The sequence below is a fragment of the Ovis canadensis genome, chromosome 2 (genome assembly GCF_042477335.2).
Source record: "Ovis canadensis isolate MfBH-ARS-UI-01 breed Bighorn chromosome 2, ARS-UI_OviCan_v2, whole genome shotgun sequence".
In the NCBI taxonomy this organism is placed as follows: Eukaryota; Metazoa; Chordata; class Mammalia; order Artiodactyla; family Bovidae; genus Ovis; species Ovis canadensis.
This window is the reverse complement of record NC_091246.1, coordinates 197,910,827-198,050,895: the sequence shown is the minus strand read 5'-3', so window position 1 is coordinate 198,050,895 and position 140,069 is coordinate 197,910,827. Positions and strand designations below refer to the sequence as shown.

The 140,069-nt window shown below is 43.7% G+C and overlaps 1 protein-coding gene, 1 long non-coding RNA gene and 1 pseudogene across 4 annotated transcripts; 1 reads left to right on the top strand and 2 right to left on the bottom strand.

Annotated features, from left to right (window-relative positions):
- Window positions 1-18,916: 18,916 nt before the first annotated feature.
- On the bottom strand, window positions 18,917-30,347 carry LOC138434045 (large ribosomal subunit protein uL30 pseudogene; annotated as a pseudogene).
- Window positions 30,348-35,677: 5,330 nt separating this feature from the next.
- Window positions 35,678-82,723, bottom strand: GYPC (glycophorin C (Gerbich blood group)). Of its 3 annotated transcripts, XM_069577876.1 has the most exons (4): window positions 82,131-82,723; window positions 52,044-52,088; window positions 38,619-38,669; window positions 35,678-36,365 (listed from the first exon to the last, which is right to left on the bottom strand). In XM_069577876.1, exons 1-4 carry the CDS (start codon window positions 82,165-82,167, stop codon window positions 36,169-36,171), a joined length of 330 nt encoding a protein of 109 aa, XP_069433977.1. In that variant the 5' UTR covers window positions 82,168-82,723; the 3' UTR covers window positions 35,678-36,168. The 3 variants fall into 3 exon arrangements, with proteins under 3 accessions (XP_069433977.1, XP_069433978.1, XP_069433979.1); XM_069577877.1 differs by lacking the exon at window positions 52,044-52,088 and having other exon boundaries at window positions 82,131-82,689; XM_069577878.1 differs by lacking the exon at window positions 38,619-38,669 and having other exon boundaries at window positions 82,131-82,632.
- On the top strand, window positions 80,460-90,355 carry LOC138434048 (uncharacterized). Its single transcript, XR_011254621.1, has 3 exons — window positions 80,460-80,653; window positions 83,804-83,905; window positions 88,833-90,355. It is a non-coding gene; the product is annotated as an uncharacterized lncRNA (long non-coding RNA).
- Window positions 90,356-140,069: the final 49,714 nt, after the last annotated feature.

The window sequence follows — 140,069 nt, the reverse complement described above, 5'->3', positions numbered from 1 at the left end:
AGCGATTAGGCACAATTAATAGCTTAAAAATTTTAACCATATACATATATTCTTTTTTCCAGCTCAGTCAAGAAACCAATAGACAGTAGTTTCTATGCTCCAGAAGCCCTTCCCTGGGGTCTTCTCTGATGTGCACTGTTTGCTGCTACAGATTGTCCTCGCTGCTCTGAGGCCCCTCCCTGAGTCTCCAGGGCCCCAGTGCAATGTCAGGAAGAAAAGCTGAGGCCCTCTGTCCTGATGTCCAATCCTGGCTCCTCTCATACATGTCCTGGGTGTCCCCTATGATGTCCTTGACCCTGGGGCAGATGGTCTCTACGCAACTATGCAGTAAACCTCTGGTTGGCTCATCTCTCTCTCTTTTTTTTAGAAGAGGATTTAGGCTTTACAGCATAGCTAAAAATACCACTGAAGAGCCTGCTTCTGTTTAGAGAGGTTCAGACAGTAAAGAATCTGCCTGCAAAGGCTATAGTCCATGGGATCACAAGAAGTCAGACAGGACTGAGTGACTAACACTTTCACTCAGTGGCCAAAAGCCAGCTGAAAAAGTGCTGACAGCCCCGACGACTGCAGTTTTTTTGCATTTCGCCAGAGATTCTGGAGTTGGGGGACACTGGAGATCTCAATGTGAAACCAGCCCATTTTACTGATGAAGACCTTGAGGGTTAGAGGGGGGATGGAGTGGAACTTGAATTTTACTTCTCCCAGAAAGTCCTGGTGGCTCCATCATGAGCAGGGCTCTGGGCTCTGACACTTCCTGCCCTCTGGTTCCACCTCCAGTATCTCCTAGGACATGTAACTGAGTCCAGAGTGGGCTCCAGGGCAGAATATTCCTGAGGTGGCAAGGGACAAGGTCCAAGTCTGACCTGGGCAGAGGTGTGACAACTGCAAGATACTGCATGCAGCCCTGCAGACCTTACCTACAGGGAAGCTGTGGTGTGTTTGTGGCGGGTACCAGCTCCGAGCGGGCAAAAGTAGAAGCTCTTAGAGGTGCGGAACTGTAGCCAATGGCCAATCCCAAGGCCTCTCAGATGGAGGCTGCTTCTCTGTAAGAAACCAGGCCTAGGCAGGGAGTTCGGACGGGACACCGGTGGTCCTTGTCGAGGCTGAAACCCACACTGTGAGGCATGGGTCTAGGTGACGATCTGAGAGTCAAGGGTGATGAGCACTGGGACTGCGTCCTGAGACGACCTCCATCTGTCTTCTTTTTAGGTGTTTCCATGTTTCTTTAGCGCAGTACTTAATCACCCGAGTCTTCAGAACCGTTCCCCACTAAGGTAGTTTTCCCCAAAACTGACCTGCCAAAGCCCACTTCAGGGATTTTGATACTAGAGTCTGGGGTGACAATTTTGAAAATTTCCCTGGGTGATTCTGGTATGTGAGCCCATGATTCCCAGACCCTGCCTCCTCTGCACTACCCATCAGCGAGGGGGCCGGGGGCTGGAAAGGGAAGGCTGAGGGGGTGATTGGTAGGGCTGAATGGTCGGAGCTCAGACCCTGGGCTCAGGATGTGAATCTCTACGCTTTATCCCCTTGCCTCTGCCCAGAGTGCCAGCTGCTCTCAAGGTCCTACCTGAGCCCCTGCCATTTACCTTGAACTCCCTGCTCACATCCGTGTTTGCCTCTTTGTTTTCAGCATTCAGCTGGAACGTCTGATGCTTTTCACCTTTAGGAAACCTATCTAGCAGCTTTTTCCCAAGCCCTTGACTTCCTACCATGTTCACAAACTGCACCCCTGGGTGGACATTCTCTACATCTGCTTCACAGTTTAAAGTCTGATGCTCTTGCCTCTTACTAGGTCCTGTTTCCATTTCCTAGAACAGCTAGCCAAGGGCTAAATTTATTGAGCAATTGAAATAAGAAAATGTCTGTGAGAATGAAATGTAGGTGGAAAGAACAAATAAATCAATTAAAGAATGAATAAATGATTGCAGACTCTGTACACCCCTGCCAAAAAATGTCGAAAACTTGGTTACTCATATTCTTTCCTACACTTCTTCCCTCTTCATTAAGTGGTTGAGGTTGGCAGTGATTTAATTTTTTAAAAATGTATTTTATTATTGAAATTTGATTTATGATGTTGTGTTAGATTCTAATATATGGCAAAGTGATTCAGTTATATATACACATACTCTTTTTCATATTCTTTTCCATTATAAGTTATTGCAAGATACTGACTATAGTTCCCTGTGCTATACAGTAGGTCCTTGATGTTTATCCATTTTATATATGGCAGTGTGCATCTGTTAGTCCAAGACTCCTAATTTATCATTGCACCCACCTTCCCCTTTGGTAACCATGGATTTGTTTTCTATGTGAATTGTCTATGTTTTGTAAATAAACTCACTTGCATCATTTTTTAGGTTCCACATATAAGTGATATCACATTTGTCTTTCTGTGTCTAACATTCACTTAGTATGATAATCTCTAGGTCTCCATTCACATTGCTCTGAATGACATTATTTCATTTTTTTATGGTGAAGTAAAATTCCATTTTATATACATACATCATATCTTCTTTATTCATTCATTTGCTGATAGGCATATAGATTGTTTCCAAATCTTGGTTACTGTAAATAGTGCTGCTGTGAACACTGAGGTGTATGTTTTTTTGAATTAGAGTTTTCTCTGGTTGTATGTCCAGGACTGGGATTGAAAGATCACTTGATAGTTCTATTTTTAGTTTTTTGAGGAGATTCCTTATTGTTTCCATGGTGGCTGTACCAGTGTGCATTCCCACCACACCCATTCCAGCATTTGTTATTTGTAGACTTTTAAATGATGGTTATCCTGACCTTGTGAAGTTACACCTCACTGTCATTTTAATTTACATTTCCTTGATAATTAGCAGTGTCAAGCATCTTTACATGTGTCTGTTGATCTTCTGTATGTCTCTTTGAAGAAATGTCTATTTAGGTCTTTTGACCATTTTTTGATTGGGTTGTTTTTGTTGTTGTTGTTGTATGGGCTGTTTGTATATTTCGGAAAAATCCTTTGTTGCATCGTTTGCAAGTATTTTCTCCCATTCTGTAGACTGTCTTTCTGTTTTGTTTATGGTTTCCTTTGCTGTGCAAAAGCTTGCAAGTTTGATTAGGTCACATTTGTTTATTTTTGCTTTTATTTCTATAGCCTTGGGGACTGACCTAAGAAAATATTGCTAAGATTTATGTTAGAGAATGTTTTTCCTATATTCTTTTCTGGGAATTTTATGGTGTCATGTCTTATAATTGAGTCTTTAAGACATGACATTTATTTTTGTGTATGGTGTGAGTGTGTGTTTGAACTTCATTGATTTATATATGGCTGTCTGCTTTCCCAACACTACATGCCAAAGAAACTGTCTTTTCTTCATTGTGTATTCCTGCTTTCTTTATTGAAGATTAATTGACCATAGGTGTGGGAGTAACTTAATTTGATTTGATTTGATCTGCTTAGTACTTCCTGACTGAATCTAGTCAGCTCAGATAGGTCCCTTAAAGCCCCACTTTTTATCATGTTCACCTCCTTCTGCTGCCCAGCAGATGGCCTCATTATATTTCTGGGCATCTCCTGCTCTTAGGGCACTTGGGGTGACATTCTCAGGCCTAAGATTCCAACCACTTCTGCTGCTTTTTCCGGTCAGCTGTTACCCGTGCTAGCTGAGCTATTTATACTTTGCTGGTCAGTTGCCATGGAATAGTGCACAACAAGCAGTTTCCTGCCTTGGCTGACTTCTCTATACACTGCCTGATGGAAGTAAGCTTGAGAGGAGGTGGGGTTTGTGGAGCCCTGGGGGTTGGCACCTGTATCTGTAGTGCTGTGTGTTGGCCAGCACCTCTAGAAAGTCATAGGTTTTTCACATCTAAATTATGTGTATCCCTTGACCAATACATCCTGAGTCATTTCAAGTATACCAAGGCATTGAAGTGATCACTAAAGGCCTTTGAATTGGGTACCCCTGGATTATCTTGACTGGCTAGTGATCTAGGTGGTAATTTGTGGGGGGTGGGAGAACCAAGTGGCTCAAAAACATGAGGATTGGTACAAACAATCTGAAGCCCATCACACTTATCCCTCCCATCCCAGTCCCACTGCCTCCTTTGCTGACTTCATGCACCACTGTCACCAGTATTAGAACTCATACCAACTCCAAGTCTCCAACCATCACCACTGCTACCACCGACATCAATACCCCATTCCAGCCCCAAGCTGGGCAAGTCACTACCCTGCCATCAGCAGCAGCAACACCTCCACCAACACCGAGACTACTGCCACCACCATAACCAGCAGCACCCCTGCCCCCACCCCAACTCCAAGACTACTACATCACCACCACCCTCATTTCCATAGTTAGCTCAGCTGTCTTTACCAAAATCCCTGTGGCTGAAGAGCTGAGGGGACCCTTTCTCATACCATATACCTGCCTAGACTTCACTGTTCTTTCTGTATTGTCCTGGAGGCAAGCTGCTGGTGCTGCTAAGTCGCTTCAGTTGTGTCTGACTCTGTGCGACCCCATAAATGGCAGCCCACCAGACATCTCCATCCCTGGGAGGCATATTTAAGGCCAATTTCACTTGTATAGTGGGGGTGGGTGGACTAATGAGGTAGATTCAGGTGGATAATAACATTGGAAGAACCTACTCACCCTAGACAGCAGGGTACCTTGAATTCATCCTGCTTATTTAACTTATGCAGAATACATCATGCAAAATGCTGAGCTGAATGAATCACAAGCTGGAATCAAGGTTGCCAGGAGAAATATCAACAACCTCAGATAGGCAGATGATACCAGTCTAAAGGCAAAATGTAAAGAGGAACTAAAGAGTCTCTTGATAATGGTAAAAGAGGAGAGAGAAAAAAATCTGGCTTAAAACTCAACATTCAAAAAGCTAAGATCATGGCATCTAGTCCCATCATTTCATGGCAAATAGTTGGGGGAGAAAGTGGAGACAGTGAAATACTTGATTTTCTAGGGCTCCAAAATCAATGTGGATGGTGACTGCAGCCATAAAATTAAAAGATGCTTACTCCTTGGGAGAAAAGCTATGACAAACCTAGACAGCATATTAAAAGGCAGAGATATCACTTTGCTGGCAAAGGTCCATATAGGTAAAGCTATGGATTTTCTAGTAGTCATGTACAGATATGAGAGTTGGACAATAATGAAAGCCAATTGCTGAAGAATTGATGCTTTTGAACTGTGGTGTTAGAGAAGACTCAATGGACTTGAGTTTGAGCAAACTCTGGGAGACAGTGAAGGACAGGAAGGTCTGGGATGCTGCAGTCCATAAGATCTCAAAGAGCTGGACACAACTTAGTGATTGAACAGTAACAAAAACATTGAATTTTGAACTGGTAAATACAAACTTGGTGTTCAGGTTATTCATTGATTTTTGAGTTCAGAGAACTTCCTGAGAAGAAAGTTACATGAAAACCCTCCAAACCAGTGGAGGCTGAGAGTCAAGAATCATTCAAATCAATAGACACTCATTGGACACCTGTGAAGTGTAACATGGGAATCTGAGGGAGGTGGGCAGGGGGAGTCAGGCACAATGGGCAAGACAGACTAAGAAGAGATGACATTTGAGTAGGGAAGGAACCAGCCATTTGAAAATTGGTCAGAGTGTTCCCAAGAGAAGAGCTGGCAGGTGCAAAGGCCCTGAGGTGTTGCAGAGCTTAGCTTCCTTGAGGAACATAGAGGCACTGATGGCCTGTTTGGGCTGGTGCCTTCTCCTTTACTAAAGAGTGAAATAAGACATTTCAAGGGTTAAATTACATAATATGTCCTCAGCACACTCTGTGTTACTTAGCACACACTTTGTGCACACTAAACACCAGACCTACCTGTTACTATACTCTTGAGCTTTTAGAAACTTTTACCTCTTGCCTCCTCCACCTCCTCCTGGCAGTTCATGGCTGGTTTGGGGGTATGTACTTATTTTTATGAAGTAGTTGAGTGGTGTTGGGAAAGCACAGGTTAGTAGGTGAAAGCAAAATGAATACACTTAATTTGTTTAGAAATGGAGAGAGATCATATTGAGGTGGGCAGGTCAACACTGCTCAATAAATAAGATGCATGAATTTGTATTTAGTCCTACCAGATCCTACTAATGAAAATATACCTCTAGAATATTTACTGTTTCCTAAAATATTATGTGTTTCTACCTCCTGGAGAAACTTTTTGTTTCAGTGCTTAGAACAGAGAATTAGACAATCCTTGTCATATACTTCCAAGCCACACAAAGCAGGATCTTTACTTTGGATAACAGATCTTCATGTTTTAATTTTCCATATGTAGAACATAGATCCAAGGGTTCACCGTCTGTGAAAAAAAGTACAGAATCCCCTGATTTGGGTACTAAATGCTGACCTTGAGTTTGAATTATTGGTGGCCGGGATAATGAACATTCTAGAACAGCTCTTACAGGACCAAACACCCCTCAGAGCCAAGCCAGCATCAAACTGAGTGACCTGGGTAGAATACAAGAGCCAAACACTATTCACATTACAATGGTATTTTCACCTGTACACTTTTGGCACAGATTTTATTTGCTTGTTAATCACCTAGGAGCAATCTTTCCTTCCATGAAGTAACATAATCTCTTCCAAACTTCTTGAAATGCACAGACCTCCTGGTCTAACTCTCTGTTTTAAACAAGAAACAGTGTAGAGGCAGAGATAAGACCTACCATGCTTGTGCTGTCTGCTTGTGTACACACACAGTAGTGTTTGACTCTTTAAGACCCCAGGCACTGTAGCCTGCCAGGCTCCTCTGCCCATGGAATTTTCCAGGCAAGAATGCTGGAGTGGGTTGCCATTTCCTTCTCCAGAGGATCTTCTTGACCAAGGGATTGAATCCGCATTTCTTGCAGCTCCTGCATTAGCAGGCATATTCTTTACCACTGTGTTACCTGGGAAGTCCTGAGAGCTACCATCTGTTGTTGTTGTTTAGTTGCTAAGTTGTGAGCTCATGGATTGCAGCACGCCAGGCTTCTCTGTTCTTCACTATCTCCTAGAGTTTGCTCAAACTCATGTCCATTGAGTTGGTGATGTGATCCAGCCATCTCATCCTCTGTTGCCCTCTTTTAGTCCTGCCCTCAATCTTTCCCAGCATCTGGGTCTTTTACAGTGAGTATGCACTTCACATTAGGTGGTCGAAAAATTCGACCTTAAACTTCATCATCAGTCTTTTTAATGAATATTCAGGGTTGATTTCCTTTAGAATTGACTATTGTTCAATCTCTTTGTAGTCCAAGGAACTCTCAAGAGTCTTCTTCAGCACCACAATTCAAAAGCATCAATTCTTCAGCATTGAGCCTTCTTTATGGTCCAATTCTCACATCTGTACATCAGTTCAGTTCAGTTCAGTTCAGTCGCTCAGTCGTGTAGGACTGTTTGCGACCCCATGAATCGCAGCACGCCAGGACTCCCTGTCCATCACCAACTCCCGGAGTTCACTCAGACTCACGTCCATCAAGTCCGTGATGCCATCCAGCCATCTCAGTCGTCCCCTTTTTCTCCTGCCCCCAATCCCTCCCAGCATCAAAATCTTTTCCAATGAGTCAACTCTTCGCGTGAGGTGGCCAAAGTACTGGAGTTTCAGTTTTAGCATCACTCCTTCCAAAGAACACCCAGGACTGATCTCCTTTAGAGTGGACTGGTTGGATCTCCTTGCAGTCCAAGGGACTCTCAAGAGTCTTCTCCAACACCACAGTTCAAAAGCATCAATTCTTCGGTGCTCAACTTTCTTCACAGTCCAACTCTCACATCCATATATGACTATTGGAAAAACCATAGCCTTGACTAGACGGACCTTAGTCAGCAAAGTAATGTCTCTGCTTTTGAATATGCTGTCTATGTTGGTCATAACTTTTCTCCCAAGGAGTAAGCGTCTTTTAATTTCATGGTTGCAATCACCATCTGCAGTGATTTTGGAGCCCCCCAAAATAAAGTCTGACACTGTTTCCACTGTTTCTCCATCTATTTCCCATGAAGTGATGGGACCAGATGCCATGATCTCCATTTTCTGAATGTTGAGCTTTAAGCCAACTTTTTCACTCTCCTCTTTCACTTTCATCAAGAAGCTTTTTAGCTCCTCTTCACTTTCTGCCATACGGGTGGTGTCATCTGCATATCTGAGGTTATTGATATTTCTCCCAGCAATCTTGATTCCATCTTGCGTTTCTTCCAGTCCAGCGTTTCTCATGATGTACTCTGCATATAAGTTAAATAAGCAGGGTGACGATATATATCTGTACATAACTACTGGGAAAACCATAGCTTTGACTATAAGGACCATTGCTGGCAAAGTGATGTCTCTGCTTTTAAATATGTTGTCTAGATTTGTCATAGCTTTTCTTCCAAGGAGTAAGCATCTTTTAATTTTATGGCTGCAGTCACTGTTCATTTGGCAGTGATTTTGGAGCTGAAGGAAGTAAAATCTGTCACTCTTTCCATTTTTTCCTCATCTATTTGCCATGAGTTGATGGGACCAGATCCCATGATCTTTGCTTTTTTAATGTTGAGTTTTAAGCCAGCTTTTCCACTCTCCTCTTTCACTTTCATCAAGAGGTTCTTTATTTCCTGTTCAGTTTCTGCCATTAGAGTGGTGTGATGTGCATATCTGAGGTTGTTGATATTTCTCCTGGGCATTCTTGATTCCAGCTTATGATTCATCTAGCCTGGCATGTCACACGATGCGCTCTACATATAAGTTAAATAACCAGAGCGACAATGTACAGCCTTGACATAATCCTTTCCCAATCTGGTACCAGTCCATTATTCCATGTCTAGTTCTAACTGTTGCTTCTTGATCTGCATACAGGTGTCTCAGGAGACAGGTGAGCTGGTTTGGTATACTCATTTCTTTTATAGAAAAATTTTCTATAGTTTGTTCTGATCCACACGTTCAAAGACTTTAGCATAGTCAACAAAATAGATGGTTTTTTCTTTGGAATTCCCTTGCTTTGTCTATGATCCAATGAATGTTGGCAATTTGATCTCTGGTTCCTCTGCCTTTTCTAAACCCAGCTTATACATCTGGAAATTTTCAGTTTGCATACTGCTAAAGCTTAGTTTGAAGAATTTTGAGCATTACCTTACTGGCATGTGAAATGAGTGCAATTGTGCAATAGTTGAACATTGTTTGCCATTGCCTTTCTTTGGGATTGGAATTTTTCCAATCCTATGACCAGCGTTGAGTTTTCCAAATTTGCTGGCATACTGAGTGCAGCACTTTAACAGCATCATCTTTAGAATTTTAATTAGCTCAGGTGGGATTTTGTTATCTCCACTAGTTTTGTTCATAGTAATGCTTCCTAAGGCTCACTTGACTTCATGTTCCAGGATGTCTAAGTGACTACATCATTGTGATTTTCTGGGTCATTAAGATCTTATTTGCATAGTTCTTCTGTGTATTCTTGTCATCTCTTCTTGATCTCTTATGCTTCTGTTAAGTCCTTACCATTTCTGTTCTTTATTGCGCCCATCTTTGCATGAAATTTTCCCTTGGTATCTCCAATCTTCTTGAAGAGATCACTAGTCTTTCTTATTCTTTTGTTTTCTTCTATTTCTTTGTACTGTTCACTTAATAAAGCCTTCTTTTCTTTCCTCGCTATTCTCTGGATCTCTGCATTCAGATGGGTGTATCTTTCCCTTTCTCCTTTGCCTTTTACTTCTCTTCTTTTCTCAGTTACTTATAAAGCCTCCTCAGACAACCACTTTGCCTTCTTGCATTTCGTTTTCTTTGGGATGGTTTTGGTCACTGCCACCTATACAGTGTTATGATCCTCCATCTATAGTTCTTTAGCTACTCTGTCTACTAGATCTAATTTCTTGAATCTACTTGTGACTTCTACTGTATAATCATAATGGATTTGATTTAGGTCATACCTGAATGGTCACATGGTTTTCCCTGCATTCTTCAACTTAAACCTGAATTTGCAGTAAAGAGCTGATGATCTGAGCCACAGTCAGCTCCTAGTCTTGTTTTTGCTGACTGTATACAGCTTTTCCATCTTCATTTGCAAAGAATATAATCAATCTGATTTCAGTATTGACCATCGGATGATGTTCTTGTGTAGCATTGTCTCTCATGTAGTTGGAAAATGATGTTTGCTGTGACCAGTGTGTTATCTTGGCAAAACTCTGTTAGCCTTTGCCCTGCTTCATTTGGTATTACAAGGCCAAACTTGGCCAAACTTGTCTGTTACTCCAGGTATCTTTTGACTTCCTACTTTTGCATTCCAATCCCCTATGATGAAAAGGACATCTTTTTGTGTTAGTTCTAGAAGGTTTTATAGGTCTTCATAGAACTGGTCAGCTTCAGCTTCTTCAGCATTAGTGGTTGGAGTATAGAATTGGATTACTATGACACTGAATGGTTTGCCTTGGAAATGAATAAAGATCATTCTATCATTTTTGAGATTGCATCCAAGTATTGCATTTGAGACTCTCTTGTTGACTCTGAGGGCTACTCCATTTCTTCTAAGGGATTCTTGCCCACAATAGTAGAAATTATGTTCATCTGAATTAAATACACCCATTCCACCCATTTTAGTTCACTGATTCCTAAGATATCAATGTTTACTCTTGCCATCTCCTGCTTAACCACTTCCAATTTACCTTGATTACCAGGATGGAGCATCCTGGAAGGCTACAGTCCATGGGGTTGAAAAGAGTCAGACACAACTGAAACGACTTAGCATGCACATGGACCTAACATTCCAGGTTCTTTTTTTTTAAATATAAATTTATTTATTTTAATTGGAGGTTAATTACTTTATAATACTGTATTGATTTTGCCATACATCAACATGAATCTGCGACAGGTATACACGTGTTCTCCATCCTGAACCCCTCTCCCTCCTCCCTCCCTGTACCATCCCTCTGGTCGTCCCAGTGCACCAGCCCCAAGCATCCAGTATCATGCATCGAACCTGGACTGGTGATTCATTTCATAAATGATATCATACATGTTTTGATGCCATTCTCCCAAATCATCCCCCTCCACTCCCTCTCCCACAGAGTCCAAAAGACTGTTCTGTACATCTGTGTCTCTTTTGCTATCTCGCATATGGGGTTATCATTACCATCCTTCTAAATTCCATATATATGCATTAGTATACTGTATTGGTGTTTTTCTTTCTGGCTTACTTCACTCTATATAATAGGCTCTAGTTTAATCCACCTCATTAGAACTGATTCAAATGTATTCTTTTTAATGGCTGAGTAATACTCCATTGTGTATATGAACCACAGCTTTCTTATCCATTCTGCTTATGGACATCTAGGTTGCTTCCATGTCCTGGCTATTATAAACAGTGTTGCAATGAACATTGGGGTACATGTGTCTCTTTCAATTACACTCCAAGTTCTTATGCAATATTTTTCTTTACAGCATCAGACTTTACTTTCACCACCAGACACATCCACAGTTGAGCTTTGTTTCTGCTTTATCCAAGCCTCTTCATTCTTTCTGGAGATAATTCTCCATTCTTCCCCAGTAGCATATTGGAGCTTTTTCATACTGTTCATGGAGTTCTCAAAGCAAGGATACTAAAGTGATTTGCTATTCTCTCCTCCAGTGGACCAAGTTTTGTCAGAACTCTCCACAGTGACTTTTCTACATTGGGTGGCCCTGCACAGCAGAGCTCATAGCTTCATTGAATTATGCAAGTCCTTTTGCCCCAACAAGAGTGATCCGTGAAGGGGAAGATCTATCATACAAACCAGCAGTTCCATTCCTGGGCATATATCCTGAGGAAACCGTAATTTAAAAGACACTTCAGTCCAAATTTCATTGCAGTACTATTTATAATAGTCAGGACATGGAAGCAATCTAGATGTCCATTGATAGATAAATGGATAAAGCAAATGTGATACATACAATCAGCACAATATTACTCAACCAATAAAAAGGAACAAAATTGGGTCATTTTAAGAGATGTAGATGGATCCTGAAGACTCTCATACAGAGTAAAACAAGTCAGAAATAGAAAGAGAAATATCATCCATTAATGCATATATTTGGAATCTAGAAAAAAAATGGTAGAGATTAACTTCCTTGCAAAGCAGAAATAGAGACACAGGCATAGAGAACAAATATGTGGACAACAAGCAGGAGAGAAGGTGGGATGAATTGGGAGATTGGGATTGACATATATGTTCTATTATGTAAATAAATAAATAAATAAATAAAGTAAATAAATAATGAGAACCTGCTATATATTGCAGAAGTCTGCTGTGGTGACTTAGATGGGGGGAAATCCAGAAGGGAGGGGGTATGTGTATACATATGGCTGATTCACTTTGTGTACAGCAGAAACTAGCACAACATTGTGAAACCACTATACTCCAATAAAAAAAAAATGACAGGTGACACAGGGTGTCAGTGAGGAAAGTGATTGGGGGAGGGCAGGCTGGAGTCAGATGGGGGAATGAACCCCATTAGCTGGCAGCTATCACTTGCTTCTGGCAGGTCAGGAGGGACAAATGCCCAGAGTTTCTGGCTTTCCTAATTCTTCAAGCAAATCTAGAAATCCAGATATTTAAATTTAGAAATCCAGATATTTAAATTTATTTAAATCCAGATTTTTAAATATGGGCAAGTCATTCAAAGTTTTAAGAAACACTGTGCAGGATTGCACTGGAAGACCCACAGTGGATCGTGGAACTCTGTTATGGGGGGTCAGAGGTGAAGGCTTGTCAAGTGCCTCTCAGCACTTTTCCTTGTTTTAACCACAAGGATGGAACCTGTGCCACCTATACATGTCCTCTACAGAATTTTACTCTAGTCCTCCATAGAATTTCACTTATAAAGCAGACCATGAGTGTGGTAGAGGTATTGGGGTGGGAGGGTCTGGCAAATCCCTGAGGGTAGGTAAGGAGGGACTCTGGCTGCCATGATTTGGATGTATGTATCCCATATGTTGAAGCTGTAACACCCCTTGTGGTGACATTTGGAAAGAGGGTCATTGGGAGGTAATTAGGGTTAAGTGAGGCTATAGGGGAGGAAGGATTTTGTTTCTATACTCCTGGGTTTGATAGCTGGGTCTACAAAATAAACTTACAACAGGTAAAAAAGGTATGCAACTTATTAATTTTTAATACTATGTGCTCCAAGCATCACAGGAAAAAAATAAAAGAGCAGTGTGGTTTAAGAGTTTATATACTGTTTTAATAGGGGAAGGGGAGGAAGGATGGAAGTCACTGAGAGGAGAGCAAGTGATTTTCAGGGGAGAAGAACGAGGCCCTGGAAGCACTGATGGAGGTGTGATGGTTTGTCACAGTCTGTTTGGTTTGGTGTAACTTTTGGTCCCCTCCTCTGTAAGAAGTCAACTCTCCCTGGTTGATGAAACTCCCAGGGAGGGTATCTGTGACACTTGTGTTTCTTTTGGAGGAGGCTTGGTTTTTAGACAGATTAAAAGGATTCAGAGAAAGCCTATGCCTGCGTTTGCTACTTTTCAAATGTCTTCAGCTCAAAACATTCAATACGCCAAGGGAGCATCCTTTGGGGCGATGCATTCTGACCATTCCTTCAAGGCCATCAGGGTGAAGCCTTCATGATAGGATCAGCACCTTATAGGATGCCCTCACCCTCTCCAGCTCTCCTGCCATTCTTCCATCTGGGAGGACACAGCAGGATGCTGGTGTCTGCCATCCTGGAAGCAGGTCTTAACTGGGCTGGCACCCTGGTTTCAGACTTCCCAGCCTCCAGAACTGTGTGCAATAAATGTCATCTGAGTCCCTGGTCTGTGATAGGTTGTTACAGTGGTCAAGCTGGCTGCGATACTGCTACAGGCAAACTAGACTCCTTAGGAGAATCAGTCCTGCCATTTCCTTGACCATTTCCTTGAACTAATTGTTGAAAACAACCTTTCCTAATGCCAGGAATTATACTTACTAGATTTGCCACTTGAGAAGACTTTTTCTTTACTTTCCTTTGTTAGCTTCCCTTGTGGCTCAGCTGGTAAAGAATCCACATGCAATGCGGGAGACCTGGGTTAGATCCCTGGGTTGGGAAGATCCTCTGGAGAAGGGAAAGGCTACCCACTCCAGTATTCTGGCCTGGAGAATTCCATGGACTGTATATAGTCCATGGGGTCGCAAAGAGTCAGACACAACTGACAGACTTTCACTTTACTTTGTTATTTACTCCCTGAGTCTCCAAGCTTTAACTTCTCCAGTGAGGCTAATTATATTTATCTCTTGGACTGTTGTAAGAATTAAAGAGATAGTATTCATTGAGAAGCTAGGGCTACACTTAGCACATTAAATAATAGCTTGCGTTTGCCCCTCTTGTTATTACTACTACTATGGCTTCTACAGACATGTTTTTTCTATCCCCAAATCTGGAGGATCAATGCCAATGGGCGGGGGTCTGGGTTCTTTGACTGGCAGCACCGACCATTGTAATTGATATCTTTTACTTGCTTTGCTAACTTAGTGCTACTTTGGAGCAACCGTGGTGTTATTGGTCCTTGTGTTAATTTTCCTGTGGCACTCTGGGAAGAGGACAGCAGGGGCTTCAAAGTATACAGGACTTGAAGGAACCATATATGACAATGATGAGCATTTTTGATTGCTCAGTTTCTGGTCTACCTTTAATGGAGCAAAGTCCAGGCTGTCATTCAGGTTCCTGGGGCTAATCTCAACATCAAGTGGGACTAGACGCTATTTCTTGGTCTCATGTCAGGACTGCAGCCCTCCACCCAGACCTCTGGGTCCTGGTAATGTGCCCCAGCATGTTGGTGCCCCAGGGCTCTCCACCTACCTAGAGAAAACAAAGGCTGAAGGAGGTGGTGAGTGCTGGGAGCCAAGTTCCCAGTATCTAGGGGAAGAATTGCACACAGGATGAGGTCACCTGGGTGGTAATCTCGTGATGCTGCGCTGAGACTGCTTTGCCAGCTGCTCCTTGTTAGGATCTGTCCATTATGGGTACTCCAGGGTGACTGTGAGGCTGGAGGGGGAGAAGGGGCTGCCTCCTTGTCTCCTTGGGGGCCTTGGCTCCTGGGGTCACCTTCCAGTTATGCTTCTTTGCCAGAGTAGTGACAGTCCCTCCCGCGGCAGTGGCCACAGCCAGTCTGCAGTTTCCACTGCTCTCAAAACCACCCTTGTCCTTCCCTCAGATTCTCCATTACCACGGAGAGCAGTGCCTTCCTTTGCTCCCAGATGGCAGGGGCCCTCCTGCGGGCTCAGAGACCCCAGGACCACTGACCAAGACTGAGAAGTCCCAATAAAAAGCAAGATGCGTGAAAACTATGCATTTAAAAATTTTCCTCAAAAGTCCAACCTTTCTCAAACAAGGGCAAGGTTAGTTCTGTCATAAATTAGGTTTCTTGTGTGTATGGGTCTGTTACTTGATTCTCTCTCCTTTCATTTGTCATTTTTTCCTGCCTCTTGCACCAATATGTCATGGTCTAATTACTGGAGATGTAAAATAATTCCTAGTATCATATGCTCAGCTAAGTCTTCTCACCTAATTTTACTCCTTCAGGACTATCTTGGTTATTCTTGCTCTTTTTATTTATGTGCAAATATTAGAAACAGATCAAGTTACACAAACACAACAGAACACAACAAAACAAATGCACATCTCAAATGCTTCTGTGTTTTGATTGAAATGTGTCAAAGACATAAATCATTCGGGTTCTTTAATGTCTTTTGATTAAGTTCTAATTTTATCCATAGAGATCATCTATATCCTCTCTTAGATTTATTTGCATGGACTTTACATTCTCAAGACAATTTTCAATAATACTTGTAAAAGCAACCTTTTAAAACATTTGTTGTTAGTATAAAAAAATGCAATTTCAGACCCTGACCTTGAATTCTGTAATCTTTCTAAACTCTTTTATTAATGCAATAATTCACAAGTAAATTCTTTGGGTTTTCTGTATTATTGGACATATTGTCTGTAAGAAATGACTATTTGGGTTCTTCTTATCCAATCTTCATAGCATTTTCCACCTTGCTTTTATATGCCCGCTGGGGCCTTCAGTATGCTGTTCAATGTAGGTGATACTAGTAAGGCTTTCTCTATTTCTAAAGGAAACACTGTTATATATGAAGTTCTCATTATCAGGTTGTGTAATTTTCCTTCTATTTCTACCTTGCCAGGCATTTTTTTTTAATAATGAATACATGCTAAATTTTATCAAATACTTTTCTGCATCTTATAGATAAGCCTATGACTTTTTCCCTTTGATCTGTTAACAGATGACTTTCATTTATTGATTTTTTAAAAAATGGTAAATGAACCTCACTCTTAGAATAAACTCAATGTGGTCATGATAGATAATTTTCTTATGCTTTGATGAATTCAGTTTGCTAATAAGTTTTTAGGAATTTCTTACATCTACATTCATGAAAAACAGATTGTCTGTAATTTTATTTTCTTATACTGTTGTGGTTGGATTCTAGCATTCAGTTATACCAGCTTCATATAATGAACTTACTTTATGAAGATGCTCATTTTCTTTGGAAGAGTCAATAAAATTAGGATTGTGTATCCCTTGGATACTTGGTATAGCTCTTAGTCTCTCGGTGGGAAGGTTTAACTGTTTCTGATTTCCTTTTTAGTTATAGGACAACTAAGAATTTTTGTTTTCCCTTTTTCCTCAGTATTGGTAAGTTATATTTTTATGATTTTGCATGTAAGTTTTCAACCTTATTGGTATAATGTTTCTCATAATATCCTTGTATTGCTTTTTTAATATCTGCTGCATTTAAAGTTATGTTTTCTATTTTACTCCCAAATTGTTTATTCATGTTTTTTCTCATGTTTTCTTATTATTTTTACCTAAAGCTTTAGGGGCAATGGCACCCCACTCCAGTACTCTTGCCTGGAAAATTCCATGGACGGAAGAGCCTGGCAGGCGCAGTCCATGGGGTCGCGAAGAGTCGGACACGACTGAGCGACTTTACTTTCATTTTCACTTTCATGCATTGGAGAAGGAAATGGCAACCCACTCCAGTTCTTGCCTGGAGAATCCCAGGGACGGGGGAGCCTGGTGGGCTGCTGTCTCTGGGGTCGTGCCGAGTCGGACACGACTGAAGCAGCTTAGCAGCAGCAGCAACAGCAGCAGCTTGGTTCATTAAATTATATTGAATGTAAAATAATATTGTTGTTCCTAATATTAATATTTAGTATTTTAGCTATATATCAAATTAGCATTGCATTACATTTTGATATGCAGTTTTTCATTATCTTTCAGGTTTAATGTTCTCTGGTATCTATTATGATTTCTTCTTTGACAGGTGTTATTCAGAAGTATGTTGTTGAATTTACATGCTTGTTCTTGATTTCCAACTTAATTACATTTTGGTCAGAGAATATAGTTTGTAAGATACCAGGATACTAATCATTTAAAAGTAGTTGAGACTTTTGTCTCTCTTTTTTTGTCATAATATGTGGATGATTTTTGTAAATATACCATGTGCACTCAAAGAAAATATGTATTTCTCAACTGTTGAATGTTATGATTTTAATTATCTGTCCATCTTGTCATCTGTCATCTCCCTCTACCTACCTACACAATTACATCTATCTATCTCTCTATATATCTATCTTCTATCTAATCTCTGTTATATCAAGATCAGTGTGCTTTTCAAATCTTTTATGTTTCTAGTTTATGATTACGGTTATTTGATCTTGCTAGGCCCAAAACAATTGTGTCAATATTTCGTAAAATAACCCTGGATTTGTCTATTTTTCCTGGATTTGTCTATTTTCTCCAAAAATCTCTATTTTTAATTTACATATTTTGAGACTATATTTTTAGATGCATTCACATCTTTAAGTGCTAACGTAGTTTTTGGGGGGAATCAATATTTACATAATTGTTTTTCTATTTTACTGTTATCCTTTCTGTGTCAATGTTTTAGACTTGTTTCTTGTAAACAACATCTTATAAAAAACATTTTACTTTTCTATTTTGACAGTATTTTCTTTTTAATGGAGAATGTAATAAATTTACATTTATTTTGTTTCTGACATAACTGTATCAATTTCTAATAACCTATTTTGTACTTTCTAATTTTCCCTGTTTATTTTTCTTGCTTTCTTTTGAATTGACTGAATTCTTTTCTCATTTCATTTTTGCATCTAGTATATAATTTATACCTTGTTAATTTTATATGTGTGCTTATCTTATCAGAGTCAAAATTTATTATTGTCATTTTCCTAAACAATACAAAACCCAAGAATATTTTAATTTTAGCTCTCCTTTGTAAATGTGGTGTTGATGTCCATTATTTCAGTTGTACCATGTTTCTAAGCTCACAGGACATTATTATTATTGTTTTATCAATTTAGCTTTTATTTAGATTTACTTACATATTTACCACCTTTTTGCTTTCTCATTTCATCTTGCATCTTACACTTTCTGTCTGGGATTCTTTCCTCCATTTGAAGTATTTGGAATTTTAGAATTTCAGTTAGTAAGCATTTCCTTTTTGTCGGAAAATGTCTTTTTTTCCTTATGTTCTTGAACAATAGTTTTGATAATTATACAATTTCAGGTTGACAATTTTTCTCATTGAAAATATTATTTCATTTTCAAATGGTTTCCTTCTTTTTTTTAATGTTGAGAAGTTATCTGCCAAAATAATTGTTCATACTTCTAAATATAATTCATGCTTTCTTTCCCATTACTTCTAATATTTCTATTTGTCTTCACTGTTGGCAATCTGACTATGATGTGCCTAGATGTGGGTTGTTTGTATTCATCCTCCTTGGGGATCTGTGACATTCCTGTGCTCTGAAGATTAGCGTCTTTTATGAATTCTGGAAAATTCTCATCTACCTATTGCCTCTTTCCATTTCTCTTCTACCCTTTTAGAAACCTGATTACATATATGTTGGATCTCCTTACTCAATCCTCCACTTATCATTTGTCTCTTAACTTCTCTTTCCATCTTTTTGTTTCTGTCACTTCCTGGATAATTTTTGCTCAGCAAATTGTAGACAATCCATTGCCTTCTAACTTCCTTTGCTGCTGTTAAGAAGTCAACCACTAGCCCAGCTGTCATTCCTTTGGAAGCAATCTCTCTTTTCTCTGACTTTTCTGTGGTTTTGTTAGAATGTGTCAAAGGGTGAACTTAATTTTGCTCATCCTTCTTGCTTCTGAGAGGGCTAGTGTTCTCTAAAAGTCTTGTTTTCTGAACTTTGGGTCTGCCTGCCCAGGTGAATATTTTACTTTCTCTTACCCAGCCAAAGCTATTTCCTAGCAAATAAGCTAGTGTCTCTCTGGATCTCTGATTCTTTTCTGATGCCACAGAAATGTTGTTCTTGCTCTTGAGGCTGCTTTCTTCCTTTTGTGTTTTATCTCTTATTATCATATGTTTAGAATAGGTTAGGCATCTAAAAAGGGAAATTGTACCATCTCAACTGGAGTCATTACTTCTAAAAGTATCTATCTAAAACTATATGAAAATGGTATTAAAATAAAATAAATGACCCTTTCCTAGACTGTGTACATAGGGATGCAAGCTCATGTATGTAAGTGTTTTGTGTTGGTGCATGTTCAAATATTAGTTGGTGAGTGTTAACAAATTACTCAAGGAGATAAAGTGATATACCCAGGGAAGGTATTTGCACAGTCTTAACTCCTTTTCCAGAGATAGTATATTCTTCTCAATTAGAGAATTTATTAATTGGTGGGAATTTCCATCACTTTGGCCTGGGGAGGGGGATTCTTTCATCTGGTCCATTTCCCCAAATTGGATTAAGCCACTTCCTGCTCAGAATTCTTAAGGGAATCCCATTGGTGGTAGAGTGGAAACCATCATTCTTAATGTGGCCCTCAAGGCTATTAGTGAGTTTTCTTTTCACATTTTCCAGGACTCTGGGAATATCAGACCCACTTATGTCTGCTCATTTTGTCTCTCCTGGAAATTTCTTTGTGTTAATTCAGTTAACCGGTAACTTAGTAATTCTTACTTTCCTCTTCAGACTGACCAGCAGAGCTCCTCCTCCAAGAAGCTCTGCTTGACCAACCCCTCTCTTCCTTTCACCCTCTCTTTCTTTGCTTTTCTTTCTCTTTTTTTCTTCCCCATCCCACTGGACATGTATGGAGACATCCCATGGTCCCTTCTACCTCTATATTTAGCAAGGTGTGTTGCTTTTGGATTCCTTTCTATCACTGTCCCTGTCTCTGTGACCTGCTTAAGAGCAGACCTTCATTTCCATAGATGCAGCATACACACAGGGCCGGGCACATAGGAGATTCTCTGCACATGCTCTGTGACTTGGAATGAAGGCACATACTCGTACCATGGTGTGCAGGTGGCACTCTGCCTTCTCAGAGCCCCACAGGTTCCGCTTTGCCAAAGCCAGTGAACAAAGATTTCTGAATGGTCTCATGGGCAACACCATCCCTCAGGATTTCCTGCTATTCTGAGAACTGAGTGTCTGTATCTAGGTAGGATGTTTCTGAAAGGCAGTACCTTGCTCACCTCCATTTGCTTCCTCCCATGCATACACCCCTGGTGAAGCAGGGAAATTCTAGAGGAAAAGATACCTTAGAGGGTATCTCTGAGAATGCACTTGCTTAACACCAGTTGGAATAAACACCAGCTCAGCAGATAGGGATGCTTATGTGGATGGTCTGGGTTATAGATAAGCTCACTCATCTCATGCCAGATAGGAGGTGTCTTTGGGTATTCTTAGAGCAATCCTCCTGCAAGCCCACACACCCTAGGTTCCCAGAAACCCACTGGAGCTCTTCCATATCAGAGTCATCAGTTTCTTAAAAACTGTGTAGTGACTAAGTTCATGGACTGAGGCCTGAGTACCAATATTAACTCCACCACATTACACTATGCAGTCTGGGTGATCTTCCTCTTGTTTCTCTGTCTCAGTTTCCTCATCTGTAAATGGAGAGAAAATAGTAACACCTAAGTCAAAGGATCATTGTGAGCATTCAGTGAGTGAATAGGTGGTAGATACCTGGTAAGTAGTAAGTACTCATAAACTTAGAAATAGCCATTGCTCATATTCAGTGCATTATATTGTATCAGACAAGCTATTGCCCTGTCTATCTTTGTATCCCCCAGCTGTTCAGTGAGAAGCTGAGCCGTGTGACCTCTCATGCCTTCTAGCAGATGGGGACCCTGGTTGTCTCCATCTTATCAGCACACATCCAGGTAGCATTCAACAATGGGTGGTATGGTTTTCAAGCAGTGCTGCTGAGCGTAGTCTAAATCACTTTTCAGTCACCTTGATTATAGTTTGAGTGATACTCATGTAGTGTTTCTTTGTTTGGTTCTAAAGACTGGTCCTGGGCAGACGGTCTTCACTAGGGGAATTTACACAGGCAGGGCTCAGTGGGCAGGGTGGGCTGTGAAATACTTTGTCTTTATGACAGTGTGACTTCTTGGCTAAAGTTCATTTAATTTATACTACTTTTCAACCCTGAATATATATTTTGGGTAGACAATTTGGAAAAGTACATGATAGAAGGGAAATATCAGAAAACAGAGGCTCTTACCTATTCTGTCTGTGAAGAAGCTCTGCTTCAGGAGCTGAGGTCCTTGGAGAGCATGGGGATGGAGTGAGATGCCTGGTATGCCAACTCTCAGGGACTGTGTGGGCCTTGCCATGCTGCATGTGGACTCCGACAGGAGGTAGACAGCAGGGTAAGGGGCCCATCCTGAGGGCAAAGAGCAAGGAAGGCACAGCGAGGATCCGCCCTCCAAAGTGGGAGGCATCTCAGAAGAGCTTCCTTGAGTCCTTTGGAAGTTTCTTTCAGTGATCTTAACTCTGAGCAGTTACTGTTATTAATAGTGTGCAAATGAGCTTCCCCATATTTTCTCTGGCTTTCTAGCATGCCTGCATTTGTCCTGGGTATATTGTTTATTTTAATGTTTTTCCACATAACATTGCATCATGAGCATTTTCCTAACCTTAAAAATTCTCTACAACATCATTTTATTGCTGCAGAATATTTAATTGCAAGTCTGCATCGTAATTCTCATAACATTCCCCTAATGAGAAACTCTTAAACTGTTCTCTATTTTCCTTACTGTAAATAGAGCTATTAGGACCTTTTTAAACTGAAATCTTGATCTGTATTTCAGGATATTTTCTCAGAACAGGCCTTTAGAGGTAGAGTTTCTGGGACAGAGAATGTGAATGTTTACAAGATTCTTGGTACACTGCCAAATGCACTGCCAGAAAAGTGATGGGCAGGTCTGCATTCACTAGCATGTGCCCGTTGGATGCTTAATGACTTTGGACAAGTTTCTTTTAAATAATCTTTGCTTTAATTAATAAGATAAAATGTGATATATATACATATATATGTAAGTATATGTGTGTGTGTGTTATATCTATGATTAGCAAAGCAATTGCACATTTTTTTTTCCCTCCTAGAATCATTTTTTTTTTAATGGCAAGTGGATTAATGGTTGGTGAAATAAACAAGTCAGAGAGCTTACTTCTCCTTCCCTGGGGGGTAGATACCATTCGCTGCCAAGAATTCCAGCTCAGCTTGCCTGTTTTTTTTTTTTTTTAATTAAACATGTCTGTGGGGGAAAATCCCTCCATAAAAGCAACCAAACAAATCTTTGTGATGGTACATTTCAACAGGGTATTGAAAGGGGTGATAAGACCATGGCAGAGGTCTTCTCTTCATCCTGAGCATCTCTGTGTCCCAGAGATGCTCTAATTCATTCTAACAGTTCTTTGAAAAAGGGCCAGTAAGATGCTTCATCCCTTTTCTACTCATGAGGAGATATAGGCTCCAAGAGGGGAGCCTCACGACCGCTCCATGTCCTCTCCTAGGAACCGACTCGTCTTCTTCATTTAGTGGCAATCAGCTGAAAGACCTAATGGGTCCTTCCATTGTCAGAACGTGTCTCTCAGTGTGGGGAAATCCAGTCAGGCTTTCGTAAGAGAGTGCCATCTTTAAGTGGCAATGCCTGCCAGGGACAAGAATGGGGTAGACTTTCCCAAATGCCCAGTACTGCCCCGATGTTGGTGTTTATAACCTAGGTGGAGCCTGGCCCCTCTGGAGTTTCTAAGATCCCATTTCTCCTTCTACCTGAGAAATTAGAAGATTAGACAGAAGTATCCCTATTGGTTTCTGTGACCTTATCTGGACCATGTCCAGTCATTTTACTCGACATCCAGCACAGTCTCTTTTGTGTATCCTAGTCCTATGTGAGCAAGATGGTGTTCTGACCTGAGATGGGTGTCAGAGCTGAGCCTTTGCAAATTAATAAAATGAAAAACATCTCACTTCTTTGCCCTTCTGTCTCCACCCTGCCCTCTACCACGCAAATACACCTTAGCACTCTAATCCTGGCTTCTGCCTCCAGGCTCTGGTGCCCTGTCTTCTGGACAGAGAATAGGGATGTATACAGCCTCTCTATTTCCCCCCACACCTGGAAGGATGTGTGTGGCAGAGAGATTTGCAATATAACTTCCTAAAGAACAAAATTTGAATTATGGCGTTTCTGACTTCCTTGGGGTTGAAAGTCTAGATAGAATGCTTTCCATGGGTATTGCCAATGCCATATAGACAGGCTTTAAGAGGTATCTCTTCCAAATCCTTTGTTTTATTTCCCTTCTGGGGTTCTAGCCTGATATCTTTTGTCCCAGAGGAGCTGCAAATATGTCTCTAGGAAGCTGAAGACCTTGGTTCATTCTGTGCAGATTTTAGTGACAAAGGTGGGGGAAGAATCTTCATAAACCCAACACACCTATTCTGAACTTTTGCTCCCACTGTCATAGGCTTCTGGGCACATGAAATCCCACAAGCAATGCAGAGCCAGGTGGATTCTAGTTGTGTCTGAACAGGATTTTGCTTCCAACCCAAGGGACTTGTTATAAGGTGCTTCTCCCTATTCAAGCCCCGACAGTTTCTAGGTCATCTTTCTCCCCAGAATACACCTCTAATTCATCTTCAGCACTGGCCACCAAAGTATGCCTGACCATATCTGCACCCTATTTCTTCCCATAAGTCCCTCCAAGGGCTTGCCACCACCTTTGGGACAATATCCGGGTTCCAGGGTATGACAAGCCAGGCCCTTCATTGCCTGGCAGTCCAGCCTCATCCTTGGTCACTTCCACACATATCTCATGCTCCCCAAAATGGGACAATACCCTTGATGTTTCTGGAACCTCTATTTCTCTGCTTTTCTCACGCCTGCATCTGGCTGGCTCCTTCCGAACTAGGCTCAGGATTCCTCCTTCAAAAATCCTCTCCTGACCCCTCACACACCTCTTTTTAAAAACTAAAGTATAGCTGGTATACAATGTTTTGTTAGTTTCAGGTATACAGCAGTGATTCACTTACATACATACCAATTTTTCAGATTCTTTTCCTTCATAGCTTATTATCATATATTGAACATAGTTCCCTGTGCTACACAGTAGGTCCTTATTGCTTACCTATTTTATATGTAGTAACACTAGTTTATGTTAATTTATCCCACCCCCCTTTCCGCTTTGGTAACCATAAATTTGTTTTCTGTGTTTGTGAGTTTCTTCCTTTTGACAGCCTTCCACTGTGTGCACTTCACAACTTGAGCTAATTTGACACATTTCCTGTGGTGCTGGGTGTCCTCTGGAGCAAGGGCAGGAATTTGATCACCTCTAAATCTCTGGCATTGTGCCTGCCACATAGTATAAACTCAGTGGACATTTGTGAATTATTGAAGGTGTTTCACTGCCTGGATGCTGGGGCCTGGATGCTCACCATCATTTTGTCCTAACATCTCCACCTGTCACCCTTAGAAGACAACATCTGATGAACAACAGCTGGGGACTAAGTGACCCTTCCCAGGATGGAAGTGTGTTTGCCTCTGAGGCATTGAAGGGGCCCACAGGGTACTTTACCTTGAGAAGGTGAATGTAGAACTCTTCCCTAAGTCGTTTTTGACTTAGAAAAAGAAGTTAATTTAGTTGAAAGATAAGGGTTGGCGAAAGTGTTTGGTTTGAAGTTAGAGACTGGGAGGTCTGCATACGTTGTCCCTGGAGATTTATCACGTTGGCAAGAGAGTCGCTTTCATTACAGGACAGGCTCAGAAACAGAGGCTGGCAAATTCCATCCAACCTCATTACCAAGGCTCTGGATTTATGAATTCACCCATGAACTTGAGACTCCCCACAGTGTCTCCTCTGTTTGTGATAGCAAAGCAGCAAATATACCACACCTGCAGCCACCTCCCTCATATACATCTCCCGCATATATACCTCCATACAAAGAGGGGCAGAAAAGTCTTCTACCTTAAACTCCCTTAAGTGTCTCAAGAAGTGGAAGATGCTCTCTGGGAATTCCCTGTCTGTCCTGTGGGTGGGACTCTGTGCTTTCACTGGCTGGATTCCCTGATCAGGGAACTAGGATCCTACCAGCCATGCAACACAGTCAAAAAGAAGAAGTGGAAGTTGCTTTCTGATTTGCTGGTGAGAAGGTGGAGGTCTGAAGCTCTAATATTTTGGCCACCTGATGCAAACAGCCAGCTCATTGGAAAAAGTCCTGATGCTAGGAAAGATCAAAGGCAGAAGGAAAAGGGCGTGGCAGAGGATGAGATGGTCGGAACACACCACCAACTCAATGGACATTAACTTGGGCAAACTCTGGGAGATGGTAAAGGACAGTGAAACCTGGCATGCTGCAGTCCATGGGGTTGCAAAGAGTCGGACATGACTTGGTGACTGAGCAACAACAACACAGGTGAAGGTCTAGTTATTTAGCTCATTGTTAGGTGCTTGTGGATATGTATGTTTACTCAACTGATAGTATTTACTGAACCCCTTTATCCCAGGCATGGGGTTAGGCAGGCAATGCCTAATCACTGCAGGTGGTGATTGCAGCCATGAGATTAAAAGACGCTTACTCCTTGGAAGAAACGTTATGACCAACCTAGAGAGCATATTCAAAAGCAGAGACATTACTTTGCCAACAAAAGTCCGTCTAGTCAAGGCTATGGGTTTTCCAGTGGTCATGTATGGATGTGAGAATTGGACTGTGAAGAAAGCTGAGCACTGAAGAATTGATGCCTTTGAACTGTGGTGTTGGAGAAGACTCTTGAGAGTCTCTTGGACTACAAGGAGACCCAACCAGTCCATTCTAAAGGAGATCAGTCCTGGGTGTTCTTTGGAAGGAATGATGCTAAAGCTGAAACTCCAGTACTTTGGCCATTGGAGAGTTGACTCATTGGAAAAGACTCTGATGCCGGGAGGGATTGGGGGCAGGAGGAGAAGGGGACGACAGAGGATGAGATGGCTGGATGGCATCACGGACTCGATGGACGTGAGTCTGAGTGAACTCTGGAAGTTGGTGATGGACAGGGAGGCCTGGCGTGCTGTGATTCATGGGGTCACAAAGAGTTGGACACGACTGAGCCACTGAACTGAACTGAACTGAACTGAACTGAACCTAACTAGGAGATAGTTCTTGGTGGGTCTCTCTCATTTGTCACATCTTGTGAGTGAGGCACAGGCTATATTTTGTTCTGGACCATCTTTGCAAGGATGTTTATAGAGTAAATAGTCTCAGAGGATGGAGATAGTGCCTCCCTCCAGAGCAGAGGGTGGGTATGCATACTGCCCATTTTAAGGGATTTAGCCCAGCATTTATTTGCTTTCAGAACTTAACTCACTCGTGTGGACACGCAGCTGTTTGGGACTACCCACATCGCCAGTCAGGACTTGGGGATAAAGAGAATGGATGTTCATGTCCTGAACATGAACATATGTCAGAACATAGCTGTGTTCTGAGTGATGAAGCTCTCTGTCTCTGACCAAGAACTCCTATGCCTTCTGTCTGCACCTGCAGAGTTGTTATAGGCTGCCTGTTAACTCGAAAGCAGGTAAAATTTCAGTGCCTTCATGGTTGCCGAGAAGCTTATCTCCTTATTGAATTTTATATTCAAAACACCGTAAAATTCAACTGTCTTTATCTTCATTTAATTTACTGAACAAAAACAGAGAAGTTAAGTAATTCTTCCTGGGTCACAGAGCTAGTTCATGTCACAGGGGAGATTTTTGTTCAACTCTGTCTGATTCCAGAACCATACTCTCTCTACAATGTGTGGAGCTATTATACAGCAAACTAAATTGCCTGTGGCCCTAGGCCAGCTAAAATCCTGTTGGCCCTTTAAATCACCCCTGTTGCCATGATGATAAAATATACTCAGCAAGAAGGCAAAGAATTGAGCAGCCTCTCCTCCAAAGGAACATAAACAAGATAAAACATCAGTTCCTCGCATTGCAGAAGAAGTTCTGTTCTAATATTTACACAATTGGCTCCAAGCCTTGACCTACTGCCCTTTCTTCTAGGGAGCGGATGAGATCCATTTCCCACCGGCAGGATGGGTTGAGTCATGTGAAATCCAGACTAAACACCAGTGTAGCTGGCGTGATGGGTGTGCTCAGGGGGTGGCATGTCTCGGCCCCCAGGCCGTGTCCAGACCTTGATATGAGCTTAGAACCCTTGTACATTTCCACAGTGTACTGTACTTGTGTCCTGTTGAATCTGCTCATTGCCACATTGCTATGATGGAGACTGACATATTCCTCCACGGTTCTCTATTGCCCGTGGGACAAAGGCCAGATTGCTTAGCCTGGGTCTGAAGGCCCTTGCTGATCCATTCTTGGTCTGTTTTACGGCTGACCTAAGCCCCGCTTCCCCTCTGAAACCTTTACTAAGTCCATGCTATCCCCCAGGTGGAACCGGCCCCTCCCTACCTGGTGTCCACACTATCTGTATCACTTCTCTTACAGCATCACTACCACTTTTCCATGTACACTTAGGTGCTTACCTCCTCCACCAAGCCATGTACCCCTTGAGGCAGGACCTATTATATCCAGCTATGTCACTCCCACACTTTGATAGGTACCTCATGCATGCTTGTAGGTTGCAGCTATACTCTCAGACTTACACATACACATATGATCCATCTGTCTCTGGGTCTGAAACGTTATCATTAAACATGCTTATTTTGGAATTGAATACATTTAAAATGCATAAATCATCCAAGCAGGGAGGGTAGGGATAACCTGATGTCATCTAGCTGATCCTTTTCCTCTTGATAAGAGTGAGTTGGGTCCAAGCTTCTGGGGTGTTTGAGGTGTAGGTGAGGTGTGATGGGCCTGAAAGCACTGACTGTCTCTATCTTGTTACTTATCTTGCCCAGGACCAGCTCCTGTGGCTCAGAGCTGCTTCTGGCCTCAGCCAGTCATTCCTCAGCCATTCTTCAGGAAGAATGAAGATGTTGACACAGGACCCCAGGCCATGGCTGGCCATGCCCATTGGGTGGCAGAGAGCAGGCCTGAGTGCCCCAACTCCCTGGCATTCCTGAGTCCTGCTGCTGCCTGCTTTGCTCCCAGGAAGAGCGCCTGCTGATTCGCCTCAGTCTGTGGAGGGCAGGACCTCCCTTCCCCAGCCAGTTGGTGAGACAGGCCTGTATTCAAATCCTTCGTTGGCTGTTAGAAGCTGTGTGACCTGCAGCAAGCCCTTCCTCGGTTTCCACAGGTGGAGAGAGAGGATGAGGCCATCCTCCTGTGGTGGTATTGTGAGCATGCAGGAGGACTATGTGCAGTGAAGCTAGGGTTCACACGGAGTATGAACCCTAGCTCTTCTTCTAGCTCTCTCCTCCACCTTTCCAACACTCCTCTCTTCCTTCCACCCCCCCTCTTCCTCCTTCTGACTGAACAGCCCTTGGAGACTTGGGGTGTGCATCAGTTCAGTTCAGTTGCTCAGTCGTGTCTGACTCTTTGTGACCCCATGAACTGTAGCAGGCAAGGCCTCCCTGTCCATCACCAGTTCCTGGAGTTCACTCAAACTCATGTCCATTGCATCGGTGATGCCATCCAGCCATCTCATCCTCTGTCATCCCCTTCTCCTCCTGCCCCCAATCTCTCCCAGCATCAGAGTCTTTTCCAATGAGTCAACTCTTCGCATGAGGTGGCCAAAGTACTGGAGTTTCAGCTTTAGCATCAGTCCTTCCAAAGAACACCCAGGACTGATCTCCTTTAGAATGGATTGGTTGGGTCTCCTTGCAGTCCAAGGGACTCTCAAGAGCCTTCTCCAACACCACCCTTCAAAAGCATCAGTTCTTTGGTGCTCAGCTTTCTTCACAGTCCAAGTCTCACATCCATACATGACTACTGGAAAAACCATAGCCTTCACTAGACGGACCTTTGTTGGCAAAGTAATGTCTCTGCTTTTTATTTATTTATTTTGTTTCAATTGTTTATTAATTGACAGATTACAAAAATAATCCTGGTAGATACCTTAGTTCATCCTTCTAATAAGCCTGTTGATCTGGTCTTTCCTGTTGCCAGCATCTTCACCTTCTACAAAATGGGTGGTCTTTTTCTTCATTCCACCTAGTGGAGAAGACAATTTAAAGGGCCACAGGAAGTTGTTTGCTTCTTTGAAACATTTTCCAATGGTATAGATCTCATGAATCAGATCCTCCATGAAGATGATTCTGTATTTCCCAAGAGATCAAGCAATCAATGAGTTGTCTGTCAGGGCAATTCGTTTTTTGTTGATTTTGCCATAACCACACTTATAGATCAATGCATTTACAGACTTCAGATTTGGGTACCCCCATGCAATGTATGGCTCCACAATTCTCAGCATGTTAATTGATGCCTTGTTGAGCTTCACAAAGGTGCCATTGAAGATCTGCCGGAGGCGAAGGAGCTGCAGTACCTTTCGAACCTTTGGGCTCACACTGTTGATACCTCTGATCCTGATCACAAACACCAGTTTGGGTTCTGCAGGTACATAGAAGTTCCTGGCTTTTCGTGCCATCCTAGCCATTCGAATTTCAGTTCTGTACATCTGCCTGTATTCCTTGTGGTAATGCTTAGCTTTTTCATAGATAAGCTTCCTCCTTACCTTTTGAAGCATCTTTTGGGCAAACTTCTTTCTCAGTCGCTTGATCTTAAGCTCTGCGAAATTCTTCCTCTTTTTCTTAAGAGTTTCTGGCACAGCAGAAACCTTCTTTTTCTTCTCTTCTGCACCCTCCATGGTTCCAGCCAGGAAAGAGGCTGTCTCTGCTTTTTAATATGCTATCTAGGTTGGTCATAACTTTCCTTCCAAGGAGTAAACATCTTTTAATTTCATGGCTGCAATCATCATCTGCAGTGATTTTGGAGCCCCCCAAAATAAAGTCTGACAGTGTTTCCACTGTTTCCCCATCTATTTCCCATGAAGTGATGGGACCAGATGCCATGATCTTCGTTTTCTGAATGTTGAGCTTTAAGCCAACTTTTTCACTCTCCTCTTTCACTTTCGTCAAGAGGCTCTTTAGTTCCTCTTCACTTTCTGCCATAAGGATGTGCATACTTTTTCTTATTTGCCATGATAACATCTGTTGCAGGCCCAATGCAAGGATGCTCCAGTCCCTAATAGGGGGAGGAATCAAAGATAAAGCAAGCATACTCCCTGCCCAGTGGGAACACTATTCATTTGCACACCCATGTGTATTGGATGCCACCTGCCCATGCATGTGCCCTTTCTCTCCCTAAATTGCTCGGTCCTTGTGTGGTTGCTTCACCTCTGCAGTCAACCTGTGACTGCTCCCTCCCAGATGGCATCTACACAGAGCCTCCTTGGCTAACCAGCCTTGCAGCTTCCATGTCACTGAAATAGGAAGATGGGGAACAATCTCTAAAAGAATGACATAACCCTTAAGGACATGACATAAACTGGCTAGAGCCAGGTAGTCCAAGGTGGTGGCAGATTTGACTTCTAGTTGACTGTGAACCTCATTATATGCGCATTGTAATACCTTAGCTAAATGACGCACCCACAGGTATCATGACACGTCTGAGGCTGACCATAAAAGGCCAAAAGGTGGGTGTTGGCCCAATTCTTAGAAATCTTTGCCTCTTTCCCAAAACAGTTGGAATAATCCTCCTATTCATTAACCTATGAAATTACCCAGCCCATAAAAACTAACTACTCTATTTATGGGCCTCTCACCTTCTAAGGAGGGGCTTCTCAGGTGGTGCTAGTGGTAAAGAACATGCCTGCCAATTCAGGAGACATAAGAGACATGGATTTGACCTCTGGGTTGTGAGGATCCCCTGGAAGAGGGCATAGCAACCCAACCCAGTGTTCCTGCCTGGAGAATCCCATGGACAGAGGAGCCTGGTGGGCTATGGACCACCTGAGTCCATAGGGTCACAAAAAGTCAGAAATGACTAAAGCAACTCAGCACACACACACCTTTTAAGGTGGCCCATACCCTGTGGAGTATATTTCTCCAAAGGCTGCTCTCACTTTTTGAGATGGACTGTATTCTGTCTATGGGATGTGTGTTTCTCTAAATAAATCCACTTCTTGCCTATCACTTTATCTCTCACTGAATTCTTTCTGTGATGAGGCATTAAGAACCTAAGCTTCATTAAGTTCTGAGACCAGATGTGATCTCAGTTAAAAGACAGTGGTTCTAATCCCCATCTGGGTTGTGTGGCTTCATCATTGCTTCTGATTCTGGCTGGGCTGGGGAGCAAGCTTCCATAAAGTTTTCCAGGACACTAGGTAGGCCAGGAGGATGAGGCTGAGGGGAGGGGATTGAGGAAGTGAGGGTTCAGGAACCCAGGTCCGATGGGCCAGTTCACGAAGTTGCTGTCAGTATAGGCTTCCTGGGGCTGTGGGATGAGGGGTGATGAGCATTCCTCTTCCACACAGGCACCAGGCCTCATGGAGAACCAAGGGCTCATTTTTTCCCTGGAGCCTTTTTAAAGGAAGGCACTTCTGAAACTGAGCAGGACCCTGTGGGGTTCCTGAGCACAGATGGCTTTCTGTGTCCCCCATTTCTTGTTTATAGGGAACACACTCCAGGCTCCATGACCTTCCCTGAGTTCCAAAAAGTAAGTTCAAACAGTTACTGATCAGGCGAGGGAAGGGATGTGGAGACAAAGAAAGAGCAGCCAAGAGACAATAGTGCAGCCTTGGGGCAGGGTCCTGGTGCCACCTCAAGGGATACACATAACAATATCTTTGAGCTCTTATATAGAACTAAGACCCTCAACAAATGGAAGGTGAACTACCTGATGAAACTTCTTCATTCTAGAGTGTAGGTCACAGTTTGATAACAGAGAGAACCATAGAAGCTCATCAAGACATCACCTGAGGCCAGATTAAGGAGTGCAGGCCCTGCACACACTCTAACCTTTATCAGCAAGTACTGTTTTGAAACATTTCTATAAAACTCCTCACTAAATCCCTCTGGATTGGGACACACAGTTTTCGAGGGCACGAGCCTGCTGTGTCCCCCTTTGCCTGGCAAAACAATAAAATTATTCTTTTCTACTTCACCCACATTTTGTCTCTGAGATTCAATCTGGCACTGGTGCACAGAGGCCAGGTTTTTGGCATCACTTGTATGTGTGGGCTCTGGGTGCTTTTTTCTGTGCCCACTGGATGGTAATCTGTGTTCACATTCCTTAAAGATGAGGCCATGTGCCCACATATTCTCAAAATCCTAAAGTGATGACACAACAAGAAGGGATATAAGAAGTCATTTAGTGTTTCCTAAAAGTGTTCTAAGGAATTCTTGGTCCACAGTTTGCAAGAGGTATTCTGGGAAGGAATGGGGTTTCTGACCAAATACATTTGGGCAGTGCTGCCTAACTCTCCCTGCCTGCCATGCATAGGCTGGAATACTGGAGATGACAAAGGGACTTACACTAGTTTAGCTTTCTTTAAATAGACCATTTTCCAAACCTATCTGCACAGAACAGCTTTTTGGTTTGGGCTGTTTATAGCCGCTTTGCCAAGGTGGTGTTTGGGACATGGATACAGCCAAACCCTTTATTATACAGAAGAGACTGTGGAGGACCAGTGAGCTTGGGTCAGCCAGGGAAAGGCCTCAGTTTCAGATCAAGTCTCTCTCATCTCTGCTTCTTCCTGTTGTGACTTCCAGCTTCCTTAGATGGTGGCCATTCCTGCCTGAGCTTGGATCCCATAATTCCCCTAGGGAGAATCCTGCAAGATCTTTTTGCTGACTCCCTGTGCAGATGACTCAGCCTTAAGAAACTTGAGCTCTGGGGAGTTCCTGGTTGCCTGGGCCGCAATCTTTTACCTTGGAGCTTCATCTCTAAATTAGTGATTGCTGAGCTACTAGGACTCTTAGAAAGACCCTCATGCAAGAAGATGGTTAGTAAGTTCACTTTAACTCAGGGTTACTCCTGAGGAGCCACATCTACTTCTGCTTCATTGACTACCCTAAAGCCTTTGATTGTGTGGATCACAAAAAACTATGGAAAATTCTTAAAGAGATGGGAATACCAGACCACCTTTACCTGTCTCCTGAGAAATCGGTATGCAGGTCAAGAAGCAATAATTAGAACCAGACATGGGACAACTGACTGATTCAAAATTGGGAAAGGAGTATGTCAAGTCTGTATATTGTCACCCTGCTTATTTAACTTATATGCAGAGTACATGATGCGAAATGCCAGGCTGGATGAAGCACAAGCTGGAATCAGATCGCTGGGAGAAATATCAATGACCTCAGATACGCAGATGAAATCACCCTTGAGGCAGAAAGTGAAGAGGAACTAAACAGACTCTTGATGAAGGTGAAAGGGGCGAGTGAAAAAGCTGGCTTAAAACTCAACATTCAGAAAACTAAGATCATGGCATCTGGTCCCATCACTTCATGGCAAATAGATGGGGAAACAGTGGAAACAGTGACAGACTTTACCTTCTTGGGCTCCAAAATCACTGCAGAGGGCGACTGCAGCCATGAAATTAAAAGATGCTTGCTCCTTGGAAGAAAACTTATGACCAACCTAGACAGCACATTAAAAAGCAGAGCATTACTTTGCAAACAAATGTCCATCTAGTCAGTTATGGTTTTTACAGTAGTCATGTATAGATGTGAGAGTTGGACCATAAAGAAAGCTGAGTATCAAAGAACTGATGCTTTTGAACTGTGGTGTTGGAGAAGACTCTTGAGTCCCTTGGACTGCAAGGAGATCCAACCAGTCAATCCTAAAGGAAATCAATCTTGAATATTCACTGGAAGGACTGATGTGGAAGCTGAAGCTTTGGTCACCAGATGCGAAGAGGCTACTCAGTAGAAAAGACCCTAATGCTGGAAAAGATTAAGGGCATGAGGAGAAGGGGACAACAGAGGACGAGATCATTGGATGGCATCACCGACTCAATGGACATGAGTTTGAGCAAGTTCTAGGAGATGATTGAAGACAGGGAAGCCTGGTGTGCTGCAGTCTGTGGGGTCGCTAAGAGTCAGAAATGACTGAGGGACTGAATAACCATGCTCCTGAGGAACCATTGAGAAGTGATGCACTGAGGAACTTTCATTGACTGATACATACCGATTAAATAAAATTAGTTTTGAGCACCTAACACATTTGTTCCTGCCATTGACCCTGAGAGTCCACCAGGGAGGTCAAGTGATTTGCTCAAGAACCCAGGACCAGGAAAAGAGGAGCTAGGTCCCAAACCTAGGGAACAGGGGCTCTGCCTCCTGCACTTCAGCCACTGGAAGCCATCATCATCAACTGTTATCATGGGAAGGATGATATGATACTATGATTTATAATAAATATATACTTGGTCATTCAGATAACCAAAATGCATTTCTCATATATTTTGGTCTTTGTCCACTGTTCCTGGCTTAGAGCTCCCCAAACCCTTGGAATTTCTTAAGTGTTGAGAGTGATAAAGGTGTCTTTTGTTGGTTGAATAAGGTGACTTTTGGAAGCCCCTAAGGTTGTGGGCTGGTTGCCAGGGGAATCAACCATACAATTAGAGGTTTGTAACTTTTAGTATCACCCCCTTGATTTCTGGAATGCAAATGGGTCTTGAGGTTGATGGTCAGTCACCACTGATGGATTTTTTAAAATTGAAGTTTAGTTGATTTACAATGTTTTGTTAATTTCTGCTGTACAGTAAAATGATTCAGTTATATATATATATATATATATATATATATATATATATACACACATATATATATATACACACACATTCTTTTTCATATTCTTTTACATTATGGTTTATCATAGGATAGTGAATATAGTTCTCTGTGCTATAATGAGGATCTTGTCACTTATCCATCCTACATAATAGTTTGCAGTGCGGGTTCAATAACCTTTTATAATAAATCAGTAATCTGAGTAAATCATGGGTAAACTGATTTTCCCAAGTTTTGTGAGCCCTTGTAGCACATTAATCGAACCCAGGGAGGGAGTGGTTGGCACCTCCAGTTTGTAGCCGGCTGGTGGGAAGCACAGGTGACATCTGAGAGGAGGGTGATCCTGTGGGGCTGAGTCCTGTACCTGTGGAGTCTGATTCTGTCTCTGGGTAGACAGTGTCAGAGTTGAGTTGAGCTGCCTGTTGCTGTGGGGAAGGCTTCCCACAAATGTTGGAACTGGGCTTGGGAACGCTTTTCTGATGAGGTTCACTCATATTTTTAGTAGGTCCGTTCTTTCTAATACCAGGAATTTGGGAACCAACACTTCAGCCAGTGCCATAGGGTATTTCTAGAGGGACACTGCACCCCTATATTTGTTTCCCGAAGCTGTGCTCATGTGGGGAAGATGCCTACTGGTCACTGGTCCCTCCTTCCCTCATGGGGCCCAGAAGCCACCTCTATAGACTGTGTTCTCTGACAACTGCCCGGTGGAGCCCGGAGCTGTGTCCCAGCATCAGCTCATGGAGTTCATCAGAGAATACAATGATCACAGCCATGTCATTTGACTCTGAATGCTCCGTTACATTTCAAATTTATTTCCAATCATTCAGAGCTGCATCTATGGGAGACAAAGGTGCCTTGGAGCTCTGGCACCTGCTGTTCCCCCCAAATGTCAAGGGCTGACGTTTGATACCATTGTCCCCAGTCAGCATGATGACAACTCACTCCTTGCTCCCCTAGGCCACCATCCTACTCACACCCAGCAAGGACTCCCACCCCCACGCAGGTGGTAACCTGTACAGTCCAGGAAGACTCAGCCCTCCTCCCTCTGGCTGAGCATCTCTGGGTCCTGGGAGAGGACTCTCCAGCTGGATTTCTCCTTCGATCCCCACCCCCAGCCCGGGTGGCACCCAGTGTCCCAGGTGAGGTGTGTGTCTTGGGGTGTGGGGGGCGCTTGAGGGCTGTCCAGTGCTGCAGGTGATGGGGCGGGTGGTGGAGCTGTCTTTCCTGGACGGGGAGGCATGGGGGGAGCTGAGTCCTGGTAAAGTCCTTCAGATAAAGTACTCCTTTTTGCTGCTGCCACCGTTGTCCTGGAGGGATGGGTCGTCCTGCAGGGCCACGTCCGCACTCTCGGCGAACTCCGTGCCCTTGGCCTCGTTGGTGTGGTATGTGCCCTTGTGCCGGTACATGTAGTGCAGCATGAGCAGGAGGAGGCCGACCAGCACGAAGGCCATGGCCGCGATCACGCCTGCAGGAGGGAAAGCACACAACTCAGTGTGGGGGCAGGGGCTGGACTGGGGTTAGGGAGAGGCAGGCATGCCCACGGGGGTGTGCCAGTACAGACACGCTGCTTGACAAACACCAAGCCTAGACAGGCTGACTCCTTCCTGCCTTACTGTTGCCCTGCCTGGTGCACTTGCCCCTCCACTGTACCTGTCTAAGTGACCCCTGACCTCCCCACTCCCTCCACTCAGCACCCTCAGACTGAGGCTGCAATCATCTCAGAACTGACCCTGTTCTGAGCCCTCCTGGTCCACCGAGGAAGGCAGACCTCCAAGCATCATCCACGGAATTCAACTCATGCTTTTGCCTAAAACTGAGAAGTTCATGGGACTTGAAACTTTTAATTTTAAATAAGTGTAATTCCAAGGAATTAGGTGTTTTACATATAGATATTAAAAGAGTGAAAAAATTTATTTTATAAAGTCACGCTCATTTTGTAAAACCTGGCAAATATAGAAATATAAATGGAAATGAAAATGTCCTTAATCCTTCTACTCAGAAATCACCAGTCAGCAACCTGATGTCTTTCCCTTCCAAGAAGCATTCATGTTTAATCAAAGGTCTCCTTCAGTCTTCAAATGAACGCATGCGTGCTGTCACTTCAGTCGTATCTGACTCTGTGTAACGCAACAGACCATAGCCTGCCAGGCTCCTCTGTCCGTGGGATTCTCCAGGCAATAATACTGGAGTGAGTTGCCATGCCCTTCTCCAGAGGGTCTTCCCGACACATCTCCTGCATTGGCAGGCGGGTTCTTTACCACTAGCACTTCAGATGAATGGCCCCCTCTAAAACTTTGTGACACTTTGGTATTAAGAACTTGCCATCATTTTCAAACTCTTCTTACCGGAATCCATCTGGCTGATTTATAATTCTCCAAACACTTTTTATTTGACCATTTTCCCATGTCTTTGCAAATGTTCTGTCTGCTGAAAATATTTTCCTCTCTTATCTCCCTGGTAAACTTGGATGCTGCCTTCTGAATCATGAGTCTCTACCACTTCCTCTAAGATTATCTTTCCCCTGCAGAGTGCATCACTCCATCCCTTAGTATTTCTCTAATACTTTATGAATCTGAGAGTTCTCAGTTTTAAAAGCTGGACCGTCCCAACTGGGAATGGGACTCGAAGTGCATGGTGTTGGGAGGCCCAGTTGAACTGGCTGTCCTCTGGGCAGGAGGAAGGAGAGGAGGTGGGGGCTGTCCACGGGGTTGGGGGCAGGTTGGGTGAAAGGTGGTCTGTGCTCCTCACCCCAATCCAGTTCCCCTGTGCTCCTGGGAGGCAGGTTCTGCGGCAGGGGTCTGGTGGTGCAGTGCCAGGGCTGGTCAGAAGGACCAGGTCACTCAGGGTCTTGGAGAGAGAGGATGAGTGGGGAGGATGGAAGAGTTAGGGTAGGACTAATGGGTGGCACTCTCACAGCTTGAGAAGGGGTTCAAGCTCAGGTGTTTGCTTTAAAGTGCAGAAGAAACCCTCTGCCTTGACTTAGAAGGTAGGTTTACTGAGGGAGGGGCTGGTGGAGAATACGTAGAGGCTATAGCTGAAGCCAGTCTCAGCTTTGTGGTACAATTTCCTCAACTTCCTGCTGCCTTTAGGCACGCCTGTCTGCATGATGTAAATATTACCTAAGAAAAACAAGGTTCCGCTGTCCAGTGAGTAGGAGAACACCAGCATGATTGCCTGCTTTTATCTATTTATATTTAATCATGAAGTTCCCTGAGCTATGAATGAACTAGAGGAGATGTGTGAATCTCAGGACACCAAAAGCTGTATCTCACAGGCTTAGTGGGTCCGGAAACAGTTTGGGGTCATTGCCGTGACCATCAAGGGCCAGTATGGGGTTCAAAGCAAGGCTGGGGCAGGCTTAGAACGGAGGGACAGGAGTGTAAGACATCTCAAGGAAGAGCGTGGCTGGAGGGAGCTGGGGAAGAAGTCAGGGAGCCTTAGTCAGCCTCCTAAACCCACCCAGCCCTGCACATTCTTCACTGGAGTGGCTCTCCCTCTAGACTCCAACCCTGTGGATCTCGGGCCTGACAGGCCCTGATTTGGCTGTCTTGGCCCCTCGTCCACCAGGATGCTGTTTTGGACATTTTCTTACAGAGACCGAGTCCCTGGCCCACCTTCTAACCACCTTTGAGGGAAGGAAGTCGAGGCCATGGCAGGCCCTCCCGCGAGTCTTTCTTCTGACTCTCCTGCCTACTTGCAGGGCCCCAGGACCGCATACCTGCAATGACACCGATGTCCAACTCACTCGAGACAATCCCAGGGTCGGGCTCTGTAGACAGAACAGAAGAACCCGAGATGAGAAAGGATAGCTACCCACACCCTGTCTCCAATGAGCTTGTACCCTCTGCTCGCCGGTGCTCTGGCCCAGGGTGCACAGGAAACTGCATGGTACCTGGATAGGCCTCTGGCTGGGAGCACACAGAACAGGGCCCAGGCTCTGCTTGGCTGCTGCCCACTGCAGGAGAGCACTGTGTGAACCCTAGGGCTGTCAGACACCATTATGGCATCTCCAGCACGTGAGGGACCCCTGCTGCACCCTTCTTGCACCTCTGACCCAGAGCCCTGCCTGTACCTGCTCACCAGACACCTGTGCAGGGTGTGATGACAGGTCCAGTTGAGTTTAGTGCAGCATCACCTGGCCCTGCAGGCCTTAGCTTTTCTCATGATGATGGTAAAAACAGACCACATGAGGGGTGTCTGCATATGTCAGTCGTTGGTTTAGCTGCTGTCCATCTAGCATACCAGGTACGTGGTGTACTGGGGGCTTCCCAAGCGGTGCAGTGGGAAAGAGTCTGCCTGCTACTGCAGGAGATGAACAGCAGGTGAGGACGATGAACAGGAGATTTGGTCCCTGGGTCGGGAAGATCCCCTGCAGGAGGAAATGGCAACCCAGTCTAATATTCTTGCCTGGAGAATGCCGTGGATAGGAGCCTGGTGGGCTACTGTCATGGGGTTGCAAAGAGCAGGACACGACTGAACGACAGCACCACCATTTTTATTAGCCTATTTCACAGGTGGGCCACTGAGGCTCAGAGAGTGAGGTGCCCACCATCACATACCTTGTCGGTGGTCAGGCTTGAGGCCGGGACTTAGTCTGTCTTTGCTGAGGGGCCCTGTGTCTCATCTCTCTTGAAGATGCCCCTCCCAAAGATCCCTCTCTGAGACCCTACACAGGCTTCTGCATCCTTCTTCTGTGGGAGAGGCACTCTGTGTGGGACTGTCCAAGTTACTGAGTGTGTTCTCCCAAAGCTCAGTGATCTGGGCAGAAGGCTAGGATGTGCAGGAGAGCAGGAACCTCCCCTCTGGGAAAGGAGAGAAAGGATTTATTACTGCATGGAAACGTGGGTAGTCACATAGAAATCCCATGTTCCCATTACAAGGGCGCCTCCTATTCAAACAGAGAAGGCTGCTTCATAATAGTCATTTCAGTTCAGAGTCGCTTTAATTAGTGTGATGAGTCATTCTCCCCAGGGAAGCTGCCAGATGCCTCTTTCTGATAAGAAGCTGGCTGGTGGTGGGAGGAAGCGGGGGTTCTAGGTTTGAGGCCCCCAGAGGAGGGAGGGTCAGGCTGAGGGCTCTGGGGCCAGCACAGAGCCTGGAGGTGGAGGAGAGGAGAAAACAAAGCCTCAAGTCAGCAAAGAGACAGCGCAGGCGTCAGGGTGGGGGAGGGAGGCACAGACAAGGGAAGGTTAAGTGGATGCTGTACCCCTCAATCCAGCATGATCAAATGCACCTTGGGACTTAGTATCTAGCACATGAAGTGAAGTCGCTCAGTAGTGTCCGACTCTTTGCGACCCCGTGGACTAGCCTACCAGGCTCCTCCATCCATGGGATTCTCCAGGCAAGAATACTGGAGCGGGTTGCCATTTCCTTCTCCAGGGGATCTTCCTGATCCAGGGATCGAACCCAGGTCTCCAGTATTGCAGGCAGACTCATCTAGCACATAGTAGGCACTTAATAAACATTTACTGAATGTATGATTCCTAGGATAAAAGCATGCATACAAATGAATGCATTCAGAGGCCAGCATTCTAGAACTTCCTAGATTACCGAGCCCCTCAGAGTTAAGTAAGAAAGGACAGAACCTTCCTTAAGTCAGCGTAGATGGGTATAGAAGCTCAAATACCCAAGATTGCTGTGAGGAATTTTCCAGGTGAAGGCAAGCCTTTCTTAAGTCAAGTTTGTCCAATGAAGCCAGGATCAGAAAGGACTGTTATTTCTCTTTTAAAAACAATTGACAATTGATTGCCATTTGCCAGGTACCATTCTTAACACTGAAGGTATTTTAATTCAAATAGTCCCTGTGACAATCCCATTCAGTATTAATTACTATTATTCCTTTTTTACAGATTTGGAAGCTAAGCTCCAGAAAAGTGTAACTGACTTCCCTGGTTGGAGTCTCTTCTGTGTGAGCCTGAGCAGTCTCATGTCAACACGCTTAACCCTGCAGGTCCTGCCCAGTGATGAGCCTAGGTGAGCTGGGTAAAGACCAGATGTAAGGGCTTGGATCACTTGGGGGTGAATTTCTTGGCTTATGTGTGGAGACCAGAGATTAATTTGTTCAAGTCACACCATGTGACTGACTCCATGGTAGTGAAACTTCAGCCTGGCCAGACCTGCCACATAGGTCAGAACAGGCACAGAGGAGGATGCTTGGGCACGTCTGGGAAGGTGGGGATGGTGTAAGATGGTGGTTCTCAAAGTGTGGTCCCTAGAACAGCAGGATTTCCTGGGAGTCTGTTAGAAATGCACATTCCTGGGCTCTACATTTTTGTATCAGAAATGCTGGAGTTGGGGCCCAGGTAATTCTGATGCACATTCAGGGTTGAGAACTGCTGGTGTAAGAGAAGGCTTTCCAGAGAGGGTTTATCAAGATGGTTCATGAAGGATGAATAGGAGTTTGCTGCACAGACAAGAGTATAAGCATTCCAGGCAGAGAGCTTAGCCCCTATAACAGTGCTCACTTCTCTCTAGTTCTCAGTTTTCTCCCCAGATAACTGCTTGCTATCCATGGCACCAAGGGTCCTAAAACCTGGGCTTTGCTCTCTTGCCTCTGGAGATGCTTCATTCAGAGTCCTCACTGGCTACCCCACCCTGTGCTGTTTCAGCTGGCAGCAAAGACATGGGATATCTGCAGAAGGCTAGTTGGAATGAGCTCAGACCCTGTGCAGGAAGTTGACAGGTTAGTATGCAACTGGATTAAGAGCCTGAAATGAAAGGTCACACATTGCTGAGGTTCAAGGGTACATATGAGCTTGGAATTAGGATCACTGTGAGCTCAGGATCTGGGGTGGGGGTTGATGGGTAACTTACGGTAGCAGGGTGGGGGGTTTATGGCAAAGCAAAGTGTTATTTATGATCAGGTGTGGGTCTGAGATCAGAAGCAGACAACAGTCTAGTCTTGAGACTGGACAAGTATGAGTGGCCTCCCCACTTTCTGTAGAGACCCAAAGTACCCTGTGTTTTTCCTTCCTAGCTCTCCTTGAGACTGCAATGCCCTCACCAGAGACGAGGGGCTTCCCTGGTGACTGAGCAGTAAAGAATACCCCTGCCAGTGCAGGAGACGTGGATTCAACCTCTGAGTTGGGAAGATCCCCTAGAGAAGGAAATGGCAACCCACTCCAGTATTCATGCCTGGGAAATCCCAAGAACAGAGGAGCCTGGGGGCTACAGTCCATGGGGTCACAAAGAGTTAGACAACTGACCAACTAACACACACATGTGGTACCTAGCTCAGAATAGGTATTTATCAGTTGTAGCCACTGGCTTGATTCTGAGTCTTATTATTGATATTACTCTGGGTCCATCACCTTCAGCTGGGATATTGTTTAGGGAGCTCTGACTTCTTGTGGACACACACACCATGAGCATATCATCTGAGTCACAGCGTAAAGTGGGTTTCTTACTGAGGGTATCATTCACCATGATGTTTACAGACTGTGATTTAGACAACTAGAGAGTCTCTTGATGAGGGTGAAAGAGGAGAGTGAAAAAGCTGGCTTAAAATTCAACATTTAAAAAACTAAGATCATGGCATCTGGTCCCATCACTTCATGGCAAATAGATGGGGAAAAAATGGAAAGAGTGACAGATTTTATTTTCTTGGACTTGAAAATCACTGCAGATGGTGACTACAGCCATGGAATTAAAAGATGTTTGCTCCTTGGAATGAAAGCTATGACAAACTTAGACAATGTATTAAAAAGCAGAGCTATCACTTTGCCAACAAAAGGTGCATCTAGTCAAAGCTATGGTTTTTCCAGTAGTCACGTATGGATGTGAGAGCTGACCATAAAGAAGGCTGAGTGCCAAAGAATTTATGCTTTTGAATTGTGGTATTGGAGAAGATTCTTGAGAGTCCCTTGAAGTGCAAGGAGATCAAGCCAACCAATCCCGAAGGAGATCAAATCAATCAATTCTAAAGGACATCAACCCTGAATGTTCATTGGATGGACTTATGCTGAAGCTGAAGCTCCAATACTTTGGCCACCTAAATCAAAGAGCTGACTCACTGGAAAAGCCCCAGATGCTGGGAATGACTGAGGGGAGGAGGAGAAGCGGGTGACTGAGGATGAGATGGTTGGATGGCATTACTGACCCAGTGAACATGAATTTGAGCAAACTTCAAGAGATAGTGAAGGACAGGGAAGCCTGGAGTGCTGTAGTACATGGGGTCACAAAGAGTTAGACATGACTTAGCGACTAAACAACAACAACGACAAAAAAGAATAAACTAAACCCTTTGTCCTATAGTGTCGGGTTCAAGGGTAGCCTGATCAAGAGAGAAGCCAACAGAAGGGGAACAAAGCACGGCTGATTTCTACTTTACTTGCATCGTACCTGTGAAAGCTCTTGTGGGTGATGGCTGTGGAATGGCCAAGCAGTCTGATATCTCTAGACTTCTGAAGCCCATGTGTGGTCACCCAGCTGCAGAACTTGCCAGAGGGGGCCAGGTCAAGGGTGGGGACATCAGGTGTCTCCTGTAGCTGTGGATCCAGAGAGGAAGGGAAGGGCTGTTCCTGCCCCAGCTCTCATGTGGGGATGTTACTTCCCATGGAGGTGGAGTATGAGGGTAGGGATCAGGGGAGGCTGATGTTCTAGTGAATCTTGGAAATTTTCAGGGGTGGGCACAATGTTCTAGGACTACAGAAGTGCTGACACAGGTCCTGGGGACTCAGCCTTGGGGTGGGGGTGGGGAGCAGGGGGAGGAGGTCTTACTAGGCAGAAGGCACTGGGTGAAGTTGCCTCTTAGCTCTGAACAGCAAGCCAGCAAAAGGGAAGACTTTGCCCATTTTTGTGAATTACAGATAATAAAATGCATGCCCAGAGAGCTCAAGTAAGAGGTCAAAGTCTCACAGATGGAAGGAGCAGCGCCTGTGTTGTAACCTGAGATGCCACAGCTCTAAAATGTGTTCTCTCTCCTCAGCGCCAGCTGCTGAAGTTGGAAATGGCCTTGCTCCTGCACCATATGTAATTTGGCTGCAGCTAACTCCCTGCTGATTTCCCAGGTCTGCAGGGTGGTCAGTTGCCTGTCCCCTGGTTGAAGGCAGCAGCCCTGGGAGGCAGCAGGGTGCAGAGGTGCTGCTCCTCTACGTAGGAAACGTTCTCCATTCTGCCTGGCAGCTTGGACACAACCAACAGGGCACAGCCTTAAGCACAGCTGGATTCTCAGGGGTCCAGTGGTGTTTCTCAGATGTCGCAGTGCAAGCACTGGCCCCAGGGACACAAGCTGACCCTTCCGTCACCACCAAGGGCCTCACTTCTCTTGTATTTTTTGATAAAGCTGTGCTAGGAAGTTCTTTTTCCTGCAAGGCTTTGTCTTCATACCTCCCCACCCACTTCTAATGATTTTTCCTCCTGCTTCAGAGGTCCTGGAAGAAGCACCCCATTTCTGTTTCCCATTGCCCACCTGGTCCAGCCAAGAAAAGAATTCGCACACAGGGCAGGGAACTCTGAGAAAAGGAAGAGTATTTTAGTCTTAGAATCCTGAAGGGAAACTTGGTGTGTCTCGAGGTCCTGGGTGAATTCAAGCCATGACAACGGTGCGGATGTCAGCAATGCAGTGGCAGCCACGTCTGTTGCTTGATGATATTGGGTCAGAAAAGTCACTTTGCTCAGCGAACTCGGGGGAAGGGGGCGATGGCTTTGCGTGAGTCTGACTTGGGTCCAGGGGAAGGACAGGAACCTTTGTGGCTATAGATAATTCTCTTTTGCTTGCACTGGAGTTTCTCCTTCCTTTTCTACATTCTGGCCTCAAAGACCTGATACAAGTGAAGTAGAAATTAGCTGACAACTGATGTTTACTAACTGACTTTCCTTTGGGGTAAGAAAAAGGTCAAAGACATTTATTTTTCTTTGGTCTGTTGTTAATCTTGCTCTGAAAGGGTGTAGCACTCAAGCTAAAGCACTCCAAGGAAAGAAATGGATAGCTTGTTATACAATTTCTGTTTCTTGCAAACCAGCATTTGCCCAGCCCCAGGCTTCATGGTATGTGGAAAGGATGAGGTCTTTCCCCAGACACTTATGACATGGTTGAGACCAGATACATTCATGTGAAAAGTTAGACTCTGTGTCTTTGAGTGTCAGTATGAGCAATAAAGACGTGCCGGGGAAACAGAATCACAGATGCAGAGAAAAAACTTATGTTTGCCAAGAGGGAAGAGCGGGGAGGGGAAATGGGGAGAAGGAAACATTAGGAGATTAGGACTGACACACACACATTATTCTATATAAAACTGATAACTGACAAGAATCTACTGCATAGCACAGGCAACTTGACTCAACATTCTGTAATGACCGTAAGGGAAAAGAATCTGAAAAAGAGTGAATATTTGTATATGCATAACTGATTCACTTTGCGTATACCTGAAACTAATACCACACTGTAAATCAACTATATTCCAATAAAAATTAATAATAAATAAAAAATGTGCCTGGGGCTGCTCTAGAGGGAACTCAACCATCAGACTCAACCCCAGGATGCCCAGGTTCTAGGACAGTGAGGAAACTCAGGATTTTGTTTATTCGTTCTTTCCTTTGGCAAACTTTCTTTAGCACCTACTACATCCCAGCAACGTGGCAGAGAGTTAAGGCAAGGTCCCTGCCTTTAAGGAACAGATCCTACAGTAGAGACAAGGATGTCTATGGGAAACTTCAGAAAGGGTAATTCTCTGGGTTCTCACGAAGGCTTCCTAGAGGAGGTGTTCCCCAAGACTGGCCTTCTGAGATGCTGAGTGGGCAATGCCAGCAGCGGTGGTAAGAGAAGGATGTGAATGGAAAGGTCGTGGTGGGAGGTGACGCAGGAGGACCTCCAGGTGGGTCTGCCTGTTGGCATACCTGGTCATCGTGGGTCAGGGTCTGGGCTCCTGGGAGCTGCTGGTTGTATGCTGGAGGGGGGGAGTTACCTGCCTGCAACTGCCAGCAGGTCACCCTACCTATCTGTGCATAGAGCCTGTGTCCACTTACCCAGGCTCCCAGATCAAATACTCAGGACAAAGTACCTGGCCAGGTGAGGCCCATGTGAATCTTATGTGCCTTGTTGAGAATGTGTCTGCTAGTCTCAAGATCAAGATGATTGCCCTCATGGTCCCTTGTGCTCAGTTCAGTTCAGTCGCTCAGTCATGTCCAACTCTTTGCAACCCCATGGACTGCAGAATGTCAGACTTCCCTGTCCATTACCAACTCCTGGAGCCTACTCAGACTCATGTCTATCGTGTCGGTGATGCCATCCAACCATCTCATCCTCTATTGTCCCCATCTCCTCTCGCCTTCAATCTTTCCCAGCATCAGGGTCTTTCCTAATGTGTTGGTTCTTCGCATCAAGTGGCCAAAGTATTGGAGTTTCAGCTTCAGCATCAGCCCTTCCAATGACTATTCAGGACTGATTTCCTTAAGGATGGACTGATAGGATCTCCTTGCAGTCCAAGGGACTCTCAAGAGTCCTCTCTAACACCATAGTTCAAAAGCATCAATTCTGCAACGCTCAGTTTTCTTTATAGTCCAACTCTCACATTTATGCATGACTACTGGAAAAACCATAGCTTTGACTAGACAGAGCTTTGTTGGTAAAGTAATGTCTCTGCTTTTTAATATGCTGCCTAGGTTGGTCATAGCTTTTCTTCCAAGGAGCGAGCGTCTTTTAATTTCATGGCTGCAGTCACCATCTGCAGTCCCTTGTGTGTCACCTTATAAATAATCTCCCCAATCCCAGGGCGGCCAAATCACCGTGCAATGTCCTCACACTGCTCTGAAACCCCATCCAAAGATTCAGCCATATTTGCCTCCTCCTGGCTGTGATACAGCTTTCCCTGTTGCCCCGGTGCCTGCTTATACTGTATAAAAACAGGGACAGGTGTCTGGTGGGTACCGAAGACTTACAGGCTGCAACATACCAGCCGTATTACTACACATGGGTGAAGCACTGGGACTTGGGATGGGGTGAAGAGAGGTGGGCTCCCTGCTCTGGAGAATAGAGCCATTCTTGGCATTGATAAAATGGACTTCTCCAGTTTATATGCAGACTGGGGGCAGATAAGGGGGCTGAAAAGGGGGTCTTCATGCCTCTGGATCCTTACTCAGGGAGTTTTCATATCCAGGCATTGCTGTTTCAGGGATGTGCTCAATGGAGGGGAACTGAAAGTTGAGGATGCTATAACTCACAGCCCAGAGTATCTGCTTTCCTCCAGCTATATTTCCCTGCTATTATTCCTGAGTTTTTTTTTTTTTTTAATAGAGTCTTATTCCAATACAGAAGTCACCACTGTCCATATGTGGATGCTCCTCTGAGATAGGGGCCTTGTCAGCTTTGGGTTGTGTGGGGTTTGGGGCTTATTAAGGGGGCAGCAAATAGCCTCAAAGCACAGAGTGAGGAAAGGGAACCACTGTTTCCTCTCCACACCCTACCCTTCTTCCTCCTGAAGATCTGAGGATTTCTAAGAAAATGGAATTCAAAAGAGACCGGAAGAAGGGGAGGAAAATATCCCAGTCTGGCTGCTGTGTGTAGTCCTGGGGAGGAGCCTCGAACTTGGTCTCCATCTGCTGCTTGGGTGGGGGCAGGGCCAAAGAAGTGTCTGGTCTAGCAAGCACCACCAGAATCTCAGATAAGACAACACTAAGACCACCAAAAAGAGCTCAGAAGGTTTGCTCTTCCTGGGAAGAGGAGAAAGCCTACTCTCGAAACAGCTGGTGTGGCTTTAGCACACTGGAAAAGGAGAGAGGAGAATCTACCATCATATTATTGATACATGTATATGGTTGTTGCTCAGTCGTTCAGCTGTGTCTGACTCTTTGAGACCCCATGGACTGCAGCACACCAGGCTTCCCAGTCCTTCATCATCTTCTGGAGCTTGCTCAAACTCATGCCCATTGAAGCAGCGATGCCATCTAACCATCTCGTTGTCTGTCATCCCCTTCTCCTCCTGCCTTTAATCTTTCCCAGTATCAGGGTCTTTTCTAATGAGTCAGCTTGTCACAGAAGGTGGCCAAAGTATTGGAGTTTTCAGCATCAGCATCAGTCATTCCAATGAATATTTAGGATTGATTTCCTTTAGGATTGACTTGTTTGATCGTCTTGCAGTCCAAGGGACTCTCAAAAGTCTTCTCCAACACCACAATATATTGGCTGCATCTCATCTGCATGATGGAATCTTAGTTCTCCAGCCAAGGATGGATCCCCCACCCCACCCCCAGCCCCACAGCAGTAGAAGCTGGATTTTTAACCAACAGACCACCATGGAATTTTTTGTTGTTGTTGTTCTCAACTATAATATTTATAGGCTTCCCAGGTGGCGCTAGTGGTAAAGAATTTGCCTGCAAATGCAGGAGACACAAGAGATGCGGTTCCATCCCTGGGTTGGGAAGATCCTCTGGAGAAGGGCATGGCAACACACTCCAGTATTCTCGCCTGAGAAATCCCATGGACAGAGGAGCCTAGTGGACTACAGTCCATGGGGTCACAAGAGTTGAATGCAACTTAGCAACTAAAGCACTACCATACATACATACATACATGTATATATACGCACACATACACATATACATATGTATACATACATACATGTATGTATACATATGTATATATTATTTAACTTCTGATTTGCACAAGTCCCTTCATCAAGCCCAGTGATCTTCATGTTGAAAGAAAAGAAGGTGGATTCTGTCTGATAGTGAGACAGGGTCCCTGCTCGACCAAGGCCAGGATCAGGCTCCAGAGCCCAGCAGCAACTGGGAGGAATTTGCCGAGCTGTGGATAAAGAGGGAACAGATAAATGTACTCATCATCCACTGAGTACAAGAAACAAGGCCCTAAGGAGGGGAGGCAGTAAATACTATTAGGAATCTTACTAGTCTCCTCAAATGGTATGGTACTCCACCTTTCTCATCTCGAGGGATGATGACACCTGTGGTGTAGGAAAGAATTTTGCAGGCAAGCCACCCCATGTCTCAAAGCTCCCTTTACTTATCTGTAACACAGAGATAGTAAATCCCCAGCCTAAAAGACTGACAGCTGAGGCCCTGGTTCTCACAGTTGAGTGTGCATGGGAAGTGCCTGGGGCACGGGATTTGTCATACCCCAGCTCCCTGAGTCACTGCCCCCACCACCCAGATTATGAGTCAGCAGGGCTGGGTTGGGCCTGAAAGCCCGCATTTCTCACCTGTGCAGGTGATGCTGCTCTGGTGCAGGGGCCTCCCACTGCAAACCAGTCCTTTGAAAGGGGGACTAGGGGTGGGGGGCTGGTACCCTCTCAGCAATGCAAACAAGCAGCTACAGCCACAGCTGCCTGGGCTACAGCCTCTACGCCCTTTCTTTCAGGACCAGCTGATGGAGCTGGAGACCTGGCACAGTGACACAGTCTGAGCATTGGTCACCTCTGCTGGCTCCCCTGCCTGTCTGGGCAAGGGGACAGGGGACATTGTACTGAGGTCTGGTTGCTACACATGCCCTCTGGCCAATGACCAGTCAGGAGGCTGCAGCATTGCTCTCTGGAAATTCTGGAAGGGTCCTCAGCTGGCCCTGGATGCCCATGTGTGCCTTGAGTGAGCGTGGTGACACCCAGGGAAGGAATTAGAGCCAAGGCTGATTCAGCTAAGTACACCTAGGCCTTGATGATGTAGCAGGCAAGGGCTTCTCCAGAGGAAGTTGTCACAGGCACCAAAATGTCAAAGGAAGTGGGTTCTTGGAGATGCTCTGAGGAGCCAGAAAGTGACTGTGTGTCTCAATTAGCATGGCCTGGCTTCCCAACTCCCCACTCCTCCAGGGCCGGCTGGAGCCCAAAAGCTTCTGGACCTGCTTTTTCCAGCCCTAGCTACATCTAGCCATGGGGATGATGAGGGTGCAAGAAAGCCCCACCTGCTAGATGGGAGCCCCCTGGGTACCTGTGAGCTGAGCATGACGACCTGGTTTGGAGTAGACAGGGGACAACACGAAGGGTGGTCCTGCAGGGTGACTTGAGCCCCCGCCCACCACCTAGGCCACCTTGGGGAGTGCCGCAGCCTCTCTAACCCGTTTCCTTGGTGTCAGTTGCAATGGTGCTACTCTGTAGTCACCATCCATAGACCTCTTATGAGTCAGACGATCTTTTTGAGTATCACTTATCCTTGTCCAGTGTTGACATAGATTCAGTCAAAGTGGGGTTCTCACAGTGCCTCAGGATTTAATGAATCATGCCTGTGCAATGAAGTCTCCATAAAAATCTTAAAAGGAGAGATTTCAGAGAGCTTCCAGGTTGGTGAAGTAGAATGCCTCCATGTGCCACCATGCTGGGCTCCAAACCCCCAGAGGACTGAAGTTCCTTTGTTTGGGAACTTGCCCTGTGAATCTCTTCACTGGCTGTCAATCCTTTCCTTGTCTTCCTCTTTACCCTGGGGAGGCTGACCCTACTCTGCATCTCCTGAGCTTCCAGGCAGCTGGTTTCCATTTAAGTTGGGAGATGGTAGCAGGAAATTGCAGTTTTGGAGGACAGAGAGGGATGGTTATGTTTTCTTTGCTGCCTCCATGACGACGGCTCTTAACCAGATGGTCTTCCCTTTATGACTTCCGCTGTAACTCCAAACACACCATCCCCACCCTTGCTCCATCAGCCTCTTTTAACTATGGCTGAGAAAGACTAACAAGACCAAATTTACATGGCAGTGCTTGATCTCCTGCTGAAGCTTGAGTTCTTAACCACTTGAAACTGTATCTGCTTCTTTTCAAGAACAGAACAACTTCACGCAATGGAAGAAGTGGGTTGCCAACTCAGAAAACCAGCTCCTGAACTACTTTTGTTCTAGATACCAGTATATAGAAGAATGCACTATTTTAAACTTGTTATGAAGATAAAATTAAGAATGCACTTTATAAAATGTAAAGCACTACAAAAATGTTCATGATATTTCATGTATTTACATGCTATTGTCTAAAATATATGCTGTCTAGAGTGCTCAAAAAATGTGGGATTTTCAAAAATGGGTACCTTTCCTTCTCTCACACATTCTTTGGTAAATATATCACCCCAAGGATCAAACTCCATTTCTAGTCATTGATCCTGGAGAAATCACCTGAAACAGCAACAAAAATTCATGCTTTGCAAAGTGTATTGCCATTGGGTTTAAGATGGAAAATAAGAGAGGACTATCTAAATGTTTTGCATCAAGAAACTGGTTCTGTAAATTATGATACATCCACAGGACAGACAGTTCTGCTGCACTTACTGACACATGGGAATTCTTAGTGACAGAGGGAAACACTCATAGTATGATTTAATGGAAAGGAATAGGACTCTAAATATAAACTATGTTAAACATTCTAGAAAAGAGTCAGTAAAAGGAAAAAGAGGAAATACACTTTCTTGAGATGGTGGCTTTTGGGTTGTTATAAGTTAGGGGGTAGGTTATGGGGGTGTCTTTTTCTCCTAATATATAGATTTTACACACATCCTCATCCACATATATGTTCATGCATGCACCTGGGACCTGTAGCTCTATGGCTATCTCCCTGGGCTGATGCAAGTGCTTCTCTAAGGCACGGTCCCCAGCCTTCACTGGTGGTGGCGGTTATGCCTCAGCCAGGGCCAAGCACGTGGATGGTGAGCAGATCCAGTTACAATGGGGACGATAGCTCTGTAAGGAGCAGCTGAACGTGGAAGCCCAGGGAACAGGCCAGCGAGGCTCCTCCCAGCCCTGATTTCAGGCTGGGGGACCAATGGGGACCAAGGACCTGACCTCTCCAGCTTAGAAAAGAGCAGAGGCCAGGGTTATAAAGCCTCTCCTCGCTGACGGGTGGGGGAGAGACATCTGGCTGCTCTGAAGATTTATCTGAAGAGAATGTCTCCTCCCGCAGATCCGGGGAAAGCAGAACCAACGCCCCCCGCCCCCCACCCCCACCCCCTGGCTCTGTGTGGCCTACGTTTGCTCTCCCATTCACACCCTGAGGTTGCTGCTGTTCTGTGCCTGCCTGGCCTGTCAGTTAGATTTGGTCATAGATTTTCTTATCACAGGAAAGCCAGGCAGTAGGTGGAAGAACTTCCTTATCCTCACTTCTCCTTTCCTCCCCCTTCCTGAAGACAGTATGGCCCCATGGGGAGGATCAGGGGCATCCATGGACCACTTTGGGGGTGTGGGTACTGCAGGGTCCTAAAGACCCAGATGTAGAGGGAGCACTCACCTGGGGTCCAAAGGGGCGTCTCCATCACCGCTGCCTTCTCTGTCCCTGGCATGAGAAACAATGGCATGAGACAGGTGACAGGTGTGGGCACTCTCACTTTTAGAAATGTGGAGAGTGAGCCCAGGGAGATCCTGGATCTCACCCAAGGCCTCTTAGCTAGAGAGCAGCAGGGCCAAGACCCCAGCCCAGCTAGGCCCTGGCTCTCCCCCATCCCAGCGGCACTCAGAATGCCCCTCTCCTACTCCGACATCACCACCACCAGCAGCAAAGGCAAAGCATTTGGTTGGCTAAAAATTTCCTTCAAGTTCCTGCTACCCTCTAGCTTCCACTTCCCCCAGTGACTACTGTCTCTCTTCCCACTCGAAAGCCCTCCTTTCTAGATATGCATAATGATATAATCACCACCACTTAGGGGCTCACTTTATAAGTTCCTATACTGGTGCAATTTCTCAGGAGAACGAATTGGATGCAATAATGCCCATCACTTTACAGTGGAGCAAACTAAAACCCGCCTGAGGTCACACAACAGTAACATTGTGGGTGGGAATGGCGTCTGATTCCAAAGCTTCCTCCAGAATCATCCCTTCAGAGAAAGTTCACTGAGGGCCCATCACATTCCCTTTATTAGAGTCTGAAGGTCTAACAGTGAACTGCGCTAAGACCCTCCCTTGGGGTTTTCCATTCTAGGGTAGGGAGAGACAATAGGGAGTTCAAAATAGGGATTCATGATTTAAGGCCAGGGAGGTGATAAATCCTGAAGACATAAAAAAGGGAGAAAGGGAAAAAGAATAATTGAGGAGGTGATCAGGGAGGTCACCCAGAGGAGGCAACGTTTGGGCTGTGCTAGACTAAATGCTTTTGTCCCCTCTGCCTCCTACCGCTCCCCACCCCTGCCCAATTTCATATGTTGAAACCGAACCTCCAGCATGGTGGAATTAGGAGGCCGTTGGCAGGTGACTAGGTCATGAAGGTGGAGTCCTTGTGAATGGGATTAGTGCCCTTATAAAAGAAACCCCAGAGGGCTCCCTCAGTCCTCTGCCACATGAGGACACAGATAGAAAATGCCTGGATATGAACCAGGAGGTGGCCCCCGCCAGATATCAAACCTGCTAGCACTTTGATCTTGAACTTACTTCTCAGTGCCCAGACTGTCAGAAACACATGTCTGTTGCTTTAGCCCAAATCTGTGGTAGCAACTGAACAACAACAACTGTGGCATTCATTATAGCAGCCACAAAGGACTAATACAGGCTGAAATATTGGAGCCTGTGAGCCCTACAGACATTTGAATGAGGAAGGTCCCAAGGAGACATTAGCCAGGCAATGTGTTCCCAGGTGAGCCAGGGACCATGTGGCCACTGCAGAGTGAGAGAGGGGCAGAGTGCTAGGAGGTGCAGTTATAACAGGACAGGCTGGACCCTGCAGCACTCTGTGAGGGATGGGAGGCCAGCACAGGGGTCCAGCAGGAGCCATATGAGCTGTGTATGAGAGAGAATCATCACTTTGATTGCTGTGCTGAGGAGAGACCCTGAGTAAAGATGGAGAGGCCGCGGCCATGGTTTAGGCAAGCACCTGGATAAGAGCCAGGGTGCCACAGGTGATGAGGGAGGGGGACATTTGGGGTATATTTGGAATGTGGGGCAAATAGAACTTGCTGATGGGTTAGATGTGGAGTGTGCACACACACACAGGAAAAAAAAGAGAGTTTTGGCCTGAGTAGGGAGGATGGAGTTTACTACAAGGGGCGTGTGGTGTGGGGCAGGGAGGGGGCAGAAATCAGCGCTGCTTGAGGATGTGTTAAGCTCGGGGATGTATTAGATGTGAAGCACAGGTGCAGGGCAGGCCATTGGAGAGAGGAGTCTGGAGCTCGGGGAAAGGTGAGGGCTGAAGGGGTAGCTCCAGCATCGTGGTAGCACTCACAGACATGGCCTGGGGCCACAGCCCAGCAAGTGTAGATGAAGGAGAGGAGCCAGAGCTGAGCCCTGGAACTTGGACTCCTGCGGCAGCACTGGAGCCCAGGATGAAGCAGGCATTGAGCCAGGAGAAGCCTCGGGGTTGGGGGCGAGCCACACCTGGGAGACTGGGCCAGGCTCCCCTGCAGTGGCTGGGCAGCCCTGTCACAACTTTCCTCCCACTCAGTCTATGGCTGCCCTGTGCACCCCAGGGCCTGTGTGTGTGCGAGACCCCACATCCCCACACACTATAAACGTCGCCACTGAGAGCTCCCCTCTCTTGCCTGCATCATCAAACTGGCCCCTGCCAGCAGGTCACCCCTGACAGCACACTGTTCTGCAAATTGAAGAAAAGATAAACCTCCCTTCTTCACACCTTGTCTCCCTCCCATGCCTGGGCCCTTTCTCTGCTCCCCCTTATAGCAAATCTCCTCAAAAGGATTTCTATACCTTCTTTTGATGTTTCAGAGGTTTCTTTTTCAGTGAGATAAGCCTCCCTCATAATTAGTGCTTGGAGGGAAAACAAGCGGAGGGAGGAAATGGACAGAGAGAGGTGGGGGCTTGTTGAACAGAGGATTTGGATTGGAGATCACAGCACTGAGTGGGGGGGGGGACCAGTCAATCTGAGGATGTGTGTGTGTGTGAATAGGGGGTGCTCTTAGGCAGGCTTGAGTTCAGCTGCACAGGATGGGGAAGAGCTATATTTACTGATCTAAACATGAGCCAGTAGGAGAAAAGAAGAAAAGGTTAAGGGAGTTCTTATGTTCATTCAACAAAATTCATCTGGGGACATAGCAGGTTAAAAAAAAAAAAGAAGCTGAAATTTTTCTCTTTCTAGAGTTTACATTCAAGGGAAACGATACAAACAATACAAAGAAGAAAAACACAGGCTATGGAGTATACTAGACAGTGTGAAGACAAAAAAAAAAAAAAAGGGCAAGGACCATGAGCAGGACTTACAAATTTGAGTAAGTGTGGCCAGGGAGAGGTGGCATTTGACTACCACCTGAAGAGGGTATGGGAAAAGATATCCAGTGGATATCTGGAGAAGAATATCTCAGACAGTAGGAACAGCAGGTGCAAAGGCCCTGGGGTGGCAGCAGCTCCAGTGTATTTAAGAACAAGCCAGAAGGCCAGTGTGGCTGGAGTGAAGTGAGCCTGGCATGAGCTGTAGAAGATGCAGCCGGAGAATTAACAGCAGAGGATAATGGAGGGCCTAGAGAGCCCTGGACAGGCTTCAGTTCTTCCTCTGAGGTATACAGGGGCCATAGAAGGATTTGAAGAAGAAGAGTGATATGAACTGATTGTCATGCAGTCAGGATCACTCTGGCCACTGTTCAGGGGAAGGGGACCAGGTTGGGGCCATGGTACCGTTCAGAGAACAGAGGATGCTGGCTTAAACTTCAGTGGGAGAGGTGAGAGGTGATGGGTTCAGAACATATTTTCTAGGAGATGTGATGATTGGCTGTAGGGTCTAAGATGCTCTGCAGGGAAGTGAGTAGATGGAAGGTGATGGACAGGGAAAGTGGTCAGGTACTAGATTCAAGATGCCCACTTGTCTGAGGAATTGCTAGAGTGAAGATGTGGAATCAGCAGAGGCCTGAGCTGTCGGAGATCAGGCCACTTGAAATGAAGACTTTGGAAGTGCCCCGTGAATGTTTTATTCTGGTTATGACTGCAGGAGCTGATGCCAAGGGGGGAATTGAGGTTAACGGTGTGTGTGTGTGTGTGTGTGTGTGTGTACAGCTCACAGAATGATGCTGGTGAGACAGCTGAGATGCTGAGACAGACAGCAGATGACTGCTTGGAAGAAGAGTGCATGATGTGTGTATTCAGGAAGGAAGGAACAACAGCGTCTCCTGTTTCCACACTGTGCCCAGTTGTAAAGCCAGGTTTCTGCTGCAAGGGAGGGGAGGTGTGTTCAGTCGGGTTGGGGTAGGAGGCTGGGTGGTTTAGCCTGTGGTCCCTGTGTGCTGAGATGCCAGGGAGATAAAGGGATCTGGGGACAGGGATAACTGGAAGGCCTGGGTGTCCAGGCGTTTGTGTGGCTTCTCCTTTCCCTGCAGCTGCTTTTCTCTGCCACATTGCTCAGTCCCCAGGTTGGACCTACTGGTGATTCAAGGGCTAACATCCTTGGCATCGAGACCACAGGGACATGAGAAGCCGGGTGGTCTGTCCCTCCCCATTGTCTCAGTGTTGGGGGTCAGCCAGCCACACCCGGTCCTTTTGCTGTGCAGTGGGACACCCCACTTTTGTTGTGCAGCTCCACACCCCACTGCCTGACATTTCAGAACCTCTGGACTCTTTCAGGAACAAATCCTCTAAATTTATCCTTTGTGGTTTCTTGTGTGTGGTGGACTGGTTGGCCAGAAGGAAGTTCCTGGGGAGATGGAGATGCTGTACCATGCTGTAGACACTCCTGCTTAGCAGCCATGAAGTTCAGGTCATGCCACCTCCTCTGAGAAGCCTTCCCTGATTTCTGCATAGGGCTCATCTGCTGCTTCCTCTATTCCTGCAGGAGCTGAAACCTTTCTCATAAATATTGTAGGCTTTGCAGCCCATATATGGTCTCTGTTGCATATTCTTTGTTTTATCAGTTTTCCTGTTTTTTCAAACAAGCCTTTAAAAATGTGTAAACCCTTCTTAGCTAAACAGGTCACAGGCTGGGTTTAGTCTGAAGGTTGTAGTTTGCTGAACAACTTGTTCAAATCATCACTAAAATGCTTTGTGGTCATCCATCTCTACACTCATTTTTGAGCTATAAAGAGGGAGGATTGTATTTTACCCCTCACTATCTGACACAATGTTGGGTTGTTGGATGAATAAGTGATGTTGCATAAAATATCCTCTGACATGTCCCAACTGATTCTTTTATCATTATTTTTTCTACACACCTGCCTCTCACATGTTAAATAAATAATCTCTCTGAGAGTCTCCAAGTGAGCCATTAAACAGTCGTCACTTCACAGAGGTACACAAAGCTCCCAGCGATATTAATGGCTCTCATTTATTAAGTTCTTGGTTTGTAGTCGATCATTGTGAAGGTGAAGCTGACATCCTGTGTGTGTGTACAGCGCATGCATGTGTGCCTGTGCATGTGTTCACGTGGTCACCCATGTGGTTCAAGTACTGGCCACTTGGCCTCTGTGTGGGCCATAGTCATGCTGACATGCCTTCCATGGTCCCTGCTCTCCAGCTAGATCACGTGTGCTAATCCTTACCACTTCTCCAAGGACTTAATTCACTTAAGAAATCATATAATTGCATTTTCAGCACAATTAGGTACCTAATTACATGACTAAATGTCCTCGATCAGACTGCATGTGTAAATGATGATGATGTCGTTAGCCACGCTTTGTTATTGGGGTCCATAAGTTAGAGAACAGGAGACAGAAAATGCTTTTCTCTTCTCTTTGTGAGCTTTGACAGGCAGGATCCACAGAGACCCATGTCAGGCCCGGAAAGTGAAAAGGATGGTGGCAAGTGGTGGTAGGGTGTGCTGCCCTGGGATCTGATCAAAGCCTCAGGGAGAGCCTGTCAGATGAAGGAGTAGGGTGATTGCATTCTACAGACAGACACTAGTACTTCTTCCAGGATGTCCTAAGGGGAGTCCAGAGTGAACCAGAGATATAGGACTTTCAATTCATGAACTCAAAAGGTGAAGACAGAGGGAATGATCCTTGAAGGAAGGAAAGCATGTTCCCCCTCCACTCCCTGGAATTCTTCTCTTCCTCCCAAGCCAGGGAGGGGGCTGCATCAAGGGACTCTGCCTTCTCCTTACCCTGGGTGGAGCCATGCTGGGCTCACTGTTGCTACGTATGCAATGGGGTCATGAGGGAGCCTGCCTCTGAGGCTATTTGTGAGGATGACATGAGATGATGCATATGATGGTGTCTGCACACACTCACAGATGAGTCTGGGCACAATACATGTTAGCTGATACTGTGAGTAATAACACTGTAGTTTTTTTTTTTTTTTTCCTGCTGGAATAGTGTTTGAAAAGCACACTAGGAAAGAGAGGGTGCATTCTGATCTAAATATTGGGAATGTGTTGCTCGAGGTGGTGGTAAAGAGAAAGGAGAATGCATATCAGCAAACTGCTCTTTACAAAAATTGTCTGAAAGTGTTTCAAGGGAGCACCTTGTATGTGAAGGGAGGGTGGATTGCAATGCCAGGGAGAGACGGTCATGAATCCTGGCTCCTCCACTATGACCATCTCCAACCCTCAACTCACTGATCTGTAGAGAAGGATGCACCTGTATGGCTCCCAGGAGGTTTGTATCCAACATATGACAACTCTTCCTATCATTCCCACCTTTTTAAGAATAGGTCCTCTTCTGTCTCTCTCTTTCTCACACACACACACACACACACACACACACACACACACACACTCACGCACTTGGCTTCTGGATGTAAGGTGCCTGGGGGAGCAGAACAGGGGACCATTTCTTGTGACTTGGGGGGCAGGGAGTGTTTGTCTCCTGGAATACTTGGGCTTCCTGAGTACTTCCGCTGTGCTGTTAGCACTCTTTTTGTCCTCTGGCTATCAGGGCAGGAAAGGGGCTTCAGGAAGTCATCAGCTCATCTCTTCAGTTTGCATCAGGCAATGGAGCTAAGAAGTTGCCTGGCTCTAGTTCAAGCCCCTGTATAGTCTTTGTGCGTGGGGAGAAAAAGCCACTTTTCTTCACTGCTCCCACCCCACCACCCCTGTGTCCCACCCTCCCTCTCTTTTCCTCCCTGATGAAGATACTTTACAATATGTCTCAATCCATCACCCTGACGCACTCCTGCTCTGTCTTTCCAGCATCTCTCTCCTCTAAAGGTCTTGTGATTTATGTTTCACTAACATTAATCTTTTAAAAGCAAAGAAGTCATAAACACACACATAACTCTTCCTCCTGTCAATTGAAATCCCACGACACAAATCAACTGCCATCTAAATTAAATGTTTCTTTCACAGAAAGTGATAAATGCCCTGGAAACCTAATCAAATAAAGCCAACAAACTTAAACTTTGTTTCACTCCAGAATTTTGTAGGTGGTTTATTTAAAGTCCCACAGCGGGTTAAGGTCTAATGACCAACAGGAAGGGTGAATTTCACTCTCCTGTTATTTTAATGCAGCTAATATAAACAGAAAGGATTGTCCATATTGCCTCATCAGGGATCTCAGCACCTCAAAATTGGGTTTGAAATCTAGTACATATTAGGGGGTTAAGGGAAAGTATAAACACAATTTACTATTCTTTGGACAGGTGTACCGATTTCTTAAGCAAACCAAGTAGAGAGAGCAAAAATAGAGTCAGCACAAAAGACATTGGCCATCTACAGGGTTGGATCTATTTGAGTAATCAGGATTAGGGAGGGACTGCCAGGTAAGCCAGATGGTCTAAAACAATGTAGATTTGAAATACTTTTATCCTTTTTAGTATGAATGACTTTACATTAAAACAAATACAATGTTTAATTTTATACCTCTTATTCGGAATAGGAAAAGGAAAGGAAAAATATCAATGACTAAACTACATGTTTTTAGTTTATTTTCCTCTCTTCCTTTTCCTTGTCTTATTACATCTTCCACCATCACTATCCCATTTGATGTCATTAATAAACTTTATCACTCATCTGTTTGGTGAGTAATGAAGAGTCTTAAAGGTGAGGTTAGATAAACTGTGTCTTCTCTTGTAGGCAATGAGCAGATGAGAGATTATAGAAAAAGAAAATCTCTAGAAAGTTTGTAGTACAGGAATGGAGAGGAAAGCCTTCTCTCTTCTAAGTTTAGAAGAGCCCTTTGGAGCTACCAAGAAAGGATCAGCATGACCCAGTAAGAGAACGACAGGACTGAGAGTAATGCACGCGGAGAAGGAGGTATAGGTGGGAGGTGGGGGCGCCAAGAAGGCTCGCTTGACAGTGCTGGGGGCCTTGAAACTTAGAGAGTTTGAGGTTCTGGAAGGAGTGTGGTTAGAAGTTAGTTAAGAAGACATGTGTGTTGGGAGTGTTAAAGCATTATGAATAAGGATTTATTGTTTTGTATGTAAGTATATCCAGTCATTGAATCACTTCTACAATTGCATCAGTTAAATATTAAAAATTAATTGGCTTCAGATTTTCAAATTTATACAAAAATAGGTTTTTTACCTGCTGTGGGAGGCATCCATGAACTAGATGGAAAGGATGAATAAGAAGGAAATCTCAAAAGCTTCCCTAAAAATGTTTTTAAGAGTGGGAATGCTTCATATACTCAAAGAGTCTTTGCAGTTAGGGACCTGGCCTGGGGCTTGAGACAGTGAGCTTGCTCAGAGCAGCAGGAGCCCCTGGCTTATGGTCCTCAACTCTGACTGGACAGTACCATCTCATGAGAGCCTTTGAAAAACACTCATGTTCTGATAAAATGCAGGATGATAATTAAACTTCACTTCTAGATAAATAGCAACACAATTTTTAGTATGTCCCAAATAATGCATGACAGCTCCATGGACTGCTCAGTTCTTTTGACAACTTAACAGATGCACTGTGAGTTCCCTAAGAGGGATCCACCCAGAGGAGACCACTGGGAGCTCCCAGGACTAAACTCAGAGTGACAGCCACAAGCCAATCCAAATTCCCACATTGTCATCTCACACATTCACATCGTTTCTGTCCCATGTCAGCCCCTTGTAGGTCACATGAACTCCAATTATATTTTGCACCCCCAGGTTCTGGCTGTTGCTGTGCCCTCTGCCTGGAATGTCCACTCCACCCAGCTTATCTGGTGAATGTCCACACATCAATCCACACTGGCCCAATGCCACCTGTAGAGGGCATCTGTTCTGATCTTCTGGAAGGAAGTGACCTTCTGTTTCTAAGGACAGACACATCAAACACATCAAAGAACTCTGGGGCACACTGAGGGCTCTGGCATCTTCCTTTTGGTGCCTGATATTTTGCCAGGTGACCTACACATGGTAGGTGACCATCTAGGTGATCATCAAAAGCTTACTGAGTGAAAGCTCCTCCCAGCAGTGCAGTGAAACACAGCAGGAAATTTTCCAGATATGTAGTTACAAAAGCAGGAGTTGGCAGTGATCACAAAACACACTGTATCAAGCATCTACTAGCTGTTAGGTGTGAAGACCATCTCTCTTGCCTTTATCACTACAGAAAACATTTATACATGCTGGTCCTCTGGCTCTCAAGATTACACAAGAGGCTTTGACTGATTCCAGGGGAGAGATTTGAGGAGTCCTCCTGTTTCTTCCATAGACACAGCTCATGAGAGCAGCCACCCTGGCTGGTCCTATTGCTCTGCCCCTCAGCCTGCCTTTTCTCTGGCCTTGAGTAGCTGTCAGCCTCAGTCAGAGAAAGCTGGTTTCTCAATACATCAGGTTCTTCTGGTTCCTCTAATCTCAGTTCTCCAGCTTGGTGTCCATCTCAGGGAAGGCCACCTGTGTGGTCCCGTTTTAGGGACTAAGAGTCAGGAGCTGCTGCTCCTCCTGGCTGTGCTGTCAACCTTTTTAAAAAATGTATTATTTATTTGGTTGTATCAGGTCTTAGTTGTGGCATATGGACTCTCAAGCTGTGACCCCCAGGCTCCAGAGTGTATGGGCTCAGTAGATGTTGCACACAGGCTTAGTTGCTCTGAGGTATGTGGAATTTTAGCTCATCGACTAGGGACTGAACCCATGTCCCCTGTGTTACAAGGTGGATTCTTAACCATTGGACCACCAGTGAAGTCCCCATGAGGTTTACTTCGACAGCATTCCTGCAGATCATCTAAAGACAGGCTGTACCCCTCTGCACCCACCCTGCAGGCCTCTTCGGTGGCTGCACATCCAGGCACTGGCCCAGGATGCCAAGTGGCCCTGTAAGACCTGCCCTGCATGGAAGCCTGCTGTCTCTGCTTATCTTGGAGGGATCTTCAACCTCATACATATTCATGTACCTAAGCACCTGGAGCAGAGGGCAGCCAGCAGATCAACTGGGCTCCTGCTACTGCTTTTTATAGGTCTGCTCTGTGCTGGGGATTCACTCACATCATCTCACACTCAAGATGCTTCTCATTCAAAACCATTCTCATGGGACAGCCACAAATCACGAGTAGCTCTCAAGAACTGAACTCCTGCAAACAACCTTGCCAGACTGGCGTTTCCATCCCTGCTTTAAATATAAAAAGACTGGAGCTCAGAGACAGCGTCCAAGGACAGAGCCAGGATTCAAATGCAGACTGAGGCTCTACTGTTGACCTTGCTTCTAGGCCCTGGCCCTGTCTCCCAGTGTAGGCCAAAGCCTGGTGGTGGAACCCTGGTGACCAGTGGAGACAAGATGCCCTCCACCTGTGAAATCCTGGGTGCTCCCAGCAGGGCACTGGACATAGGGATGACCAACCCATTTTACAAATGGGACAAATAAGGTCAGAAAGGCCAAGTCACTTTTCTTTCTTTTTTTTTTTTTTTACATATATTATAATCAATTTTTATTGCTTATTACAGGAAAGGTATTTTTCTTTTTAAGAAAAATTTTTTCAGTTGGAGGATATTTGCTTTACAATGTTGTGTTGACTTCCATCATATAACAATGCAAACCAGTCATAATTATATATATGTATGCGCTCCCACTTGAGCCTCCCTCCCCACTCTCATACCACCCCTCTAGGTCATCACAGAGCTCCAGGCTGGGCTCCCTGTGTTATACAGCAGCTTCCCAAGAGCTGTGTGTTTTACACATGATAGTGTATGTCAATGCTACTCTCCCAATTCGTCCCACTCTCTTTTCCTTGCTGGGTCAAGTCCATTCTCTATGTCTGTGTCCCCATTCCTTCTCTGCAAATAGGTTCATCAGTACTATTCTTCTCAATTCCATATGGCCAAGTCACTTTTCACAAAACAGTCAGCTAGCCCAGTCTGTTCTACCTCAAGGACAGGAAATTTAACAGTGACCCAAGCTTAAAGGAAAAGAAGTTAATGTTTGAAGGTAGGATTTCTGTCTTCAAATGGGGTGTGTGGGGGGCGGTGGGGTGGGGAGATGAACTCTTTGATCTCCTTCAAACCAGAGCTCCCAGGAAGGGGGCAAGCAGCCTGAGCTTTTGGATCTGGCAAACCTACTTCAAACGTGATCACGTCACATTAGACCAAATGCCTTAACACCTCCCCTTCCCCAGTCTTGGGGTGTCTTATCCAGGACTAAGAACAGTAGGGCCTCACAGGGAAGGGCTCAAACCACACACTTGATCCCGATATGCCCCTGGGAGGAGTCAGCTCCCACTGTCCTGTCAGAGCCCTAAGGCCAGAGCCTCCTGGGGTCCTTGTCCCATCAGCCTCATTGCCAAACCTCTGTCCCCAGTGGCTTCCTATCACGTCCTGTTGCCTGTGGTCACCGGAAGTCAGCTCTAGTGCCTAAGAAAGTAAAAAAGCTTCCTGGGTCTGGCAACCCTCACTTCTGATGGGTCAGGCCCTGAGGTCAGGTTGAGAAAGCAGCTGGTGAGCTGGGCCCAGGCCCAATTTATCAGCACCAGGCCCGCCCAGTGCTGGCACCAGATCCACTGCTGCTGTCTGATAAGAGGCTCCACTCCGCTTTCTTGAAACCGCCTGGAGCTTATCAGAGGCAGGCCTGGGTGAAGGAGCCATTTCCATCAGCATGAATAAAGGAAGGGAAGAAAAAAAACCTGGGAGAAATAGAATGCCTTTGCATGCAGACACAGTCAGGCTATCTGCCTGATGCTGTTGCAAGGCAGATTCATGGGCACGGGCAACCCCACTCAGAAGCCAGCGGGACCTGAGCTGAAAGCAAAGAGGACGGCTCCCTGATAGTGCTGCTGGCCGTGTCTCCTGTGTGTGGGGTGTGTGTGTGTGTGTGTGTGTGTGTGTGTGTGTCAGTGGTGGTGGTTTGGTGGCTTAGTCACTAAGTCATGTCCGACCCTTGTGACCCCATGGACTGTAACCTGCTAGGCTCCTCTGTCCATGGGATTCTCCAGGCAAGAATATGGGAGTAGGTTGCCATTTCCTTCTCCAAGTGTTGGGGGTGTGAACCAGGTTCAAGCGTGAAGCATTTATCCCCTTAGATTTTAATTTTTTATTGAAGACTAGTTGATTTACAATGTTGCGTTAGTTTCAGGTATATAGAACAGTGATTCAGTTACATATATAAATGTGTGTATGTGTGCACGCGCATATATGAGCTTCCTAAGTGGCACTAGCAGTAAAGAACTTGCCTGTCAATGCAGGCGACATAAGACACATCGGTTTGATCCGTGGTTTGGGAAGATCCCCTGGAGGAAGGCATGGCGACCCACTCCAATATTTGTGCCGGGAGAATTCCATGGACAGAGGAGCCTGTGGGTAACAGTCGATGGGGTCGCAAAGAATCAGACATGACTGAAGTGACTTAGCATACACGCAAGCAGTGTGTATATATTAATACTATATTAATCCCAAACTTCTAATTTATCCCCCCTTCCTTTCCCATTTGGTAACCATTCATTTGTTTTCTATCTGTGGGTCTATTTTTGTTTTGTAAATAAATTCATCTATATCTTTGTTTTTAGATTCCACATGCAAGCAATATCATATGGTAATTGTTTTTGTCTTACTTCAGTTAGTGTAATAATCTCTCAGTCCATCCATGTTGCTGCAAATGGTATTATTTTATACTGTTAATGGCTGGGTAAAAAACATCCCCTAGGTTCATGGCACAAAAAGCACTCGGCATCATGGAGGAGGATACTGCCCGCCAGTAAGTGAGCCTGTGGGGTGCAGACATTATGGAATTGAGTGACAGCTGGGCTGTGGGGTTGGCTCTTCCATTTGCTATTGGTGTGGCCTTGGTACAGTCATTTGTCCCTTTTCCAGGAACACTCAGGATACCGAGTTGTGTGAGGATCCCAGACCCTTCATTTAAGTGGTGTCTAAGAGCACTCCCTTCCCCAGTGGGCACAAGGACAGCCTGCCTGGCCCCTTGGCTTAGAGAGATCTCAGGGGAGGCTGACCCTCCCTCCACACCCTCTGGCCTGTCCCAGGCTGCAGGGAGGACAAGGCAAGATGAGAAACATGTCCATGCATTGGTATATGCGAGAGGTTCCAAGTACAAAGGGTGCGCAGGTGACCCGAAGCCCAGCATGCCTGTCCCATGGAGATGAGAAGCCAGTCACTTGAAGAGCACCTCCATTCGCATGCAGGGATGATGATATCTGAGGGCAGGAGGCAGCCAGGATGAGCTCCTGAGCCATATTTAATTGGCCCCCATCACTTAACCAGATGGTTTCCAGGGCAGCTCAGCAGATTAAACACAACAGTGTATAAACCAAAAGCAGATGAAACCTCAACCTCTGTTCCCGTCTTAGGAACCTGGCTGCTAGTGGGACTTTCCTCTGTGACCAGTTGCATTAATTTGAGCCTCTTACATGGGTGTGTAGAGAGACTCAGGTGGTAGAATCCTGGCTTCTAAGCCGAACTGTAGGAGCCCACACTGGTCTCATCACCCTTCTGATAATAGGGTGTTTTGTATTTTGTGTTTCTAGGCTGCTCTTTCATTCCACCAGGGACTCAAGCACACCTGTGCACACAGGCAGAGGTCAGCTTTCAGAAGCCTCTCTGGAACTGATGGTTGCATCTTCTTTGTGAAGCTCCCAGGTGAGGCTGAGGGTGTTGCGGGGACCACCTTTCCCAGGCAGGTGGCAGCCTGGGCCCCAGGAGTCTTGGGCCTGAGAGCACACTTGTCCACATCCTTTCCTGATTCTCTTCTCCACCTCTGCTGGGCCAGACCCTTCAGCCCTGGGGACTGCTCTGTGCCTTCTGCTGGACTGTTTCCCCAGGGCCTACGCGGATCCAGAGCTGTGAGGAGAAGGCAATGTCCCCCTCCCTGACTCTGCATGGGGCTCTGTCCCACATCGTAACACTCCTAGCTGGTCCCTGCGAGTCCTGAGTGCCTGTGAGGGCAGATGCCAGGAGCCTCATCCCCATATTCATTTCATGTAGAGCTCAGCATGGCCCTGCAGAAAAACTCCACCCAGAAGATGCAACTAGTAATTTCAGAGAGGCTTTGAAAACCAGCCTCCGTGCGTGTGTGTGTGTATGTGCACATGTGGGCCTGCAACTAAGGCATCTTTCAGGGCATCTGAGAACAAATGGCAACCCACTCCAGTACTCTTGCCTGGGAAGTCCCATGGATAGAGGAGCCTGGTGGGGTATAGTCCATGGGGGTCTCAAGAGAATAAGGCATGACTGAGCACACACGCATAAACACAAAGGGGGTGCCTGGTGAAGGCCTCCGTCACCACTGCATCTCAGGCATCACTTAGGAGTTCTCTGCCATCCTCTTCTCTCCTTCTCAGCTCCCAGTACGTGTCACGGCTGACTCAGAACCTTGCTAGAGCCTTAGCAGAGATGCTGAGGGGCTCCTCCCTCGGGATGAGAAACCTTCTGGCAGGGAAATTCAGGAAGGTGGTAGAATTCCAGCTGCTACAATGGGTGCTGGGAGACAGTCTCATTGGCCCTCTGCTGCCTTACCTGTCTGACTTCATCTCCTAGTCACCACTTCCCACGCCTCTCCCTGCTGCACTGCTTCCTAGCAGTTCCTTGATCGGGCCAAGCCCGGTCCTACTGCAGGACCTCTGCGTGTGCTGTGCTCTGCCTCTTGTGCCTCCTCTCAGATATTCAATCCCACGTTTGGCTCCCTGGCTTCTTTTAGGTCTTTCTCAAATATCACCTTCCCCAGTGAAGATTCTCTGACCACTCTCTTTAGAATGGCACCACCTCTTGCCCTTGGGCCTCTCTCCTTTCCCGGCTTGATCTTCCTCCCCACACTTAGCATCGTCTGACTTATTGAGCACTCTACCTGCGGGTCTCGTGTCCATCTGTCCAGCACCACTGAAATGTAAGTTCTCTTTCTGGATGACTGTTGGTTGGGGCACTGTCAAATCCCCAGGGCATGACACACAGTGGGTGCTCAAAACACACTCATGGACTGGGCTAAAAAGCTTGCTGATGCCGGTGGCAGAGGCAGAGTAGGAGTGTAGACTCAGGGAATCTATTGTTGAACTCAGGGTCCACTATTATACAACTGGTGAAATGTGGACATACTTTTTCCTCTGAGTCAACATATCCAATCTGAGAAGAGGGATAATAACCTCCTGAGATGGGGAAAGATGTCACTAAGTTGGGTAAGGAAAATGTGGTACTTATATACAATGGAATATTACTCAGCCATTAAAAGAATGAAATGATGCCATTTGTAGCAACATGGATGGATCTAGAGAGTGTCATACTGAAGTAAGAGAAAGAGAACTAGCATTTGATATTACTTAAATGTGGAATTAAAAAAAATGATACAGATGAACTTATTTACAAAACACAAAGAGACTCACAGACTTTGAGAACCAACTTATGGTTATCAGAGGGGAAGGGTTAGCAGGAAGGATAGACTAGAAGTGTGGAATTGATATGTACATGTTGTTTCATTTAAAATGGACAACCAAGGACCTGCTATATAGCACAGGAACTCTGCTCAATATTATATAACAACCTAAATAGGAAAACAATTTGAAAAAGAACACATACATGTATAACTGAATCACTCTGCTGTACACCTGAAACTAACATATCATTGCTAATTAACCATATGCCAATATAAAATAAAAAGTTAAAAAAAGAAAAACAAAACCAGGTTCAGGACAATGCTCCTAGCCCAATGCTTGGGCCCTGGTGAGAAGCCCTGTTTTCTGAACAAGACGGGAGAGCTGGCTGGTCCAGGCACAGCCTGTCTGATGTGTGGCCCTTTTTCCTATACCTGCCCAGTTGGGGTGAAGATTTTCTGCAAGGCGGTAGGAGAGCCCCAGCTGCCTATGTTTATGGGGGTGGGGGTGGACGGGTGACAAGAGGGCAAAAGAAGGTAAAAGCCACAAGAGGGACCCTTCCCTTGGCAGCTTGGGTGGATCAGGTCACGGGAATGAGTCATTCCATCTTCACCCAGGTGAGCCAGGCCTGGCCTGATGGGCCTCCCTGGCTGCTGCCTGGTCCCTAGCCTCGGCTGCAGGTCTTTCTTCTGCGGCATCTTATCCATCCATAAGGCTATGGCTTCCTCCAGAGAGAAGTGCAGTGGGGCCAGGTGGGCTCCAGGCCTAGAATTCAAGCCACTGGAGATGCTCCTGTTGGTTTAAGACAGCAGTTGGGAAACTTTTTTTGACAAAGGGCCATACATTAAATAGTCTGTACGCCATGTGGTCTCTGCTACAACTCTGTTGTTGTCCCTTGAAGGAAGTTTGTTTAGACAAACGAATGGGTGCAGCTGTGTTCCAATAAAGTGAAAGTGAAAGTCGCTCAGTTGTGCCCAACTTTTGCGACCCCATGAACTATACAGTCCATGGAATTCTCCAGGACAGAGTACTGGAGTGGGTAGCCTATCCCTTCTTCAGGGGATCTTCCCAATCCAGGAATCAAAACGGGGTCTCCTGCATTGCAGGCAGATTCTTTACCAGCTGAGCTACCAAGGAAGCCCATTCCAATAAAACGTTATTTGTAAAAACAGGCATCCTATGGGCCTTAGTCTACAGACCCGTGGCTTAAGTCTCTGTGTCACTGAGCCTCTCTCTTCCCCCTCATGCTAATATTTGCATTGTGGGGGCTCAGTGCTAGGCCTGGGCCTTTCCTACATCTCATTTAAGGTGCGCATGAGGATGGAGCTTCGAGTGGCTAAGCCGCATCTTGAACCCAGGTCTGACATGCTTACAGCCTATACTTTCAAATGGCCACTCTCTGCTCATTTTTTCTTGGGGAGGGCCCTGCTCAAGGGAGCAAGGAGAACCACAGAGAGGCCCCAGGCAGAAAGCAGGGAAGTGAGAGGTACAAGATGAAAGATCATTAGCTGTAAGAACATAGGACACCATCTATTGCTGTGGCCACTTTGCACAGAGTCCAGAGTCTGGCTGCACCCATGGCTCACTGTGTCCTGAACACTCCATGGGTATGACAGGATGCAGGCACCAGGGCCGTGGAGGCCAGAGAGAGTGAGTCACCAACTCAAGTTCACCTACACTGGTTATTGGTGGGGTTAAAACAGTGGCGGATGAGATAGTATGAGAGTGGCAGGTCTCACCTTTGATTTAAACCTTGCACAGGTTCAAGGCCATCTCTGTAGTGAAGGCTATGGCCTGCCCTCTCTGACTGGGGTCTGTGCAGCTCCCCTGGCCAATTGCACTGATTAGAGAGGCCTCATCACAGAGGGTCCTTCCAGGGAATCTTGAGTCCTGAGATGTCAGGTCGAGACCAGAACAAATTGCTTATTCAAGTGGTCACAGCCTGGCTTTTGCCACGGGTTTGCTCCAGGGAGGCCTGAGGAGGTCTGGGAAGCATTTGTACAAGGGTTCCTGAGTGGAGCTGGTTGGCTCAGGAGACGTCAGGAACCAAGGCCGAGGAGAATGACCATCCTCTGTTCATTTCTTCTTAGAGGAGGGTCCCACTCACGGGAGCTCAAAGGAGAACCTTGGAGACCCCAGGCAGAAAGCAGGGCAGTGAGCGGTCACCCTTTTATCTGCATAGACAGTCAGGCCTCTGTTTCTAGAGCCCCAGGGCACTAGGGCAGGAACCCAGATAATTGTGCCTCTGGAAGTGTGACCCTGTGGCTTTTACCAAAGGAACAGAGGACAGTGAACAGTTGGCCAGAGACCAAAGCCTCAGGAAATAAACAGCCCGGAAACACAGTCTCACAGGGTGCCTGAACTTTGGAGGAAAACCATGGATTTCATCTGTCTTTGACTGCAATGTCTTCAAAGATGTACTCTGACTTTCTCTAGCATTATGTGCCTTTTCAGTGAGTGACAAATGTCATTTCACTCGAGTTAGTTCTTTAAAAATAGCATGTTCCAGAAGATCTTTTCAGAAGCTCCAAGATTCTTAAATAGGAAATGACCTAGGAGTAGCGACCAAAGCCTGATATAAATAAGCGTAGCTAAAAAGCCCATTGGAACCAACCTTCTTTCACTCCTGGGGCAGAGAATTTTGTTCTCTGTTGAAACTCGCCACTGTCTACACATACAAATGGTGATACTGAGCAGGGCTGAAAAGATGGCCTTGGGGTTGGAGCACCTGGGTTCAAATCACAGCCCTGCTGCTCACAGCCTGTCTTACACCCAGAGGAGGGAGGCACCATCCACAGACCCATCTCACAGAGAAGGATGGTGACAAGGAAAGAATACTTTGAACCAACATTTGCTCAGCACGTGTGACACATCAGATCATCCACGCTCACAGCAGGTACCCCATACACTTGCACTATTGTCTGTATTTTAACATTCTTTCATCTTGTCTTAACTTCAGTCATTCCCTGAGTTAGAACAGTCTCAACAATGAACGTTGGTCTGTGAACTAAAATATTGCCTGCCACATCAGTAAGCAAAGAATGTTGCAGCCATCAACCCATCTCATCATAGCCACTCAGATAGTAAGACCCGAGGGAACTTAGGATGGAAACAGGACATCTGCCATCTAGCACTGCTGCGCAGCCACCCGTCTGAGACCCAGGATGAGAAAGCACAGGCTACTGGCCCCACATAGCGAAGGCGCATATCAAAGAAATTAATTCGGTGAATGCAGATTCTCGCATCTTCCCAGACACAGAAAAGTGCTGAATTCATTAACTTAAGATGTCTAGTTTTCTTTGATAAACAGTAATCTTTTGATTACTTGATGTTCCAACTACTTGGTCTTTTGTTGAAAAACTTCTATATATCCTGGCTTCCCTTCTGCCTCTTTGGAGTAGTCTTTCAGAGCTATCTGAGAGGCTGCATCTTGGGTTTCTGTCCTCAGATTTATCCACCAAATAAAACATAATTCTCAACTTTTAGGCTGTGTGTTGACAAGTTCTTCAAGGAAAAAGTCTTAACAAGATAAACCTATGCCAAGTTAAGGAGAAATACACCATAATTTAACATTAGCTGTCAATGTTAACTAATTTTAGATAGCAATTTATATTTGAGAAGTTAAGTTAGTCTTTAAATTGCTAGATATCTATTTAGCTATGAAGAATCAGAAGAAGACACAGGCAATTCAATCTGGAACCTGAATTTCTGCTAAGAAATTTCTCAGTAAGGGGTTTGGTTGCTTTTTATTCCTGTCATGATGTGTGTTCTGCTGCACCAAGAAGTCCAACGATGCTCTGAGGACAAGGATCTTCTCTAGACTTTTTTTTATCTCCTCCTAAATCCCTAGGGCAGGGGGGATACATAGAAGTCTTCAAGTTTCTGTTGATGAACCAGGGGTGTACATGGTCGTTAGTAAATGTTCATGGATAAATTGCTTCCCTAATGGAATCATCTATCTATTAGATTGGCCAAAAAGTTCATTTGAGTTTAAAAACCTGAATGAAATTTTTGGCCAACTTTTAAGATTTTCTTCACGGAGCCTCGAAGTTTGATAACAACCTTTCTTGTGGATTAACTGGTAAAGTAATGGACAGCTGGGTGTATACTGCAGTCTGACTGTAGGCACATAATTTAACCATGTATGTTCATGCATGCCAAGTCGCTTCAGTCGTGTCCTATTCTTTGTGACTGCAGACTGCAGCCTGCCAGGCTCCTCTGTCCATGGGATTCTCCAGGCAAGTTTACTGGAGTGAGTTGCCATACCATCCTCAATTTAACCACAGTGAGAGTATTTTATGTGATGAAAATGTCTAATATGGACGGACCCTCCAAAAGCCCCAAAATGAGACCTCAGGTGGACATTCTGGGACGCACCAGCCAGGAGACTGAAAACTGGGTTACTGAAGCCCTCGGTGTCCAGCCATGACTTGAGAGTGACAATCACAAGGGGGTCCTGGAGTGGAGTTGCCAGGCCGCCCAGCTCCACTGCACAGAAGGGCTTTTTATCTCTTTCATATTTCCAGACTTCATCTCACAATTTATTTTGTAGAAATGGCATTTCTCCTGAAAATAATTGCAATGGAGATTTGTAGCTGTGACATTATTTTTTAACGTGTGTATGTTTTGGGGATGGGGACTCCAGGTGGGAAGCCACTGCTTTTGGAGATTCAGGGATGGATGGCCTTCATTCCTTTTGGTGACCCTATGGTCCCAGCATCAGCTCCTCAAAGCCATTACATCATCCTGTCCCCACTTAAGAACCTGATGAGTGAATTTCTGTGGCAAAAACAGTGCATTCCCAAGGGAGTCAGAGACATGCACCCCTACCTTGCTCCACATACTACATCTGGTTGTGCAACCCTCCTAACATTTCTGAGGAGGGTTTCTAAACATCTCACTTTATTCACCTACCAGAGAAGGCAAGTCGTGCCTCCTTTTCTTCTTTATTTTTTTTTAAATTGAAGTATAGTTGATTACAATGTTGTGTTAATTACAGCTGGTACAGCAAAGTAATTCAGTTATACATATATATGCATCCCTTTTAAAATATTCTTTTCCCTTCTAGTTTACCCTGAGATATTGAATATAGTTCTCTGTCCTATACAACAGGAGAACAGACTGCTGATTGCAAGGGCTAGAGGGATGGAGGGGAGATGGAGTGGGAAGTTGAGGTAAGCATATGTAGACTTCTGTATACAGAATGGATAAACAAAAATTAGTGACTCCTGAATGAAGAAAGGAAACAGATTTGAGAGTGCCTAGCAAAGAAGAACACAGAGTGCAGGAATGGTCCCACGGCTGGTGATATTTCAACAAAAGACAACTCTGCCAATGCAGGGGTGGGTCTTTGGTGCAGGCATTCCAGGAATTGGCCAGGAACTGGTGGGGGCATTATTCTCTCTGGGTGCCCTTGCAGCGACCCTGAAGGCAGCTGCCCACTGCCTCCCTGAGGAAGAGTAGGACCTGTGTGTGGGTTGGCCTCAGCTGGTATAACTGTCACAGCCCAGCCCTCGCAGGCCACAAGGAGCATTTCATCAGCAGCTGCTCGGCCACCAGGTGGGGGCTCACTGAGGAGGGCAAAGCCAGAACAACTGGCCCCATGTGGGATGGATAAAGAAAGGCCTTTCCTTCCAAGGCAGGAGAGTAAACTCAGGGACATATGGAGATGAGCAGACCACTGGACTCCCAGGGTCATGGGCAACCCCTCCCAGCATGCCGTCTGCCACATCCCAGAGGCAGATGGATACACCAGGCTGGCGGCCAGACAGCGCCAGTGATGCCCGGTGAGGCCCTGGGGGAATAGCCTGTTTGAACTTCAGTTTCCATGTTTCTAAGCTGGAATTAATAAAATCTACATCTGGGGAGATGGTGAAGGACAGGGAAGCCTGATGTGCTGCAGTCCATGGGGTCACAAAGAGTCAGACACGACTGAGTGACTGAAAAACAACATCTGGGTAACATCTTCCGGTTGAACAGGGTACCCTGTTTGTCCTCCCTGGGTGTGGCCAACTGCACTCCCCACCCTGCCTCTGCACCTGTGCTGAGATCCACCATCCACAGTGATCAGTATGAGCCCAGCAGGCTTTTCATGGCTGCCCCCCGGGCCCCTCACTGGGTGGCTCCTTCCACTGAGCTCCTCCATCTGTATCTCTGCCCGGTCTCTTTATGAACTGCCTTCCTCCTGTCACCTGGCTATCCCGTAGGTATCTGAAAATCACGTCTGCTTAGAGAGACTCTTCTCACATCCTTCCTGATTTTTTATGTGTAATTGTACAATGAACACGAATTGCTTCTTTCACAGTGAAACAGGACAAAACCTTTAAACTTTGACGTGAAGAACAACAGCCTAATGTCACGGCTGAAAAAGGCAAGAGGATAAGAGAAATACAGAGATAGAGATACAGAGATAGGACTTCCCTAACAGTCCAGTGGTTAAGACTCCGGGTTTTCACTGCAGGGGGCACAGGTTCGATCCGTGTTTGAGGAAATAAATTTTTTTGCGCTGCCAAAGTTTCTTTTTTTTTTTTTTTTTTAAGGGAGTATTCTGGGTATCCTCAAGCATTTCCTTTTGATTCTGGCAATCTCCCAGGGTAGAGGCAAAGAGCAGGCATGGGGGAGCCACGGCAGCAGCCCAGGAGCTCTGTCTCTGTGGGGGTGGGCAGCACTGCTGGGCAGTGGGAGAGCGGGAGGATTTGACATGGAAGCCCTGCAGAGGAGGGTCAGGGCTGTGGGCACTGGGCAGGGACCGGTGGGCACCAGGCCCTGGGGCCTGGATGGGCTGAACCAGGTGGCCTTTGTGGGCCTAGGTGCTCTGTCTTCCTGGGTCCTTTCTCCCCACTCCCCATATTAACAATCATATTTTAGAGGGGACATTGATATGAAGACAAATACAAGGTTTAGTCTTAAAAGTTCATTTTCCCCTTTTGACTGTAAAAGAAACACCTTTTTCTGTGGTTCTCTAAAAGCTCTAAGTGCTGTGCCTAATGTGTGAGGTGGCCCTGGCTGAGTCCCTCATAGAAACACCTGCTGTGCATGAGCGAGGGGTTGGTGGCTCTGGGCAACTCACGTTGCCTCTTGAGTTTCTATATCATCACATGCAAAATGGAGATAAAATAATCACCGTAGGGCTACTAGAGGGTGAAATGAGATAACTTAAGCAGAGTGCGGCCAATTTTTTATGCTCTGAGTCAGGGAGACAGTCGGTCAGGACAGTTTATAGAATTTGTGGAAAAGGGGGAAAAAAGAGAATGTAAAAAAAAAAAAAAGACAACTCGGGATTTTCAGCTAAAGCAGAACTGAATTCACTAAATTGAGAACTTTGGCAGAAATTGAAGGAAAGCTATTCAAATGACAAGTCAATCCCAGGGCACAACCAAAGGAGAGAAGGCCCAGCTTCGTAGCAGGAGTTCAAGCATGGGTTGGAGGCAGGAAGTGGTGAGAAGGGGGCCCACCCAGGAGAGAGGGGACACCAGCTCTGCACTTGCCCAATGGCAACATCAAGGGAAAGACACTGAGAGGTGGAGCAGCTGCAGGCCAGGTGGGAGAGAAGGAGCCCCACGGGCACGAAGGTTGGGGTGCACAAGGAGTGCTGGGAGGGGCAAGGCATCAGGCTGAGCTAGAGGCCATTGTAGGCCACTGAGGGGGCAGGGCTAACACAGGACAGGAAAGATGCAGGTGAATATGGGACCGACAGCACTCTCTGTGTAGATCAGACTTGTTTACACTGGTTGGAACTTCACATCTCCCCATCCCTCCACCCACCCATCCATCCATCTATCCATCCATCCCTCTCTTCCTCCATCCACCCACCCATCTCTTCTATCCATCCCTCCATCCATTCATTCATGTATGATTTTAAGGAGCCTACTCTTCCTCAAGACAGCCAAGACTCTTATTGTTAAGCAGGCAGTGAAGCTGAGGGAGCAAGGGTTGTTCTCCTCGGATGCTAGCTAAGAAGACTAAGCTGCAGAGGGTAAAATGTTGGTTCAAAGTCACACAGCTGGTGGGAGAGAACACATGTTGTCTGCCCTACCTCGCCAATTCTGTGATAAATACTGAAAGAACAGACCCCTTGGAGGAAGCTGTTCTAGCACAGAAGGGCACAGTATCCCAGACCTATTGCAAAAGTGATTTCTGTGCTAGGTCTGAGGGCTTCATTTGGAGCCCTAGAACCAGGGCAGACTTTGCCTCCTGTCTTTGGTATTATTTTCAGTGGCCAATGAGCAAATAGGGAGAGGAGCCGTACAGTGGAGAGTGAGCCAGAACTCACTGAGGACACCATAAAGCATTCAGGCAGGGACAGTGATAAATGCAGACCAAGCTTTATATCAGGAGTTTTACCCATGAGCTGAGAACAAGGGGTCCAGCACTATGTTCAAGGCCACAGTCAAGTCAGAGCCGATCCACATTCAAACCCAATGCCTGAACTCTAAAGCTGGTCTTCTAACCTCCCTGTCACTAGACAATTGAGGCCAAGTGTATTTGCATTAAACAGCTTCATAAGGTACAGCAGAGGGACCTGAGCCTGAACTCCCTACTTGCTAAAGTCTGTGTGTATGGTGAATATCCCAAGAGAAAGGACCTTTCACAGCTGGGGACTTTGCTGTCCAGTGAACACAGAGGTCACAGATAGGAACCCAGCACAAAAGGCAGATAAGCAGGACGATTTATCTAGTTTTGATCTGGCCAACCACAATCCCCTTCACTGTAAGACATGGCTGAAATATGTGTCCACAGCTACAAATAAAACAAGAAGACTCTCCATTCCAGGGTTCAGGGGGATGTGTGCCGGGGTCCAGGGTCAGCTGGTAGCTGCATACTTGAACTCTCATATAAGTGTGCATTGTATGAAGGAGAAGGTGGGTGGGGGTCCCAGCTGTGCTCCCTGCAAGTGACATGCCAGTCAGTCCATTACAGTGGAGATAAAATACCCACATTAGGTGTGCAGTGAGATGATGGGGCATCCTTGTCCAGAACATGTTCCTCCCAAAGGCCCCAAATTCAAGGCTCCTTTCCTCAGAGACCCAGGAAAGGTCACAGGTGTATCCACTGAACAGCAGAGAGTATACCAGTCACAATGCTTTGGCAGTAAGAGAAGGGAGGTGTGGCAGATACAAGACAGACTATAACAAAAGTGTCATGAAGAGTTATTCATCACAGTCGTTTTAAATTCCCAGTGTGATAATTCCCATATCTATTGTGTCTGGTTCTGGTGCTGGCTTTATATCTTCAAATTGTGTGTTTTGTCTTCTTGTATGTCTTATAATTTTTCTTGGCAGCCAGATGTGATATATTGGGTAAAATGACCTATTGTGATGGGGTGATGAAGGGTAGGGGAAGGGGAGCACCCTGTGGTCTAATGAGGTCTATCTGTTAGTGAGCCCATCTCTCTGGACTGGGAACTTCACAAGTGTCCCTCAGTGTTTTTCTCTCCTTGCAGGTGGGCACAGAAGGCTAGCATGGGCTGGAGGTGGGAATTTCCCTTCCTCTAGGTCAGTCTCTAACAGTATCACATCAGATCAGCTCTGGTTAAGTTTCCCTGAGGCCAGATCTTGTTAAGAACAGGTGCACTTATCCCCTCCTTCCCGCTGGAAACTCAAGATGACTTTTCTCCGATATTTATTGCGGTCACCTGGTCAAACTCCAGATAGTGGATCTCACCATATTGTGTGTGCAGAGGTGGGGTGGGACTCTCGATGACTGGGCCCCTACCCTTGGGGTTTTTAACTCACAAAGTTATCCACACTGGTTTAGCTGCTAAGTCATGTCTGACTCTTGTGACCCCATGGATGGTAGCCTGTCAGGCTCCTCTGTCCGTGGGATTCTCCAGGCAAGAATATTGGTGTAGGTTGCCACTTCCTTCTCCACACTGAGTCTTGAGCAGTTTATCAATCCTAAAGAGTCATAAATGAGAGCTGGAGAAGATGTTGGGCCAAGAGGAAGGGTAGGACTTCAGAACAGGAAGGTGGGCAGCCAGTGATGCTTTGATACAGATCACAGGGAGAGGCAGGCCAGTGGCTGTCTTTGACCACAGGGAACCAGCACACAGGCTCTCTGGTGGCCGGAGGGAGGGTGAGGGGAGTTGTGCGAGGTTCAGCCTGTGAAGGACCCCAGCGTCTTGAGCTCATGCTCCCGCTGACCTGAGAGAAAGAACTGACCCTTGACAGTATCTGCCCTTGGCTAAGATTTTGCACACTAACATTTGTTCTTGAAAGATGTACCCAAATTAAAGTTTATAACGACTAAGGGCAGGAAGTGGTGTTCCCACAGAAGTTCAGATTACGTAATGCTCTGAAGGAAACCCTGAGCAAAGATGGGGAGGGCAGGTGGGGGAGCAGAGGAGGTCAAAATGAAATACCAATCAGTGAATGTAGAGTAGAAGAGTTTGGTGGTGATGCCCGGGGCCCATTAGCATGTTCTTAGAATTGGTTTGGGTTTGACTTTCTGTCCACTGCAATGTTCTAGATTAGGACCTATTGAGCAGATGATTTTAAAAGGTGTTTTTGGCCCTTCGAATGGACATGGGCCCAGGAGTGTTGGCCCTTGGGTGGTCTGTGTAGTCACCTGTTCATGTCTGAGTTGCTGGCTGAGCACTTTCCTGAGCTAGGCCCCAAGTGGTGGGGGCAGCTGGGGTCACAGAGCTTCTTAGAAGTCAGAATTCCTGAAAATGTGACAGACCTAAAAATTCCTCAGGCTGCAATGTGTCCTCAGTGCCCCAGTGAGTGGTTTTCTGGTGTCAGGAGGACCCAGGGAGGCCTTAACTGACCAGCAGGTACAGGTGTGTGTATGGTGGGGGGCAGTACCCAGAGAGCCTGGAGGTCTGAAGCAGGCAGGTGTGAGGGTGTAGCTGGAGGGACAGGGCGGTCCAGGCAGGAGGAAGGATCCTAGGGAACGGTCCACGCTGGCTGTGGAGGGCAGCAGCTGGCCCAGTGTGGGTCAGGCCTGACCACACAGAAGCGGTGATGGCAAGCAGTGGTGGACTGAGGTTGGACCATAGGCCTGGGTGAAAAGCTATGGTGTGGTTGGCAGGTTCTAAGCATCTGTGCAAAGGCACAGCCCTGGTTTCCTGGGCATGGTTCTCATGGCCTGTGGGAGGCAGAAGGCCCTGCCTGGCACACATGGGCAGCAGGCCCACATGCACCCTAATGCCCTACTCAGGTTAGCCTCTGTTGGCTCTGGGGTCTCATAGCCTGAGTCCACAGCCTGGCTGTAACCTGGGGACCAGGAAGCCCTGAGGATCATCATCCCCCAGCCTCCAGTGTTTCATCTGCAAAACAGCGAAGAATATGCTTTTGAGTCCAGGCTGTGGAGGAATGACCCAGGCAAGGCTGGACCATGGGCCTAGGCATGTAGGTACTGACATTGCTTCTGTTACATTATCAAAAGCAAACTCAGCTGCTTTCTGCTAGGGAGACTCTGGAGATGATCAGCACCTGCAGGTCAGGTTTGCTAAATTCTGTTAACAACAACATCTGCCAATACCACATCACTGGGCACAGCGCCAGACCCTTATTCTCTCGTTCATCACACGATTCCCAAGAAGTAGCTGTTCTGACTCCCAGTGACAGATGAGAAAACTGAAGCTCCGAGGTCTCCTATATCTCCTCAAAGTCAGTAAGTGTTGGAGATCAAGTCTGACTCCCCAACACAGCACTTGTGGGCCTCAGGTCCACCCTCTCACTCACTATGAGAGACAGGACACTTCATTTAACTTCTGGGGCATATTTACTCATTGGGGGTAGGGAACCTGCTAGGAAGTGGGCAAAGGCCATACAAGGTACTTCTCAGCAAAAGAAACACAGTATCTTACAGAAGTACAAAAGCACGTGTAATTACAGAGGCACATTCAAAAGTGACAACATGGCTTACACAACAGATTGGCCAAGATAAAAACCGCACAGTGTGAGTGAGGATGCGCGAAAACACCATTTTCATTGGCTGTCAGAAATGTGTTAGAAATTCATGTGTCCTTTTGAAGGGCATTTTTCAGTATCTAAAAACATTTCACATGTATATACTTTTTGTCCAAATTAAATTCTGAGGGAAAGTATCCTAAATGTACATAAACATATGCATATGAAACCCTACTTACAAGGTTGTCATGGCAGCACTGTGTCTGGTTAAAAAAAGAAATCCAAGACTGTACACAACCCAAATGTCCATTTTTGCAGGAATTGGTTAAATAACCCATTCATATTCATACTATGCAGCCCCAAGAAGGATGGATCTATATATATGGTGAGAAAGTATACTCTGTAAAATATAGTCTTATGAAAAAAAAAAGATGAAAGTAGAATACATGTTTCATGTTATAAATGAAAAAGTAATTGTATAGATATACAATACTTCTAGAAAGTTTCTCCTAAATCTATAAAGTTCCTGCCCTGGAGATGGGAAGAAAGTATCCTTTCCTATTATGAACTCTTCAAACACCTGTTTAAATTTTCTTGTTTTGTTTGTAGCTTGTGCTTAAGAGTGCCTGTTGTGTTTGCTCACCCTTTGGAAGGTGTTTAGGTTGGGGTCTCAGAAGGGCATTTGATGGACTATATACCTGCCACTCAAAAAGGCAAACTGACTTGACTTGCCAGCTTCTCCTTGCTGGTGAAGGGCCTCTCTCTTCCCATGGTAGATGGGCTGGTGAGCTCCCACTGCAAACATAGGACACCTCTTACCCCACATTCCTATTTCCCTGGAGGCACTGCAAGTCCCCAGAAATAACTGGCCAACTCTCGGCACCCTTGGAAGGTCCACTTGCTGGCTGTGCCAAGGCCATGTGACTCCCAAAAGCCACGGATATCTGGAGGGGTTGAGCAACAGCTTTGATGGAATGTCATTTGGCACTGAACACAATCCTCCCTGCTTTTGCCAGAGGTAGCGCATTCTATATAAAGCTGCCAGACCTGGCCATCTCCTCACTGAGCCTGATCCCTCTCCATCAAGGGCAAGGCGATTGATTTCTGCACCTAACTCCTCCGCAATAATTGTGGCCTTTGGGTTTATGCACCTAGTTGGGTAGGGGAGGCCTGGCTGGGAGGGAGCAGCAGGTCCTCTCGGTTGTAATATCTGATTCTGGGGGTGGGGTAGTGATGTAAACAGAGACAGGAAGGATATAGACACATCCTGCCTGAGTTAGCAGCGGTGGTGAGAAATAGAGCCCCATGGTTCTCCCACGGCAGAGATCCTGCCAGAAAGTAAATCCTAAGGGTAATCTGGAATGGTATGCAAGTAAGGGCTGCATCTCCATCAGTTCTGGAAGAGAAGTGTTTGCAGTCATTGGTCAAGGGTCAAGGTCTGAAACCTGAATCCTGGAGAACCGCTGTAGAGGGACAGGGTGAGTGGATGGGTTGGGGGAGGGCAAAGGTCCGTGAGCATGCATCTTCTCCAGACTGGAAAGATTGTAGGCCTACACTTCCTTGGTACCTGAATTGGAAAAATCACAGTGTCCTGTCCCCTCAACACTGGCCCTGAGACACACATACACACTAAATAGTATCTGATTCACACAGACACACACTCATTAGTGTCTGACTCACACTCACAGACACATACACAAAGGTAAACACTAACTCACAGGAGCTCATGGATCCTCAGTATGATAAAGATGCTGGACATTTATTAAGCGCTTAACATGTGTTCATCTCTATGCTGAGCCACTGATGTGTGTCAACTCTCACAATCCAAACAGGCACACTATCCTATTTTTCCCACAAAGGATGATGGAACTGCAGCTAAGGGAGGTTGGCTTGCCTCAGGTTCCTGTAATAAGTTGCACACATGGTCCAAAAGCAGGCAGGGAGGAACTCACACATGGCCATGTCCACAGAGAGGCACATGGTGCACAAAGACAGACCCAGCGGCGCTCACCCGGGCTCAAGTTTGCTGCCTAAGGCCACACAACCATTTTTCAAAAAGACAAACAAATGGAGTGTGTCTCCAGTACCCATAATCATGACCCTGTTAACCACTAAATGTATCACATTAGACTCAGTCTCCTCTCTGACAGTTTCTAAGATTCAGACCTAGCCAGGGTAGGGAGGAGTGATCAACACTTTTTTTTTTTTTTTGGTCTGTTTGCTTGTTTTTTAAATGAAAATTTAATGTTTATTGCAAAAGCTCAATGCCGGGGGAGGGGGTGGGATTGGGGGAGGCCCAGTAACATTTCTGAACATTGCTTTTGAAAATCACAAAGAATCCCTGAGGGATTTCCTGTCCTTAAGAAAGCATGTGCCGGTTTTAAAAAGAAAGAAAACAGGCTCTGAAGAACTGCAACCGCCCAAACGGTCAAGGCGAGCCGAGCCGATCCCTGCAACATCTGCGTCTGGCTGGTTCCCGCCCTCCTGGGAGAAGAGAGGGGTCGGGAGTTAGCAGAGTTAACTCCGAGTTTCTCAGAACGCGCCTCCACCTTCCTGCCAGCGCAGTCCTGAAAACAACTTGTTGTGCTTTCTCTCTGGGCCGCTTACCGATCTGTCTCCCCCTCTTCATTCTCTTAGGGGAAAAGTTCTGGCCACAGGCACTTCCCCACCACCACACAAAGAAACAGAAAGCCAGCGGGTGGCCGCGGGGACGGAGGTGGCCTCTCTAGGCCCGGGGCGCGCAGAGCCCGCGCACCAGGCTCGGGGGACACCGACCCCGCGATGCCCAGGGCGCTGCGACCCCCGGGCTCCCGCGATGTTCGGTGACGCGGTCGTGTGGGTCCCTCGCCCACCGGGCGCCAGCCAGAGTCCCTGGGTTGCTCGGCCAGAGTTCGGGCTCCCCCCCCTCCCGCCCCCTCGGTTCCCGTCCTCCCCCCTCCCCCGGCGGGTACTCACCTTGCTGGGTCGTGGTCAGCGGCAGCAGAGTGCTCATCGCTGACCGGTGCGGGGCACGGCCCGGGGGACCGTGGCAAGGGTCGCGATCGGCCGCTCCTGACCCTCAGCAGCCGGGGGAAGCGGCACCTGTGTCACACTCCTCGGCGCGGACCGAGGGGAGGGGCTCCGGCCCGAGATAGGCAGACTTCATTTAGTTTTTTCTGCAGACTTGGCTGATGGGGTTCCCACCCATTTTTTTTTTTTTTAAACACATACACCCGCCCACTCTGAACTCTTCTGTGTTCCGACTTTCCTGCGCGAGAATCACATTTTTCTAACTAGTTTCTCTTTCTATCTGCAGCTAACAGATAGAGGCTGTGTTTGAGAATGACCCTGTGTGTGGGTTGTAAAGCTCCCAGACATGACAAGATGGGCTTCCCGGATGGCCTTCCCCGTCGCCACGGTCCGGACGGTGACCAAATAAATAGAGCCAGACTTGCGTTGGAGTCTTGGCGGATCCTATGAGCCGCGGAGCCTTTGTGGCCTGCGGAGAGTTCCTGGCCTCCTCGTGCCTTAGGGCAACTGCCCCAATCCATGGGCTTATGTTTGGGAAAGATTCTTAGAAAAAAAGGATGCTGGGTAAAGACCATGTGGCTTGTTTGAATCACCTTTGTCTGAGGCTTTCAGACAGAGTGGAGTGTTTGGAGAATTCACTTTATTAGGCAACTAAAAGTGACAGGGATTTTGACACTCCGGTTAAATGAACTCTACCCATCTCAACCAAAAAGAATGTTGTGTGATATATAGCATTATATTCTCTTCACCCCGCCGAGAGTAAGGCAGGGAGCTCCAGAACAGGTCACCTTTATTTTAAATCCCTGTCCAAGGAAATACCCTGGCCTTCTCCTGTCTTTTCTGTGGGGTTTTCACTGCTGTTTACCTGACAGTCCTCATCTCTGCTGCAATCTCAGGGCACCTCAGTCTGTGCAATGTGTGTGCAGTTGGGATTACCACCCAGATTGAACACAACTCAAGACTGCCCCCTGGAGGTGTGCAATGCAGATGCTCTGCCCCTTTCTCCCAGCCTAAAACACTCCAGGTGTCTTTACTAGAGCTGCCTGTTTGACACAGTAGAAAGTATTTCTAATTCTCTTTTGTTAGATAATGTTTATAGCTGCTACTAAGTCATTTTAGTCGTGAACGACTCTGTGTGACCCCACAGATGGCAGCCCACCAGCCACCCCCGTCCCTGGGATTCTCCAGGCAGGAACACTGGAGTGGGTTGCTGTTTCCTTTTCCAATGCATGAAAGAAAAAATGAAAGTGAAGTCGCTCAGTCACATCAGACTCTTCACGACCCCATGGACTGCAGCCCACCACGTTCCTCTGTCCATGGGATTTTTCAGGCAAGAGTACTAGAGTGGGTTCCTCATTGGTTATAGAGCTTTAATCAAAAGTCTACACTCAACATGTCTTATGTTGATGAGAAGTAAACTCTTCACAGAATGTCTTTGGCCAGGTGTGGAAATTTTTAGTCTCAGTTTCCCTATCTGTAAAATAGATACAAGAACAATTACACACCAGAGTTTTAAAGAGGCAATGTCTACATAATGACAGTGGGACAAAAAAGGCATTTAATAGAAGCTGGCAGTGATTACTGTAACAGTTTAACATTTTATTTTGTAATACATGTAGGTTCATGTGGGATAATAGTGTGGCCTGTGCTCAGAATTCATAAATAAAGCAACTGCAACTATCTGAATGGCAGCTGGGGAACTGAAGCCAAAGACCAGCCAGGTAAGCAAAGACTGAGTCCTGAGGTCTTTGCACCTCGCTATTGGGAGGACATCACCAGATGGTCAACACCAAAATCAGATTGATTATATTCTTGGCAGCCAAAGATGGAGAAGCTCTATACAGTCAGCAAAAACAAGACCAGGAGCTGACTGTGGCTCAGATCATGAACTCCTTATTACCAAATTCAGACTTAAATTGAAGAAAGTAGGGAAAACCACTAGACTATTCAGGTATGACCTAAATCAAATCCCTTATGATTATATAGTGGAAGTGAGAAATAGATTTAAGGGACAAGATCTGACAGAGTGCCTGATGAACTATGGACTGAAGTTCTTGACATTGTACAGGAGACAGGGATCAAGACCATCCCCATGGAAAAGAAATGCAAAAAAGCAAATGGCTGTTTGGGGAAGCCTTACAAATAGCTGTGAAAAGAGATGCGAAAAGCCAAGGAGAAAAGAAAAGATATAAGCATCTGAATGCAGAGTTCCAAAGAATAGCAAGAAGAGATAAGAAAGCCGTCTTCAGAGATCAATGCAAAGAAATAGAGGGAAAAAAAAAAAAAAACCAGAATGGGAAAGACTAGAGATCTCTTCAAGAAAATCAGAGATACCAAGGGAACATTTCACACAAAGATGGGCTCGATAAAGGACAGAAATGGTATGGACCTAACAGAAGCAGAAGATATTAAGAAGAGGTGGCAAGAATACACAAAAGAACTGTACAAAAAAGGGCTTCATGACCCAGATAATCACGATGGTGTGATCACTCACCTAAAGCCAGACATCCTGGAATGTGAAGTCAAGTGGGCTTTAGAAAGCATCACTATGAACAAAGCTAGTGGAGGTGATGGAACTCCAGTGGAGCTATTTCAAATCGTGAAAGATGATGCTGTGAAAGTGCTGCATTCAATATGCCAGCAAATTTGGAAAACTCAGCATTGGCCACAGGACAGGAAAAGGTCAGTTTTCATTCCAATCCCAAAGAAAGGCAATGCCAAAGAATGCCCAAACTACCGCACATTGCACTCATCTCACATGCTAGTAAAGTAATGCTCAAAATTCTCAAAGCCAGGCTTCAGCAATACATGAACCATGAACGTCCTGATGTTCAAGCTGGTTTTTGAAAAGGCAGAGGAACCAGAGATCAAATTGCCAACATCCACTGGATTGTGGAAAAAGCGACAGTGTTCCAGAAAAACATCTATTTATGCTTTATTGACTATGCCAAAGCCTTTGACTGTGTGGATCACAATAAATTGTGGAAAATTCTGAAAGAGATGGGAATACCAGACCACCTGACCTGCCTCTTGAGAAACCTATATGCAGGTCAGGAAGCAACAGTTAGAACTGGACATCGAACAACAGACTGGTTCCAAATAGAAAAGGAGTACGTCAAGGCTGTATATTGTCACCCTGCTTATTTAACTTATATGCAGAGTACATCATGAGAAACGCTGGACTGGAAAAAGCACAAGCTAGAATCAAGATTGCCAGAAGAAATATCAATAACTTCAGACATGCAGATGACACCACCCTTATGGCAGAAAGTGAAGAGGAACTAAAAAGACTCTTGATGAAACTGAAAGTAGAGAGTGAAAAAGTTCGCTTAAAGCTCAGTTCAGTTCAGTTGCTCAGTCGTGTCCGACGCTCTACAACCTCATGAATCGCAGCACGCAAGGCCTCCCTGTCCATCACGGTCTCCCAGAATTCACTCAGACTGACGTCCATCGAGTCTGTGATGCCATCCAGCCATCTCATCCTCTGTCGTCCCCTTCTCCTGCCCCAATCCCTCCCAGCATCAGAGTCTTTTCCAATGAGTCAACTCTTTGCATGAGGTGGCCAAAGTAATGGAGTTTCAGCTTTAGCATCATTCCTTCCAAAGAAATCACAGGGCTGATCTCCTTCAGAATGGACTGGTTGGATCTCCTTGCAGTCCAAGGGACCTTCAAGAGTCTTCGCCAACACCACAGTTAAAACGCATCAATTCTTCGGTGCTCAGCCTTCTTCACAGTCCAACTCTTACATCCATACATGACTACTGGAAAAACCATAGCCTTGACTAGACGGACCTTAGTTGGCAAAATAATGTCTCTGCTTTTGAATATATTATCTAGGTTGCTCATAACTTTTCTTCTAAGGAGTAAGCATCTTTTAATTTCATGGCTGCAGTCACCATCTGCAGGGATTTTGGAGCCCCCCAAAAATGAAGTCTGACACTGTTTCTACTGTTTCCCCATCTATTTCCCATGAAGTGATGGGACCAGATGCCATGATCTTCGTTTTCTGAATGTTGAGCTTTAAGCCAACTTTTTCACTCTCCTCTTTCACTTTCATCAGGAGGCTTTTTAGCTCCTCTTCACTTTCTGCCATAAGGGTGGTGTCATCTGCATATCTGAGGTTATTGATATTTCTCCCCGCCATCTTGATTCCAGCTTGTGTTTCTTCCAGTCCAGCGTTTCTCATGATGTACTCTGCATATAAGTTAAATAAGCAGGGTGACAATATACAGCCTTGACGTACTCCTTTTCCTATTTGGAACCAGTCTGTTGTTCCATGTCCAGTTCTAACTGTTGCTTCCTGACCTGCATACAGATTTCTCAAGAGGCAGGTCAGGTGGTCTGGTATTCCGATCTCTTTCAGAATTTTCCACGGTTTATTGTGATCCACACAGTCAAAGGCTTTGGCATAGTCAATAAAGCAGAAATAGATGTTTTTCTGGAACTCTCTTGCTTTTTTGATGATCCAACGGATGTTGGCAATTTGATCTCTGGTTCCTCTGCCTTTTCTAAAACCGGCTTGAACATCAGGGAGTTCACGGTTCATGTATTGCTGAAGCCTGGCTTTGAGAATTTTGAGCATTGCTTTACTAGCATGTGAGATGAGTGCAATGTTTGAGCATTCTTTTGCATTGCCTTTCTCTGGAATTGGAATGAAAACTGACCTTTTCCAGTCCTGTGGCCACTGCTGAGTTTTCCAAATTTGCTGGCATATTGAGTGCAGCACTTTCACAGCATCATCTTTCAGGATTTGAAACAGCTCAACTGGAATTCCATCACCTCCACTAGCTTTGTTCATAGTGATGCTTTCTAAGGCCCACTTGACTTCACATTCCAAGATGTCTGGCTCTAGATTAGTGATCACACCATCATGATGATCTGGGTCTTGAAGATCTTTTTTGTATAGTTCTTCCATGTATTCTTGCCACCTCTTCTTAATATCTTCTGCTTCTTAGGTCCATACCATTTCTGTCCTTTATCGAGCCCATCTTTGCATGAAATGTTCCCTTGGTATCTCTAATTTTCTTGAAGAGATCTCTAGTCTTTCCCATTCTGTTGTTTTTTTCCTCTGTTTCTTTGCATTGATCTCTGAAGACGGCTTTCTTATCTCTTCTTGCTATTCTTTGGAACTCTGCATTCAGATGCTTATATCTTTCCTTTCCTCCATTGCTTTTTGCTTCTCTTCTTTTCACAGCTATTTGTAAGGCCTCCTCAGACAACCATTTTGCTTTTTTGCATTTCTTTTCCATGGGAATCGTCTTCATCCTTTTCTCCTGTACAATGTCACGAACCTCATTCCATAGTTCATCAGCACTCTATCTATCAGATCTAGACCCTTAAATCTATTTCTCACTTCCACTGTATAATCATAAGGTATTTGATTTAGGTCATACCTGAATGGTCTAGCAGTTTTCCCTACTTTCTTCAATTTAAGTCTGAATTTGGTAATAAGGAGTTCATGATCTGAGACACAGCCAGCTCTCAGTCTTGTTTTTGTTGACTGTATGGAGCTTCTCCATCTTTGGCTGCCAAGAATGTAATCAATCAGTTTTCGGTGTTGACCATCTGGTGATGTCCATGGGTAGAGTCTTCTCTTGTGTTGTTGGAAGAGGGTGTTTGCTATGACCAGTGCATTTACTTGGCAAAACTCTATTAGTCTTTGCCCTGCTTCATTCTGCATTCCAAGGCCAAAAATGCCTGTTACTCCAGGTGTTTCTTGACTTCCTACTTTTGCATTCCAGTCCCCTATAATGAAAAGGACATCTTTTTTAGGGGTTAGTTCTAAAAGATCTTGTAGGTCTTCATAAAACCGTTCAACTTCAGTTTCTTCAGCATTACTGGTTGGGGCATAGACTTGGATAAAGGTGATATTGAATGGTTTGCCTTGGAGACGAACAGAGATCATTCTGTTGTTTTTGAGATTGCATCCAAGTACTGCATTTCAGACTCTTTTGTTGACCATGATGGCTACTCCATTTCTTCTGAGGGATTCCTGCCCGCAGTAGTAGATGTAATGGTCATCTGAGTTAAAATCACCTTTCCAGTCTATTTTAGTTCACTGATTCCTAGAATGTCGACGTTCACCCTTGCCATCTCTTGTTTGGCCACTTCCTATTTACCTTGATTCATGGACCTGACATTCCAGGTTCCTATGCAATATTGCTCTTTACAGCATTAGATCTTGCTTATGTCATCAGTCACATCCACAACTGGGTATTGTTTTTGCTTTGGCTCCATCCCTTCATTCTTTCTGGAGTTATTTCTCCACTGATCTCCAGTAGCATATTGGGCACCTAATGACCTGGGGAGTTCCTCTTTTGGTATCCTATCATTTTGCCTTTTCATACTGTTCATGGGGTTCTCAAGGCAAGAATACTGAAGTGGCTTAAAACTCAACATTCAGAAAAGGAAGATCATGGCATCTGGTCCCATCACTTCATGGGAAATAAATGGGGAAGCAGTGGAAACAGTGTCAGACTTTATTTGTTTGGGGCTCCAAAATCATTGCAGATGGTGATTGCAGCCATGAAATTAAAAGACGCTTACTTCTTGGAAGAAAAATTATGACCAACCTAGATAGCATATTCAAAAGCAGAGACATTATTTTGCCAACAAAGGTCTGTCTAGTCAAAGCTATATTTTTTCCAGTGGTCATGTATGGATGTGAGAGTTGGACTGTGAAGAAAGCTGAGCACCGAAGAATTGATGCCTTTGAACTGTGGTGTTGGAGAAGACTCTTGAGAGTCCCTTGGACTGCAAGGAGATCCAACCAGTCCATTCTGAAGGACATCAACCCTGTGATTTCTTTGGAAGGAATGATGCTAAAGCTGAAACTCCAGTACTTTGGCCACCTTATGCAAAGAGTTGACTCATTGGAAAAGACTCTGATGCTGGGAGGGATGAGGGCAGGAGGAGAAGGGGACAACTGAGGATGAGATGGCTGGGTGGCATCACTTACTCGATGGATGTGAGTCTGAGTGAACTCTTTGTGATGGACAGGGAGGCCTGGCGTGCTGCGTTTCATAGGGTCGCAAAGAGTCGGACATGACTGAGCGTCTGAACTGAACTGAACTGAACTGAACGGGAGGACTTCCCAGCACCTCACTTACAGTTAACTAGTCTTTGGACATAAGCCTAAAATTTGCTTAATTAATTTCTTAGTGAAAGTGAAGTTGCTCTGTTGTGTCTGACTCTGAGACTCCATAGACTGTAGCGTACCTAGCTCCTCCGTCCGTGGGGTTTTCCAGGCAAGAGTACTGGAGTGGTTGCCAGGTAGGACAGGTTAAAAGCACCAAAAAGTACCACAAATTCCTTATGGACAGGAAGCCCAAAACTAAGTAACTAAACAACTGAACAACAAGAGTAGAAAGCTGAACAAACTATTCAGATGAGATACAAGAGCAAAGTAGTGTTCTAAAACATCTTGGCTCCTTAGGGTTTTCTATGTAGATGATCATGTCATCTGCAAACAGTGAGAGAGTTTTACTTCTTTTCCAATTTGGATTCCTTTTATTTCTTTTTCTGCTCTGATTGCTGTGGCCAAAACTTCCAGAACTATGTTGAATAGTAGTGGTGAGAGTGGGCACCCTTGTCTTGTTCCTGACTTTAGGGGAAATGCTTTCAATTTTTCACCATTGAGGATAATGTTTGCTGTGGGTTTGTCATATATAGCTTTTATTATGTTGAGGTATGTTCCTTCTATTCCTGCTTTCTGGAGAGTTTTAATCATAAATGGATGTTGAATTTTGTCAAAGGATTTCTCTGCATCTATTGAGATAATCATATGGCTTTTATTTTTTCAATTTGTTAATGTGGTGTATTACATTGATTGATTTGTGGATATTGAAGAATCCTTGCATCCCTGCGATAAAGCCCACTTGGTCATAGTGTATGATCTTTTTAATGTGTTGTTAGATTCTGATTGCTAGAATTTTGTTAAGGATTTTTGCATCTATGTTCATCAGTGATATTGGCCTGTAGTTTTCTTTTTTTGTGGCATCTTTGTTAGGTTTTGGTATTAAGGTGATGGTGGGAGGGGGGTTCAGGATGGGGAACACGTGTATACCCGTGGTGGATTCATGTTGATGTATGGCAAAACCAGTACAATATTGTAATTAGCCTCCAATTAAAATAAATAAATTTAAATTAAAACAAACAAAAAAACAAAAAAACATCTCGGCTCCTTCCTTAAGGAGAGAATGTGACTGCACCCTTGGGCTACCAAAGAGCTGAGGCTTTGGGACTCCATCTGGTTTTGTGGCTTTACTGCCTTCTAGCTGGGTTACACTCAGCATTTTACTTGACTTCTCTGAGCCTCATATTTCTCATCTATGAAATTGAAGAGATCTGCAAAGCTTGTTTGTTATGAGTGATACATTAGCCAGTTAATCATGAAACAGACAATATGATGTCTTACTCAGCACATAGGAGTTAAAGTTATCTGTTCCTTTCTCCTTCACTGGAACACTTGGTTTATGGTAAGGACCCCAGGCAAATCTGAAAAGAAGGTAAATAGTATTTAATAGTCCCTGGGGTCTCAAAGAGTGGGACATGTCTGAGTGACTAAGCACACAGCACAGTCTTTAGTAGTGAGTAGTTCAGCTAGTGGGGACATGTTTGATATTTTAGAAGATTTAATCATGAAAGTACCTGATATTAAAGAAATGAGGACTATTTTAAAAAGATATAATAATTATATGAGACATTAGATAATATGGCAAGGGTCTGACATTAAATCACAGAAATCTGTTACTAGTGTGTCTTAACGTGTTAGATATTTATTAATGAGGTAAAAAGCTCAGCTCTGTCTTGAAACAATAAAGCAGTTCTCATCTCACTTAGTTCCCATGAGTACCTTCAAACAGGATGTTGTCAAGGGCCCATTTTATTTTATTTTTAAATTAATTTTTATTGGTGTATACTTGCTTTACATTGTTGTGTTAGTTTCTGCTGTATAGCAAAGTGAATCAGCGATACACATACATATCCTCTCTTTTTTGGATTTCCTTCCTTTTTAGGGCACCGCAGAGCACTGGGTAGAGTTCCCTGTGCTGTATAGTAGGTTCTCATTAGTTATCTATTTTATCCAGAGTATCAATAGTACATATATGTCAATCCTAATCTCCCAATTCATCCCTAGCCCCTTTCCCTCCTGAAGGACACATTTTAAAGGTAAGAAAACTGAGGTTGGGAACAATGACAAGAATTTGATCATGGCAGTAGAACCAGGATTGAGTCTCAGCCCTGGCAGACTCTAATGCGTGTAGGACAGGGTTGGTGTAACCCCCCTACAACCCTCCAAGGGATAAGAGGGTGCGATGGAGGCCATGTTGGGGATTTTCTCTTTCTTCCAAGCAGCATACAAGGTAGGAGTTGCCCACAGGAGGTGTACCCCTGCCTGCTTTATGTCCACCCCAGAGTAACATACACTTGCTGCTGGTCCCCTTCTTAGGAGAGGGCTATGAGTTCTTAGAGGCAGAGGTGGACAGATTTTACTTGAGGGCTTTAATTTTTTAATTTAAATGAATTTCTAATAAAAAGTTTAAAAATTCTAATAAAAGGTTTGTCCTTCATCAAAGGAATAGATGCACTTTGTGTAAAAAGGCTAAATGGAGAGGGGAAAAAAAAAATCAAACCCAATTCTAACAACTGCTCTTAAGCTCTGATACCTGTCATGTATCAGTTACTCATGTCTGACTCTTTGTGACCCCACAGACTGTAGCCTGCCAGGCTCCTCTGTCGACTGGATTTTTCAGGCAAGAATATTGGAGTGGGTTGCCATTTTCCTCCTCCAGGGGATCTTTCCAACCCAGGAACTGAGCAGGTGTCTCCGTGTCTCCTGCATTGTAGACAAATTCTTTACCTGTTGAGACATCAGAGAAGCCCTAATTTCTGGATGTGAAGGTATTTTTATTTCTAGCTTTTTTTTGGGGGGGCATCTGTGGACCTTTGTTTTGTACTACTGAGATTTCCTTGACTAAAATTTCCCAGGTGGCACTCGTAAAGAACCTGACTGCCAATGAAGGAGATGTAAGAGGTGCAGGTTTGATCCGGGATTGGGAAGATCCCCTGGAGGAGAGCATCGCAACCCACTCCAGTATTCTTTCTTACCTGGAGAATCCCATGGGCAGAGGAACCTGGAAGGCTTACAGTCCATAGCGTGATAAAGAGTGGACACTGCTAAAGTGACTTAGCACACAGCACACGTGTAATTTTGAGTGCTGTGTTTTCCCTCCCAAACATTATGTCATAACCATTTTTCCATGTAGAAATATGAAAGAATTTTAATTCATTTTAATTACTAAGTTGTCTCCTTTTCTTTGTTAAACACTGCTTTCATAAACCCTGTGAACATAAATATCTTCATTTCATGTATTTTTCCCTCTTAGCTAGTATTCCACAGGTGGAATTACTGAATCAAAGAGTCAAAGTGTGTTTAAGGCTTTTGATATATTCATGAGCTGTGCCTATTCCAATTTGTATTCTCCCCAGTCAAGAGTGCCAGTGCTCATCTCAGAATTAAGCACTAGATTTTAAGTCATTCTGTAGATTCTGTAGATGAGAAACATGTAGTTATCTGCGTTTGCATTTTCTTGATGACTTGTGAGGTTGAATATGCTGTCATAGGCACATTTACGAATTATGTGTTCTTTTAGGTGAGTATATTTTTCATGCTATTTCCAAATTCAGAGAGGGAGCTAATGTTTTTCTTATTGATTATCTGAACTCTTAACACACAAAAGGCGGCAGCAACACTTTTTCATGTATATCGCAAATATTGTCTTCTTGGGTCTTTTTCTGGTTCTTCCTCATCGACATAGAAATGGTTTGACTTAGCTGATTGGCAAGTTGGCAACTTTTCAGGAAAGCAGGCTGTGGCTCTGTATATTTTAAGAGTAGTGGAGAGAAGGTGTTTGGTTCAGTAATGCTGCCACAGTTGTGAGTATTGAGGAGAGTGGAGAGCAGCGTGGAAAAGGCAGTGCACAGAGAAGCACAGACAGACCTAAGGCAGTACACCCCCCACCACACACACTTCCCCAGTAAACCCACACCTTCTCCAGTAGCACACAGGTCTTTCCAAGGAGGAGCATTGGTGAGGAAGTATGAAGTCTGAGAGGGACAGAACCTGATGTTGGTTGCTGATGCTGACCTGCTAGCCCACTTTGATCTAGACTGCTGAAGGCTGGCTCTCAGCTTACCAGGCAGAGAGGAGGGTACCCCAAGTTCAAAGTCAGTGAGATTGTGAGACCTCGAGCCACAGTCCATGCCCCTGACTTACAGGGAACCTCATCCAAGGGCAGATCTTGAAGCATCTGTAATGGTCTGTGTCTGACAGTTTATAATCTGAAGCTAGGGGAAATGGACTGCATAGAAACCCAGCAGAAACACCAGGTAGTCTGAGATAGTTTGAAACTACCATAGGCAAAAATCTCATGCAGCGGGGGACAGCTCTAATGTCAATTTATTAGGAGCTAGGATTGAAATGAACCAGGAAGCTTCATGCTGGGAAAACAAACAAACAAACAAAAACCAAACAGAAGCAAAATAAATAAACAAACCCGAAACCAACCAAACAAAGGAACCAAACAAACAGGAAGAGCACAGAAAAATGTGGGGGTGGAGCTGGCTGGAATCTTAGAAGAGCCTGGGTAAATGGCACAGCCTGGAGGTCAGCCTGGGTGGTTCCCACACAGTGGGGAATGTGTGAATTTTCAGGGAAACACATCCCCAGAAGGCATAGGATTATGTAGATAGAGACAATTTCCTGAAGACATGGGATGTGCCAGACCTGATGCTATGTTGAGGACTCTCATATGTGATTATTGCTAATGTCATAGTGTCCTTACAAGGCAGGAGGTGCTTTATTTTTGTTTGTTTTTCCTTTCTATCTTTTTCATTTTACAAGAGGGGAAACTGGGCACCAGAGAGGTAAAGGAACTGCTGAGGTTCACACAACTACTCAGTGAAGGCTCTGCGGTGGGGAAGGCTGGCAGCTCACTCTCCTTAGCACCCTTCCTGCTCAGCCTGTGCTCCTTGGTGATTCACTGGTTTCCTGCTCAGCTTGATAAGGTTAGGTTATTCATACCTGAGGAAAGAGGCAAAAAGTTGCTGGACGAATTTCCACTGGTTCCCCTCAGAACATAGGGAAATAGAATTTTCCAGCATTTAGTGAATTACAAAGTTCCAGGGAGCCCTTTCTGGGTCACAGCCCTTTCCTCTGGATTTAAGTTTGGATATAGCTGAACTAAAAATGGCTTCTCCAGCTGCTCCCAGCTGAACTCTTGGCCCAACAAAGGAAGAGTCAGCTTCCTCCTCTTTTACTGTCTTGGGCCCAAGACGAGGGAGGAATTCTGGGCATGGAGTCTGTGACTGGGAAGACGGAGTGGTGATTCTATTTGCTGTGAGCTCCACTTATTTCATGCCAGAGCAATGTCACTAGTAAGGAAGGACCAGGATTGGGAATGTGGTGATATGATTTCTCATTTGTGGGTCACCACTTGCCACTTTGCCAAGTGTCTTTGCCTCCAAGGTTTTCTCATGTGCTAAGTGGGGTTAATGATGCCTCCATCTGGTGTGCTTCTAGGGAGCTGTTGCAGGACCCCCTTGGAAGCTCACACATTCATTAAAATGATAAAGGTACAGGCTTCACAGCACTGTAGAAAAAGTTTAAAATGTCATGTGAATAAACACACGCAGACATAAATCTGTGTCATGATCTTCACCAGATATAATTGGTCCACCTCCAGATGATAATGGTCATGGCAAGGCCATGTGGATGTGAGTGTCTAGTTATTTCTTTCCTTTATAAGTTTCTGCAGGTGGGCGGCTCTATACAATAAAATTAGTGTATTTCATACTCTCTCACTTTCAATAGCCCATTACAATTATATGAAAGGAACAATAAAAGAAATTAGTTTCCATGTTGCAAAAAGTCAGACATGACTTAGCGACTGAAGAACAGTAACAATTATAAATGGAATGAATGACTAACAAGGTCCTATTATATAGCATATGGAACTATATTCAGTATCCTGTGGTAAATCTTAACGGAAAAGAATATGAAAGTAATGTATGTATAGACAAAGGGCTTCCCCTGGTGGCTCAGTGGTAAAGAATCTGCCTGCAATGCAGGAGCTGCAAGTGACGCAGGTTTGATCCCTGGGTTGGGAAGATCCCCTAGAGGAGGGCATGGCAACCCACTCAAGTATTCTTGCCTGGAGAATCCCATGGACAGACGCGCTTGGCAAGCCTGGGAGGCTACAATCCATAGGGATACAAAGAGTCAGACATGACTGAAGCGATTTAGCATACATGCATACGTATATGTATGTATATATATACACATGCGTATACATGTGTATATATATATATACATAACGGAAAATCTTAATGGAAAATAATATATATACAAATATATATATACATATAATCTTAATGTAAAAGAATATGAAAATAATGTATATTATATGGCTTCCCTGGTGGCTAATTGGTAAAGCATCCACCTGCCACAGCAGGAGACACAGGTTTAATCCCTGGATCAGGAATATCCCCTGGAGAAGGAAATGGCAGCCCACTCCAGTATTTTTGCCTGGGAAATCCCATGATCAGAGGAGCATGATGGGTTACAGTCCATGAGGTTACAAAGAGTCACTCATGACTGAACACACACACACACACACACACACACACACACATAACTGAATCCCTTTTCTGTACACCAGAAATGAATACAACATTATAAACCAAGTGTACTTCAATAAAAATAAAAAAATTTAACTTACAAAGGGAAGATGCTTTAAGGAGATCCTTCAGCATGTAAGAGATTTCAATAACTGTGGGAAAATTGATAAGGGGTGAAGCATGCTGAGTAGAGGAAATAGGGAAACAAAGGCTCCAGCTCTGGGGGAGGCCGATGGGTTAGCCATGGGGAGTGAGTGGGGTGGGGAGGGTACCATTAAGTCTTTCAGAGACACAGAGGTTTAGGCTCAGTGTCAGCCGTTGCAGGGTGGGAGTTAGAAGTGGGGATGATGGCAAGGAGACGTGTTGAAGATTTGGGGTGGAGGAAACTCCCCTCTCCCATCTTTTGGGAATAAAATGCCAGCACCCCGCCACGGCCCCGCCCCAGACAAAAACAAGTGGATGTACTTAGGAGACGGAGAAGGCAATGGCACCCCACTCCAGTACTCTTACCTGTAAAACCCCATGGGCGGAGGAGCCTGGTAGGCTGCAGTCCATGGGGTCGCCAAGAGTCGGACACGACTGAGTGACTTCACTTTCACTTTTCACTTTCATGCAGTGGAGAAGGAAATGGCAACCCACTCCAGTGTTCTTGCCCTGGAGAATCCCAGGGACGGGAGAGCCTGGTGGGCTACCATCTATGGGGTTGCACAGAGTCAGACACGACTGAAGTGACTTAGCAGTAGCAGTAGCAGTACTTAGGAAAATTAAGAAAAGTTGTAAATGAACCAAGGCTGCTAGTGTGGGAAGGAGCCTTTTTTTCAGCAAAACTTTCCTCTTTCTGGGATTTGGGGGAGCAGAGCCTGTCAGAAAATTCCTTTTCCACATACTCGAAAGCAGAGATGGTGTAATTTAGAAACATGGATCTTCCAGTCAAATTTTTCCTCCCAAAGAAAGGCTGATTAGGAAACAGATGGATTCAGACAATAAAAGAGGAAGTTCTTAACAACACTTTAGAATAGTCAGCCTGGTCTTTCATTTTTAAATGTTGATAGACAACAGTATATGACAACCAAGTCACGTACAAGAACCAGAACATGGGAGAAAAGGGCCAAGTCGAAAAGAAAAAAAACAGAAAAGAAAGAAACTAATGTCAGTTAAAGAAACAGAAATAAAAAAGAAAGTAACTTAAAGTGAAGAAAAAAAAAAAGCAGAATTGTAATATGCTCAAAGATTTGGGAAAATATTAAAACTATAAAATAAGAATAATGTGCTATGAAAAAGGAAAAGCAAATAACCAGAAAGAATTATTGGAAATTAACAATATGCTGGCTGAAGTGAAAAATTCAATGAAAAAGTTGAAAGTTAAAACTAAAATTAAAGATAAAGTTAAGTCTATACTTGGGGCAAAACAAAAGAAAAAAAGATGAGAGATGACCTAAGAGGTCCAACTAGAATTAATTTCTAGAAGAGAGAACAGAGAAGATGGAAGTGGGGGGAAATACATATAAATTACAACGACACAAAGAAGGGAGGAGGAAATAGTTTGGAGCTCAATCAAGAATGTGGGTCTTCAGACTGGAAGGGATGAATTTTAAAAATGCATATATCTCTGTTATATAGCTTCAGAGCAACAATGCTGAAGAGGAATTTTTAACAGCTTTCAGAGACCAGCGGGTGGAGGGTGGGCAGCAGGGGCACATTCTATAGAAGAATAAAATCAGACTGGCATCAGAACTCATATCACTAGTACAGGATGCTAGAAGACTGTAAGGCAGTGTTTTCAAAGCTCAGGGGGTTGAGATGCCCTTGAACCTTTCATCTTGCTACTGACTGAAAGAGCAATTGGACTGTGAGAGAAGAATAAAGATATCTATGGATACACACAGACTCAAAACATTTAGCTCTTAAACACAGAAGAAAGCTCTTGGAGGATAAAATTTGCTGGAACAAGGGAAGATGCCAGTGCAGAGGAGCCCTGGGATCCAGGTGGTAGTTGGTGTGGCTGGAGGGTAGGGAGGTTCAGAGGTGTTTCTTTCCTTCTGGGGGTTGGTGAACCTCAGAAGGGGTGATTCTGTAGATGACAAGATGCCTGATTGGCTGGATACACCTGAAAATATGGTGAGAGTGCATACATAGCTTCTCCACATGGTAAAAAACATTGTTGGCTATAACGCCAGGAAAACAAACAAAAATCTGCACAAATAAGTCATGGCCCAAATATGAAGCACTCTAAAACATGGCGTCACTTGGGGCCATTTGTGGAGAGTGAGAAAAGATCACTCACTTTGCCACAAGTCTGGGGAGATTCTCTTTTGGGAAATGCTGGCAAAAAGATGTCAGACCCCAAGAACAGGAGATACAAGCCTCCCAACACCATCAGGCTCTTCAGTGGAAATCATTCTGTGGCTACCACACACAGGCACTGTTAATTGGTATTCAGATTAAAAATAAACCTGTAGTGGGGAAAAAAAAAACCCACCAGGGGTCAGGGCACAGACTGCAATTTTTTATAACACTTTGCAAGTCCAGGTCCATCCGTGATGGAGATGGAGGGGAAGGATGCTTTTATTCTTGATTGACAGAGAGAGCGTAGAGGTGTGGATGGCATTTGATGGCAGATGTGCTCCCTACATGTCTCATTACAAGTTGCAAAAATAACCAACCAAGAGAAGACCAAACATAATGATGCAACTATTCGATTTTTGGAGAAAAGGGGGAGAGGAAGTGGGGATGGTGCCAGAGTGCTCACCTGCCATTGTTCTCAGGACCCTGGAGTGACAATGATGAAACACATGGGCTTACAGAGAATTTTGAGGGTGGACTGGGTTAAAGGTCTGGTCTCACTCCACCTGCCTCATGTGAGGGCTTTCTTTGGCTGAACCTAAATGCAACCTCCACTGATCAGTCCTTACCAGCAGTGTCCTTCCCCTGGGCATGAGTAGTAGGAGAATGGATCTGGGATGGGATAAATGAAGAGTAACGTCCATGAAAAGTCTGAAGTTGGCAACTCAAAAACTAAGATAATTAGTATTAATATATTATCTAGAAAAATGAATTAACCCACTAGAGACCTCCTATTAGTGATGGTAGAAGAGTCTTTGGAGAGCCCACTTATGGGTAGGGGAGTATGTGGTGGAAGAGGGTTGCTTTTAAAACAAAAGCCCTCTGCAGTAGAATTCAAATCATGGTTTGGGTTGTTTTTTTTTTTTTAATTTTTGAAGAACACTTGGGAAAACCTAAAATGCAAAAAGTAACAACAACAACAACAACAACAACAAAACCCACATTCAGCTGGCTGAGAAAATGGGCTTGTTTTAGCAAGATGAAAGTTAGCAGCAACTAGCTTGAGTCTCTGAATTTGTTTCAGTAAAATGCATGGATATACCAAGGAGGCGTAACTTAGCTTGTTATCCCAGGCTAAACTCTACATGATTTAAGGGGTATGTGTCAAGGAAGGGAGATATCAATTCTGTTATCTCTTTGAAGGACTGGTCATGAGTCTCCCCAGCCCCCAAGCAATTCCAGATGAAACTCTAAATTGAAATGGTTATCCACCTTGTCCCAAAGGAATATCCAGGTGGATACATTGTGCATTCCTGCTTGCTTGCATGCTAAGTTGCTTAAGTCATGTCCTAGTCTTTGTAACTCCATGTACTATAGCCCGCCAGGCCCCTCTGTCCATAGGATTCTTCAGGCAAGTGGGTTGCCATACCCTCCTCCAGGGGATCTTCCTGACCCAGGAATGAAACCCACATCTCTTAGGTCTCTTGCTTTGGCAGATGGGTTCTTTACCACATGGGAAGCGCCACATGGGAAGCCCTTGCTTGCTTGAGTCATCACCCAAAGTTCAAACATTCTAATGTCTTCATCCCACCCTTCTCTAAATCCTTAACTTTACTTTATTGCACATCTCTTCTGATTCTCCAACCCTTTCACACCAGTGCTCCAAAACTTGCAGTCCTACTGGCCTATTTCCCTGTATTTTGTAACTTTTTTAAAAATGTTACCTTTAGGATCCTGGCTTTTTTTAAGGACATTTACCCCTCTTTAATCCGCTCAAGTCAATATACAATGGAACATTACTCAGCCATAAAAAGGAACAATACTGGGTCATTTATAAAGATGTGGATGGACCTAGAGTCTGTCATACAGAGTGAAATAAGTCCAAAAGAGAAAAACAAATATTGTACGTTAATAAAAATATATGGAATCTAAAAAAATTGTAAGTTCTGTCGCTCAGTGGTGTCCAACTCTTTGTGACTCCAGGAATCGCAGTACGCCAGGGCTCCCTGTCCATCACCAACTCCTGGAGTTCACTCAAACTCATGTCCATCGAGTCAGTGATGCCATCCAGCCATCTCATTCTCTGTCATCCCCTTCTCCTCCTGCTCCCAATCCCTCCCAGCATCAGAGTCTTTTCCAATGAGTCAACTCTTCACATGAGGTGGCCAAAGTACTGGAGTTTCAGCTTTAGCATCAGTGAACACCCAGGACTGATTTCCTTTAGAATGGACTGTTTGGATCTCCTTGTAGTCCAAGGAACTCTCAAGACTCTTCTCCAACACCACAGTTCAAAGGCATCAATTCTTCTGTGGTCAGCTTTTTTCACAGTCCAACTCTCATATCCATATATGACCACTGGAAAAACCATAGCCTTGACTAGATGGACCTTTGTTGGCAAAGTAATGTCTCTGCTTTTGAATATACTATCTAGGTTGGTCATAACTTTTCTTCTAAGGAGTAAGCGTCTCTTTCATGGCTGCAGTCACCATCTGCAATGATTTTGGAGCCCCCCAAAATAAAGTCTGACACTGTTTCCACTGTTTCACCATCTATTTGCCATGAAGTGATGGGACCAGATGCTATGATCTTCATTTTCTGAATGTTGAGCTTTAAGCCAACTTTTTCACTCTCCTCTTTCACTTTCATCAAGAGGCTTTTTAGCTCCTCTTCACTTTCTGTCATAAGGGTAGTGTCATCTGCATATCTGAGGTTATTGAAATTTTTCCTGGCAATCTTGATTCCAGCTTGTGCTTCTTCCAGCCCAGCGTTTCTCATGATGTACACTGCGTATAAGTTAAATAAGCAGGGTGACAATATACAGCCTTGACGTACTCTTTTTCCTATTTGGAACCAGTCTGTTGTTCCATGTCCAGTTCTAACTGTTGCTTCATGACCTGAATACAGATTTCTCAAGAGGCAGGTCAGGTGGTCTGGTATGTCCATCTCTTTCAGAATTTTCCACAGTTTATTGTGATCCACACAGTCAAAGGCTTTCCCATAGTCAATAAAGCAGAAATAGATTTTTCCTGGAACTCTCTTGCTTTTTTGATGATCCCTTGGATGTTGGCAATTGGATCTCTGGCTCCTCTGCCTTTTCTAAAACCAGTTTGAACATGTGGAAGTTCACAGTTCATGTATTGCTAAAGCCTGGCTTGGAGAATTTTGAGCGTTACTTTACTAGCATGTGAGATGAGTGCAATTGTGTGGTAGTTTGAGCATTCTTTGGCATTGCTTTTCTTTGGGATTGGAATGAAAACTGACCTTTTCCAGTCCTGTGGCCACTGCTGAGTTTTCCAAATTTGCTGGCATATTGAGTGCAGCACTTTCACGGCATCATCTTTCAGGATTTGAAATAGCTCCCCTGGAATGCCATTACCTCCACTAGCTTTGTTCATAGTGGTGCTTTCTAAGGCCCACTTTACTTCGCATTCCAGGATGTCTGGCTCTAGGTGAGTGATCACACCATCATGATTATCTGGGTCATGAAGATCTTTTTTATACAGTTCTTCCATGTATTGTTGCCACCTCTTCTTAATATCTTCTGCTTCTTTTCGGTCCATACCATTTCTGTCCTTTATTGTGCCCATCTTTGCATGAAATGTTCCCTTGGTATCTCTGATTTTCTTGAAGAGATCTCTAGTCTTTCCCATTCTGTTGTTTTCCTCTGTTTCTTTGCATTGATCGCTGAGGAAGGCTTTCTTATCTCTTCTTGCTATTCTTTGGAACTCTGCATTCAAATGGGAATATCACTCCTTTTCTCCTTTTCTTTTCACTTCTTTTCACAGCTATTTGTAAGACCCCCTCAGAGAGCAATTTGCTTTTTTGCATTTCTTTTCCATGGAGATGGTCTTGATCCCTGTTTCCTCTAGGATGTCAGGAACTTCCGTCCAATGTTCATTAGGCACTCTGTCTATCAGATTGAATCCCTTAAATCTATTTCTCACTTCCACTGTATAATCATAACAGATTTGATATAGATCATACCTGAATGGTCTAGTGGTTTTTTCTGTTTTCTTCCATTTAAATCTGAATTTGGCAATAAGGAGTTCATGATCTGAGCCACAGTCAGCTCCTGGTCTTGTTTCTGTTGACTGTATAGAGCTTCTCCATCTTTGGCTGCAAAGAATATAATCAATCTGATTTCGGTGTTGACCATCTGGTGATGTCCGTGTGTAGAGTCTTCTCTTGTGTTGTTGGAAGAGGGTGTTTGCTATGACCAGTGTGTTCCCTTGGCAAAACTCTATTAGTCTTTGCCCTGTTTCATTCTGCATTCCAAGGCCAAATTTGCCTGTTACTCCAGGTGTTTCTTGACTTCCTACTTTTGCATGCTAGTCCCCTATTATGAAAAGGACATCTTTTTTGGGTGTTAGTTCTAAAAGGTCTTGTAGGTCTTCATAGAACTATTCAACTTCAGCTTCTTCAGCATTACTGGTTGAGGCATAGACTTGGATTACCATGATATTGAATGGTTTGCCTTGGAAACGAACGGAGATCATTCTGTCGTTTTTGAGATTGCATCCAAGTACTGCATTTCGGACTCTTTTGTTGACCATGATGGCTACTCCATTTCTTCTAAGGGATTCCTGTCTGCAGTAGTAGATATAATGGTCATCTGAGTTAAATTCATCCACTCCAGTCCATTTTAGTTTGCTGATTCCTAGAATGTCGATGTTCACCCTTGCCATCTCCTGTTCGACCACTTCCAATTTGCTTTGATTCATGGACCTGACATTCCAAGTTAGATAAACCTATTTGCAGGGCAGGAGTAGAGATGCAGATGAAGAGAAAGGATATGTGGACACAGTGGGGGTAGGGAGGATGGGGTGAATTGAGAAATCAGGATTAACATATATACTATTCTATGTAAAATAGGTAACTAGAGGGAAGCTGCTGTATAGCACAGGCAGCTCAACTTGGTGCTCTGTGATGACCTAGATGAATGGGATAGGAGTGGTTGGGAGGGAGGTCCAAGAGGGAGGGGGATGTGTGTGTATATATATACACACACACACACACACACACACACATATAGCTAATTCATGTTGTTGTCCAGTTGAAACTAACATAACATTGTAAAGCAACTATACTCCAATAAAAAGATTTTTAGAAAATCATTCTTTACTTCTATATCTATATGTATGTCTATGCCTGTATCTGTATCTATATCAACCACATCTCAAAGTTCAAAGAGTTTGTCACTCAGTTGTGTCTGATTCTTTGCGACCCCATGGACTGTAGCCCACCTGGCTCCTCTGTCTATGGGATTCTCCAGGCAAGAATACTGGAATGGGTAGCCATTTCCTTCTCCAGGGGATCTTCCTGACCCAGGGATTGAACCTGGGTCTCCTGCACTGCACACTGATTCTTAATGTCTGAGCAACCCTCTATATCTTATATCTATACTTGGGAAGATTGTTTTCCATTGCCACTAGAAGTGTATGGAGACACTAGTTCTTCTAAACACTTGGTATTTTGAATCTTTTAAATTTAGTTTCTTTTTTTTTTTTATGTGTAGGACTTTGTCATCAATCAGTCAATCAGAGAAGATGGTCAGTAGAATTGAGCACCCTAAGAAGCTGGAATGTGTTCATGGGCAATTAGATAGATTGCTCGAACTAGGCTTGCCATCTATCTCTGGCATGGACTTAGTGACATTGAACTAGATACTTTCTCTCTTTGATCTGTAGCTTTCTCATATATAGTATGAGCATAGCAAGTCCTGCCTGAAAGATCTGTGGTGAGAATTAAAAATAATACACACACACACACATATACATATAAGGCAAGGACATACTGGATACTCAATAAATGATGGCCCTTTTTATTATTATCTTTGCTCTGGGTGGTAGAAGTCACCAAAACATACAAAGCAGGCAGAGCTCCAGGGAACTCTGAGGAGGCAGCAGGGACTTTGAGAGTTAAATTTGGAATGAACACTCCCACTGTCCCCTGTGATAGCTTGTAATATTATCTAACAAATATTTCTTCTTCTCTTCCCCAGCATGAACCCAGTGTGACGCCCTGCCCTGTGGGCCATGAGGTTTGTTTTGGCCAATGGAATGTGAGTGAACATGACCTCAGCCGCATCCCGGCAGAGGCTTGGAATGTGTCTGCATAGTTTGACTTGGCCTCTGGTCCTTCAGTCCTCCATCATGGGATGAGCATGCTCCAGGCAGCTGCTGTTTCCTTAGCCTGAGCTGTGCTTCTGGAAGCCTCATTGGCTCTTCCGATGCTATCCTGATGCCTTGCTTCAGCTGTGCATGATTGCTGAGAATTGCTGGCAATGATGGCAGTCTGAGATGTATCAGGATTTCAGTGTCCATGGAAATACTAAAAATAATAAACATAATAGATTTTCCTTACAGATAGAAATTAATGTAACAGTGGACATATACTCTGATATTTATCTTGGAGGCTGTTAGTACTTGTTTTCTCAGAAACACAAAACAATAGATACAAAAGATCAGTCTGCTTTGAAAAGAGGAAAAACAGCTAAAGCAAATGGCATCCTTTTAGTTATAGTTTTCTCTGTACTGATAAAACTTAAAAAGAGTAGAAATAAACTCCACAGAAGTGGAATCTTAGAGAAAGAAATAAGCTAGAAAAGAATGTAGAAATATTTGCAGAAAAGTAAACTTTGGCTATCATCTAGTGCCACCCTGTCATCTATATATAAGGAAAGGGTTAATATTAGAACCTGCTATCCTCCCATCTACTCACCTATGTGTCTATCCATGTATTCGACAGCCATTCACTGATTGTCCATTGTGTGCCAGACACAAAGTATGGAGAAGACAGAGATGAATCAGATACAGAACAGCCATGAGAAAAAACAGAGACAAACCATGGAAACACTTGACCAGAAATTCCCACATGAGGCTCCAAATTCTACCTAGATATCTGGGCAAGGCTTCTTCTTTGGGAAGCTAGAGCAGAGTGGACAGTGTTTTCACATGATGTTCAGACCCTTTGAGACTAAGTCTTGTAGTCCTTCCCAAGCCCCACAGCAGTTGGCACTGTGGAGCCACACAGAGATAGCAGGTGATTGAAAATACTTGGTGTGAACTTAGTGGAATCTTCTCCCATCAGTATCAAATTTTAGGTGACTAGCACAGCCTTGTGTCTTTACCCAACTGGTTCCATGTTATGACCCTTGACTTACCTGGGCAACACTTTCTGGTCTATGCCTCATCTGCTCCATTCAGTCATTCTTTAAAAAAAAAATTTTTCTCTTCTATATAGTGTTTGAGGCACAACAAGTACTATATTCCTTTTTTAAGTTTTAATTTTCTATTTCAACTATCATTCAGACTGGAATATATTTATTACCTCTAAATTATTTTGAGAATTATATCAGTTAATATATGTAAATCATTAGGAACAGAATCTTAGCTAATATACCTTTGTGTGCTTTTATGAAAATTTCTGAATGACAGAGTCTTAACCATGGAATTGCTGAATCAAAGAATAAATAAATTTAAACACAGAGAGAGACCTTCCAATTAACAATTTTCACGTCAAGTCTGTCACATATGAAAGTCTATTTTACCATCATAGACAAATGATGCATTAATTTGTAACAATGCAATGTGTGAAAAATGGTATCTTATTACTATTTTAATTTTTGCATTTCCTTGACTAAAAGTAAGCCTACACATCTTTCAGATCTATTCTTGTATTTGTCTGATCTTTGTGAATTTCTGTTTAGGTCTTTTGTCCATTTTTTCCTTTGTGGTGATTCTCTTTATTCTTATTGATTTGTTAAACTCTATGTATTGTTAATAACTACCGTATCTTGGGCTTCCCAGGTGTTTCAATGGTAAAGAATCTGCCTGGCAATGCAGAAGATGAGGGTTCCATCCCTGGATTGGGAAAGTCCCCTGGAGGAGGGCATGGCAACCCACTCGGTATTCTTGCCGGGAAAGTCCCATAGACAGAGGAGCCTAGCAGGCTATTGTGCATATGGCTGGACATGACTGAGTGACTGAACATGCATTATATTTTGATATGATGGGGGTTGCATGAGAGTATACATATGCAAACATCCATAGAGAAAATAACCTTAAGATCTGTGTACTTTACATTAGTTATAATCCAGTCAAACATTTTAATTATAGAAAATCAGGCAATAGAGACAGACTCACAGAAAATTCAAGTGTTGGGTTTATCAGACATGAACTCTACAATTATAGACTCAAGAAATTAGTGAAAGTGGAGACTTTTTTTTTATCAAAGGTAGATTATATGAACATATGAACATTACAGAAATAAAATAACCTATGTTAAAGAACTCAACAGATGAGTTTCACAGCAAATTGGACAAGCTTACAGCAGCATTAATAGGTTGGAAATCAGGTCAGTAGAAAATGAAGAGCATGGAGGAAAAAAAAGATGCAAAATACAGAAAAAGAATGTGAGCCATATGGAGCCTGATGAAAATATATAACTAAGAACTGTAATTGGAGTCCCAGTGGGAGAGGAGAATTAAATGGTATAGAAGATATACTTGAAAAATCATGGTTGATAATTTTCTCCAAATGAAAAAGACATTAAGTTACAGTTTCAAAAAAATGTTATAAACCTTAAGCAAAATAAGTGCTAGAAATAAACCTATATCTAAGGCCATCAGAGGAAAACCGGTAAGAACAAAAGACAGAGAATTGTAAAAGTAGTTAAAGAAAAAGGACATGTCTCCTTCCAAGGAGCAATGATGAGATTGAAAACTGACTTTCTTAGTGGGGTTAAAGTAGATTTTCTTTTTGTCTGTGTACACTTTACATGATCAGCAGAAACTAATATAAAGCTACTATTTAGGGGAAAATCCAGGTATAGTGGCTAGAACTATATTCCAGTGTTGTGGCTTTTCTTTGAAATAATTTTCCACATCATCCCAACTTTGTAGATTGTCTGTAGATTCAATTTATATAAAGTCTAAAAATAACAAATGATGGAAGGGGTATAGAGAAAAGGGAACTCTTATATACTGTTGGTGGGAATGTAAATTTGTGTAGCCAGTATTGAAAACAGTATGGAGTTTCCTCAAAAAACTAAAAATAGTACAACCATATGATCCAGCAATCCCAATCCTGGGCATACGTCAGGACAAAACTAGAATTCAAAAAGATACATGCATCCCTTCATTCATAGCAGCACTATTCACAATGGCCTAGATGCTGAAACAACTTAAATGTCCATTGACAGATGAATGGATAAAAAAATATATGGTACACATATACAATACTATTTAGGCATAGAAAAGAATGAAATGATGCAATTTGCTGCACCATGGGTGGACCTAGAAATTATTACACTAAGTGAAGCAGATAAGAAAGAGAAAGTTAAATACCATACGAAGTCACTTATATATGGAATCTACAACATAACACAAATGAACATATCTACAAAACAGAAACAGACCCACAGACAGAGAACAGACTTGTGATTGGCAATGGGGGTAGGGTGGTGGAAAGATGAATTGGTAGTTTGGGGTTAGCAGATACAAACTATTTTTTATATCAGGGATAAATTACAAGATCCTACTATGTAAGACAGAGAACTATATTCAATATTCTTGAATAAACCAAAATGGAAAATAATATGAAAAAATATTTATATATAAGTATAACTAGATCACTTTGCTGTGCAACAGAAATCAACATATTATAACTTAACTATACTTTAATAAAGATTGCCGGGAGAAATATCAATAACCTCAGATACGCAGATGACACCACCCTTATGGCAGAAAGTGAGGAGGAACTCAAAAGCCTCTTGATGAAAGTGAAAGGTGAAGGTGAAGTAGCTCAGTCATGTCCGACTCTTTGTGACCCCGTGGACTGTAGCCTACCAGGCTTCTCCATCCATGGGATTCTCCAGGCAAGAATACCAGTGGGTTACCATTTCCTTCTCCAGGGGATCTTCCCGACCCAGGAATTGAACCTGGGTCTCCCACATTGGAGGCAGACGTTTTAACCTCTGAGCCACCAGATATACAGATAACACCACCCTTATGGTAGAAAGTGAAGAGGATACTAAAAAGCCTCTTGATGAAAGTGAAAGAGGAGAGCGAAAAAGTTGGCTTAAAGCTCAACATTCAGAAAACGAAGATCATGGCATCTGGTCCCATCACTTCATGGGAAATAGATGGGGAAGCAGTAGAAACAGTATCAGACTTTATTTGTTTGAGCTCCAAAATCACTGCAGATGATGACTGCAGCCATTAAATTAAAAGACACTTACTCCTTGGAAGGAAAGTTATGGCCAACCTAGATAGCATATTCAAAAGCAGAGACATTACTTTGGCAACAAAGGCCCGTCTAGTCAAGGGTATGGTTTTTCCAGTGGTCATGTATGGATGTGAGAGTTGGACTGTGAAGAAAGCTGTGCACCAAAGAATTGATGCTTTTGAACTGTGGTGTTGGAGAAAACTCTTGAGAGTCCCTTGGACTGCAAGGAGATCCAACCAGTCCATTCTGAAGGAGATCAACCCTGGGATTTCTTTGGAAGGAATGATGCTGAAGCTGAAAGTCCAGTACTTGGGCTACCTCATGCGAAGAGTTGACTCATTGGAAAAGACTCTGATGCTGGGAGGGATTGAGGGCAAGAGGAGAAGGGGACGACTGAGGATGAGATGGCTGGATGGCATCACTGACTTGATGGGCATGAGTTTGAGTGAACTCTGGGAGTTGGTGATGGACAGAGAGGCCTGGCGTGCTGCGATTCATGGGGTCGTAGAGAGTCGGACATGACTGAGCAACTGAACTGAACTGAATTGAAATTTTAAAAATCCCAAATGAGTTCCAAGATGTTAAATTGAATAGGAACATTCAAAACTGCAGGAAAAAAAAAAAAAGAAGAAGAAGAAGAAGAAAGAAACAAAAACAATCGGACCTCTTTTTCTTTTTCAGAAAGCAAATATATCTAATCAGCCATTCTAGTTTTGATTAAGAAGAAATGGTGGCTCATCCTCTTTCGGGAGGAGTGAAAGATAAGTCTGACAGCAGCTCATGAGGACACAAGTTAAATAAGAGTGAGTTTCAAAGGAAAAACTACTTTGAAGGAAAAAGAAATCATTTATTTGGGTATATATATAATAATAGTAGATGAGAAAATTTACTAAAAAGTTAATAGACTATTTTTAGAGCAGTTATACATTTATGGAAAAATAGTACAGAGAGTCTACAAGCACTTCTCTAAGCACTTCTCTCTACAAACAGGTTCCCTTATTACTCACCTCTTGCATTGGTGTTGTACATTTGTTATAATTGATAAACCAGTATCAATAAATTTTTGATAAATAAGTTCATAATTTACATAAAGTTTTACTCTGTGTCGTACAGTTTTATGGATTTTGAATAATGTTACTTATCCACCATTATATTATCATACTGAAAAGCTTCTCTAACCTAAAAGTTTCTTGTTGTCCACCTATTCATCATCCATGAACTCCCGACAGCTACTCATGCTTTTTGTCTCAGTAGTTTCACCTTTTCCAGAAACATCATATGGTTGGGATCACATTCCCACCAACAGTGCAAGAGAGTTCCCTCTTCTCCACACCCTCTCCAGCATTTACTGTTTGTAGATTTTTTAATGATGACCATTTCGACCCATGTGACTTGATACATCCTTGTAGTTTTGATTTGCATTTCTCTAATAATGAGTGATGTTGAGTATCTTTTCATATGTTTATTAGCCTTCTGTATGTTTCTTTGGAGATATGTTTGTTTAGGTCTTCTGCCCACTTTTTGATCTGGCTGTTTGTTTTTCTGGTATTGAGCTGTATGAGCTGCTTGTATATTTTGGAGATTAATCCTTTTGTCAATTGATTCATTTGCTATTATTTTCTCTCATTCTAAGGGTTGTCTTTTCGCTTTATTTATAGTTTCCTTCACTGTGCAAAAGCTTTTAAGTTTAATTAGGTTACACTTGTTTATTTTTATTTCCGTTATTCTAGGAGGTGGGTCATAGAATATCTTGCTGTGATTTATGTCAAGGAGTGTGCTGCCTATGTTATCCTCTAGGAGCTTTATAGTTTCTGGCCTTATCTCTAAGTCTATAATCCATTTTGAATTTATTTTTGTGTTAGGAGGTGTTTTAGTTTCCTTCTTTCACATGGTACTGTGCCATTTTCCCAGCACCACTTATTGAAGAGGCTCTTTTCTCCATTGTGTATTCCTGCCTCCTTTGTCAAAGATAAGGTGCCCATTGGTATGTTGATTTGTCTCTGAGCTTTCCGGGGCGGGAATTTGCTGTATGATGCAGGGAGCTCAAACCCAGTGCTCTGTGACAGCCTAGCGGGGTGGGAGGTGGGAGCTCCTTCAAGAGGGAGGGGACATATGCATGCCTATGGTTGATTCTTGTTGATGTATGGCAGAAACTAACACAATATTGTAAAGCAGTTATCCTCCAATTAAAACTAAAGTAAAAGAAAACAATTGATAATGTCAGTCCTCCACTCATAAGACCTCAGGAGCCTTCTACTGCTTGTGGAAGTTAGCCTAAACTCTTTGGCCTCGTGTCAGTGGTCACCATATCAGAAAGAGACAAATCTACAGAGCAACACACACTGTGACATTGTGTCATCCCAAGAGCAGGGGCAGCAGTGAACTTAACTACTGACCTACTAAATCCCAGGGTCTAATTCCTGAAGTTTACAGCTGTCTTGGGAAGTTCTGCCTACTTCTGCCAGATCAGTTTTGTCCTCTGACTGGTTTCCACTGGATCCTCTGATGGATGTAGAAATTCCACGACAAATACATAAATACCTTCCACTCAACAGTATCTCTTTTGCCATTGTACTGTTTCCTGAAGTGCTAGCTTCAGCTTTCATTCCTTTGGATTAAGGAGTGGCTTCTTAACATGCAAATCAAAGTTTACATCAGACTAACACAATTTCACATTGATTAATTAGCTAGAGAAACTGCAGACAAGCACGGTAATATTAAGTAAGTCTTAGTTATTATTACCTCAGTGTGATTCATTTTCTTTAAATGAGGAAAGTGCAGTTTAGAGAAGTTAAGTGATTTGACTAATGCCACTTGGCAATTTGATAACCGAGCTGTGCAATCAGTGCTTTTTAACTTTAAACACTGCATGCATGTGCATTTTCTTTCATTTGTGTTTTCCTTTAGGTGTGTGGTTAATTTCACAGCTTGAGAAAGTGCTGAAAACAGACCATGTAAACATCTTTTTGTTGGATGCAGGGAATTCCCTGTGACTGAAGCAGTGACTTCTTAGTTTGCTTCTGAAGCTATGAGGTCAGATAGATATCCTCAAGTTTAATTCTGCTTCCTTCACTTACTGATCTTTGGAAATGACTTCATTTATCTGAGCTTGTTTTCCTATCTGGAAAAAAGGGATACTTTGTATTCAGCCATGTTGCCGGAATCTTGACATTACTGACCTTTTGGAATGGAAAATTGTTGGGGGTGAAGGGCAGGGGCTGTCTGGTGTAGAATATTTGGCAGCCTCCCTGATCTCTACCCATTAAATGCTGGTAGCATTCCCCCTCACCCGAAATTGTGACAACCAAAATATTGCCAAACATTGCCAGCTGCAGTATAAAGTCGTCTCAGTTGAGAAAGACTGCAGCAAGCATCAACTAACACATGTTTCAAGTCTTCACACAGTGCCTGGCTCGGGACAACTGTTCAACAGTGCTAACATTGCTACCTTCCTGACCGCCACACCTGCCAGCTTCAGGACCATTTCCATCTACCATCACTCTTCCCAGGCTTCCGTTGTGGCTCAGCTAGTAAAGAATGCACCTGCAATGCGGGAGACCTCAGTTTGATCCCTGGTTTGGGAAGATCCCCTGGAGGAGGGAAAGGCAATTCTGGCTAGATTTCCATGGACTGTTTAGTCCATGGGGTCGCAAAGAGTCGGATACCACAGTGACTTTCACCTTCATCACTCTTCATTTTGAGGAGAGCCTCTGTACTCACGTTTGTGGAAGGAGACATTTGCTGGGTTTGGATCAGACAATGGCTCAGCTTGCCGATTATGCTTCTTAGTCACCCAAATTGGTTTAAATTGGAAAGTAAACCTGGTGGTATCATTTTTGAAGCTGTCTCACACACATTTTCTACCTTTTCCTTCACATTTTCAATGAACTTATTCTCAAATTGCAGGCTCAGGTAGAAATGACATGTATTATGCTTTTTAGCTGTGATCTTGCTTGTGGGGAAGGCACTGACCTTTCCTTTTTTTTAACCCAAAAGCAAATATATGTTAAAATGTGGCTTTGGGTGCAACCAGCAGATTTGGGATATACTGCAGAGCAAAGCAGACCAGTATATAGCCACTGATTGTTGAGCATGGAACATAGGGCCCAGTATGGAAGGATTTTGGAGCCCCTGATAACAGTTCAGTTCCCCAGAAACGAGGATAATAAAAGATAAATGTCCATGTAGAGGCACTGGTTTTGGCTTAATAGTGGTGGTAGGAGAAAGACTCATCTTCAGGAGTGACTGAAGGTTGGAGTGCTGGGAGAAGTGAGTGATGCATGTGGTCAGAGATACTGTGGTTTCGTGGGAAGCTCTTTGCACTTGGGAACGCTGGCCAGCCTGCCTGGAAAAATGGGTCCTGGGCCTGGGTAGGCGTCTGGTTCTGGTCATCAAAGCAGAGGGATGTCTCTGGGCTTGTCTAGCACATTCCACCTAGGCAAAGGCAGATTCAAGGTGTAACTTAGAAAACCACGGCCATATGGTTAAAACTGGAAGCCATTTGGGAGGAAAAGCGGGTGCACGGTTTCAATGTGGAGAGCTGTGTTTTTCCTAAGCTTTCTTAGATACCCTTATGGATGGTCTCTTTAGCTGCATGTGACTCTCAGGAGCATCACTGACTTGGAGTCTGTGTACTGAACAACTTCTGGGCGCAAGATTCATCCAGCAGAAAACTTTGAAGGCAACAACATCATCATGCTTCAAATATGTAATCCCAGCCTCTTTTTTAAAAGATGAACATGTATTGTTTTTTATTTTATTGAAACATAATTGATTTACAGTGTCATATTATATTTGTTTCAGGTGTACAACACAGTGATTCACTTATATGCACACATGTATACACATGTATTCTTTTTCAGATTCTTTTCCCTTATAGATTATTACAAGATATTGAGTGTATTCCCTGTGCTATACAGTAGGTCCTTGTTGGTTATCTATTTCATATATAGTAGTGTGTACATGTTAATCCCAACCTCTTAATTTACCCCCCCCCCACTTTTTTCCCCTTTGGTAACATGTTAGTTTTCTATGTTTGTGGGTCTATTTCTGTTTTGCAATTCCAGCCTTAAAATGCTTAAGAGGTAGATGTTTATGTACTCATATTACAGATAAGGAAACTGAGTCTCAAAAAGGCCAATGGTCATAAGCTATGGACCACAGTGGTCCATAAGTGGATTTAAACTCAGAGCTGTTTGACTCCAAAACCTATGTTTCTTTTTTCTGCACCCATGCAAAGGCTATGATCAGGCTGTCTAATCTGGTGAGTAAACACAGGTGTAACTAGATTTCAGGTAGGAAGTTGTCCGTTTCTCAGGGGTAACAGAAATAGGACACAGACACACCAACTCCCCCATTGCCTGAGCCTCTTCATTCTGACCCTGCTGAGAGTCCCCTCCAAGGGTCCTCTGAGAATCCCCAAAGCTCCTGCTCACAATAACTATAAGGCATAACAAATTCCAGCAACTTCAAACCTCAGCGCCATCAGGCTGCATGCAGACTGCCTGGGCTGCTTGTTGAAATGTCTGGGATCCTACCCTGGGCATGAAAGCAGGGTACCTCTAGACAACTTCATCTAGGAGATGCTCTCTGATAGCTCAGGTATACCACCAGCTCCCACTGCTACAGGACTCCTCCATCACTCCCTTACCCCAGCTGACTGCTCCTCAACCTCAGGTCAGCTCAGTCCTCCACCTGACTCACAAGACTGAGCTCAATGTCCTTGCCTTGTAATCCCTCAGTGGTCCCCACCTCAAATCCCAGTTTCCACCCCAGCAGGTGATGAACTGGACATTGAAATCATCTGTTGCCGCGTTGATCTCTGCTACTTTCTAGGACAGTGGTTCTTTACTGCGGTGATTCTACCCTTCATGAGATATTTAACAGTGTTTGGAGACAATTGGTTGTCACAACCAGGAAAGGTGGCATCCAGTCAGTGGAGGCCAGGGATGCTGCTGTGCTTCCTATAACACTCAGGACAGCCCCTCAACAGAGAATGATCTGGACCCAAATGCCAATGATGCTTCGGTGGAGAAGCTCTATGGTCAGCTCTCTTTTCTCTGTTCACTAGCTGTGCACCCCAAGCATGTTTCTTACCTTCTCTGTGGCTGGCTTCTTCGGTGACATGGCTTCTTAGAGAGCACTGACCTCATATGCAGTGGGAAGGACATGGAGTTAATATGTGCAAAGTACTTAGAACAATGCTGGGGAGGCAGGGGATCAGTGACAGTTTGCTAGACCCACAGTGCTGGCCTCAGGTGGAGTTTAGGGCCTTCAAGTTCCTCTGACCACACTCCACTCAGCATCCAGTCTGCTGGACTCCAGTCTTGCTGCCTGGCTCTGCACCACCCACCAAGGATTCTCTTTCCTTTGCCCCACAATTTACATTTCAGATCCACCGGGCCGGATGGAGTTGGCCTTCTGAAGGTTTAACCTTGAGCCCCTGGTTAAGTCCCCTCTATAAAACCTGTGCCATGGGAGTGAGGCAGGCTGGTGCTCTATCACTTCAGAGCTTCAGTGGATTGTTTACATGATCTGGGTGCTTCTTCCCCAACCAGGCCTGCTTGAAGGCAGTGTTTTTGTGACCCTCTGGGTGCTTTGGGTGACCCTGAGGCCTTTCAATTATGCCCCCCAGCGCCCCTGCTTGGCCCCTTTTCCATACCTGTAACCAGACAGAACTCTACAAGGCCTTCCCAGAATAAACCTCACCCTGGTCCTCGGCCTGCCTTTTGTCTGTAGAAAAACTTTAGTCAAAGAATAAATTTAATCAGAGAAGTGAGAAAATGCAGAAAGAAAAACAGTCAAGGAAGACAAAATAATAATACTTTAGCCATTAAACAAAGTCAAAGATTTTAATTCTTCCTCAAAGATTTAGATAATATTCTGAGCCATGTCCTTTGAGCTGTTCTGCAGCTATTAAAAATCCTACCAGGTGGACAAAGTTAACTGTACACTGCCCACAAGCAGGTAGACCCCAAAGCAGTTGGAACCAGAAGGCTGATGATGCTGACTCCTGATTACCTCATCACCAACCAATCAGAAGACTGTCCATGAGTTGATCACACCCTCCTCTCTCAACCATTGCTATGAAACTCCTCACTACCTGCTCCAGGTGGGGACACACAGTCATGAGGGCATTAGCCTGCTGAGGCCCTCTTTGTCTGGCAAAGCAATAAAGCTATTTCTTTTTATTGTTGTTGTTGTTTAGTCACTAAGTCGTGTTGACTCTTTTGTAACCCCATGGACTGCAACCTGCCAGGCTACTCTGTCCATGGAATTTTCCAGGCAAGAATACTACTGGAGTGGGTTGCCATCTTTCCTTCTCCAGAGGATCTTCCCGACTCAGGGATCAAACCTGTATCTCCTGCATTGGCAGGCATATTCTTTACCACTGACCACCAGGGAAGCCCCCTATTTCTTTTTACTTCACCCCAAATTCTGTCTCTGAGATTTAATACAATATCAGTGAACACAGCCAAATTTCAGCAATGTACCCTGGAGATACAAGGCAAAATAAGACACCTGATGTTTGCCCACAGGAAACTCTCAGACAAGATGAACACATAGCTCAAACAGGAGGCCTCCTCAGTTGGTCAAATATCTAGAATCTGGGCCTGAAATTCGGGGGCCGAAGGTCTGGCTGGGCAGGGGGATGTCATCTCAGAGACACTGCTACTGTACGGGGCAGAGCACCACCATTCCACAAAAATATCACAGTTACAGCAACCTGCTGCTGGTTACTACTGTTCTGAGTTTTCCCACTGGGAAACTGAGGCTCAGGGAGGTCTAGTCACTTGCCCAAGGAAGAGGGATCCAGGAGAGCCTGTCTCTTCCACATGTGACATTAGTCAGTGACCTCACTGCCCTACCCTTTCTGGCTTTTATGTTTGGGAATCATGGTGCCCCCCCAGGGAGGAACTAGTCCCTGGATAGATCCTACTTATTCTTCTCTGTGCCCGGTGATAACCTGGAGGCCATCCATGTGTGTACGAGCGTGGCATCTGCCCTCGTCCAGCCAACCTCAACCACACTGGCCTGCTTGCTTTACTTGGAAGGTGGTCTGGTGCCTTGTCTTAAGATTGATTGCCTCCACCCACCTATGCTGTTGAACTTGCTGGTTTATACATTGCTTCCCACCTTGCAAATCATTTCCAAACTTGCTTATCAGACTCAGAAGGCTGGAGGAGCCAGGCCATAAAATTAAATGAAATTACCACAGAAACTACAGTGTTTGTAGAATTATAACTGGGAAGATGGCAAGGGGAGGTTTATGACACCCCCATGCCTACCTGCAAAGTCATTATTCAAAAGGCTCTTATTTGCCCTGATGTCCAGGCTTCACATCATCCTTGGCAGCTTGGAAGGGCTCGCTGGCCTCCACGCTATTCTCAGATTAACAGAATTGGAACATCGGAAAGGTCTCAGGTTCAGCTCGGTAAACTTTCTCATTTTATGGGTGAGGAAGTTGAGGTTCAGAGAGGTGTCAGGGCCTCACAATGTGTTCGTGATGGAATCAATATTCAGACTCAGATCCCTTGGCTCGTAGCCTGGTGTCCCCTTTCCTATCATCTTGGAGCAATTTTTGATAGTAAAAAATTGTATCCACATACCACTGTAAATTAGTATTTAAACACAAAGTTAGGTGACAGGCAGAAGAGACCAGGAAAGAACAGAACTCAAGTGAAATGAGCTCTGTTTTTTTGTTTTTTATTGTGTCACACTCTTTCCCTCTGCAGGGAGCTCCCAGCCTGAGCCAGATGTGGTCAAGCTGCTCTCATGATTCAAATCCCATATCAATAAATGCTGTTTTATGGGTGCCAACCTTTTGTTAGATCTTGGGAGAACATGGAAAGTGTTGAGTCATATTTCTTGCCCTCAGTGAGTCCAGAGTTTATCTGGAAACAGACAAGTAAGCAAATGATCTCCCAAACGAATGCTGTGTGCAGACAGAAAAGTGCATAGGAGCGGGGGGGGGGGGGGGGGGGGACAGAAATGCTCACAAGAGTGGCTATGGGGAGTATAGGGAAAGACCAAATTAGCCAAGATGGTATGGTCACGGTCTACTGCCCCACAGCCTCTGCTTGTTGCCCCAGGTTTTGTAAACAATGTTTATGTAATAGCTGAGCTCACATATAGCACTGCGCATGTGCCTCAGGAAGTACTCGCCTGGTCATGGGGTACTTTGTACTGTATGCTTATGTGCTGCTGCTGCTGCTGCTAAGTTGCTTCAGTCGTGTCCGACTCTGTGTGACCCCGCAGACGGCAGCCCATCGGGCTCCACCATCTCTGGGACTCTCCAGGCAAGAATACTGGAGTGGGTTGTCTTTTCCTTTTCCAATGCATGTAAGTGAAAAGTCAAGAGAGCTCCACCTACAAGCCATTGTGGCAACATTGAGTGTATGCTACGTCGAGGCTTCTGTTAGGTCATGCTATGTTATGGCTGCTGGAGGGAGAGCATAAACGTGTCTGCAGATCCTACAGCTCACCACGTCTCATTCCAGCCTCTCAGTGTGCACTTTGCCTACCTTGGGTTCAGTGAACAGTGTGAACAGCGAGACAATTGACCTCATGAACAGGAGCAGCAAGACAGGGAGGCTTCCCAGAAGAGGTGTGGCCTGAGAAGGAGAGTGTTCCAGAGTGGCGTGACATGGACAGCTCATGACCTTGAACTGCTGCTTTTCTTTCATGGTATGTTGCTTCTATCCTTGGTGCAATTGCCGGCATCTCGAGGAGTAGGACAAGACTTTTCCTTGTACAGCTTTGGGTCTCCATCAGTGTACAATGCAGGTCCATACACACTTAAGGTGCGCAAAACGGATAAATCAATTGTACACTGTTGTTGGAACATGGATCTGAGCTTCAGTCTCATCATGTGTTAAACAGGGATGACCACATCCACCTTGAGGGTCCCTGGGACTTAAGTTATATGAAGCTGCCAGTCAAGTTCTTGGCACAGAGAAGCTAGTGTTTTTGGTCCTCGTTTTGCCCCAGGCACTGCTGCAAGCTAACTTCATCGAATGACAGCAGGTATTCTCTTACTGAGTGAACTCAGCCCCAGAGTTGTTGAAACAATGTTTTTATTTTTCTTTCAAGAGACAGCACATCTGGTGCCATCCTTACAGGCTGCCTTAAATAGTAGGAGCAGCATAGTGGGAGCTATACTTTTGGGGTTTTCCTGTTCACTGTAGAGAAGGTGGGAAGGCAACCTCTGCCCTCCTTTGGGACAATGAAATCTTGCTGTGGGACCAGGTGCCATGAACCCCATTGAGCTTTCTGCCTTCGGGGGCTGCCAGGTGAGCCTTCAAACCTAAGAGCTCTCAAACTTAGCTGGAGTTTGCAAAAAATGCTGTCCTTGAGATGGAATTTATGGGGCCCTGAATAGCTCTGATCACAGCCATGTCTATGGAAGGACAAGTTATGGGAGTGGGAATGAGTTGTGTAACTGTAGGGGGATTGGATGCTAATTCTAACCTCATCACACAGAGATAGAGGGATTTCAGTGATTCCTTAATCTTTGAGTCTCAGACCCCTCCTCTACAAATTTAGGATATAAACATGGACTGTTACAATCATTATGAAGATTATATAAAATCACTATGTACGTGGCTCCTAATACTAATGGCCACATTAATGACATTTCCTGTGTCCTCATGTAATGTCTACGGCAAGCTGGTGCTGGCTGAGTACATTCTGACCTGGCTTGTTTAATGTCCTTGCCTGTTTAACCATCAATCCATCCAAATGCTGCTGGCTAAGCGGGGATCCTCTGGAAGCCCAGCCTCATGCTAGGGCTTCTCTCGGAGGTCTCAATGGGCTCCGATCCCGAGCTCTGAGTGACAGCACTGGACAGGGTGTCTCCTCCATGCTGGATGGAGGCATCTGACTTGACAGGTGCTCCCGGCTGTCCAGACACACGGACACCAGCCAACACCTCTCATCTTTCTCAGTGAAGAGGCACTGGTTAACAAGGCGGAAATTTTCAGGCATGGCACAGTTGGTTTGGAAAATGGTTAGGCTCTTCCATGGCAGGAAGTAAAAAAGAAAACCAAAACTCCAAACAGAAAACCTAATCATCCTAATTTTGAGGGCACCTTTGTTGTTGAACTGAGATAAATTTTTTCGTTCCCTCACCTACCTAGCCTCTGCCTTCAAGAAGTTGCTTTGATGTTCATCTGTCCACTTCCTCCTTTGCTGCCTTCAAATCACTCTTTGAGACTGCCATCCCGGGTTTTATGGTGTCAAGAGGGAGACAGACAAGTGTGATATGAACTGAGACAGAGGAGGGCATGGCAGGGTCACCTCCTCCCTTTCCTTCTGTGACTATACTTTAGAGACAAACTCAACACCATTGCAACAACTACAGAATTACTAAATTATTCATTTGGGCACCTTGAAGATGCCTTTCTGTGACATTCTGACCCAGTTTTTCAGGCAAAAAATAGTTCCGCAGACAGGTGGTGACCATGTGAGTGAGGATAAACTACATGCCCCCAATATAGCAGCTGCTTAGACTCAAAGGCTCACATAACACAGGTGCCCTAGTCTCACAGAACTCATCTTTACAAGGGTACTTTTTAGATTTCAGAAAGCCCCTAAAATCACAAGTTTTTCATTGTTGCACATATGACTATGAATAACTTAAAAAAAAAAAACTTTTAGGGGAGAAAGAGAATCATAGCCTTTCTCTTAAGGACACTGTGTTTCGGAGCAGGGCTAATTCTTATTTGGGAGTTATGTGAATGACAGTCTCTGTTCTGCTTCCTACTATTTTGAGAAAAATAGACATTTTAGAACTTTTCTGGGCTTCATACTCCACATATATGAATGAGAATATTTTCCACTCAGCCACGCATCACAGAGATTTTCCTGTATCAATACATTATCTTATTCATTTTAATGACTATGTACTGTATTTTCAATTATTGATGTACCCTAATATATTTAACAATTCTCATATTGATAACTGTTTCCCATTTTTTCCTGTCCAAAACAATTCTGTGATAAACTAGCCCTGTCTATAAATTTAGGTGAAGTTTAGAGAGGATTTTTCTGGAATAGATTTGAAATCATTGAATTTCCAGTCAAGTGGTAGGAACATTTAGCATTTTAATAGTTTCTACAAATTGCTCACCCAATATGCTGTATCTAATTTATACTTCCTCCACTTACTTAATTCTCCCATAGTGTTGCAAGTTATATATTACCGTGTCCGTTTTAAAGATGAGAAGCTGAGGCCAGAGAGGATAAGTCAGTTTCCCAGTGAATTATTGTTAAATAACCTAACAGAGATTTGACAGAGATCAGCTTGTATTTGTTTCGCTGTCCACACCCTCCTGGCTTCTCTTTAGGTCCATCAGCTTTCATGACCCATGGAAGGAAGGGTTCATTCATGATGGAGTAAAGGGAGGCAGCAGAGATCCTGCAAAAGACATATTAGGGTTGGAAGAGGAACATCGCAGGGTACGGGGATGGTGTGGGGAAATTAATAAGGTGGCACCAGTCAGGCTCTCTCAGCCCCCTGTTCTGTAAACAATGACTTTGCAAGGTTTATGTAGCAGGTTTATGTACCTCAGGTACTCGCTTGGTCACCTGCTACTTTGTGATGTAGGCGTATACACGTTTCACCTAAAAAAGCCGCGGCATTACTGCTGCCTCATGGCTGTGTCCACTGGCTCAGTCATGAGAGAAGATGAAACAGCATGTCTGCTGCTGTGGCTGTTGCACCAGCCAGGAGAGAGGAAACGTGTCTGCAGTTCCTATGGCTCCTCCAGTCTCCTTCCAGCCTCTGAACTCATGCCTTGCCTACCCTGTGTTCAGCGAACAGTGAGATGCAGCCAGACAATTGGCATCCTGAACAGGATCAGCAAGATAGATGGCCACAACCAAACAAGTCTTTTTTATTGTATTAAATATTAGATACAAAATACGATTTACAAAATATGTATAATAAATAAAAATAATAATACAACAAATGCCAGTAAATCCAACACACTGTAAGAAACAGAACATCACCACAATCTTTGAAGCCCAGTAAGTACCTTTGCCTTATCCTTTCTTCCACAGAGGTAACCTCTATACAGAATTTATGGTTATTATTTTCTTGCATTTCTTAGTTTTAACAACTGTGGCTGGATCTGCCACAGGGCCACTATATAATGCTTCAGAGAGTATCCATATACCCTTCCACAGTGTATCTACCGAAATGGGGCAGTGCAGGCCAGCATCGCTCTGATGATGAAGAAGAATATAGTGCTTAGCGTTGCAAATTTTAAACTTCATTTAAATGGAATCATACCATATGCACTCATCTGCAACTTGCTTTACACTGCTCGACACACTCTCTTGAGAGTGAGTCACCATATGCTCCTGGCTATAGTTCATTCATTTTCACTGCTGAACAGGATTGTGTGGGACCCATGCACCAGTCTCTACGCCATCACCTACCTTGAGGCATTTGGCTTGTTTCTGAAATTTTGCTAAGATAAAGTGTTGCTAGGAACATTTTGTAGATATTCTCTGGAGCACATGCACAAGTGTTTCCAAGCAATACTATGAAAAGAATGCCTTTACCTTGGGAATGGGCAACTTCAATTTTATTAGATAATAGTTAGGTAAATTGTTAGCCAATTTGTTACCCCACAGCAGTAGATGGATTTCCTGAACATCTATGACAAAACTTGATTGTGTTAGACTTAAAAAATTCGGCCATTCTGTTGAGTCTAAAATGATATCTCATTATGGCTTTAATTTGAATTTCCTCATTAATAATGGGTTCAGCATCTTTTCATTTGTTTATTAGCCATTGTGTGTGTGTGTGTGTGTGTGTGTGTGTGAAGTATTCCCACAAGTCCTTTGCACATATCTCTTTGGATCATCTTATTTTTTCCTATTAATTTATAGTGCTTTAAGTAGTTTGTATTATAATTCTTTATCAGTTATATATATGGTGCAAATATGTTTTCCCAATTTGTGGTTTATGTTCATTTTTGCAATGATTTCTTATGACAAAGAGAAGTTCCTAGTTTTAATATGTCTTTATTGTTTTCCCTATGATTTGCCTTTTTTAATCTTAAGAAATTCATCCCTGTCTTTCAGTCAGAAAGATATTCTTCCACATGATATTCTAAAATTTTTTATAGTTTCACATTACACATTTAAATCTTGAAAGCATTTGAAGTTAATACTCCAATTTATTTCTTTTTTTTTCTCCTCCTGTGTTACTGTCTTCAGGACAGATTATTGCAAATCTCACACTTTCTCGCTTATTATACAGCCCATTTCTCATATGCAGAAGCCTGTGTGTGGGCTCTCTGTTCTGTCCTGTCAGTTCACCAATGCATCCTTGTATCAATGACACACTCTCTTAGTTGCTATGACTTAAAAAAAATCTATTTTTATTGAAGTATTTATTGAAACATAGTTGATTTGCAATGTTACATTATTTCAGGTATATAACGTAGTGATTCAATATTTTTATAGATTACACTCCTCTTAGAGTTATTATAGGAGAAGGCAATGGCAACCCACTCCAGTACTCTTGCCTGGAAAATCCCATGGATGGAGGAGCCTGGTGGGCTACAGTCCATGGGGTTGCTAAGAGTCGGACATGACTGAGCGACTTCACTTTCACTTTTCCCTTTCATGCATTGGAGAAGGAAATGGCAACCCACTCCAGTATTCTTGCCTGGAGAATCCCAGGGACAGGGGAGCCTGGTGGGCTGCCGTCTATGGGGTCGCACAGAGTTGGACACGACTGGAACAACTTAGCAGCAGCAGCAGAGTTATTATAAAATATTGGCTCTATTCCCTGTGCTGCCCAATACATTTTATTTTTGTGTTTTATATCCAGTATTTGTACTTATTAATCCCCTACCCCTCCCTAGATGCCACCCCTACCGCCTTCCCTTTCCCCACTGGTAACCAGGAGTTTGCTCTTTGCATCTATTAGTCTGTTTCTATTTTGTTACATTTCTCTGTTTCATTTTTCAGATTCTACATATAAATAGTAAAATACAGTATCTGTCTTTCTTTGCTGAGAAGGATTCCCCACCTGGTTTCTTCTTCAGGAGTATCTTGGCTCCCTTTGTTCCTTAACACTTCCATATTCATTTCAGGAATTGCTTGTCATGTATCACAAAATAGCTTTGATTTGGGTTGAATTTACACTGAAGTATATATAATTTTTAAAATAACTGACCTCTTTAAACTGACTAGTCTTCTGATCCATAAAAATGATATACTCCTTCATTTATTTGCATCTTTCTTTGTATTTTTAAGTATAGTTTTATAGTTTTCTATACAAAGAGCTGAAAATCTTATGCTACATTATCCCTAGGTATTTTACAATCTCAGAGCATTTAAATAGTATCTTTATTTAACTATAATTTTAAAATGTTTGCTATTGTTGTATATAGATAATTTTGAAATCAAACTACTTTGCTCAATATATTTTTAATTACAATAACTATTGTACAGGAGACAGGGATCAAGACCATCCCCATGGAAAAGAAATGCAAAAGAGCAAAGTGGCTGTCTGGGGAAGCCTTACAAATAGCTGTGAAAAGAAGAGAGGCAAAAAGCCAAGGAGAAAAGGAAAGATATAAGCATCTGAATGCAGAGTTCCAAAGAATAGCTAGAAGAGATAAGAAGGCCTTCTTCAGCGATCAATGCAAAGAAATAGAGGAAAAGAACAGAATGGGAAAGACTAGAGATCTTTTCAAGAAAATTAGAGTTACCAAGGGAACATTTCATGCAAAGATGGGCTCAATAAAGGACAGAAATGGTATGGACCTAACAGAAGAAGAAGATATCAAGAAAAGATGGCAAGAATACACAGAAGAACTGTACAAAAAAGATCTTCCGACCTGGATAATCACGATGGTGTGATCACTCATCTAGAGCCAGATATCCTGGAATGTGAAGTCAAGTGGGACTTAGAAAGCACCACTACGAACAAAGCTAGTGGAGGTGATGCCATTCCAGTTGAGCTATTTCAAATCCTAAAAGATGATGCTGTGAAAGTGCTACACTCAATATGCCAGGAAATTTGGAAAAGTCACCAGTGGCCACAGGACTGGAAAAGGTCAGTTTTCATTCCAATCCCAAAGAAAGGCAATGCAAAAGAATGCTCAAACTACCGCACAATTGCACTCATCTCACACGCTATTAAAGTAATGCTGAAAATTCTCCAAGCCAGGCTTCAGCAATACATGAACCATGAACTTCCTGATGTTCAAGCTGGTTAGGGAAAAGGCGGAGGAACCAGAGATCAAATTGCCAACATCTGCTGGATCATGGAAAAAGCAAGAGAGTTCCAGAAAAACATCTATTTCTGCTTTATTGACTATGCCAAAGCCTTTGACTGTGTGGATCACAATAAACTGTGGAAAATTCTGAAAGAGATGGGAATACCAGACCACCTGACCTGCCTCTTGAGAAGTCTGTATGCAGGTCAGGAAGCAACAGTTAGAACTGGACATGGAACAACAGACTGGTTCCAAATAGGAAAAGGAGTACATCAAGGCTGTATATTGTCACCCTGCTTATTTAACTTATATGCAGAGTACATCATGAGAAACGGTGGACTGGAAGAAACACAAGCTGGAATCAAGATGGCGGGGAGAAATATCCATAAACTCAGATATGCAGATGACACTATCCTTATGGCAGAAAGTGAAGAGGAGCTAAAAAGCCTCTTGATGCAAGTGAAAGAGGAGAGTGAAAAAGTTGGCTTAAAGCTCAACATTCAGAAAACGAAGATCATGGCATCTGGTCCCATCAGTTCATGGGAAATAGATGGGGAAACAGTGGAAACAGTGTCAGAGTTTATTTTGGGAGGCTCCAAAATCACTGCAGATGGTGACTGCAGCCATGAAATTAAAAGCCGCTTACTCCTTGGAAGAAAAGTTATGAGCAACCTAGATAATATATTCAAAAGCAGAGACATTACTTTGCCAACAAAGGTCTGTCTAGTCAAGGCTATGGTTTTTCCAGTAGTCATGTATGGATGTGAGAGTTGGACTGTGAAGAAGGCTGAGCGCCGAAGAATTGATGCTTTTGAACTGTGATGTTGGAGAAGACTCTTGAGAGTCCCTTGGACTGCAAGGAGATCCAACCAGTCCATTCTGAAGGAGATCAACCCTTTTGGAAAGAATGATGCTAAAGCTGAAACTCCAGTACTTTGGCCACCTCATGTGAAGAGTTGGCTCATTGGAAAGGACCCTGAAGCTGGGAGGGATTGGGGGCAGGAGAAGAAGGGGATGACCGAGGATGAGATGGCTGGATGCCATCACTGACTTGATGGACGCGAGTCTGGGTGAACTCCGGGAGCTGGTGATGGACAGGGAGGCCTGGCGTGCTGCAGTTCATGGGGTCGCGAAGAGTTGGACACAACTGAGTGACTGAACTGAACTGAATTATATGTCTATTTTAACAATCACATTATTTATTTGTTCCCTCCCTCTCTCTATCCCTCTCTCCTTTCTTTCCTGCCTTCATTCCTTCCCTCCTTCCTTCCTTCTTTTTTTTGTTGTTCTTATTCTTTTTATTCTATATTTTTTATTATTGCCTTGTAACTCATTAGTAAATGTTAAATATAAATCGTCATAACCAGCATCCTTCCTTTTCTTATTCATAAAAGAAATGCTTTCAGCATTTCCTATATATTATGATACCTGTTTTAAAATGTTGGTAGATATTTTTTTACCAGCTTAAAATTTTCACCTCTACTTTTAATTTGCTAAGAATTTTGAAAACATTAATGAAATTTTCTTTGCATCAAGCAAATATCATCAATTATTCTCTTTTAAATTGTTAATATAAAGCTTATTTAAAAAGATTTCTAATAGTAAATTACCCTACATCCCTACAGACATAGTGTATTATCTTTTCATTTATTCTAAATTCAGTTTGCTAGCATTTATTTCAATCTTTTTTTGCATTTAATTTCAGGTGATGTCCCTATAGTTTTGCTTCCTCATTAAATGAATTGTAGAGTATTTCCATTGTTCTATCCCCTGTAATACTTGTTTAAGATAGGAATTATTTGTTCCTTGGCTGTTTATTTAACTTAAATGCAGAGTACATCATGCTAAAAGCTTGGCTGGATGAAGCACAAGCTGGAATCAAGATTGCTGGGAGAAATATCAATAGCCTCAGTTATGCAGATGACACCACCCTTAAGGCAGAAAGTGAAGAAAAACTAAAGAGCCTCTTGATGAAGGTGAAAGAGAAGAGTGAAAAAACCAGCTTAAACTTCAACATTCAGAAAACTAAGATCATGGCATCCGTTCACATCACTTCAAGGCAAATAGATGAGGAAACAAAGGAAACAGTGAGAGACTTTATTTTTTTGGACTCCAAAATCAGTACTGATGGTGACTGTGGCCTTGAAATTAAAAGATGCTTGCTCCTTGGAAGAAAAGCTATGACCAACCTAGACAACATATTAAAAAGCAGAGACATTACTTTGTCAACAAAAGTCCATCTAGTCAAGGCTATAGTTTTCCAGTAGTCATATATGGATGTGAGAGTTGGAGTATAAAGAAAGCTGAGAGATGAAGAATTGATGCTTTTGAACTGTGGTGTTGGAGAAGACTCTTGAGAGTCCCTTGGACTGCAAGGAGATCTAACCAGTCAATTCTAAAGGAAATCAGTCCTGAATATTCATCAGAAGGACTGATGCTGAAGCTGAAACTCCAATTCTTTGGCCACATGATGTGAAAAAATGACTCATTTGAAAAGACCCTGATTTTGGAAAAGACTGAAGGTGAGAGGAGAAGGGGATGACAGGGGATGAGATGGTTGGATGGCATCATCGACTCAATAGACTTGAGTTTGTGCAAGCTCCAGGTGTCGGTGACGGACAGGGAAACCTGGTGTGCTGCAGTCCATGGGGTTGCAAAGAGTCAAACATGACTGAGTGACTGAATTGACTGACTGACTGGGAGTTAGAACTTCTAGGGAAAACCACTGGAGATGTATAATTTTTTTGTAGAAAGATTTCTAACTGTTGATTTAATTCCTTTAATTGTAGTAAGATTAATTACATTTTCTGTTTCTTCTGTTATTTATATTTACATTAAGCTTAAAATTTGTCCATATGATATAAGCTTTCAAATTTATTGGTTAACATTATTTGTGAAATATTTTTACTTTGTGTAGCATCTGAAGTTACATATGGTTGAAGTGAAGTGAAATTCGCTGTCGTATCTGACTCTTTGTGACCCCATGAACTATATAGTTTATGGAATTCTCCAGACCAGAATACTGGAGTGGGTAGCCTTTCCCTTCTCCAGGGGATCTTCCCAACCCAGAGATCAAACCCACGTCTCCTGCATTGCAAGAGAATTCTTTACCAGCTAATACTGATAATTTATTTTCGTTAATCTTCCAAATGATTTTTCAGTTTTTATTAGACTATCCTCTGCACTATGTTTCTTTCCTTTAATTCTTGTTGTGACCTCTCAAATTATACTTTTCACTCATTGCATTTAGTCCTTTTAGTTTTCTAATGTAAATTATTAGGCTCTAAGTAAAATCTTTCTCTAAAAATTGCTGAATTCTATAATTTTGTTAAACTGTAGTTTAATTATTGCTCAAATTTATGGATTTCTAACATAATTATGATTTATTGATACTTAAATTATTTAAACTATGATACCACCTACAGTTCAGTTCAGTCGCTCAGTCGTGTCCGACTCTTTGTGACCCCATGAATCACAGCAGGCCAGGCCTCCCTGTCCATCACCAGCTCCCGGAGTTCACGATGCCATCCAGCCATGTCATCCTCGGTCGTCCCATTCTTCTCCTGCCCCCATTCCCTCCCAGCATCAGAGTCTTTTCCAATGAGTCAACTCTTCGCATGAGGTAGCCAAAGTACTGGAGTTTCAGCTTTAGTATCATTCCTTCCAAAGAAATCCCAGGGTTGATCTCCTTCAGAATGGACTGGTTGGATCTCCTTGCAGTCCAAGGGACTCTCAAGAGTCTTCTCCAACACCACAGTTCAAAAGCATCAATTCTTTGGCACTCAGCCTTCTTCACAGTCCAACTCTCACATCCATACATGACTACTGGAAAAACCATAGCCTTGGCTAGATGGACCTTTGTTGGCAAATTAATGTCTCTGCTTCTGAATATACTATCTAGGTTGCTCATAACTTTTCTTCCAAGGAGTAAGTGTCTTTTAATTTCATGGCTGCAGTCACCATCTGCAGTGATTTTGGAGCCCCCCAAAATAAAGTCTGACACTGTTTCCCCATCTATTTCCCATGAAGTGATGGGACCAGATGCCATGATCTTCGTTTTCTGAATGTTGAGCTTTAAGCCAACTTTTTCGCTCTCCTCTTTCACTTGCATCAAGAGGCTTTTTAGTTCCTCTTCACTTTCTGCCGTAAGGGTGGTGTCACCTGCATATCTGAGGTTATTGATATTTCTCCCCGCCATCTTGATTCCAGCTTGTGTTTCTTCCAGTCCACCGTTTCTCATGATGTACTCTGCATATAAGTTAAATAAGCAGGGTGACAATATACAGCCTTGATGTACTCCTTTTCCTATTTGGAACCAGTCTGTTGTTCCATGTCCAGTTCTAACTGTTGCTTCCTGACCTGCATACAGACTTCTCAAGAGGCAGGTCAGGTGGTCTGGTATTCCGATCTCTTTCAGAATTTTCCACAGTTTATTGTGATCCACACAGTCAAAGGTTTTGGCATAGTTAATAAAGCAGAAATAGATGTTTTTCTGGAACTCTCTTGCTTTTTTGATGATCCAACGGATGTTGGCAATTTGATCTCTGGTTCCTCCGCCTTTTCCCTAACCAGCTTGAACATCAGGAAGTTCATGGTTCACGTATTGCTGAAGCCTGGCTTGGAGAATTTTGTGCATTACTTTACTAGCGTGTGAGATGAGTGCAATTGAGCAGTAGTTTGAGCATTCTTTTGCATTGCCTTTCTTTGGGATTGGAATGAAAACTGACCTTTTCCAGTCCTGTGGCCACTGCTGAGTTTTCCAAATTTGCTGGCATATTGATTGAGCATAGCACTTTCACAGCATCATCTTTTAGGATTTGAAATAGCTCAACTGGAATGGCATCACCTCCACTAGCTTTGTTCGTAGTGATGCTTTCTAAGGCCCACTTGACTTCACATTCCAAGATGTCTGGCTCTAGATTAGTGATCACATCATCAAGATTATCTGGGTCTTGAAGATCTTTTTTGTACAGTTCTTCTTTGTATTCTTCCCACCTCTTCTTAATATCTTCTGCTTCTGTTAGGTCCATACCATTTCTGTCCTTTATTGAGCCCATCTTTGCATGAAATGTTCCCTTGGTATCTCTGATTTTCTTGAAGAGATCTCTAGTCTTTCCCATTCTGTTCTTTTCCTCTATTTCTTTGCATTGATCACTGAAGAAGGCTTTCTTATCTCTTCTTCCTATTCTTTGGAACTCTGCATTCAGAGGCTTATATGTTTCATTTTCTCCTTTGCTTTTCGCCTCTCTTCTTTTCACAGCTATTTGTAAGGCTTCCCCAGACAACCATTTTGCTTTTTTGCATTTCTTTTCCATGGGGATGGTCTTGATCCCTGTTTACTGTACAATGTCACGAACCTCATTCCATAGTTCATCAGGGACTCTATCTATCAGATCTAGGCCCTTAAATCTATTTCTCACTTCCACTGTATAATCATAAGGGATTTGATTAAGGTCATACCTGAATGATCTAGCGGTTTTCCCTACTTTCTTCAATTTGAATCTGAATTTGGTAATAAGGAGTTCATGATCTGAGCCACAGTCAGCTCCTGGTCTTGTTTCTGTTGACTGTATAGAGCTTCTCCATCTATGGCTGCAAAGAATATAATCAATCTGATTTCGGTATTGACTATCTGGTGATGTCCATGTGTAGAGTCTTCTCTTGTGTGTTGGAAGAGGGTGTTTGCTATGACCAGTGCATTTACTTGGCAAAACTCTATTAGTCTTGCCCTGCTTCATTCTGCATTCCAAGACCGAATATGCCTGTTTCTCCAGGTGTTTCTTGACTTCCTACTTTTGCATTCCAGTCCCCTATAATGAAAAGGACATCTTTTTTGTGTGATAGTTCTAAAAGGTCTTGTAGGTCTTCATAAAGCCGTTCAACTTCAGCTTCTTCAGTGTTACTTGTTGGGGCATAGACTTGGATTACTGTGATATTGAATGGTTTGCCTTGGAGACGAACAGAGATCATTCTGTCGTTTTTGAGATTGGATCCAAGTACTGCATTTTGGACTCTTTTGTTGACCATGATGGCTACTCCATTTCTTCTGAGGGTTCCTGCCCGCAGTAGTAGATATAATGGTCATCTGATTAAATTCACCCATTCCAGTCCATTTTAGTTCGCTGATTCCTAGAATGTCAACGTTCACCCTTGCCATCTCTTGTTTGACCACTTCCAATTTGCCTTGATTCATGGACCTGACATCCCTGGTTCCTATGCAATATTGCTCTTTACAGCATCGGATCTTGCTTTTATCACCAGTCACACCCACAACTGGGTGTTATTTTTGTTTTGGCTCCATCCCTTCATTCTTTCTGGAGTTATTTCTCCACTGGTCTCCAGTAGCCTACTGGGCACCTAATGACCTGGGGAGTTCTGCTTTTGGTATCCTATCACTTTGCCTTTTCATACTGTTCTCCAGTGGAGAAGGGAATGGCAAACCACTTCAGTATTCTTGCCTTGAGAACCCCATGAACAGTATGATACCACCTTACATCAGTCAATATGGCTATCATCAAAAACCCTACAAACAGTAAATCTGGAGAGGGTGTGGAGAAAAAAAGGAATTCATTCTTTGAATATTTTTCTTAAGCTTATAAGACCCTTTTTTGTTTCCTTGATTAATTTCTGAAGTGTATATCTGGTGATAAGCTCAAAGGTTATTAAAATGGAATATTTGTTTTAAAATGTAAGCTGTTTAAAAAATAATTTTTGTTGATATTTCTGTTGTTCATTTCTAATTTATATGAATATGAGACATTCTCATTTCTAAGAAGAGTAACTTTTAAATTTATCTTTTGTTTATGCTATCTAACCAATTGCATTAATTTTTTAATGTTTGAAATATGGTCCTGTTGGTCCAATTTTTCAAAGTGCCACATATGTGCCTAAGAAATATTTGTATTCTGTTGGTTGTGTTAATGTTCCAGCTATGTGTGTTAAATTAAATTTGCTAGTAGCATTGCTGAAATTTTATATGTGAATCCTGATGAGTTTTCTTAATACATCTATCATTAGCTATGAAAATTTTGAGTTAAAAATCTCCCACTATGATATTATTGTTGTTGATAACGATGATGATTTCTTCCTTCTAGTCCTTTTAATTTCTGCTTATTATGTGTTAGGCTATGTTGTTGTGTGCAACAACTTTAACATTATTATACGTTTCTTGAGAATTATACCTTTAATGGTTTAATAGTGATTCTCTGTTAAAGCTTTATGCTTTAAAATATATTTTGTCTGTTATTAATATAGCTACTTACTTGTGTTAGTTAGTACTTACCTGGTAATTTCCTGGATGTGTTATTCTGATATTTATGACTTAGAAATATTTCTTACAAATAGCATAAAGGCTAGCTTTTGTTTATTAATCTTGTTTGACAATCTTTGTCTTTCAATTCTTGAAGTTAGATCTTTTACATTTATTCTAATTGTGTTTATTTCTATCATCATTTTATGTATTTATACATTTTGTACATTATACATTTCTTATGCTTCTTTTTTTTCTTTTCTTTTTCCTCTTCATTTTGGCTGTTTGAGCATATTTTCTCATGGCACCTGTTCATCATCACTATTTGGAACTTATTTATTCTACTTTTGTTTTGCTAATGGTTATCTTAGAAAAATTTAAATGTTTACCCTTCTCCTGAATGATATAAGGTCTGCATAATAAGCTGACTTCAATCTTACTTCTTCTTTCTAATATATTATTGTGTGTGTTTTAGATCTACTTTCCCACAAGTGTTGATAAACAATATTATTGTTGTCTTAAATAGTCAAAATGTGGACAGGTGCTCCTCTGTATTTACCATTTTATTTGCTCTTTATTTATTCTTACATCTCAGAGCTTCTAACTGACCGCTTTTATTTTGCCTTTAGGATAAACTTCACAGTACTACAAGTGAAGGTCTTTTGGATACAGTGCTCAGTTTTGTCTGTATGTTTTTCTTTTTTCTACCTTAAATTCATTTCCTTCAGAAAGATACTTTCATTAGTTCAACTGTCATTTTGTCTGGTACATTTAAGATATTATTCCACTGTCTCCTGACTTCATTTGCTGCTTATCATTTCTTTATTAATTATTATTTATCTTTGTGAAGTTTTCTAAAATAGTCTCTTTCCCTTTGGTATTGTGCAGTTTTACAATGATGTTTCTAAGTGCTGATTTTAATTCTATTTTTATCCTGCTTGAAATGCACTGATTTTTATAAGTAATAATGTACTTTATTAGTTTCAAAGCTCTTCACTTATTATTTCTTCAAATATCATCTGTCCCCATGTCTCACTTTACTCTTTCTGGGCTTGCAGTTACACATATTATACTTCCTTATATTCTTCATGTCTTCTAAGCCTCCTGTGTTATTTCTTGACTCTTTGTGTTTCTATATTGTATGATAGGACCTCTTTAGATCTAGCTTTTGTTTTATGAAATATCTCTTCAGATTTGGAAAATTTTCTGTTAAAATCATCCATTGAGCTCTTTATTTAGCCTGTTATATATTTTTGGCACCCTATTTCTGTCTAAATGGTTTCAACATTTTAGTCTTTTATTATTTGTTCATTTTATCAATACCCTTCTTTTTCCTTTTTTACTTAAATCCATTAAACATACATATTTTATATTCTTTCTGATACTTGTGAATATGAAATTGATGAGAGTGGATTGCCTCCTGTTATTACTCTTAATTCTCATTTGGGATGTCTATTTTCCGTTTTTTTTTTTTTTTAATTTGACTGTGATATTAGAATCCTTGGAAATTCATCTGTGGGGATTCTGTGAAGATTGTCTGGAACATTTGCTTCTGTTGGTTATTTGGAGTTGATATTTGAAACTGAACTTTCAGCTTGAGTTTTTCTCAGACCTTCCAGCTAGTGTGAATTTATGCTGCAATTTGAGAGAAAATAGGATTTTCCTAATAATTCCTGGGATAGATATTTCCTCCTTTACCAAGTGTTATAACGCATGACAGGTAGCTTTTGCTGTTTTTCCTTCAGTGGGTATAGAAGTGTGTGAGTGGGAATGAGTGTAGAATGCAGGTTGATTCCTTATTCACTCTTACACTGAAGAATGCTTGAGTTTCATAAGTTACATTTATGCCCAAGAAAGGTTTGTTTTCTCTACTGATAGTGCTAATGTGCTAGCTTTGTGTGTTTAGTTAGGTTTGCTAATGCACACTCAATGCATCTCTGGTTCCAGCTTCAGGGAATTAGATCTCTCACCTGGGCAGACCCAGAGCTTTGCATCGTGATCCTCAAGTCTTGTATTATCAGAAATGAACATCCAACATCCTCAAGGAGAGGGGCGGTTTCAATGTTTGACCTAACTCTCTACAGTCCAGATTTAATTTGGCTTTAATTTAAAATACTCTTACGTTTGTGCCGGGTAGTCAACATGTTTAAAAACAAACTTTGAATGTTTCATCCAGCATTTTTAGTGTCTTTTTCTCCCCATTTGGAGGGATTGCCAGTGCTTCTGTTCTGTCACAGTATCTAATGTGCAAGACACCATGAAAATTATGAGTGAATCAAAAGAACATCTAATACCTGGATCTCAGGGAGCTTATATTCTAGCTGATAGTAATGGGAAACATACCTGAAGCAGTTAGGGAATGTTATAATATGGGATGAAATTACTTTCTGAGCCTCTACGAGTGAATGTAATCACTATGAGGGTTTGGAGGAGAGTCAGGAATCTCTTCCAGAGACTAAGCTGGAGGAGATGAGCTTGAAGAAAGTGAAAGATCTCTATAGACAGAATTCTTTGTATGAGCAAAAGCACTATGGGAATCATCAGGATGGAAAATTCATGATACAACCTGGTTTTGGTAGTCATTGCTCAGCGGTAGGGGCTGGATCTAAGTTGCTGTTAGACGTAAGCCTGACTATAAGACTAGAGTGGGGCTGTAGATACAGCTGAAGTCCAGGCAGAAGAGTCTTGGGGTTGTTTTGCAAGCCATTGGTAGCAAAGCCACAAGATGGATGGATCAGTGTTGAGAGCACACTCTGCTCGCCCATGGGTCAAATTTAGTCAGCAAGTATCCTGCAAATGTTGAACCATATGCTGCTTGAAGCATTGGACTGTTTGTCCAATCAGTAGGCTTTGCTTTAAAAACCCAGTTACCATATTTTCTAGAATAGCTGGACTCAAGGCTTGCAGTTTTGTGGGCATCACATGGCTGGGTAGAACAGCACCTGCCTCTTTGAATGGGGCAGGTGTTCCTGCAGTCTCTCTGATCCCCACCCACCTGATTATTGGGCAAGTGTTAGCTTTCCATGACTCTTGTTCTTAACATAAATTTGGAATTGTAAATATTTCTTATATGCCTATCCCTATGAGGTAAAGATGAACAGCAGACTGAGAGGCTCAAGTGTTTTGGAAAAAATGGGAAAGATAATGTTTTCTTGCCCAAGTGAAGACAATTCCTATTCATTTAATACACACACAAGTGTCTAGGTCTAAAGACTTCATTTTCAATATGATTCTGGGGAGAGATCTGTGTGACTTGTTACATGTACTCTTCCTGGAGCACTGGCTCCTCCTGAGTGAGAAGGTGAGGGCCTGGAAAGATGGGCTGAAGGGCTGTTGGTCCCTCAGCAGTGGCCTGCCAATCCATGGAAGAGTAATGTCTACCCTTGAGGACCAGACAGAAGTGACTAGTGAACTTATATAATGATACCCCAGCAGATGGGGTGAAACTATCCTGTGGGGATCCCCATCTCAGAGGGTCCTCACCTCCAGGTAAGCCAGCAGACCAGAGGGATTGGGGGCTCCCCAGGGTCCTGCCATCAAGCCTCCTTCTTCCTTACAGCACTGGGCTTCTCAGTATAGCTGATTAGAAGAAAGGCTGTCCACTTTTGGGGAGGGGAGCCTGGGGGAATTCTGGGAACTGTTATGTGAATGATTCCCCTAAAATGTAAAAGAATCCACAGTTGCAACTGTACATCTCTGGAAGATGCCTCAAGGCTAGATATAGGATTCTTATTAGGAACTTGGAGTTGGGGTGAAGTTTTCTCTCCACTTTGCAAACTTGTTGTGAGATAGCATTCACAGAGAGGCTTCCCTTAATCCCAGCAGGAATGGCAGCAATGACTGCCCTCTGAAAGAGAAAGGTGCTTCAAAAGGAGAGGAGAGGAAGCCGGCGCCCGTTGTTCCTCGAACCCCACACTTGCATTTAATCTGTGCCTAGCCCTTGGGGTGGCTACTGCTGTCATCCAATTGGACAGACACCCATCGGACAGGCAAGAGATCTGAGAACCCAACAGGACTCAGCATGCATAGGCCATCTAGACAGGACCTCACTGACCACTAACCCTTCCTCTTTCCCCTTCCCCACCCTACAAGCCAAAGGATCTGTGGACCAAGCTCAGAGTTTGAAAAATCGTTAGACATTTTGGCTTGCTGCACTGAGGCACAATTGAGTGAATATTTTTAAATGTGGAAGAACTGCTCAAACTAAAGAATTGCTCTTTTGGTTCATTTCCCAAATGCAGTTTTTCTTGGAGCTGTGTGGGCACCCTTTGAAGTATAGATGTCTACATTTTAGAATAGTGGAGGCAAGGAGAGAGGGAGTTAAAGGCATGACTGAAAACAACCTATTTTTGATGGAGAACTCACCACTGTCACTGGCTTTTTTATTTGGAAACTCTTCTGATTTGTAACTGTGTTATTCAGGAGACCAGGAAAAACCTTATGACTGAGTTACTGCAAGCTTCTGGGACGCATTTCACAAAGAACAGTCTTTAACTGTGTGTATGAACATCAAAGAAGTTAATAATTAGCTGTTTGCAATAACCATGCTCTTTCCTAGTGACAGCTTAGGAAATCCAAAGAAATGAGATCTCCACCTCGGTGTTAGTTTATTTATTTTATGGAGTGAGAGGTGAATCCCAAAGGAAGATGAATTCTTCCAGAGGCTCATAAGACAAGTGCAACTAAAATGTCTCCTGTTTTTTCAGTTTCTAACATCACACTCTTTATTCCACATTCTCAAGCAGAACTGGAAAAATCAGCACTTCCTGTGACCACTGGGACTGGCTGGCTTCACCTTTACCAGAGCCAAGGAAACACTCTCAACCTTAGCAGGCAAGGAACATGAGAAGGAAGGAAATTTACACTGTTGATCACCTACTGAGTGCAGATCACTGCCTAGAGCTCTATACAAAGTTCATTTCTTTTAATTTCAACAACAATTTTGTTCAAAGTCTTAAGCTTTTGAAAGAATCTTCCCATGGTTTTAATTTACATTTCCTTGATGACTAATGATATGTGCTTATTGGATATTAGAGTATCTTATTTTCTTAAGCATCTGTTCAAGTCTTTTGCTCATTTTTATTGGGTTGTTTCTCTTTCTATTATTGTTAAACATTTTCATATAGTCTATATTCAAGCCCATTGTCAATTATATGTTTTACAAATACTCCCTGACAGTTTGTGACCTGCCTTTTCCTTTCCTTAACTATATCTTCTGAATTTTTTTTTTTTTTTTTTAGTTTTGGTGGAGTTCAATATATCAATTTTTTTCTTTAGTGCTTTTGTCTTAGTGTCATCTTGTTTGCTCCAAGAAGGTATTTTCCTGTGTTTTTTAGATACTTTTGAGTTTTGACATTTGCATTTTGGCCTATGATACTTCTTGAATAAATGTTTGTGGATAGTATGAGGTTGGGGTTAAGATTAGTTTTCTGTATATGCATATATAGTTGTTCCAGTATTTTGGCACCTTTGTTGAACATTGATTAATCATATATATGTGTGTTTCATGCTCTTTTTTATTCCATTGATATTTTTGGCTATCCTTGTATCAATGAAAGTGAAAGTTGCTCAGTTGTGTCCCACTTTTTGCAACCCCATGGACAGTATGTAGACTGCCCGGCTCCTCTTTCTATGGAATTCTTCAGGCAAGAATACTGAAGTGGGTAGACGTTCCCTTCTTCAGAGATTCTTCCCAATCCAGGGATCGAACCCAGGTCTCCCACTTTGCAGGTGGATTCTTTACCATCTGAGCCACCAGGAAAGCTTTTTAAAGAGAGTTTTGAATTCAAGAAGGGTGTTTTCTCCTACTTTTTTTTTTTCAAAACTGTTTATCTTATAGGCCTTTTAGCATATAGAGATTTCAGTTAGGATTGCACCAAATCTCATGGAGAGTCAACATCTTTACAATATTCAGTCTTCTAACCCATGACCATTCCATGCCTTTCATTTATTTAGGTCTTTAACATTTCTCATCAATGCTTTTTTTTTTTTGGCAGTGTAGAGCTCTTATACTTCTTTTACTAAATTTATTCATAAATATTTTGTGTTTTTGATGCAAGTGTAAATGGCATATCTTAAAGTTTTATTTTCCATCATGTAAAAACATAGAACAGCCAGTTTAGTCTAAGAAATAGTGTGCAAATTTCCCTGGCAGTCCCGTGTTTGAGACTTGACCTTCTGATGAAGGGGGTGTGGGTTCAATCCCTGGTCAGGAAGCTAAGATCCCCCATACCTCACAGATGAAAAAATAAAACATAAATAGCAGAAATAATACTGTAACAAATTTAATAAAGACTTTAAAATGGTCCACATTAAAAAAAAATCTTTAAAAAGAAAGTAGTGGAGGATCCCAGGAACAGGGGAGTCTGGTGGGCTGCTGTCTATGGGGTTGCACAGAGTCAGACACAACTGAAGCGACTTAGCAGCAGCAGCAGCAGCAGTGTAGAAAGAGATATTAGATAAAGTTATTAGATTTTATGCAGTTGTGGTAGTTGTCAAGAAGTCTGTTGAGCTGTTACTGCTGTGTCTGATTCAGAGCTTTAGGTATGGGCAAGGTGGTTGTGAAAGGAAGATGAATATAAATGAGAGAAATGGGACAAACCAGAACCTGTAATAACAAAATGGAGCAGGGTCTGTCTCGTCCCTTCTGCTATGAACTGAATTGGATCTTCACCTCAAATTCATACATTAAAGCCCTCACTCCCAATGTGACTGTATTTGAATACAGGGCTTTTACAGGACAAACAAGGTTAAGTGAGGTCGAAAGTGTGGGGGTCCTAATTTGATATGATTGGTGGCCTTATAAAAACAGGAAGAGAGATGTCTTTCTCTCTCTCATGTAAGAACACAATGAGAAGACAGCTGTTTACAACAACCAGAGAGTCCTTACCAGGAACTGATCATTCTGGCACCCTGATATTAAACTTCTTAGGCTTTGGAACTGTGAGAAATAAATTTCTGTTGGTGAAGCCACCCAGTCTATGGTATTTTGTTATGGCATTGCCAGCATTCTAGGACAACTTCCAATCTTCATGATGCAAGTGACTTGCCGGATAAACTGTTGTCCTTCACCGTGCAGCTGCTCACCCAATTGGCCTAAGATGTGTAGAAGCTTAACAAAGATACTGGGCAAGAGCAGGAGGAGCGGCATGCCCAGCTGCTGCTCCTTCCAGTGAGAAAAGCCAGCAAATAAATAGCAATGCGTGAGCTGTAAGAACCCCTGCCCTATGATATAATTCAGTCTGTAAAAGGGATACTCTTTCACTTCTGTCTTCAAAGTATCAGAATTCTCTTGTGGCCACTCTAACCAACTTAGCTAGTTTGAAATAGTGTAAAGTCAATACACGTTGTTTGCTGCTAGTAGGCAGAAATACAACTTAGCTTTTCATACTGACCCTCTAACTTAGGACTTCTGTAAGTTGACTTGCGTGTGTGCTAAGGCACTTCAGTCTTGTCTGATTCTTTGTGACTCCATGGACTATAGCCCGCAAGGCTCCTCTGGCCATGGGATTCTCCAGGCAAGAATACTGGAGTGGGTTGTCATGACTTCCTCCAGGGGATCTTCCCAACTCAGGGATTGAACCCATATCTTCTGCATGACAGGCGGATTCTTTACTGCTGAGCCACCGGGAAAACCCTGGCATGCTATATTGTAGTCATATTTATCATGTAGTATTAGAAATAATGTTACTTCTTTTAAAGGAACCCATGACAGTGAGCTGATAAACAGTTTCTGCAATTATGAGGGAGAGAGGCATACAGTATGGTAATGTAATTCTTTGAGTGAAAAGTTATAAAACAGTAAGAAAACAAGTATTAATTTTATATTAAATATCACTCACCTTATGCTTATGTAAGGATCAACTAATATCTATTAACATGTCTATTTCATGCATTTATGTCATAACTAACTTTTCTTATTTTTTAAAGTATATTTCTAAGCTATTATATTTGTCTGTAAGTTTTTTCAAACTGTTGCAAATCACCAAAAGTTTTTCCAAAAGATTTACTGAAGAAAAGTTCCATATAAATGAACCCATGCAATTCAAATACATGTTTTTAAAGGGTTTACTTATATAAATGTCATACATGTCATATCTCTATATATCTATAGGTATGCATATATGTTTTATATGTCTTAAATATGTCAACTTATTATTTTTTTTGTCAGGTAAGGTGTGCTTTTTAAAAAATGTTAAATATG

Excerpts from the sequence above, each read along its gene's own strand:
- GYPC (XM_069577876.1), bottom strand. The coding sequence starts at position 82,167 with ATGAGCACTCTGCTGCCGCTGACCACGACCCAGCAAG. Across the intron at positions 52,089-82,130 it reads GCTGACCACGACCCAGCAAG|GGACAGAGAAGGCAGCGGTG; the intron begins GTGAGTACCCGC and ends TTCTCATGCCAG. Across the intron at positions 36,366-38,618 it reads GGACATCGGTGTCATTGCAG|GCGTGATCGCGGCCATGGCC; the intron begins GTATGCGGTCCT and ends TCCCTCCTGCAG.